Raw genomic sequence first — 121,896 nt, forward strand, 5'->3', positions numbered from 1 at the left:
GTCAGCATAGCTCCAACATACGCCTCCAAACAGCTGGCCAGGTGCCAGATTCCTGATGTTGCTGAAAGCCCTGGGCCCTGTAGGGTTGAGGGAACAGGTAGTTCAGGGGCAGTTCACAGGGAAGGAAATCCTTTCTTGTAGCTGCCAGCCTGACCTGCATGCTCAGGAACACATTGCTCAGCTGCTTTGGTCAAGAAAAGTGACTTTCTTCCCTTACAAGAGAAATCTGAATGCAGTTGAGTGTCTGAATGCAAACAGCTCCTTGTGGCCTTAAACTGTGAAGGATGGCACTAAGAAACTCAAAGTGATGCACAAAGAGCAGTTCAATCAACATTAGAGCAGGAGGAAAAACAAAGGAGACCAGAGCCTACTGGTTTCCCAAGGCAACCTGAAAAAAGTCACAGCCTAGGGCTGTGCCCTTGTGTTGGGCTACATGTCAGGGAGTGGTGGTGACACTTGGCTGCACATGGGCACCAGCTGATCCCAACACTGGGTCACACAGGGAGGCAAACACAACTCCTGCCTGTGGTTCAGACCAGGGTCTCACCAGACCTTAGGGCCACTGGATGCCACTGGTCCCTTCCTGCTTGCCCGGGCCAAGCACACAGGGCCATCCCACCAGGTAAGGGCTGATGAAGAACCAAGCATTGCAGGTCTGCTGCTGAGAGAGAAATCCAGGCTAACCCTGGCTACCCTCCAAATGCAATGCCTGCCAGCAGGTGAAGATTTTCCTCCAGGAATACACTAATTGTCGGGAGATTTGTATTTCAAGGCAAATCAAAGCCCTTAATCACCTCCTCAGCTACACGTGACCCAACTCTCACCTCCCAGCAGCCCTGAAGGTAGATGATCCAATCACCCTGAGGACCAGACAGGGAAGAGAAGCAACAAAGCTGGGAATTACTGCCCAGCTTTGCCTCTCCCCATGGGTGCCTGAACACCCACAAGAATGAGGGATAGGCGCTCTTAAACTCCCCAGAACTAGGCAGCAAAATTGTGATCTTTCCACTGTAGATGAGTCACTTCCAACTGCGTTATTAAGTTATTACATTGTATTATTATATTAACGTCATTGCCATTTTCAGGAGAAGATAAACCTAATTTTAATCTGCTCTTAATTGAAAGCTTATCAAGAGACTGGCTCCATTCCTATGCAGTGAGACAGCTTTTTTTCTTCTTCTTCTTTCCTTTCCCCTCTCCATACAGTGCACTCTGTATGCTGATGAAAAGAAACATCTCTATTCATTAGAGAAAAAGCAGCTTGGAGTCAATCAGGCCTGTTAACCTACAGCCTGGGCTGTTATCATGGATCAAACCTTTCCTAACAACAAAGAACTCTTGGGGGCTGTGGTTTGGTGGCTTGTTGCAGTTCGCTGTTCATTTTTATGTTGGGGTACTTGACAGTTTCCATGAGAGGAAGTGAGAATATTAAAGATATTTAAGCGGCTCTGGGAGAAAGTTAAGTATATAATGCAACGGGACTGCGCAGATTTTAATTACAGATTCCCCCAAAAATCCATAGAAACTCTGATTAAACTCCTAATTACTTTTAAAGAAGTGAATAAGCAGTCAATAAGATGAACAGCAGTCTTTCTCCTTCTTTCTTTCTCCCATGAGCAAGCTCCACACTGATAGCATGCTGCAGATGTATTATCACAGGCAAGTTTGCTGGAGACCAAGGGGGAAACATTTCTCTAAAGATTCCTTCGAAAGAACTTTTTGTGACATCTTCAACACCAAGGCTGGCCCTGAAATCAATCCAGTCACATCAGCAAAGGATGTACTCGTTGACTCCAGTTGTGACTTCATTTTGGAAGATTACGTGGGCTTTTCCAATGGAGCTCTGCCTCCCCACGCAAGCGGTTCTGGCCTCCAGGGGGCTGCGGCAGGGTGCCACTCCTTGCCTAGCCCAGGTGATGCTCGTGGAGATGCAGGCCTTGTCCCAGTGGCCTGGAGCTGGTATTCCTGGCTGTGTTTTACTTACAGCCTTCCCAAACATGTCACATCACCACACTGAGCAACTTCACTCATCCTCATTCTGTCAGAGCACAGAGCTGGCAGCAAACCTCCCCGAGAGCCCTGGCCCAAGGTCATGGCTTGGCCATGGCTGAAGATGTGGGCATCTCTGTGCTAGGCAGAGCATAGATAAATACTCTGATTCCAAGGCAAGCTCTTACCAGGTGGGAAAAAACTTCTCAGTCCCAGACCTGCGGGCCATGTTTCAGTCCCTCCAACCAGGCCCAGCCCTGCAACGTGGATGCACCTGATTGTCTGCTCTCATCCTGAACAACAAAAAAGGTTTCCCAGTGAGGCTTTTTCAGGCCTGCTGTGCAAACATGCTGGATTTGCAAACAAATTTCTTCTGAGCTCAGCTGAAACCCACAGTAAACTACAACCCACGGTCCTCACACCCCTAGGATCGCCCCTCTCTTCCACAGCTGTCACTTAGCCAGAGCTGTGCTAGAGTTGCACCAGAGCAAGACATCCCTGCTTGCTGCCTCCGAGCACAACAGTGCTATAACGGTAGAGATACCTCCCCTAAAGTAATCCAAAGTCTGCAGGTGGGACCCACTCTGAGCTGGTGTACAGCAGCAAGACATGCTGAGCAAGCAGTGATTGTTCCCAGGGCACAGCCATGCTTCATCTTCCTGTCTTCTCTTCCAACCATTACTGTTTGTTTTGCTGCCGCCAATACCCATAACTTTAACTCTGCAAATAGCTCTCATTTCCCTGTCTCAAAACAGAGAATGTGAGTGCTTCTAGGGGGTCAGCTGTGCCTGCGTTGGAGGGCTCTCATTCTCCATCTGCAAATGTCACCACACTCTGCTTCTCACTGGATTTTTCTACATTTTGCCCGCAAAGCAAACTCACAGCTAGAAAAACCCTCCTCCTACACTACTGCCAGCGATTTTCTAGCTGAAGCAGAGGGCTGGGAAGCAGTCCCCCAGCTGTCAAGTGGTGGTAACCACCCATCTCCCCCACCCCTGCCTGCAGTGACAATGCAGTTTGCATTCCATGATTTGGCCAGAACTGTCCTCACTTTATCTAACTGTCCAGGTCCCACAGCTTTATCACTCATAAACCTTTCAGGCTAGTCCCCAAATCTGAAGAGACCTTAACCAGAGGATGCAGATGGCCTCTGGTGAAATTGTTAGTTCAAGATTTCTAAAGCCGTGTTGTGCACTTGGTATGGCATCTGATAAGATGGAGTTCTTTGCTGGGTGGGAACTTTCAAGGTTTTTGCCATAGAAGTAATTTTGAAGGAGAAAACACAGCTAAAGCAGTAAGGCTATAAGACATGGAAAACCTGATTTGGTTTTCAGAAGAGAGATGTAGCGGGGTCTTCAAGGGGAGAAAAAAATCCCAAGAGGACATTTTGTATCAAGAAGGGAAGGAGATTTTGAGGTGCGTTGGAGATGTTAGTTAATTCCTAAGCCTTCAGGCAAGGGGACAGGAGCAGAGAGAAAGAGGTTTGGAAAGGGAAGGAGGGAAGGAGTTTGTTCTACAACCAAGGCTGGGTAATAAGGCATATGTGGCTTCCAGTGACAGTGTGAGAATTTACAGTATAATAAAGATATATATGGCCATTTGGAACAAGCTATTTCTAACATAAAATGACTCTGTATATTGATTGCCTGAGGAATTTGTACAGAACGTTATTTCCAGGCATATAACTGAGTATATTATTTACTCACCATAAAAGCTGGATAAATGGCCAGGCTCCAGGAGGGTGTGAGGCAACGGTAGTTGTTCACTGACAGATGAATGGAAGGAGGTTTGAGCGTGGCAGAGAACGCCAGGATACTGGGACCTATACCACCCAGCCAGCAGCTTCCACAATTCACTGAAATGTGTAGATCAGGAGTATCTGCTTGCTTTTCAAAAAAGTGATGCCACTTTAAGGCCCTCTTTGAGAAGGCAGGAGCCCAACACATAGGAAAAAACATGATTTCTCCTCTGGAGCAGCACTGAGGCACGAGGAGTCTGAGGCCAACAAATCCAGAAAGCAGAAGGGTCTGAAGCAGAGCAGGCTCTTTACAGCAGCATATGAGATTCACCTGAGGCTGCCAACCATGGGCACCCAGCTAGTTCTCACATCAGTCCCTTAATGGTGAGGGAGGGACAACAGCAGCAGTTTATCCTCTGCCTTGCTTGCCACAAGCCCAGGGCGAGCCTGGCCTGAGGCAGGTCCCCTCAGCAGATGTGAGAGCTACTGGCTCATTTCCAGCTGGATGGAAGTGCCTGAATGGCATCCTACGGCATTCAGAAAGCTGACCCTTTCAGATCGCTGTTCCTCTTTCCAAAAGACCCCATGGCATACCAGTGTCCAAAGGGAAAGGGCTTTGCAGGCTTCCTTGTCTCACAAGCAGACCATAAACTTCAAAACATTTCCCAGGGAATGTGATGGACACATCAGCTGGGAATTTCCTTTGAAAGGAATGAAGAGTTGAAGGAAGAAAGAGGCTTAAAATGAGGGGAGGAATAGAAGAATATCTTTTGGCGTCCCAGCAGATACACAAACAGTAGGGCCATCCCAGAGATGGGGAATTCAGCAAATTTAGCAGCTCTATTGCAGTTGTATTTAGACTATTGATATTTTTGCCTCAACTTGTGAAACAAGTGAACAACCAACACAGTCACCTTGAGCACTCTCCTCCCCATCTCCTTGCCTTCCACACTCCATCGCCATGTCTCGTGTAGGCAACACCGACTCCAGACTGAAATCTTCTAGGCAGGGACTGAGTCGTTTCCATATTGTTAAGTATTCAGACTGTCCTAGCAGTTGCATACAGAGACCCAAAGGACAGGCCAGACAGGTGAGGAGGTCTTGACTTATGACTTCAGCTTATCAGCAAGTTGCTCTAATAATGAAAATAAAAACTCATGTCTGTTGAGCTGTGAAGGGCTGTAAAACTGGCTTTACATTTAGCACACAGCCAAGCCACCATAGCAGCTGAGCATAGAAAGAGGCTAAATATTCCCGTACTCCTGCTGCCATCTAAAGGAAATTTCTCAAAAACGTTCTGAAACATTCTGGAGTAAATACGTTCATGTTTCCAGGCTAGGGTGGGATTTTAGCTGAAGAAAGATCCATTTGGAACAAGGAATATTAGGAGCAGAATATTTCCATCTCCAGGAATCGGCTCCAGTGTCCTGGCAGATTTCCAGCATCGCCATGAATGCAAATGGATAGGATCAGGGGGACTTCTGCCACCAGCACTACAAGGACTCCAGCTGTGACTGTCTTGATGGACACGACCTAAGATACGGATGTCAAACTCATTTTCACCAGGGGATACATCAGCCTGGCAGTTGCCTTCAAAGGGCTGAATGTAATTTTAGGACTGTATTTATACTGTTCATATATATATCTATATATATAGATAGATATATTTATACACACACACTGTATTTATTTATACTGGTCTAAAGCTACAGAAGAGGAAAGGCTTGTAGAGAGCAGCAGTATCTCTCATTATATGAGCCAGCCTAAATGGAAATGAAAACAGCTTTAGGGTCATAAAAATATCTCCTTCAAATCATTTAGTGCTCACCACAGAAATACCACCAATCCTTGTTCACTGCCTCCTTCTGAAACAGTTTTCCTCAAAGCACCTGATTCCTGTGTTTGAGTTCTCTCCATTATTCAGAGGAGACATCAGGTCCCTGTGTGCTTTTGAAGAGCTGATGACCAGGTCAGGCCAGCTTTAGAACCTGGTACCATGTCCTGTTGGGGCCAGGTGATCTTGATGTTGGCTGCTTATGCATCTCACTCGGATTATTCCATTCCTTTGGATTCATTTGTCAGAACTGGGCGTACTCCAATGGTGCTGGTGGTAGCTGGGCAAAGGGGAGATTTCTAAAAGGAAATGTTCCCATATTGTGTATAAAAGAGCAATAACTTTGTCCAAATTTATATGCTGAATAAATGCCCAACACCAGAAGTTCTGTACAGTCAGCACTGGTGAGCCCAGGGAAATATTAAATTGCCTTGTAAACTGGAAGCTAAGTGGAAGTATTACTTCAATGCTCAAAAAGTATAATTTGCTGCTGCAGATCAACAACTTGCCTTATTAAATAGATGGAACATTACTACATGAGTTAGGAAATTGGCTTTGCAACTTTAACTATGGAGTTCATGTTTCAATAACCTTCTGCTTCAGGGGTAAGAGAACGTAGCCTGTTTAGTTTAACATCACATACTTGCATGAGGACACGTGTGGAAAAACATGCATATGACATTCAGAGTGCTCAAGTACAGAAATTTCATTGACATGTCAGAGGGTAGGACCACTCCCCATGGGGTAGGGTAGGACAGTGCCTCCTATTCAGGGCACTGGTGAAACCTCTCCAATCCCAGATGATTAAATAGATGCTTCCAGACATCCCCATGTGAAATTGCATGTTTGTCAAGAACAGGCAGCAGTGCATAAGCTTCAGTGCACAGTAGACCCTGATGTATCATTCCACAACATGAACATCTAGCAAACTTATTACCTTTCCTACATATTTACTTTTTGGGATGAGTGAACACTGTGTTGTCCTTATTTCACAGCAACTTAAGCTGAAATGCATATGCATTAAGCAATTTGCCCCAAAGTATCGTATTATGATGTGTCATTTGATGATAGCTGCTGTTTCCTGGTGTTATTCAGGAAGCCATTTGACTCCCAGCCTGTGACTAATGTCTTGCCTGAGCAGACTTGTCAGGAGATGTGATTTCTATATATACTTTCCTTCTCCCTGCATTCCACGGAAACTGTATCTACCCAGTTTGGTCTAATCCTTTCCCTATTTATCCTCACTAGGGAATTTTAGCTTCTCTTGAGAGTGGAAGCAGAAGCTGTCTAGAGCACCAGGCACAGATGAATATGACCTTTTAATTAAGTGTTCTGAAACTGCTGAGGAATGAGGGAATGGAAGACAATGTGGATTATTTTGAAAAAGATAATGACATTTTTTAAAAAAAAATCATTTCAAAAAGGATCATCTCCTTGTCTTGACTGTCTTGCTTTCCCTCCCAGACTGCACCTTAGGCCCAGCCAGTATTCCTATAAATCCTGAAAACAGAGGTGGCCCAGGGACACTGGTGTGCTCTGCTCCAAGGCACCATGCAGCATTAACTCCACAGCAGCAGTTCTCATGACTGACATCAGAGCATATTTGATATCAGAAGATTAAAACCAACAGGGAAATCAGAATGATGGGATTTTATTTTACCATTTTATTCCCAAAATGCTCAAATTGGAAAGATATTTTTTCCTCCACTATGCAGGAATGTGTACTTGCTGCTTGCAATGGGAGGAATCAACATCTATCCCCAGCTGCCCTCAAGGTGTCATCTACAGAATACGAGAATTCCCAGAGTCTTTAAGTACAGAGGCAGTCAGGTAACTCTCACTAAATATCTCTGCAACTATGACCACAGGTGTGGGTACCTCTCACCTATCTTCAACCATCCAGAAGGGACCCCTGTAGTCCAGCCTTCTTATTGAGATGGTCCCTCTAGCCACTGGAGGGAGACCGACTCTTCTGGACAGCAGTTTGTCTGCCCATCTCCAACCCTCTCCTTAGGAGCTGAAGCCTTCTCAGACCACATTTATATGCAGGCAGAGAAGAGGATCCCTGCCCCAGAAGATTCACAGGTTGTGTGCCAAAGTGCTGCTAAAACACAGGTTTGGGGAATCACTCAGGACACTCCCCACCTATGGTTTTGTCTCTTCCAGCAAGACAAATAAATATATACATCAATAATAAAGCATAGAAATATCACACCCCCGCCCCCCGCTCCAAGGCAGGAGTATGCATTTCATATTCTAGCCATGCAAAATGTGGCCCTGAAGCCTTGAGTCAGCATTTACTTCCCAGTCAATTGAAAATAATTTTGCTTGTAACATCTCACAAAACAGTGTCTCTACTGCTTCATTCCACACACTGTGTTCTTACCTACATTTATCAATTTTTGTAACGGTATCCAGGAAAAAAGGCAAACAGGTTTGCTTGGCAAACTGTGGTTCTGCAAAGAGAAGAATCTAGGAGTTCTCAGTGCCATTCTCCTTTCCAAAGCAAAAGTCCTCCCTTTTTTTTTTTTTCAGAACCATAACTACTGTACTACAATGCCTTTATGTTCTACTTGGTCTCATTCTCTTCCACTTTAATGCAAGCTTTGGTGTTTCAAAATTCCAGCAACAAAGCAGAGCAGTATTAGGCACAAGGTGTGCTATGCATATGCCAATGCTTGCAGAGTCTTAAAAGCACATCTGTAGCTTCTGTGCACCAGAAAGATGGAGTCATACTGGCACAGCTCTTTTACTATTAAAAAGAGATATAATTGTTCCTCAGGATCTTTGCTTCCCTGAATAACTTCACAATATTTCAGCTAACTGGCCTTTCTTGTGTCTTCAAAGGAAAGTCATCCTGCTGGATCGCTTATCGTTATTATTGTCACAGACGAAAAGGTAAAACAGGAACTCGGGTGACAGGTCGGGGACATGGAGAACACTTCATTTTATCTCAGCAAGGTGAAGGAGAAGGGATTTTTATTTTCACTCTGTTAACATGGTGCTTGTAGAGATATTCCCTTCCTGTTAGCAGTTCTGTGTCCATCTGAAGAATTTCCACATTACATGTGAAGATAAGCCAATGTATTGATCAGAGGAAAAGTTCTCTATCTGGGATTAGCAGAAAGTTCTTTGTGGTCTTGTCTTTTTAGCACAGCTTGCTGTGAAGAGCCTGCAGACAGCAGTGCAAGTAATACCAACCTGGACAAGGATCTCTGTACCATTTTCCCACTGGCAGTGTCCCAGCCCACAGAGCCACCCCCAGCCTGCGTGCCAATGCCCAACAATAGGATGAGGGGCAATGGACACAGAATGAAGCACAGGAGGTTCCATCTGAATATGAGAAATTTCTTTACATCGAGGGTGCCAGAAGCACTGGAACCCACTGCCCAGAGGGGCTGTGGAGTCTCCTCTGGAGACATTCAGAATCCGCCTGGACATGTTTCTGTGTGATCTGCTCTGATGAACCTGCTTTAGCAGGTGGGTTGGACTAGATGATCTCCAGGGGTGCCTTCCAGCCACAACCATTCTGTGATTCTGTGAAGCAGGACTGTGGTTCATGGAGGTGATCAAATCAGTTCGGACATGAGCACAGCCTGAAGACTGGGATATAGGATGAAACTTTGCTTGGATTTGTTCCTGATGCTGGAGTAAAGGAAGCTGTGCACATACATTACCTTGTTTCACATGCTTACACAACTGGAGACTGGTTACAGCTATCTAACACCAGTCTTGCATATGTAGTAAATGATATAAAATATAAAAGATATCTACAAAGCAGAACAGACTATCATGAGGATTCATTCTTGCTTTGAGAGAGTCTGATCTCCAGAACAGCCCAGTATCCTCTTCTATCCATTTCCATCAGTCATGAGTTTTCTGAGTTCTTCCCAGCTTTAGTGCAATACTGGGATACCTTCAGATTTTTTTTCTAACTTACACATTTAAGGTTTGAAAAGTATCCATGTACAGAGACCAGTGTTAATTTCCATATGCTTTAGAGCACAGTCAAACCCACCCCTCTGCTTCCACTGAGCTGGCACTGGGGTCTCTGCAGATGTAAGCCCCAAAACGAGAGATAACAACCCTATTAGGACAACCAGGGGGACATCTTTCTTATCTGTAGGTGAGAGGCACCTGCATGCCCAGCTCCACTGTGGTAAATGCCAAACAGGCATAATAAAAGACCAAGTTAGAATCTGAAATAACAACAGGCCACAGAAAAGGAAAAGAACAGCAGAGTCTAAGAGGGGTCTGTGGAGCACCGGAGGCCAAGACAGTTTGGGGAGCAGAGAAACACAGGCTGTCCCCCAGATATTCTCCCACATGCAGAGGTCCATGGGCCACTCTGTAAAATTACTGTTTCACCCGCTGTGACCTCAGTGCTAATTACAGGAGTCTAGACTAGGAGCAAAACCTAAGGCATTAGAAGCCAATGTGTTTAGGCCAGAAGGTAAAGAGGAGTACAAGTAATAAAGAGAATTGTATTAAAGATATGAACGATGTAGCAAGGGGACTAGAAGACCTATAAAACCAAGGTGAAGTGAGTTAGGAGGATTATTAAGGAACCAAAAAGAGATATTGAGTATCAGACTTGCAGAGAGGTTCCCAGGAAGCCTAACGCACCATGGAAAAGTCTGTACCAGACAGAAAGTAAACAAGATAATTACTCCAGTAAAAATGATAGGGGTGAACTGAAGTCAGTAGGTGATGAAATGGGGTAATTTATGAAGTGATTTTTTTCCTTCTGCCTCTTCGCAGGGGAGGACCCAATGCCGTGACAGGGACTCTATCTCTGGGAGGGAGAGGGATAGATAACGGACAGGTAGCAACAAAGTGGTTCTGGAAAATACAGGGCATTCACCATCACCAGATACATGAAACACCTGGTTAAAAGAGAAAACATACCTAACAGCTGTGTGGGAAACGAAGATAACAGCCAGAGAGCATCAGGTCTAAGGAAGCTATTTTAAAATATCTGGCAGTGCTAGCCAAGAAATGCAATGGAAGACGTATTTTGATGAGCACTGGAATATTGCTACCGCATTAGCACAGTGCCAAGATACACAAGCAGGATCAGGGCAACAGGCAGGCAAGCAGATTCCCTGCCAGCCCCGGGACTGTGAGACTGGTGGGGTTACCAGTGAAGCCCCATTTCATTGGGCACTGCAGAGCTCCTGGGTACAGGTGATCCACACAGACACAGGAAGGAAGATCCAGAGCACAGAATCTGGCAACATGCCTGTAACATAACCTTGCGGTAACCTTGCACAAACACGTAAAGTCTTTTTCTCCTGTGCTTTAGATACGTGTGGCAGCCTTACGCAGAACAGCAAGAAGGCTCATGCCGTAACCTCCGGTCAGGACTCTGAGGATCTGCCATTAGCTCTGCCCATGAGTCAGAGCAGACACTAAAGATTCATTGTACTTGGTGCTTTCCACTCGCAGCAAGAAACAAGACTGTGATGGTGGGAGAGAAGAAACCAAGGCACAATGTATTACAGAGGCTTTGGCCTCTTCCTTCACGTAAGAAGTCCATGACACAACCAGCAACTCTTTCTTGCAGATCAGTAACAACTCCAGTCAAGCCAACGCAATTACTAGAAATAAAGGTGAATTTGACCTATTTAACTAGATCTATTGTCTTCCACATTAGCACTCAGAAATCCATATTCTAGGCTGCAAGCAAATTTGCAGGGAAAACAAAGTACAGAAAATAGCTATATTTCCCCTATTCCCTAAACTCAGGATGCTGGATGGCAAACAGCAAGCACTGGGGAATGATGATACTAAAACACCAGAGTATTTGCAAAGAGAAAGAACAGTCCCTCACCATCCCTGTTCTCACAAATGCTTCTGCGTGGGGTGAGTCCTACAGAAGAATATTGTCCTCATAGAAGTGTCCAGAAAGGAAGAAGTGCAAATATTCTAAGGCCTGATCCTCCCTCCCCCCGACCCTGTACCTTACCTCACATAATGACTGTATTCCCACAGGCACACACACACAAGATTTTTCCTTAGAAACAAGGCAGAATTGTTTTCCAGATCAATTCCTAAATGTCAGTAGTCCCATGCTTACTAAAAGCAGGGGCTGCACTTTCAGGTCTACATGATCAGTTAGGGAATAAATACCCAGTGCTGTCATGCCTGTTTGGTAGCTGGTTCCCTTCTCATGACCCACAGTTAGTCCTTAATTACTCCTTAACAAGTCACTAGTGGCAGTGATTAATAAGGTGAATTGCCACTGAGGAGACCTAGTTTCCTTCCTGCCTCTTCTCTTATGTCTATATGGACAGTAAATTCTTTATAGTAAGGACTGTGTGGAGTGTGTCCACCTATTTTCAAGTTTTGCACCTATTTCCACAGCCATGCTGTTCAGGCACGGTTCTTCAGTACAAGTGAATGTTTTAAATTACATCTCCCACAAGCATTAGCTCAAGGGACTGTATATGGCAAATTTACAACTCTTTCAATTTGTCTACAGGACGATGAGGAACATGACTGCTTGTAAATAACAGGTTTGAGGCTATAAATCATCCCCCTGCTTCTATCCATCTGTCCCAGAGACTTCAAAGCTAAAAATGGACAGTCCATTACCACATAGCTTGTTACTCAGCCAAGTTTCAAATATTGTTAATATGCATCTTCATGCGTCGGTGACAGAGCAGGTCGATCAGTTGAGGCCTGTGCTGTGCACTGGCTGGCAGAGGGCTTTCCCAGGTCCTGCATGTGCTCAGGACGGCCGCCTCCGCCGAGCTGCTCCCCGCAGCTCAAGGGCTCTGAACACAAAGGGAAGAGAAATTCAGTTTAAACCAAACCCAGTACAGGACTCAGAATGAAGTTATTGTCCTGCCTTTTCTTTTGAAAAGGGGGCAGAACGTAGACAAAGCTCTTGAACTGGCACCACAAGTCTGAGGGATCCAAAGCAGGGATACCTTCATCCAGCTGTACCACAAGTTTCCATCCGATCACAGACAAGCGCTTCCCCTCCGCCTCCCCCTTCTGTGGTGAAGACTGTGCAACTTCCACCTCCTTCCCCAATGCACTGAGGCTTGGCATATTGATTTGTGTCAGGAAGAGGGCAGAGCAGACACCACTGGCAGCACAAAGCAGTGTCTAGCAGGCGCGGGTAACCATCTGAGTGATGGGTGCTACAGGAATGCTTGCAAGTAAATAATAAATCTGTCTTATCTCTGATGCATGTTGCACAGCAACTAATCCCTTTACCTCCACACAGATGATGCTGAAGTGTGGTGGATGGCTACGTGCTCAGCAATGGCCTGCCCCTGAACATGGGACAGCAGTGCGGGGCCCCATCGCACTATTTTGACATTGAAGAATATTATAGTAGCTTTAAAGCTCTCAGACATTAAAGGACCATTACTCACTGTCTCCTCAGAGCTGATGGAGTCCTTGCCCTACGTGTTCTCCATTTAACAAATGTCACTGATTGTTTTACAACACGCTTCGCTGAGGAACAGAGGAACCTTTCGATTCAAATAGAGTTGCGATAGATTTAAACAGCTTTGCACTTGTTTGGGAGCAAAGCGGTTCTGCAGGCTAAGGTCAGGGTAACAAGCCCTGAGAGAAATTGCCCTGCACAGCAGGACTTTCTGCTGGCAAACCCTGCCCGTCCCTTGCAGGTGGCTGCACAGCAGACCCAGCAATAAGGTTAAGACATGTCCAACATGAAGTCAAGCAGTCACTCTGTGAGAGGATTAGGGCCCACATGCTGCAGCTCCTGCCCAGCCGAGCAACACTAGACATCATGACCTCTGGTTGTTGCAGTCAGGCCCCCGGAGTGTCCAAGGTGGGAGGAGAGGCCAGCATGGAGCTGACAGGGAACTCTCCATGTAGGCAGCATCAGCTCCACCATGCTCCACACAGCGTGAGATTCAGCTGACAGCAAATCACCATCATTTTACACAAATATGTACATTTCCCCTGTGTTAGACCAGGAGATAATGTGAAAGTCTACAAATATAGTGAATGGTAATCATGAACCTACATCCCAGTAATGTTGCAAAGGACAATTAGTAATTGTGCTCCTCTTAATACAGAGAAAATGCTATATGCTAGGGCGTTTTTTTAAGTCTGAACTCAAAAAGAATAAAATGGCACAGCAAATCTACTGTATCATAAAAACTTCCATTCCCAGTGCTCTATGGATTTAATGTCATTATCTAGAGATAGTACGCGTTCCTATTCTTCTGAAATCATCAATTCCTCATCTATGATTAATTACTTTATATTAGAGATGTATTTCCCACATGTGGAAATCTTGTATGAAAATGAGAACATTTTGGTTTTGAATCAAAATTCTCAGTAGAAAATTGCTGGGCTTTGCGGGGGGGTGTTTGTTTGTTTGCGGTTTGGGTTTGGTTTGCTTTGGTTTATTTGTTTTTCTTTTTCCTCAACTGCACAAAGCACTGTATTAAAAGTTTTGATTTGGGGTTTTCTATGGAAAAATATCAGCTCTCTCGGTTTTTTCCAAGGAAAGCAGATGCCCTCCATGAGTTGCTTTTTGTTATGTCAAAACTAAAATTTCCGTGGCGTTAGATCTAACCATACTGCACCAGTCTCACTGCTACCGCAGCTGGCTAATATCCAAAAGGACTCAGGATCACTGACAGACACTTTGCTAATGCTCTGAAACTGTGCTTTGCTCCAATACCCTGGGTTGTGCTCACTGGACAAGCTCTGTGAAGGGGGGGGTTGAATTTGCAAAATCAGACCGAGGGACAAGGATACCCAATATTTTTGAACACACTTCTTTTGTCCTTCAGGATTGTGCCAGAGGTAGTCCCACTGTTCTCAGCATTGGTTTCTGGAAGCAGAGGGTTTCTCTGCAACCACAGCCGGAACAGACTTTTTAGCTTTTCACCCTAGGACCAAATAACCTTCCCCTGAGCCTTGTCAGAGCCACCCATTTGTGAAATGGTTGTGCAAAAGGGGCGCAAAGAGCAGGACAAACTCGGATGCTGTTCCAGCCTTAATGTAATAACAGAGGTGCTGCTCGGGAGCGATGTACTCTATGTCCCTCAGTCCCTCCAAGATCCCAATTAATATGATTCCATTAACTTCAAAAGGTGTGCTAAGTAGTAATGCTCTGGGCCATTAATTCCAACAACGTCAGCATGCTCTTGCTATGACATTTGCCTTAATTAGTACTATAACCCATGACTTGACTGCAAGCATCTCAGGTAATAATTCATACTCAAGTCCCCCATAAACAGATTTTTGTGTGTGCTCTGCTAGAAACTGCAGAAGCTGGTACACGCTAAAAGATGGCACAGGAACACAAGATTAAAAATGTTGTAAAAGAAAAGAAAGGGGTTTAAAATAATGTTGTCAGAATTACTGTAACATTTTGAGCCTCAGTTACCCCCTAGGGGTCTGATAGGCTCCAAAACTGACTGCTTATGATGTTCTTCAGAGATCCACCAAGAAGCAATAGACTGGAGGAAGTGTCTCGGGATGGCACTCATCTGTAGCAAGCTCTAGACATCTTGTAAAATCTTTACATGAGTTAAATAGAGCTGAAAAGGATTTGGTCCCTTGAAAATGAGAAGCAAGGTCCTCATCCGTCCTGAAAACAGACCCTGAACTACTCAGACTGTCTGTTACCAGAAAACAATATGAGATGTGTGGTTTCGTTGCTGCCCCAGTGGTAACAAGGTCGTCTTTGGGGAGACAACCCTTATGGGGTATTTGCAATTTAGAATGGGGCAAGTACACGTACCCTGGGAGGACATATACCTGGAAAGAGGAAAAACAAAAACAGCCCCAAATTTCCCATAACTTCTTAGTTTCTGCTGTAATTTCTAACAAAGTCTTCTGGAAAGGAAATGGGGATAAATGGGACCCAAGAAGATCGCTGTAAAGAGAAATAGGTGGGAACCACTGATACACAGGGAAACAGCAGCCCAGGCCTGTCCAGTCACCAGGAACCCAAGTGCAGGGTCTTCTCACTTGTCCCCTGCAGCAGCAGCAGCCAGAATGTTTGTCTTACCAAAACAAACCAACTTTCACAGGCCAAAGGATCAGGATACCTAACTTCACGTTAGGATCCCTTACCCATCTGAGCTTAATTCAGTTTCACCCCACACCTTCTAAAACTCAAGAAGTACTAAGTGCTGAAAACAGTCAGCAAAGCAAATGCCAATCTAGGCTGTATTTTTTGAATGAGCCAACTGCAACTAACAGAAAGAACTGACATACCCTGTGACATCCAAGCTCTTGAGAAAGATACATTTGAGCCATAAGTCTTCCAAGGTCAAGTCTCCCAAGAACATACAGTCTTACTAAAGGGCCAGATCTCCAGTGAGGCATGCTGGAAAGGTATCAGCACAAGAGAGCAATGATGCCAGTGGGTATGGGCCAAACAGTCATGCAGAAATATGTAAGCTGACTGAAGACAGAAAATGTAATCAAAGATGTCATCTCCTTCAAAGATGGTCTGTTTGGGATTGGCTCTAGAAAGAGATAGAGATTCAGATGCGCAGTGTGTCTTCTAAATGTTATCTCTTTCTCCACCTAGACGTGACAAACAGATGTTCCTGGTAACAATCCCTCTTGTAGCTAAATGAGATAACATGGATGGCTGAGAGATGCCAAAAATGTTGTTCCCAGACCACTCATTCCTTGTTTTTCCAGCTGAGACTGCCAAGAAGAGAGGCACCGACTGCCAGTTAGAGTTTCTGAAGGCAACATTACTCTAGAAAGAATTCAGATGAGACCAAACCACTCACATTTCTCCCAGGACTTCATTTTCATCAGCAGGAAAGAAAATGTAATACAACCCTCCAGACCTTTGACGCTGAAGTTCAAGGATCTCAGTCTGATCTCTATTATACTCAAGTAAATCAAGGCCTGCTTGTGCCACAGAGCTGGTGACATTTCACCACTGTGGTATTAATAAGGGCCCAGATATAACCTTCTGAAAGAAATGGAAGATGCCTTCCAATAATAATTCACTGCTCTTTGCCTTACATGTGTGACTTGGCCAATTGTTAAAAAAAAGGAAGAAAAAATCCTGAGGTCATAGGGGAGATCTGTGATGGTGCAGTAGCTGGAGCAGGTGTTCACCATGCTAGACCAGTGCAAGTTCACCAAATGAGGAGGTTAACTGAGATGAGAAAGCACATCAGTCTCCATCACCCACCTCCTTGCCACATCAGTTGGATTTCACACATTAACAGCGCAGCCTACTGCCTTCCCTTCAGATTCAGGACCTACGAATGACATGACGGGAACACAGCAATGCCTGGAGTGCTGGCCTGGCCAGCACTTACCCACCCATAGCACACAACCCCAGTACACCAGCTTACTGCCTGCAGGGTGTTCAGATTGGGGCAGCATCCACCCCACCAGACTGACACCCGCCCCACCACCAGCATCCTTTCTCTTTCCCACCAGGACTGAGTGCCTCAGTGATTCAGGTCATTCTCCAGTGATTCAGGTCATTCAGGTCATTCTCCAGTGATTCAGGTCATTCTCCAGGTCATTCTCCAGCGGACTGAGAAACAGCCCAGAAAAAAAATACCTGTTTGAACCAAGCTAAGTGTGATGTTTTGATGGAGCACAATGGGTTTTGCAGCCACCAAGGGATCAGTCATAAACATCCATTCCCACTAATGCAGTCACAAGCAGTTGCTCTCAGTAGATCTGAAAAGTAATACAAGACAGCAGCCACCAGCAGGTTAACTTAAAAATAAGCAAAAGACATGGGTATAATCCAAATTATTGCTCCAGACCCTGTGTGTTCAGTGCTAGAAATAGCTCAGACTGAGGTTCAAGCCACAGGAATTCCAGACAGCTCCCTGACCCCTCACACTTCAGGAAGGCTGAGACTGGCTTTTGTGGCATGATTGTTACTGCCAAAAACTTCTTTCTCAGGGGTTGGTCTAAGTCTGTGGATTGTGCAGGACCTAAAATTCACTACAAAACACCTTACCTTTTGTTCCAAGTACGAGACCCTTTTCCCAGCATGGCAGGACATTTAATGCCACTCATGCTTAAAGTAAAAAGGCTATACAGGTTTTTTAAAGTTCTCCTTCTACCATCTTCTGCTGGGGAGAGAAGAAAAGTCAAAGCAGGTGAGGAGCTGTTGGCTCATCTCATTTAACGTGGGACTAAAAGGTAGACAGGCACCTCAGCACCATTGAAGGGCCAGATCTCTAATGGCTGGTTAGCAGAACCTGCAGGAAACCTCTATCCAACCTCACTAAGAGCTCCCAGTCAAAACCACCCGTAAGCATCAAGAAATTCTGATGAGAGTGGCCCAAGTGCGCGATTTTCCACGTCACTCTGGAAACACCCTATTCACTGAGAAGACAGTCACTAAACAGAAAGGCCACTTGTTTCAGACTCACATAGCCAGCTCTGGAAGATGTCAGCTGTCATATAAATTAGTCACTATAAAATGGAGAACTCAACACGGGAAAAAAAAAAAAAAAGGAGAAAATAATATGAGAGGCTTTTCTTGCTTCATGACTGGAACAGCTACTGTCATTTAAATTTTATTAGGAAAGATTAAAAGGAGCCTTGGAGTGAAGCTGCTGTGATGAAGTGGTCCCAGGGTCTCTATAACTGTGATTGGCACCATACTGATGTGTCAGCCTGACAAAGTTATGATAGTTATTACACTGGCCCTAAAACAGTCCCTTTTAGCCTGAGGCAAAATAATAAAAAATGCGGAAGAAATCTCCAGAACGCAGGAAAACTTAATTCAGTTGGGCATAGAGATAGACATTTACCTCAGTATTATTTTTTTGGAGGTGATGTGGAGTAGGTAGTCAATATTGTCAATCTGTACATGGATGATTCTTCTCACAGATGTCTCTGTAGTCTGGCTGGCCCACCCCTGCCTTCCCCTGTGGAAATGGGGCCCCGGGACCAGGCAGGAGCGGGCTGAGAAGTCTCTCATCAGTTCTAGACAGCGCCTGCCTTGCTCATAGTGTTTCTGTGTCCCCCCCCGCAAAGAACACTGCAACAGGCTCCAAAAGTCAGGCCTGGCACTTGCTGAGCAGAGCCTCCAGTTTTACACCCATCTTCACTCTCGGCCATAGGTAAGGAGGCAACAAAGGGGCCATGGGCTGGTGCCACCACCCTGAACTGCTCTGGAGAGAGCTGTCACCTGAAAGTCCAAAATGCCCGTCACCAGCCCCCACATTGCAGCTGTAAAAATCTCCACTTCTACAAGCTACTGCCTTTGATATCTCTGCTGCCCTCAAAATACCTCGTGATGCATTCAACCTACTCACTGACCGCATTACACCAGACATCCGAGCGTTATCTCTGGCCCCAAGAGACACTGCCTGCCTAAGCACAGCTAACAAACAGAAGCATAATGAGCCCTTCTCACCACCCCACAGTTGAAGGTGAGATCCCTTTTTAATAATAGGGTGTTTGGAAGGATTTATAGGCTCTGGTTGTCTCAATACACAAATGACAGCATCAATCAGAGCCAGACAGCAGAGGAGGAAAGCGATACACCTGCTAGGTGAGGGGAATGCTGATGTAAGGCACAGACAGCAGGGGCTGTGACTGGCAGGAGCTGAGGTTTGTACCTGTACCTTCGCATTTGGTGAGAGAGGTGGTAGTTGGCAATAAATATGAAAGAAAAACTGTATTCTGCATCCCAAGCATGGCTGGCTTATATTTTAGGATAGACTAAGCCCCTTTGGTTCATCCCTTCCTGTCTCAGGGACTCTCTACCTGCTTCTTACATAAAACTGCAGGACCTTACAAGCCAAAGAAGAGGCTTCCTCCAGGTCAATTTGCACCCACAGCCACTCAGTGCTCCAGAGGTGGCAGATGCAGAGGGCAGATCATTGCTAACTGAAACCCTTATGATGCCTCCACCAATTTAAAGGCCAAACACACCAGGCAAAACCAATCTATTTTCTTTTTCAGAGGCTGGAAAACCAGAGAGACTAGAGTTGCAATATCTGCATTCTTTAAAGACACCTTGAGGAAAGAACAGCACTTTGAGGCAACCAAAGATAGGCGAGTAGATGATAATCCTGCGCTGCAGTAAGAACATCCTGAAAAACATTACATATGAGCTCCGTTTGGGGCAGGAGGTTACATGCCAGTTGAGTGAACTGGTGATCCACAGTACATTTGCACTGGTCCCACTCCCTTTCTGTCCCCGCACATTGCAGGGGAGGAGCTGAAACACCAGCACTAAGAAATGTTGTACAAGAACTGGGCAGATGATGCTCTGGAAAGGGACACAAGACTTGAGAGATCGTTTGTTTTCATCCTGTTTGATCTGCAGAGGCAAAGCAGAAAGGGAGTCTTCCCATCCAGCAGGATCATTTTAATCTGGGTTCACCCAGAGATAATTGTTTAATTTGAGCAGGTCAGGGCTTCAGTTTGCTCTGTGCTCGCCTAGTTATTTAACAGATAATACAGTTTGAAAGGAAAATTATGCTCATGTATTTTCAAAGATTTCCAGCAAGTCTCCTGGACAATGCTCCCAGTTTAGAACTTATCTGGAAACTAGAGAAACCTATTGAGCTGGGAGTTTAATTGTCCTATTCCATTAGCTACTGTATGCATATGAACACTCTGTACAGTAAATCCTGTATTTTACTCCTGTGACTGCTCTACTAAAACAATTATTGGGTAGGAAATGGGTTCCCAATCCACAGAAACTTTTACAACTTTGAAAAAAATCACATTTTAGAATAAAACCAAGGCCTCTCAAATCCTTTCTGAAAAGAAACACAGGTGCACCCCTGTGGCTGGGGGTTATCAACTGAGACAGGGTGAGACTCTTCAAGTCCAGCTTGACTTCTCAGAGGTGTCCTGCAAGCAGGCTGCTGGGCATGCCACCATCTCTGCTGCTGGAGCTTCTTTGCACTCCATAAATGTCACAGCTCCAACCAGTGACTTGAACGCAGCTTTCTCAGGGCTAACAAATATTTCTTTCCTATAAAGTAGAACAGTTTCAATAGGACAAGGTGATAAAAACCTGCCCCAAAATACCCATAGATCTGGTGCTTGAAGTTGGAATCCATTCATCCAAGCTGACAGAGAGCAGTCTTTCACAGGTCCTGCCGCTCAGGAAAGTGCTGCATCTTCCATGCAATGCACCGTAATAGAGCCTGCAATCTGTTCTCTGTGTGTCCTGGCAGAGTTTAGTCAAAACTACCTCCCTTTTGAGAAGTATTTTCTGAGCAAAACTATTTCATCAAAATATTTCCAGCCCTTTCAAGTACAAAAGCTCCAACCCATTCATTGCATTGTGCATACTTTGCAATCTACCAGATCAATAGGCAATCTTTGTCGCTAGCTGCAGTAAGAACCTTTGCTGCTGCTGACACTCCCTTCTTTCTGTGTGCTTTTAACAACAACACGTTTGCCTCCAGCTTCTCGTTGTTTCCATGCACTTTGCAGATGCAGTTGTAAGCAAAGACAGCATCTCATTCATGGAGCAGACGCAGCAGAACAAGAATGCTGAACATTTGCTTCTCTTGCAGAAGGGAAAGCTGAAGTCTCTTCTCATTCTGCAGAGCAAAAAGACCTTCACTTTCCTTTGGTAACAGCCTCGGTGGCATGCAGCCCCAGAAAGCCAGCCAGGAGCGCAGAAGCATATTATGAGCAATTGCGCAGGCAGAACAAACTCCCAAATGGTGCAGGACTGAGCATGTCCACTCGTGCTTTGCAAACTGCAGCCGATTCATGCCTTCCACAGCACCCTCCACAGGAGAGCCTGCCCAGCACGCCCCTTGTAGCCTTCAAATACCCTGCCAGGCCCAGGTCCAGGATTTAGCTTTGCTGTTAGTGCCACTGCCTGGCCAGTGTGGGGACTGGCATGTGCTCCACCAACCTCACATCTGCCCACTGCAGCAGTGGTGCACCAGATGTGCAGCCCAACCCGCAGAGCTCATTGTGAGTCATTTCTGCATCAGGGACATACAGGAGTGGAATCCACCAGGCAGGAGAGACTCCTTTCTTCATGGACATCCACAATCTGATGGATAAGCCAGGCTTTGAAGATGATATTATACATGTTTTCCAGACATTTATCACTCTTGGCTCTTATTAAACTAAGTCCTTACAGAAGGATACATAAGTTTCTCCATCAGCACATTCAAACACAAATAGGTACAGTCACCAAGAACTCTCTCTCAGTTTCAAGGAAAACAAACAAACAAACAAACACAAACAAGACCAAAACCCCAACAAAATGACAAATAAACAAATGAAAACAAACAAAACCACACACACAAAAACCAAACACAAACCATCAGCATTTCCCAACATAAAGACCTCACAGTCACCACCAGATCTTGGGAAAGAGCTGCAGCGGTTTCTCCCTCTTCCTCCAGGGCTTTAGGGCTCATTACACAACTAACAGATAGACAGAGTTTGCCTGTTAGGAGCTTTTTCGTAAGACAATCTATTTGCAATTCAAACAGTTTAGTACACAGCATGAACGCAACACAATTTATCTAAACTGGAAACAGCTCCAATCTGGCACTCTTTGCCTTAGAAAGTGGGTCTCCCTCCCAGGCTGACTCAAATTACACAAAGGTCTGTTACAGGACCTGTGTAGAGGACGATGCTGAGCAGTTGCTACTCGAGGGGCAGAGTGAGGCAGGCAGCCCTTCTGGAGGGCAGCTGGGAACATTACAGCCCATCCAGCTGAAGAGCCACAGGAGACAGTCACGAGTTTCAAGCAGTTCTTTGGCTGGAAATTGCTACTCACACCAAGGTACAAGCCAAATTCTTCCTGCAGGTGAGAGTAGCAGCAAACTGTAACTCTGAGATAAGAAAAGTGTCTGGGAGTCTTCTCATCAGTCCGGGTTTATCATGATGAGCATCTGCAGCTTTGGATGATGGCTGAGCAAAAATACAATCAAAACCCAAAAAACAGGGTGACCTCAGGCAGTTTGAGGCTTTTCTTCAAGCTTTTTTCTGTCAACTCTGAGCCCTTCCCTCTTTCAGGTCACACTAAATGTCTTTTTTTCCTCCCTAGAAATTGTAGTGATTTAAATAGACATCACTTTCTACAAAATGTGTCACTTTTGTTTTTTTTTTTCTAAGGCTGTCAGAACAAAACTTTCCCTGGAAAAGTTCCCTCTCTTCATTTTTGGCCCAAACAATTCACTGAACTCAGCCCAGATGCCCAAATAATTTCATTCCACAAAACTGTTTTTTTTTCAGTGAATTAAGTATTCCTCAAAAGGCATTTCCTCCTTTGCTGATGACCTCTACCATTTTCTTTGTTGATGTGGTAAGTAATAAAAGACCACTAAGTGAGAACAAAACTCTACCACTACACAAGCACTCCTACTCCCAGCTGCTTTTTCATGTTAGATACAGACTCCTCAAGCTCTCAGAGACATGAAGTTCCTCCAGAGTGGGGAAATGACTTGCCTATTGTCACGTCAAGTCAATGGCAAGGCAAAAGAGATCTCTTGCATTGCAAGTCTCTATTTGAACCACAAAACACCCTTGAGAGGAAGAGATTTATCTCTAGAGTTTCCTGATTTGCAACAGAAGCATCACCACAGGGGTTATTGCAAGGAATAATCATCAACAGAAATATCAGAGTTGTGCCTAAAAGCACCAGATACAACACGAACTGCATTGTGCAAGGTATCATTCCCACACCAGGTGAGAGACAGGCACAGGGCTTGCAGGCTGTGGAGGCAGCTGATGGATGTGATGGGAGGTGTTGGTCCCTCCCAAATGCAGAGAGGCAGTGGCTCCACGGCATTCATTCTGCACCCTCACAGCAGCAGACCAGCAGCTTACCTAGGCCAGACTTTCTTCCTTAATGCACATTAGGCAAGAAACCACAATCCATTTGTGCAAGTCTCCCATTTCTCACTGGTTACTGTTGAGACTTCTCTCGCGTCCCCACTCAATGCTGACTGCCTCCTCCCGCGCAGAGTGGCAGTGATCAGAGTGCAGATGAGATTCCTTTTTGATCCATCGGGTAAAAACCATGGAAAGCACTCAAGGCTGAACCTGCATGAACTGAGGGAAAAAGGATGCAGTGCACGTTGCCTGTTTCTAATGCCTAGAATTCTGTGAAATCTCAGCATGACTCCAAAATCGTGTTCCTCAGAAGCCCAGCTTCAGTCAATGCTTTGTAATGGCTGAGCGTGATGCCCTTCTCCTCGGAGGGCACCAAATTCAGGAGGCTGTTAAGTGCAAACAGAAAGACCTGTATTTAACACCTCCCCAGACTCCATGGGCATGACTGCATAGACAGGCACAGGTCCACCGGTCCCAAGCCCTAACCTGCCTGGCACAAGCCAAATCCTGCCTGGAAATATGAGGCAGAGTTGGCGCAACACTGCCCGCTCCTGTGTCAAAGTCCCTACCCAGCCCCCAGAACCTGTCTGACAGGGATGGTACAGGAGCAGAAGCACGTGTCCCACCACCTTCACCCAGCCACAGCATCCTTCCTGTGGCTTTTTGCAATAAATAAGATTTGTACATTTTTTTTCCTGCTTTCTTATAATTAGCATTCTGTTGGACAGAGCAAGTCCAAGGAGTCCCGAGGACATGGGGACCATGTGGCACACACTGCACAGCCACACGAGCACTCAGCCATCAGCGGGCAGAGCATTCTTCAGTAGCTGGCGTGCACCTGGTACCACACGGGTCTCTCTGTTCCTGAACTGAGATGTTTGAGAAACACAAGTCTTACGAGGGATAAATGCCCATGTCACCAAGTGAGGAAAGGGAGGGGAGAACAAATCCAAACCGCAACATACTGAGTGCTTTTTTGGCTGTCTGTCTTACTTCTGACAGCAGCTGCCTGCTGGCAGCCAGGAGGGTTCCAGGCAGAGAAGACGTTGTTGCTCCGGCTGCTCCTGAGCCCCATTTTCACCTGGACTGTACTCATAGCACCAACTGTACTTGGAATTTTCTCCCCCGGCCATGCGAAGGAGCCCAGGAGGTGGCGCCGGCCCCTCAGCCATCGCCGCTCTCCGCGCCGGGGAAGCCGCGGGGTTGGGGGCGGGCGACACCTGCGGGGCGCACAAATAAAATACGGCAGAGGAAAAACGTCCCTGTCCCTCGGGGCAGCGATTAAAATCGAACAGCCCCCCGCCGTGCCCGCAGGGGAGCAGGAGCCGTCGTCCGCGCGGCTTTCGCTGCAGGTCACGGTGGGAAAGGCGCCGGCGGGACGGGAACGGGCCGATGCTGCCCGGCACCCGGGGAGCTGCTGCGGCCCCTGCCCGCCCCTCCTCGCCCGCTTCCGGAGCCCCGCAGAGAGCGGCAGAGCCCCGGGGAGCCCTTCGGGCCGCCGCTGACCTCTCCGCGGGGCGGCCGCCTCCAACCCAGCTTGGCCGGGGCAGAGATCCCGGCCCGGGGACACAGGAGAAGGGGAAAGGGGAGCGTACGAGGTCACCCCTGGGAGGGAAAACGCCAGTTTTGTTCTGGGAGCCTTCAGCAGTCAGGATTAACCCATGACCTGGGGAAATCAGGACATTGCCTACAGAATGAGTTTTCCAGCACCAGATGGAGCATTCCAGGGAACCACGGGGTGAGGCAGCCTGTGGACACCCAGGCCTGGACCTGTGGCCAGGGGATGTTTATTTTTCCTTTGGATCAGGCTGCAGAGAGGTGCTCTCCCTGGCACTCTCCTCAGTCATCACTGCCTTTAAATCTTTAAATTATCGCTGAGCGATTGCCAAGCAGCTTCGGTGCCAGCCTGGTGCTTTCAAGCTGTGGCAGGACTTCTGTCCGGGAAGGTCTGACACGACGGCTGGGACTACGTGCCTGCAACAGACCTCAGGAAATGCAGGAGAAAATTGCCACTTACAAGCCAAAACAAAAAAATGCAACATTAAGTTTTTAGTTTGTTTTAGATAGCTGGTTCATTGGAAGTGTTTTTCCTTCAGGGCTGCTGTTGTGAAGGCAGCCCCTGGGATGCATGGCAGCCTCTGGTGAAACTGGGGGAGGAAATAGTTCCCTTCAGGAGTTGCTCTCGTCTCACCCATGCGTAGATGGACACAGATAAATCAACAGTGGCAAAGAGCATCACAAGGTGAACTGAAAGAGATCCCAAACACCACATTCTCCAAAAACAACAAAACACTGGGCAACTGCCTGGTCTGGCACCTGGTCTGAGTGACAGGGCACATTATCCCTGCTGGAGGAGTGAGGCAGGAGAAGGTCCTTGAGAAGCAGGGTGGCAAAGCTCACAGGCTTCCATGTGGGACCTGACAGGTAACCAAGCCCACCAGATACAGCACACATGCAGCTACCACCTGGATGTTTGTACAACTGCTGTCAGGGTTCGCTCAGGGGAAGCACCTTCTGTGGGAGATGTTTCAAAAAGCTGCACTTTGTCTTTCTTTGCTTTTCAATTTTTCTATCCCAGCTAGAAATCAGCTTCATCATCTAGGTGCCCAGTTCCCAGTGTCTTGGTTAGAGGATCTGGTTAAGTAAAGGTTTGCCCAGAGATGGTACAAACTAGACTTGTGGTCAGGCTGGTCAAATAGGTTGAATTATTTGGCATGCCAAGTTTAGGCTTTTTGGACGCCTGCAAGCACACAAAATGCAAGTACTTTCACCAGTTAGGGTGACTTTTAATTGCAGTTAAAAAAAAATAAATTAAAATCCTGTTCAGATTTAAACTTCCTCTTTGCTGGAGAGCAGCTCTAGCTCAGCCCATGTCCAGGCACCAAAACCTCCAGGAGAGGGGATGCTCTCAAGGTCTTTAGACTCTTCCCACCATCAGCCCAGCTGTGCTAGTGCATAGGGATGAATGATCCTGCTGGCAATCATTAGAAGAGTGAAGTGCAGAGAGGCCAACCAAACCACACCAGTCATTCAAAATAAGCTGAGAAAGGGAACTGCAGACATCGTTGTATATGTATCTAGTCCTGTGGAAATTACTTTTCCATGCCTTAAAGAATGCCACTTGGATATTTGTAAATTTAAGTTGTCATTTGAATCACACAGAAATCAGTTAGAATTTTGCAATTAATTTAAATAATGGTCAGAATTTGAAATCCGTGTTACTACCTTGAGGCATTTAAAGCTGTTGTAACTGAAAAATGAAATTTATCAACCATTTCTCCCCTCCACTGAACAAGTTCCCTTCATTGAACAATTGTTGTCTAACAGTTGTCTTCATCCTGTTGAAGTCGAGACCAGAATCTACAGCACCAAATGGTCTTTCTTCAGAGCTGCCTGTATCTCAGCTCACACACACAAAGGAGAGTTAACAGCAGGCCTCGCAGACACATAGTGTTATCTTAAAACAGCTAATACATCACCAGCTAATTCCAGGAAATTCAAAGCAGCCAGGTCTCAGACCCTGCTCACACATGTTGCTTGTGATAAGAAACCACACTTTTGTATTTATGCATCTGTTAGTCAGTGTGACTGAACAGGTAAGCTGGTTTACTGCTAAACACAGCCTGGCCACCTCGTTTCCTCCCAGCCCAGTGTCAGCCAGCAGTACGCTTGCCCCTTCAAAGGGTAATTTTGGCACTGCCGGTCACTAACAAACAGTTGTCACATTCTCGTCTGGGTGAGGCTGCACTGTGGCTGGGGATGAGTGAATTTTATTCTGTCCATACAGAGCCTCACAATTAAATGCTTAATTGTATCATACCCTGAAAGCCTCAGATAAAGCCATTCGAGAAAGCAGTGTTCTAATTTACAATTGGTTTCTTGTTCAAGAACTAGAAATGTTGAAGGCAGGAACAAGATTCTAGTCAGACAAATGTCTCTCTGCAAATTGCCAGAGATACACAATTAATACTAAACTGTTATTAACCCTGCGTACAGCTTTACCAAGCAGACTATAAAATAATCTGAAATTGTGTCCTTGCCAAACTCATCAGGACGTGCCTTTTCAATACAAAGACACCAATTGTTTGAAACAGCTCTTAATGAGTCATTTTGGACCACAGATAAATGCTTTCTGCCTCAAGGGATTCAACTCTCCTTTGTCATGTGCAACAATAGCAAGGATATAGCCCTGGTTTGCTTTTTATCCTCAATATTGTGGTGTTTCCATGTAAATCCAGACAGACCCAGGCCTGGGATCCCATTTTGGCAGGGTGGCCCAGGATCAGAGTTCAGACATTTCTGCACCAGCAGCACCTTCCAACACCACCAGATCCATCTCCTTCAGGACAAACTGGGAGTGATACTGGCTTGTTGCTGGGGTGGGTTAGTCAGCACAGCCTCACCTAATCCTACTCACCCACCCTTTATTTGTGACTCAAACATTTGCATTTTATGTTTTTTCTTTCCTCATGGACGGTAGCGCCGGAGGCTGGAAGACCATGCAGCTGGGTGGGTTATGCCCTGACAGGACTGTGAGCTTGGATACGTGACTAACTCAGGCCCAGACGGAAAAGGACCACCTGGTGTGGTTCTCATGGTTTGCCTCCCTTCTGAGGCGCTCTTTTTTTGTGCTTTGAAAGCGGCCACTTTAGGAAGACTGGGCCTCATTCCCTTTTGTTGGAAAGGACGTAGCAATTAAGCAAAACACTGTTGCATCAACTGGACCAATATAGACAAACTGCATGAAGTGAGTGGGAGAGTCATCCCCACTGGTTGTGGACACAAGACCTGCCACACATCGCAGCTGCAGCACTGCTGCAGAGCTGCCCCAGGTAACACGGAGCGGGGAACAAGGGGAGACCAGGAGAGGGCACACAAGTGCCCCATTTCTCTTTTCACCTCATGGGCAGCCCAAGCACACACCACCACACAAGGTAAGCCAGATGTTCCTCCAGCTTGACTTCCGCACAGTCGTGCTTTCAAAGGAGGTACCTGACGTGGTCCTTGTCGCTGAGGCTGAGGGACACAAGAGTTGTTTCCACCTCCCCCAGTCTGAAGGCTGTATAAGTTGCAAAGGTGGTTTTAATTTCCGCCCCAATGCAGTGGGAAGGCAGAGGAAAGGACCTTCAGTGGTTTACTCCATGAGATCAGGCTAAAGGCCAGGAGGGAGTAGTGGTGTATTATCACATCCCCAAACCAAGCTGCAGTTTACACAATCCTAAATACTCTCTCGCATGGAAAGAGAAGACAGAAGCTCTTGCTGTCATGAGGGCAAAGAAGCCTGGGAGACTGAGTGGCCTCATTTTCACTGGAACTGTTTTGTGTGCCTGTGAGGGAAGGCTGTAGTAGCAAGCTGGCTGGGTGTTAAATTGTGTGGTTTTGTCACCTGAGAGTCCAGGAGAGCAGTCCTGCTGAGCCACTGCGTTACCTTGAGCAGTCACTTCACTTTATTGTGAGATGGCCAAAATATTTCCCTCCCTGCTGAGTGCCCTGCCACTATCCCTGTACACCGGAAAGGTGTGAGAGGTGCCAAGGCAAGCAAACTTGAAATTACAGTTTTCATTTATCTTGGAAAACAAATTTACCATTTGTACAGCCCCTCCTCCTTGTCAAAGAAGTACAAGGTGAAGAAAACACAGCTGCCACGCAGCCTCTCGCAGCTGAGCAGCGATATCAGGCAGGAGGTCTTTGTGTGGTGTGAGCCGCTGATAAGACCCAGGAGATTCACAAGCCACCACGCAGCAGGGAGCAGTTTGCAGTCTCCGTGCTTCCAGCAGCCAACACACCTGCCTGGGGGTTGCTCTAAGGTCCGAAAAAGCATCAGATCCATCCACCAGCAGCTTCATACACATCCCGTGGACACGGGCTCTTTGCCAACTTCCCATCACAGAGCTGCTCCCATTTAACTGCAGCTGAAGTTACCGGACAGTGATCATTCCCCAGTACAGCACAGACAACCTCACACATATGTTTGTTAGGTTTAGAGAGCTTTGTGCAGCATAAGCACTTCTTGTTTCCAGAGCAGAGGTCATTTGGATCAAAGGCTCTGATGTAACATGGGAGATTCTTTGGCTCACTCAGCTCAGAACCTCTCTACGGAATTACAAATATAGCTGAGACATTATTACAATTTTAACAAGTTTCTCTCTCGGGGACAGCAATTATTCACCTGTGAGTAGCTGTTGTTTCATCACCAAGAGGGAGTCAAATGGAAAGTACAAATGCAGAGATGTGTTCTAAGCTTTTAGCAGTCATTTTGTTTTACAAATTAACAGAGATAAAAAGTGCCCACCAAGCTAAGTACTCTCCTTCCAGGTGGTACTTTCTAAAATGTACTAATTGTGAAAAGGACTTCTGAAATAGTTTAACAGCCTTGCATCCTTGGTTGAACATATACACAGACTCTGCTCATCAGTATCCTTGACAAATACCATGTTCTGGTGAAGGCAAAGTCTGATTGTAAGGGGGAAAGGAGCTCAAATAAGGGACCAATACAAGCGTAGCTGCTAATCTGCATGGAGCTTTCCCCACCTACACTCAGGTCACATTTGGCAAACATTTTTCATGACCAGCATTTATTATAAAAAAAAAAAAAAGAATAATTTATGAAATGTTAGCTAACTGTTTCTATTGGTAACTATCACAAAAAATAAACAAAACCAAACTAAACCCCACTACGAGTTATTGTGCCGCACAAGAGTGGAAGTTGTTCCACATTGTGGCTGGAGAGGATCATAAAACACAGGAACCTTTCCAGAAGAGTTGCTGAAGGACAGCTAATTCCAAAATAGTTTGTCTGACCCTGATGGTCTCAGTGGCCCATTACCTTGTGCTGCCTCTATTGTGCCCTTGTTATTTCAGCAAAATCAGAAACTGGCACAAAACCTGTTTTTATTTGAAGGGAAAATCTCAATTGGACATGGGCCTTTAAGGCAGCCTTAACTTTTAGGAACATTTCATAGTGGGAGATGTTTTAATACTGCGGTAAACACCTGGATCGAAGTTCTGGTAAAAGCCTAGATCTTTTCATAAATTGACAATGTGCAGAGAGTCAGGTGTAAAAAGGAAATCGAGTCAGTATTTCAGGCTGCGATCAGCTCCCATGTCTCTATGGGAGTTGTATATGTGGATGTCCACGAGTATTTATTCCAAAAACTGTGGCAAAGAAAAGGTGCAGGAAAATGTGGGGGATTGCAGAGTTTATTGGAAACTCAGTACATTGAGGATCTTAGAAAAGGTACACCCAATTAGGTGAGCTCAAGTTTAATTCGGCTGGTTGCTAAGACGGAGTCATTGTGCAACTGTTTTGCAAGAGCATTGAAACTGGTAGAACAAGGTACACAGCATGTGGAAGTGAAACTAAAGAGATTAAAGAACAGTTTGGGTTGTTGCTGGGTCTTCTTTAATTACTTTTTTTAAGACACTCCACTTTTCTTTAAACTTTAAATAACAGCATGAAGAAGGCTTCGTCTCTTAGAGTGAGCAAACAATGCTCTGTCCTGTGTAAGGACACTTATGAGAACAAGCCAGGCATGAATTTTCGGAGACAAATGAAGTTACACAGAAAAGACAGCATATGGGAGATGAGAGATGGAGAACAGGTTCTGTAACAAGGGCCCCTGTTCAAAGCAAGTCAAGAGAGGTCTCGGCAACTAACTCACCGGGTATGTGTTGTGCATCAACAAAGCCTTCTCTGTTCAATGAAAGGTTCCTTCATCTTTGCCTCTAACCTCCATTCCTTCCTCACCACAGTAGAGGGGTTTGCTTTTCAGAGAAGAAAAATCTGAGAACTCACTCATTTCTTCTATGGATTCAGAAAACCACAGAAACATCTATAGCCTAGGCCCTCGCTGCTCCTGGCAGGCCAGACCCTGCACTAGAGCAGATGCAGCATGTGCTTTATGAAAACCCTGTGTAAAGCTGGGATCTCTGTTTAGGAGCTGAACAGTTCTTCCTGCTGACACTAACCCTGAGATCTGAGTCTGCCCTTCAGGAGCTTTTCTCCAACATGAGAATCTGCAAGCAGTGAAGTAAAAGCCACAGTAACAGATTTTTTAGAGTTTTCCACTTATTCAGCCTATTTCCATGCATGTAGCTGGTGAGCGAGGAGCTGCTGCCTGCAGATACCCAAGCCATCATGAATTATTCTTGCGCAGGAAGACCAAGATCTCTTGGACTGTAACTGGAGAATCTGTCACCACAGTTTCATTGAGCTGAGCAGATTAATAGGTGAGACACACGGGTCTTCCAATCCTCCCCTTGCCTGTGGATGACTACTCCTATCAAGTTTTAGGCCTAAACTGTGAAAGAAATTATAATTTCACTTTTTTTTCTGCTCATTTCAGTACATCTTCACCTTTTTTGCATTTCCCCTACTTCCTCTAAAGCAGCAGGAATATGTATTTCAGCAAAATGCAAACATCCTTATTCAAAACTTCTCTTTTCCTCATTCTTCTTTTTACATCTCCTCACAAAGCTGGTCTGAACTCCATACCTACTTAGACTGTCCTCAGCACCTTACATGGTTAGCTGAATGACCTCAAAAGGTGGTGAGAGAAGGAATTCACATGTACTGCAAGCATTTAGCCTAGGAACCATCATGAGTCAAGTCAACTTCTCTTTCTTCCTCTGGGCCTCTTTGTTTCTGTGCAGACTAGGTGTCCTCATCTCTTCTGTTTAAGAAGGGCTGAACAGTCTGCTTGAATGTTCTCAGAAACTTTCCTGTAGAAATTCTCAAGAAAATAAGAAGTGCTGGCCAGAAATTATATGATTTTTGTGGGCCAAAATCTTGAGAACCAAAGCACACAGTTATCTGAGATGGTATGTTCGTATGTGGTTCCCCAGAAATCAGTCAAGAAAGAGCCCACAAATAATCCTTCTTAGAATTTTCTCTGTTCTCAAGATGATTCACTGCCTTTTAGCACAGAAGTGGCTTAACTAAAAAGTCCTTTAATCTGAAAAATGTTTATCTACTGCCTTCCTCCAAAAAAACCCCAACCAAAACATGAAAGCTCGTGCAATAGAGCTGATCATATCATGTGCCTAGACAATGATCTGTGCTCCACCTGATACTGTTATCATGATTTTGATAAACAGATATTTTCAGTAGTCCATGCTTAGGCATCAATATAATTTTCAGAGATTACACAGAAAATAAGATTGTTACTTACCAAGTGACTACAAAATGCATGGACATTGTATCGAGTTTGATGCTTATAAACTAGAACTTCATAAAGGGCCATTACAACACTAAGGGCAGGGATCTCAAGATGGAATGACAGATAGATAGAAAACCCCCACTAAATGGCAATGCCAGTGTTAGTCATGGAATACAGTGTGGCCAGGGCTGCCCTGAAGAGACCACCTCAGCCTCTCCAGGTGCCCTGGGGCAGGGTTCAAGAAAAACAAGAGCAGGATGGAGGTCTTACAAAAATTGGAAGCTGCAGGGAAGGTAGTTACAGTTGGTAGGCGTCCATAATCACCATTCCAGGACTTAGAGCCCTGAAGAGGTTTTTACTAGACACATTGTGCATGTACCCAGTGCCATGCAGAGAGAAGGGCTCAGGTGAGCTGTGGCTGCCGTGGTCCTGAGCACTGCAGTAGTCAGAGGAGTAGAAAATTTTGAAGTTTTCAGCTGCATTTGGAAGTTATTTTTGATTTATCAACGTAAAATGATACATAGATGTTCCTCAAATCCAAAACACACACAATAGCTCAATTATAATGTCACAGTAAAATATATAATGTCACAATAAATTATTCTTCAGATGTATCTACTGCTTAGAGATACATGCACACACAAATGCTTTAAATCTCTAGATGTAAAGATGAAATAGCTGAAAGCAGCAAGATAGAACCAGATATATTTCAGAATATTATTTTGAAAGAGGCACCTAGAGGTCATAGGAACAGTGGCCATAGGAACTTACAGCAGTTGCTGATTTTATTCATTTTAATTGATATCACAGGAATAAAACTGTTTTCAAAGGAGAATAAAATAATTTTCAAATCAAGGTCTGAAAAAAATTCCAAATTCAAAAAAAGACAACCTGATTTGTTTTTCTATTGCTAGAACACCTCTCTTGTTCAGGCTTCTAAATCTCAATGCAGTCGCCCTTTCACTCCTGCCATTTGAGAACACCCAGCAGAAGATCTGGAGGCTCAGCACTGCTCGGGGCACACAGACCGAGCCCGAGGGGATGAGATACCCCCGGCACATCACCAGTCCCCTCTACACGGGCCCAAGCAAGCTAGTCAGCTCACTTGCTGATGTGTGACACTTCACACAGGGAGGGAGAGTCAGATCACGTGCATTTGGGCTGGATACAGCACACAGAGCTTTTTTCCTTCACACATTTGGGGTGTGTTACCTTTTCCCCTTATCTCTGTGTGAACTCTGTTCCAGAATCTTATCTCCTGTCTTGATATTTAAAGAAAGCCTTTCCTGAATCACCACAATTGTGCATTTGACAGAATATATCCATCAAGATTGCATATTTGTTTACCCCAAGTAGTGCCTAACTGGCCTCTAATCACTCTGTACTGCATGCTATACAAAAGCTTAACCTGGACTCTTCCCATTCTAGAAAGATTTCAATCTGAAGATCAAATCCTAAAGATAGCACAGGCTTAGTTACGGTCCTGAGGCTCAGGAACTTGGAAATCTGCTTTACTCCCAGAGCTTTATTTAAGCACCTGTATCCACAAGTGCAATTATATACAGGTACATTTTTATTGCTGAAGGAGTGGTTACAATCTGTGAGCACACACACTCTCCGTGATTTAGACCCTGGCCTGGTCAGTCCTTCCACACATCTGCTCGCTGCCATACACCCTGAGTGCTCTGTTATTCAGAAAAAACAACAGCTTTCTGGCTAGAATTAGAATTCAGCATTGACTTAAAAGAAGGCTTTGATGCAAATGAACCATTAGGGACAGGGGAAGGCAAAAATGGGACACTTCAGCTCAGGGCACTGCATTATCAGCACAGGGCTCCTCCTTAGTGCTGAGGTCACCAGGTCCCCCCATGGCCCTTGCAGACTTTGTTAGCAGCAGGTGCCAAGAACCAAGTACTCTGCTGGAGTTCCCACACCAAGAGCTTTGATCCCTCAGAGAACCCAACACCCTGGCCCTTGAGGAAGTTTTAAGTATCTTACAGGAGTTATTACATAGCATCCTTCCTCAAGGTTGCTCATTAACCATTTCTCCTCAAAGACCTGTTTGCCCATGGTTGTTAACTTGAGCTTTTTCCTTTGGGTATAAACAAGAAAATGTTTTGCTTCTTAGGATAACAACTTAAGGAAGCTGGAAGACCAGAAAGCTGTTACCTGGTGCAGAGCGTGGACCAGTGCCACAGTTTGGGGTACAGAGGAGGAGGCAGGGAAGAATCAGAAAGCAGCATTTCCAATGTTTAATTTCTGCCTGATGGAACCAATAAATGTAGACGTGGTTTTGGCCTCCTAATCTGTCTAGAGGTAAGCACGGGCTGATACTCACAGCACAGTTGAGAGAATAAGCTAGTCTAGCACCATCTATTGTAGACACTTACTGAGTGTGCATTTTCTAATGTCTGCACATTCAGGCTTACATACAGGGTTCAGTCCTCACAGTTTAGATGCAGAGCTGTGATTCAACCACTGCAATCTAGCAAAGGAGACTTCTGTGCAAGACCAAGCAGATTTATCTCATCAGAATTCATCCTACGGACATTTGTTACTGTTAGTTACAAACTCTTCAGTAGTAAACTACTGGATGAAATGTGGACTCCTACCTGCACTTCTTCAGGTCTTGAAATATAATTTCAAATGAGAAGAAAATAAGACTGGGCAAACACCTTTTCTTCTCTAACACAGTATCACTTACCAATGGCATTTGGATATAATCTGTAATACACATTCAGCAGTACACTAGCACTGCCATAAACTTTTGGTGAGCTCTTATTAGGCTTTTTCTCAACGTAGACAAAAGCAACAAACACTTAAGCCTTGCAGGCAGGGTGAGGAGCCTGTATTAGCTACAGTTTCACTGCTTTCTATTTGTTTGCATGACCCTTCCACCAGCGTGACTACTGTAGGTAGAAAGTGGAATTCTTAACCAGTAAAACCAGAATCAGACACAGGAAAATGATAAATATTGCTTTATTAAATTACTTTTATACTCCTACAAAGAAATTTTCTGATTTCTGTTACAGAATTAAATGAAGGAAAATCATTGCTGTCTCTGCAGTTACCTAAATTTAGATACAAAATGGTTGTAAAAAGGCCAGCCTATTCAAGTTACATAAAAAAGGCAGAGAATAGATGAGTTCCCTCAGGAATCTTGAGGCTCAGAAATATAAAGTCCTATAATACAACGAAATTAAGAATTCAGCAATGTGTTGAACAATTGTAAACTGTAACTGCACTAGTGGACCGCATTATTCAGCAGTTTCCTTAAAGGTATGAACTGTGAACTGAACAAAACGTGGAGCTGCCACAGCAGACCTCATTTAGTTGTCCTCCCTTTCACTCCCTCCAAGTAAAAGTTGTGAGATCAGCGTTCAGCGTTTAAATGATAGGAAGGAAACTTGCCTCCATAAATATCAGAAAATTCTCCATTCCATAACTATTTATATAAAGTAACTAGCTCTTACAAGTCAGTTTCAAGTAAAACAGGTGGCTGAGGCAAAAATAATCAAAATCAGATCATACACAATTTTACTGTAAATACAGTAATTCGAAAGATAAACACAACTATAGCACTGACAGGATATATCAATGCTGCCGTATTATAGACATGATGTGTCAGTAGAAAATTAGGATGTCTATTATCAAAATCGAGGACATTCATTCCAGTCTCTGGTAATCTAATCTTAGTGCAAAACAGATGCTAGGACATATTTAGCAAAAAAGGTGATACATTTAAGGCCAAATATTTGTTCAGTCATCACTATCGCTTCCAGATTCACTCAGCTGCAAGTCATTTCCTAGAAGAAAGAGAGTCATCATATTAGTCATTTTCAAGGAAATACTTTTATTCTTTCAATACATTCCCTTTCCCAATTAAAGGTTTACAAAACCTAACACCAAACAGGTCAGGGAGGTTGGACTAGATGGTCTTTAAAGTCCCCTTCTAACCCAAACAATTCTATGGTAAGATAATAAGTAGCTGTAGAATCAAACTCCCCAGTGACAGAACCTCAGAGAAATCGCTTTTCTACAGTTTTAAAATCTTGGCAAGGAATTCATTAGCCACAATGCAATTATTTAATATCACCAGATCACAAAAGACAACACCTAGCTATCTTTCCCACCCACATTTCCATGCATCATAAGTGAGAAAACTGCTGGTGAAGGCAGTTTTGTGGAAAACAAGTTGGTTTTTTTGAAACACATCTGAATGCTACTCAGCTGTGCTTGAAAACAAAGTGGTGTCTCAATCAAGAAGAGCAGCTCTTTGATGTGCCATTTAAAGATGTATCAGTGACCTACTATTTCAAACAGGTTTGGGAACAAGCGAACAAACAAAACATCAAAAGAAATTTTACACAGCACTTTAATTTAGTGGATATATATATATATATTTCAAAATGGGGAAGTAAGAAGAAAGACTGCATTGTGCTTGCAGTGGATGTCCATAAGCTTAGGGGATGGGAGGAATGGAATCTTTCCAGGATGACAGGTAACTAACAAAAAATACAGCAGCTCGCTATACAGAATCTACATCATATCTAGCAACTTTCCACACATTTTACTACTTGGTTCCAACTAGCATGCTTTTATTCACAGCTCCCTTTTCAAACAGCCATTAAGAATAAAAAAAATAGGGGGCAGGGATACATCTCAGGTTGTACAGAAATGGCCTAGAGAGCAAAGAGAAAAAAGGAAAAGAGAAAAAATATCCCTGAAACTGCGTGGGCACACTCTTCACATGCCCTTTCCGCAGCTGCAGCACCCACCCTTCACAGACCACTTTTACAGATGGGGAAGAAAAGTAACCTCAACAGGGTCAACCCAGCAAGGCACTTAGACTGGATCTTTTATGATCTGGCACAGCATTTCTGCCACAACACAGAAGTCTTTAACACAGCTGCATTTAGCCTGCCTTTGTTTTCTATTGTGTCATCACTCAAGCTTAGAAAGTGGTACATGATTCTCTACAACAATATAGAAAACACTTCATGTAAGATAAGAATAGTGAAGATGGCTGTTTCCAGCAATCTTTAAAGTACTACTGTAGACAATTCATTTCCAGTTCTCCATATAGACATTTACAGCCATGTCATTTTAATAAAAGTTAAAAAGCAATTTTGAAAGAACAAAATCAAGTAGTGTGTCAATAATTATTCAGGACAATGTATTATCCCGAAAAGTAATATCTCAAGGCATCAGTAAATTAAACTCGCGCATTTCTCACTCAGAGGAATACTCGCAGTGCGTTTTTAGAAATGTCAGACCTGTTGCGCACTACCTACTTTAGGAGAGGACTGGGAGTACAAATAAGAAGATAACCTTCCAAATAGTGATTCTGCAGCCTTTAAAAGTTATTTCAACATAGTTAATAGAAATTACACAAACCCTGAAACACCAGCCAAAAATACCAACGCTTGTGAAAGCCAGCAGATGGGAAAAGCAAGAACTCCAAGTTCCAGAGTCAGAAATAATGCATTAGGATTTAGTTCAGCGACAACTTTCTGCCCCATTTTTATAACCCTACCTGTAAAAAACACCTTCAGAGAGATGGCAAAACATTATCAGACTGGAGCTGGTAGTTTTCAGATGGGCTTGGTGCAAGAATGGGAAGTTCATTTAACTAGGACTCTGCAGAAACATCTAGACTCTCTTGTACTTATGAGGCAGCAAAAAGTTGGGGAAAACTGTTGAATTTGGTTTTCACAGTGCCAACTGCTTATTAGCAACATGAATTGGGGAAATAGATCGTGCTGCAAATGATGACATTTCCTAAGCTTTTAAATCAGTGAGTACAATACATTCAGTTGCATTCTTGCAAGTTACAGGGGATAGGAAAACTCACAAGGGCAAGCTGTTTCACAGACCTTCATGGTCACACCAACACCAAACTAATACACGGGAAAATTATTTCCTGACCAGCTGCTTGTACCAGCTCCAAGTATCAAAAGTAGTGAAATTGTGCTGAATGCTCTGTACATAACACAAGGCCCCAGAATAGCTAAACTCTGCTGGATTTTCTTTGGAAAGTTACTTTATTTAACATAACTCTTGTTTAAACAAAATGTAGACATAAAGCAACATATGATCAAATAGTTAAGAAAAACAGATTTATTAGTGCCAGCCTTTACAAGCTTTGTTATAAGGCAAGTTGTGAGCCTATGTAATCAACTTCTGTTGGTATAAGGGGAAAGAAGCTGTATTTTGAGGGTGAGGGGCAGTCTTGAGCCCAGGATTCCTGCAGAGGTAGATCATGTATATCTGACAGAAGTATTTGATTATGATGCTGCTAAACGCCACCTCCTGTGCTTTCCAAGTTCCACAAAACCTCAGCTGTACGATTTCTACATGCAAGATGAAACTCTGTGCTCTAACCCTTCCCCCAGCACACAGCAAGCCGAAGGAAAACTGCACTGATTACCCTGCATGGCCCCAGTTCTACAGAGGTGCACAAAACCAGTCACGTACATAAGCAGTCAAACCTCAGAACAGGATTAGACAAGCAAACAGCTTGTGCTGACATTTGTTGATTCAATATTTTATTTTTGTAAAGCATTATTTGAGATGGAAGAAGTGACTGTGCAGGATCCCCACTGAAAACTCCTGCCATTCAACCATTTGCTGTCCATTTAGTTTCTCCAGGTTTCACTCTCCTGCCAAATGCCCTCAGCAAGGGAGCTAGAGAAACACATTCTCCTTGAATGGAACTTTTTTGATCTTTGTCTAGTTCAAGTGTACTTCAAGTGTTAACTGTACTGGACATTGGGGACAGAACCATTTAAAGCAGTAAATAGATCTGTAACCATAATAGAAGTAAATGGGATTAAGCTGAAGATCTAGGCAAGCTCAGTCAAGCCCAAGGCTTGATGCTGCAGAGGTTCTACCTGTCAATGGGGTTCTTGAGTACCATTGAGCCACCAGTTTTCCATGTAATTGTTTTGATATTGTCATGTTTTAAGCAGTGTTTTCTCACTATGACTGTTTGAACTGGAGGATTTAGCCACCTGTACTTGTATTTCTCAGTGGAAGCTTTGCCAGCTGGGATTCTGTCACTGGGGATAGAGCTTAATCTCTTTTCATAACAGTTGTATTTAGTGCATGAAGAATGGGAAATCCCATTTGTAAATAAGGGTTGAAACAAATGGCACACTCAAAAGTTACACAAATTACAAACGTGAAGACATTGTTCTCTACAGTGGTAGTGAAATGAATGCAGCATTTAGTCCTTCACACGCTTAGTCACAGGACTTTTCAATCTGATCTTATCTATTAATGCAGTACATAAATAACCAGCACAGATATTTAATTAAGTATTCAAATACTAGCTACAAAAAACCTGTTCATGTTATATATTAAATACTGAAATAAAAGTAGGTCTGCCAGAGCCTAAAATTTCAGTATAATAAGTTTACATATAAATGCTAAACCATAAAGATCTTAGGCTGCAAACCAGGATTGATGGGAATCTCTTCAAACCAGGAGCCTGCAGCTAAACTCCCAATAAAAATTGTAATAATTTTGAAGAGCCACCAAAGCTGAACGCTCACATTTATGTCTGAAAACTCCTGCTATTTAGGTAGCAAACTAAAGATTCTCTACCTAGTGGGATTTTCTTTTCTGTCTCTCCTTTTTTGAATACACTTAGCGCTCAACTCCAGGCTGCCCAGCAACCACTTATTGGAGAACATCACAGCTACTCTTCAAATTACATTTTTAGTTGCCTGAATGGGTGGAAAAAGATAGTATCACCTGAGAGCAAATTGCTTCCTTCCTTATATGCCAAGGACAGTCTTGCCATGTTGCCCAGTGGAACAGTGCCATGAACAACAATAACTGAAGCAGCTAAGAATACACCATCTCTTCTCTAATTCAAAGTATTACCAGTATACAATCCCACAGTTCTACCCAAGAAATTATAAGCGTATGTTTTGGGAGTGCCCTGTTAGTTCAAGTATTTTCAATGCAAAATTACTGTTCTCCAGTCCCAATGTATATACCTGGGAGGAAGCCAGAAGAGCTTCGGAAATATTTTCAACTGCATCAGCTTTAATTTAATATCTCTGGAGACCAAGAACCTTCCAGCCCAGTGTCTAATTCAAACCACTGCTGAACAATCAGACCCTAGCATCACTTCCCACAGTGTTAATTATAACCAAAATATACTTTAAAACAATATGGTTTCCTCTCAGAATCTTGATGTCTGGAACTGTGCACTAAGAAAAGAACAGCCTTTGTACTTACGTAGTGTATTCATCATATGACCACTGCTCTCTTGGGATCTGTTATGACTGGCATCTTTGTCAGGGACAGCCTGCTGTGGTATGGCAGACACAGTAGGCTGCGGCTGCAAATATGGCATTGACATAGGAAGGGAGGGCTTCATTTCCTCGTCTTCAGAATCACTAGAACTATTTTCACTGCTTGATGAAGAGGATGAAGAACTTTTCGAGTCAGACGAACTGTCAGAGCTACTCAGCTGGTCCATGATGCTGGCTTCTGCTTTCAGCTCTGCAAACAATGTGATTTGTTTTTCAGTTAACATTTGTCATAATTGAAATAAGAAGAAAAAAAAAATGAAGATAAAGCAACAACAGAAATCAGGTACACACACCATAGCAACAACAAGACCACCACCACCACACAAAAACACCCACCAAAACTCTCCAGAACAACAAAAAGGGCACAAAGAATCATCCAGCCTGTCATGTGGTTTTCTTCTCTCATAGCTTGGGCAGTTTCTCCCTTTCAAGCCAAGTGTCAGAACAAGGGTGACTGTGAACCCAAATGCTAAGCCCACATTCCACAGGGTAGTGCATCCCACATAGCTTTTGACTTCTGCAGCTAACAAATCTTCTGTATTTTCCTTAGCATGCCTGAAGATGCCTTTCACTGACTAAAAGCTGCAGATTCAATCACACATAAGTTTGTGTAAGATGTCTGCAGCTGCACCCAAAAAGTTTCCCAGCAGTTCAGCATTACAATCAATACACTTGTTTGGACTTTGTGATGTTTTGCTCAAAACCGAGTTAAGTTTGAGAATATCCAAAGGAACAACCTACAGTTTACTATTATGAAGATTTCACCAAATCCTTGTTCTCTTTGTACATATGGGGATGGGGGTAGGAAATCTAGAACAACAAGAGGTAGACAAGAAATACTGGAAATTAACAGATCAAACTCACTCAACCACCTTGCATTCTTGATGAAATAACTCACCTGACTACAGTAATATTTAGGACAGTATGACTGGATAGATCGTCCCGCGCAGTATGTGTTTTTATATATGTTAGCCGACATGCAGCATACAGAGGAATTTCAGTCTTGCAGAAAGGCTAGACATAATAATTGTGCAAAATAGGGGTGCTGCTGAAGCAAGAAGTCTGAAACAGACCACTGAACCACGGTGGATGGAGGTTGTATACAGTGACTTAAGGAGTTACCCAGAGTGCAGAAGTTCGTCACTACACAAAACTGTAACTACCCGGACATTTGTAAGATGGTCTTACAAGCACCTGGAATATTTCAGGTACAGCTTTGATATTGCAGACACAAAAAGCAAGGTGGAAAGTGGCTCATCTCACTTCAGATTTACCCAACACAGAAGAACAGGTTGAAGACAAAAGTCACAAAGATGCAAAAGGTCTCAGAGCTTAATCAAGAGAAGATGGAAAAGCAAAAGAATAAGCTTGAACACCAAAAGAATAAGCTTGAACACCAAAAGAATAAGCTTGAACACCAAAAGAATAAGCTTGAACACCAAAAGAATAAGCTTGAACACCAAAAGAATAAGTTTGAACACAAACTTCCATGAATCCTTCCAATTCTGAGTTATCAAAGGCCACTCTAAAGAACATGTGCTTAGGCCGGTCAGCCTTATCAGGGGTCAGTCTAAAGAAAAATGGTGTTCAGGAAAAATGGCACCTGCAATAGCACAGCTATGGCTGCAAGGACACACTAATCCAGTGCCAAGGAAGAAGAGAAATTACAATTAAAGACCATACCGGCTGACTTAAACGTAACGAAAGAGAGGGTGAGGGGAAAATTACAAAAAGGAAGGATCGTCCTGTTACTAAGGATGTGTATAAGAGAACAGCTTAAAGACAGAAAAGGAACCAGAAAGCCTAAGGCAAAATTAGGATTCAACTGGCCAAAATATCAAAAAGTCATTTAAAAAGTAATTTCAAAATTTATTCTAGAGAAGAAATGCCAACAAAAGAACTGATCTACCACACATCTGGAGCTGTAAGCTAACAAAGATACCACTCAAGTCCTATGCACTTAATTTCACTTCCTCCCTGCTCTCACTAATGTCTAATATGAGAAAAAATTAAGCATAAGGCTGACAGTTAATACCAATACCAGATGAACAAGATCCCTGATTTGAATTTTGAAGTAATCTGACAGAATTTAAATTAAGTATTTTCAAACAGCAAAGGAAGAGCTGTCCATATACTGGGCAACAAAGGTGAAGTGATCTTCCCCCACCTGAGTGAGTTAGTAACAAGTTCAAGGTAGTGCATGTAAGCAGGAACAGTCAGGTACAAAACCACAGAATGATTAAGTAGGTGACACTTCTGAAGAATCTGTGAGTTTCTGTGGATCACTATGCACAGTTGTACCACACCATGCTATTGTGGAAATGACAAGCATTACATTGGGTTTAGTCTTTGTGTGTAGAGATGAATGGTGCCAGCAAGGCAGTCCTCTTGCTCAATGCAGCACTGCTAAAACCTTAGCTGAAATGGTAAATATGTTCAGGCACTGTACTTCAGGAAGGCTTTGGACTTGTTGGAAGATACCTAAAGGAGAGTGACAGTGCATCGGGGATCTAGAAAACTTAATATCTAAGGAAAGATTGAACCAGCTGGCATCGTTTGGCATGAATAATGGGAAAGCCGTAGCAGCTTCTGAGTATACAAAGGACTGCTCAAAAGCAGAAGAGTAATTGGGTCTATACTTGCACGATAAATATGAAAATAGTAAGGGCTTACTGTAAGATCATTTATTAGTAAGAACCTGAACAGTAAGGTGAGCAAAGCCCTGGAATGGCTTGCCAAAGAGAAGACGGGATCTGTCACTGGAAGGCTTTAAGAACAGGTTAAAAATTATGTCAGAAATCTGACTTTAGGACAGAAGGATGGACTAGATGGCTCTGCAGTGTCCCTAACATCCCTGTTTGTCAATAATTCCACATTTTTCAGCAGTACTCAAAATTGGGCTGGCACTACACCAGAGTTTGATACATGTTGGCAGTCACTTTGGTGACTTGCAATATGTTTGACATCACCACTCCCTCTAAAACAGCAGACCATCAAGACAAAGTATTGTCTTATTCTGTGTGCCCAAGTGCTCCTTCCTCTCTGCAACCTAACATGTATTCTAGTACTGTTCTGTGGTACAGATTTCTGGTCAGAGTTTAAGACCAAAATGGAGCGGGGCGGGGGGGGGGGAAATTGAAAACAAAACAAAAAACTTCATAATGACCAAGCTAAAAAAATATCTGTTTAAAGGAATTCAAAACATCTTGGGAGGCAGATGTCAATTCCAGTCAATGAAACTGCCACCTGTCAGCATTTCTGTAGCAAGTAATTACCACCTGCCGTCTTCCTCACCCTCTGAAAGGAAATAAGGCCTCCTATTAAGTGAAACATGAGTGTCACACCAAACCAGAGTCTCTCAAGAACATATAGCCCTGTTCAAGGGATGATTTATCCAGGCTTTTAGCTGTCTTTTGCGTTGAAACCTCATCTTTGACAAGGTCCTATCCAGTAATTTTAAAAGTATTTTGAGCTGTAAACCACTGTAACCTATATGTTTGCTGCATGCAGAGAAAGAATGAGGAGTGATGTCAAAATGGAAGTGACTCAGTTGGTTTCAGTGCCTCAATACAACCAGCTACATACTTGCTTAAAGCAGCAGCAGAAGACAGAATCAAGGACAGTGAGCAGTGGGACCCTTGGCATTATTAAGCCTAATGGTTCATCTGATCTTTTACCTTAGCAAGTTTCAAATACTTCTTTGTTACCACTTCAGCCAGTGGTCATTCCTACATGAGGGTAAAGAGCTTACCATAATCAGCTTCTAGTGTGAATCTCAAATAAAAAAATAAAATAAAATAAACACACACAAAAAAATCCCCACAACCAACAAAACCCACAAACAAAAAACCTTGGCTCTTAGAAAGTAATTGCTAGTTAAGAGCAAAGTTTCCAAAACTTTCATGCCGGTGGAGCTTACCTCGTTCAATATCATCCATAGGAGAAGATGGAAACATCTTTTCTTTTGGTGGAGAATTTTTAACATTGTTTGGAACCTTGGTTGCATTTCGCATCTGCTGCTGTTGCTGCTCTATGCGAGACTGGACTTTACTGCTTCCTTCAGCTCTGTGTGTAAGAGCAAAAGACTTTTAATTACTAGAAGATCAGACACAAGGGAAAAGGCAAGAATACAGGGGATACAGTACCTTAAGTTACGGAACTATTTGTCACACCTTTCTGAATAGCGTAATTAGATTTTTAGGTACATTATAATGGCATATAAGTATGTATAGATTTTACGATATATATATATATATATATATATATATATATATATATATATATATATATATATATATATATATATATACATACACACAGTACTAATAACTTCTTAACCCTTTTTCAGTTCATTTGTGTTTATACCTGGCTAACCAGGATTACTTAAAAATAACTCTGCTGGAAATCACTTACTCAGACTCATCAGCAGAGAAAAAAAAAAAATCAAAAACTTGATATAAGAAAAAACAAGCTATTAATATTACTGAAACATGTCACAAACCACTTTCCAAACAGATTTTCCCCCACCCTCTAAACACATCAGAAAATAGTTACCATCTCCTTCAACAATGTGGCAGTTCTTAGTTAAAATTAAAATCCCAATTCTTTCTCAGTCAAGACTCAAAAGCTGTGAAGCCAGTGAGAAAGCGGGCTTGTCACTCTATTGAACAAGGCCAGGTACTTCCTAAAAATGCCATTTTGCTAAAAACAGTAGTCCTGCATCTCAATTTAGACTGAGTAACAAATCAGTTTTCACAATGAGTAAAGCACAGCTGTTTCTCTGGTAAATCACTCACCTCGTTTTTTTCACAGTGATGTTGCTACTAAGTTTCTCTAGGCGGCATTCTCCAGTGTCATGGTTGATAATTAAGATACATTCTTTCATGTAAGGCTTCTTTGAGCCCTTGAACACAGTCACTGGTGGAGTTGAGCCCTGTTAAATCAGAAGTCCAATAAGTGTTACTCCTACAGTCTTTTCTTTCTTAGGAACAGCAATCCACCACAATAATGACAAGTTCACTACAAGTGATCCTTTCTAGCCTTTAAACGTGTTATTGGTTGATTCAAATTAGTCATAGTAGCCATGACCAAAAAGCAGCTGGAAGGGGATTTCACCCAGCTTGGCTTAATTTGAAGCTGATTAAATGCTGTTTTCCCAAAGAGACCATGCTCGTTGTAGGACTCCTTTTACCAAAAGGGGTGTCAGTTCCCATATCAGCAGAGCAGTAAGGCATGGCAGGCAGTAAATTTTCCCTTTCCAGTCTTTCCTGCTTTAGAACTGCACCAGAGCAGTAAATACCAAGGGGAAACTTGCACTGCCAACATCCACATGAAGCTTCTCTGTGTACGCAACACTTCTGGGTCATCCTACAGCATATTTGCAATGCGGTGAATACACTTAAAGCTACAGTGCAGCTCTTTAACCTCTAGGTCTTTGTAATTTTATGTTCTTAGAGCAATTCTTTTTCTACTCTAAAAAAAAAAAAAAAATCACACAGCTCTGAAACAGCACTTCATATCCTTCTATACTCAATATAATCCTATGACAAGAAAATAAATCATTCCCTTAGGCCCACCGCTCTTCTGCCACCTCACTCACCTCAATATTTGGCAGTGTTATTGTCACCTGTTCACCTTTGCCAACTTCAAGGTCTCCTTCACAGGACATATCAATAGATGCAGGCTTAAAGTCATCTAAATTTAAAAAACCAAACCGGATTATTGACATGCTTTTCAGGAATCTTATAAATGTAGACACCTTTCAATCACAGCTGAAGGTTATTAAGTTAAAGCCTTTTTGCTACCATTCCCCTGAGCAGATGATTCCGTAAGTTGGGAGAATTTAAAGTTAAGATGGCTTTCTCAAGATTCAGTATAAGTGTTAAAGCCTTTCAGTTAAAATTGCAAAAATGCATTTAGGTTTTAATGGACAAAGAGGCTGAGTGAGCTGTGTTATACTTCAAAAGATAAATCCTCACATAATTACTTTCAGAAAAAGCAATAAACAGTTCTTGAAAATGTTGATACAAAACATGGGAGACGTGGACACGAAGTCACTGAAAATGCAAAGAACAACACCAATCCTCAATATCCATTTCTCTATCCTTTTTTGATTTTACTATAACATACGTGTAAGAAGCTGACCAAAACTTGAGTTTCAGTATATTTACTTTTGTCAAAAGTGAAATTATTCCCTATTAAACATTAGATTCCTTTTTCTCTTTTTTTGACATCTAAAATGTAGATTGAAATAAGCTTTAAACAAAATAAGATACCAATTTCTGGCCCTTTCAAAAAATCTGAGACATTGAAAACGAGCATGTGTTCAGGCACCAGCGCTGCAGTCATGTAACACACATACAAGTAGGTTACTATGAAGTATTATTTCCACCACAAACGGACTAGGAAGGGTTAGAGCCAAAGGGCCTGCCTGCACAGACAGAGATGGGACGGAATCAAGAGGCCCTGCAAGGCACGTGCTAACACATGCGGGTTTGAACCCGCGGTTCTAGTGATCGCCCGTCGGGCACACAGGGGTGTCGGGCGTCCTGGGGAGCAGCACCCCGTCGCAGCTGAAGGGAGGCACAGAGGGACTGGGCACGTAAAGGGCACCCATGAGATGGCACACGCTCCTGGCCTCGCAACCTGTCACGTCACCCACGGCCGGCAGTGCTCTGTTATGGCTGGGCAGCTTCCCAGCTCAACAACCGCCTGCGAGCCACGGGCCAGGCAGCACAGACCGCAGCTGGGAACCCTGGCTCCAGCTCGCACACCGACCGGGCGAGAAAACCAGGCTCCAGGAGCTGGTGGGCAGGATGGCATGCACAGCAGAAGGCTTTGAGCTCAGACACGGGTTACAGCCCCTGTTAACCTTGTTTATGGTAAAACCCCACACATCATGTTACAGGGATAAGGGTAAAATAGTTCCAAAGTTTCTCATCTGGAATTAGAGAATGTTTGCTTTAATATACGGCCACTGGGTGGTTAATACTTTAGAAAACTAAGACATTGATTCCAGTATCCATAAACAGACTTCTGATCTTAACTTTTACCCTTTATTCATTTGCTAACAAAAACTTAAGGTGTCAGGAAAGGGTATTTTTGCACATGTCTGTGACAGAACTGATGAACGTGCCAGTTTCTACGTCTTGTTTGTTGGAAGGAAAGAAAGCTTTCAAAACAGATTTAAGAATAAATCATGAGGCTACAGGAGTCAGCAAGAAATCGTAAAGGCAGGAGGTACAAGATGTGGTTTTCAGTACACTTTAAAATTAGGATAAATTTCAAGTTATGGCATTTGTTTACATCCCTTTTATAACTTTTGCTCAGTCTCTCTTCCCCTCCTATAGACAACCCTACTAAGTGCCATTCCATTTGCTCACAGAAAGCACTTTACCCATCACGCTGCACTGCACAGGGGACATTCTCCAGAGAACGTACGTGAGACCGAATCTTGGGGATCGGTCTATAAATAATGAGACATCAAAACCAGAAGCAGCAGCCCTAAATTACCAGAACTATAATCCTAAGAGCATTTGTTTCCTAGCTACCCTCAGAATCCTTGAGCATACACCTCTCTAGATAGTAATTATGTACTCAGGGAGGGTATAACGAGCTTTGTGATTAATACCGCCTTTAACCTTTGATTGCTGAATTACACTTCTAGAAAAACTAAGCACAAGGAAGGATGGCAAAGCCAGAGTTTTCTGGGTTTCAGCAGAACTGCATCCAGAGACTATTCTGGATGCAAAAGGCATAAAAATGTGAAGTTAGTGCCCAGAAAGCAGCGAGGGGCATCAGCCCCAACAGCGTTGTTGTCCCTCAGGGGACCGGCGGGCCCGGGGCGTGGTGGGGAGCCCGGGTGCCGCTGTTCGGCGGCACATGGGTCCCCCGACCCGGGCCCGCCGGTCCCCTGAGGGGCCGCCCCATCCCCACACTCACAGCGGACGGTGTGGAAGGCGCAGCGCGGCTGCTTCTCGAAGGTCTCGCCCAGCTTCAGCACTCGCTCCTTGGGATCGAAAACCGACGGGACGGCTCCGTTCATCGCGGCGCCCCGGACCGCGCCTCACACCATGGCGAGCCCGAGCGGCCGCCGCCGCTGCCGCCGCCGAACATCCCTCGCACCGCATTGGACACGCCCACACACCCCCTTCTGCCCGGGTTGGTCCCGCCCACCTAGCGTTCTACAGGTCAGCGGCGGCGGAGTCCCGCCCCTTCAGGCGGTGCGTCACAGGCAGCGCGGGTTCGGATTGGGCGGCGAGGCGGCGCTCTGTAGATTTCCACGAGTGGGGCTGTGGGAGGTGCCAGCCCCGCACGCGGATATGCAAATGACACCCTCCTCTTTCAAGGGAGAGTTCTGGTTGGTGGAGAGCGGCCGCGACCACACAGCTGGGAGGGGAGGGGGGGGGGGGGGTATGGGGGAGCGGTCGCGTTAGAGCCAGCGGGATTGGTTTTCCGATCCCCGACCTCCCCCCCGGCCCCGAAGTGCGGGGGCTCCCGCCTGACGGTGAGAGGGGTCGGGGCTGTGAGCGGGAAAGGGGTTTCCCTCAGAGCGTCCCGCGCGCTCCGTGGCATCGGGGCCGCCGCTCGTGGAGACCGCGGGGGCACTGAGGTGACTGTGATGGGAGAAGGCACTTCTCCCTCTCCGCTCTGCTGACGGGCAGCGCCCTTCCGCGGCCCCTTCCCGCCCCCGCCCGTGGCTGAGGCGATGCTGGCGGCCTTCAGGGAGGCCTCTCTCGGGCCGCCCTGCTGGACCCCTACGCTGCTGGCAGAGCCGGTCCTGCTGCCCGCGGCCTCGAGAGGCGACGTGAAGGACCGTGGATGGGGCTTCCTCCATGTTTCTTTCCTTCCTCAGGGGGCAGATCGGAGCGTGAACTCCCCGCTGAGGGAGCTAGAGGCTTGATGGAAGTGGTTGCTTAAGGACCCCCACGCCTTCACTGAAACAATTGAAAGGGGAAGGAGGCTTGAATCGATGGTATCTCGGCCTCTTTCTGTTTGCTATGGCCAACGCGCCCAGCGCTGGGTGGGCGGCTGCAGACCCCCGGGTGCTGGCCTTGGCTGCTCAGGTCACTGAGAGCAAAGAACAGGACATCCCCCTGCTGCTTCTCAAGTTAAAGGGTAATTAATACCGTTTCTAAAATAAAAGGATGAGGTAGTGAAGTATGGACAGTCCTTCCGTCTGCCTCCTTAAACAGGTTTTTCTGAGCATTTCTGGCAGGGCTGGAAGCTCTGTAAAGCTGATAAGCAGCCTTTCCTGAGAACAGGGTTGAGTGGCATTTGGCTTGACAAGAGTAAGGAGGAAGAGCTGGAGAGCAAGTGGAGGGGAGGCCTTCTTAGCTGCCACTGTGTTTGTAGGGCTTCTGCTGATGTGAGCAAGGATCTCACACTTGGTCAGATCACTGTCTCCCAGTGCTTTTGGGTAGAGAGCCAGCGTAGTCATCACTATTAGATTTTTAGGTTTTAACATAGATATGCAATCCTAAACTCCTGTGTGACTGCCCATGTATTTCCTTTTGCCACATAGCCTCTGCTCATAGGAATGGTGGAAACAAGTTAGGTCCTGTTCTAAACTGGGATGTAATTATAAGGAAGCCGTATGTTTCACAGTGGTTGTGGTTTTATCTGGCCTAGAATATTCATACAAATGGGCTATATCCCAGGTAATGCACGTTTTAGAACTAAATGTGTAATGAGAAAATAGAAACCTAAGTTTAGAGTTTAGCTGTCCTTCCCAATTATAACAAATGGATTATAGCTGTAGAAGTGAAAAATGCTGAAAAAACATTTTATGCTGTTGTTAGCACTTTTAGAATTACCTTAATCCTGGCTCCGTGTGCACACATTCCTCTTATGTTTTGGAAAAAAGGAAAAAAAAATCTTGTGCGTCAGATTCTTGTGTTCCTCTCTGTCTGTCTCCTACTTCACACAGGGATATTAAATAGTGCTTCCTTAGGATCTGAAGAATCCAAAAAAATTAAGCAAGATGTGTACAACTATGACCTTACTCAGTACTGCATGCTGGTCCTTAGACAAGATCATTCTCGACTGCGTGGAGGCTGGGCTACCGCTGCCCAGCTAGCAGAGATACTAAGGTAAAAAACAAATGCTAAAAAGTTTTCTTGTTTTCTTTCTGGCCTTTCATCTCACTCTTTTTCTTTTCAAGCTGTAATACATGGGCTTCCATCCAGAACAAGGCTTGTTGTTCAGGAAAGGGCAGGGTTAAAGTGCAGGGAGCAGTCAAGAGGAGAGGGGTCAGGCATAGCCTAATAGGTCCTGTTTAATTCATTCGCATTGTGTTTCGTTGAGCTGGGTAAACTGTTTGGTGGGAACAGTTTTTGTGTTGGTCTTATATTTTTTGTGAGCAGGAGTCATCGGTGTCACAATTCTTACCCAGTAATTGCTAATTTTGAATTGTAGTTATTTTTAAAAGTTTGTTTACTTAGATTTCATCCTGCAAAAATCTTTAGCCTGATTGACTCACAGCTTGGCTTAACTTTATTTAAATATCTATTTAATATACCCATTTTAAGTATCTGTTTACACTTTAAGCATAACAGAGGACAAAGTTAATACAGACTAGATAGCTTGATGTAGTGATATTGTGAGAATAGCATAATTAACTTTAATTCATAGCTAGTAAATAAGACAACTTTAAACTCAAATTCCCAGTGATCCAATCTCAGTTTTCGATGTCAGGAAAAATAATAAGTTTTAAATTTTCCCCAAGTTGTACTTGATTTTGGTTTAATTAGGGAGCAAAATTCTAAGGCATGAAACAATTAGACAACCTTCTCTTATTTATGTCATATCTGCCGTATGAATTTTTAATGCCAAGATTTTCACTGAGAGATACAAGATTTATCGCCAGAGTTGTGGCATACTTAAACCATCCTCTATAAGCTATTCCAGTTTGCAGAGAAAACATAGATTTATTTTAGCTATAAATATGTCCTTTTGTAACTAGACGAATCTCAGCTTCATGCCTAGAATTTGCTTTCCAAGGGCTTTGGGAAGCGAAGCTTTACGTGTGTGCATTCACAAAAAGCCTAGATAAGGTGTCAGAAAGCAAAATGAATAAAAAGTTAGGAAGACGCTTTTGTTGCACCAGTATCAGTGCAGAGTACAGAACTGAAAAACTTGTTAGTTGTAAAACATGCAGTTTCTTGTAAAAAGTTGTCTAGAAATGGCCAACATGTTTGCAGTGAGTAAAATAAGAAAACTGAGATCTGAAGAACTGATTTCTAGCCCACATGTATTGCTCAGTGAGACAAAAGTTGTAGACAGACTTTCTGAAGATTTTGTTTTAATATTTTTTTATACATATTTTTGTTGCCTGATCTGCACCCTGTTCATCATCATGCTCACTTTATCAGGCTTTTGTCTACCTTTCTATTTTGCCTTTATTTTTCTTTTTTTTTTTCTTCTTTATGACCATCAGAGCCCTTCCCTACCATGTGGAACAGGCCTGAACAGATCCTATGAAGCTGAAGGAGAAAGTGTCTTGTATATGTTTTGAACTAAGACGTTCTATAATAAGTAGTAATATACTTGCTGTCTCTAGCCTGGCAGTGATTCCTCTTCCTTTTGAAGCAGCTACCTTGGAGCCAGTCACAGCAGTTAACTGTTGTTCAGTGTTGAATTGTCCCATGCCAGTGAAGCATTTCTTCTCCGATGACGTGACATTCATTCAAAGCTGTTCAAACAGGCCCTCGACTATTGAGGTTGATTTTCTTTTTTCTTTTTTCTTGTTTCTTTTTCCATTTCAGTCATTGTTGTGTAGGACTAGAGGTGAAAGAAGATCCTGAGGAATTTCACAATAAATTTCTTCCTTCAGCCATAGACAACCTGCTGTTTTTGGGAAGACGCTTGCAAGCACGATTTATCCGAACAATCAAGGTATTTAAATTTCATAGTTGAAAGAGCAGAGAACTTCTGTAAACTTTCCAAGGTTACGTATTGTAGAAGGATGTTATTCTAGGGACACTATTATGACAGTTTATTTTCCAGAAATGACGGAGTTTTTCTTATGCCTCGGAGCTCTGAAATAGAAACCTGTTTTTGTGGAGCGTTCAGTCCATTACGTATACAAAGCTAGTTTTTTATCATAGTTTTTTTTAGAGAGTATGGCTACTACTTTTCACAAATATTAAAAGCGGGGGAAGGAATATAATTAAATGTAGGATAGAAGAATTAGAGCAGTATGATAGAAAAAAAATGCCTAACACAAGGCAGCATCCCAGTCACGGTAGTGTCTTTTTAACTTTGCATACAATTAGTTCAGTCTTTGTGACAGCTCTGTTCCCACTGCTTTATTCAGCTTTACAAAAAAAGGTTTAGGAAGTCTTAAGACTTTAAATCAGATATGTTGAAGCTTGTTTTGCCATACAATTTCTGCCACAAAATTGGCAAAAAATTCCTGAAGTGCTCACTGCTTCTAAATGCGCATGTTAGGAACCCCAAAGGCAGACTCTGTGGATTTCTAGATTTGAACACTTCCTCACATTGCTGTCTTTGCAGCAGAGAAGAAAGGGTTTGTCCTGCTAGGTTCCCTCATATGTTTGAAACATCCTGTGTTCCAGAGTCAGAAGGAAAAAAAAAAAAAAAAGAAAAAAAAATTAAATAACCAACCTCATGTATTCTGCTAGCTTACTATCCCCATTTCCCCTCAGTATCTCATTTCTTGCCTCACTGGCTTCTTGCACTTAGTCAAAGGTTTCCTATGGAGCATTGTGCTGGGCACTGCAAACACAATCAATTCTCAGAAAGCAGCAGTAGAGTAGCATATTTTCTGTTAGTTCTCTACTTGAGAAGAGCATTTAGTGCTTAAGAAGGAAGCCTCCTGAATGATATCCCAGGAAACTTGAGTCTTATCCACAATATGTAATTTCCCCCACACTTTCATATTATGTCTCAGCCTAAATGCTACTTGAGTCATGCTTGTGGGTAAAGATTTCTTTTGAATGCAAATGCAGTCTACATTATAATTAGTACTTTGGCTTTTAAACCTTGTGGTCTCAGAAGTGACTGGGCACCCAGACTTGGTGCTTGTTCAGTGGAACTCTGGAAATCCCACTCTACCAGTGGAGATTTGTAGTTTATTCTGCCCTCATTTGCTTTTTGTGCAAGTCTTTGAAGTCAAGGGAAGTACTGAAATAGCTTTCAGAAACTGTCGTATTGCCAAAACACAGAACAGATAATATTACAGCTTAATTTACTACTGTGATTTTGCATCTCTCCTTGTCAGTAAGAACTAAATAAAAAGTTAAATCCTGACTGTCAGCTGGGAGTTACAGCATGAATCCAGGAATAGGCTTTCCACAGTTTCATTTGAGGAGGCTCAATAAATGTGGGAGATATCAGGCCAAGTTCTTTATAACAACATTTCTCAGCAATGCAGTACTATCAAAAGTTCCTTTGCTGTCCCACGTACCAAGATTTTAGATTACCAGTGGCTCACACCTGGAATACAGACTCTAGGCTGTGCAGGTGTATGTGCCTTCACGTGTTAAAACCTGGATTCCTCCTGATCATTCTTTCTAGTCTGGTATTATCACAGACCAGCACATAACGAAGTCTGTTTGGCAACCTGATCAAACCTCAGCTTGATAGTGGTTTGGTGTTTGTTCCCACACTTCCAACTAGGAGGTGCTTCTGAAGCCTCACCGTGCCAGTTTTAGGAGCCTTTTCCATTTTAGCTGTCTCCTTGGCCGCTTTTTACTTTTTTTTTTCCTGCACTTTAATCTTAAATAATATATTTCCCACTTTGTGGATTAAATCTATGATGCATTTGTACTGAGTTATTATTTGTCTTCTTAACCATCCTATACTATCAAATATTTTTTAAGGAGAAAACAAAACTCTCTCCCTGTTATGATATTTTCAGGAATGTATGCTTTTTTTAGTATGTTTAGATTTTCTTGATTGATCTCTGGCCTTGAAGGACTTGCAAGTTGTTTTTTTTGACTGATTACTACAGTTTCACCAACCTCATTTGGGCATTTGATGGAGTTCTGGTCTCCATATCCCTGAAGCACACAAACCTTTCCACTACACCAAGCTGAAGTCTTCAGTGAAGATACATACACATGCTTTTACCTACTTCTCTTTTGTTTAGGATGAAGAAAAACAAGATTTTTTACACTGGTTTCAAACAGTAGCTGATGCCATCTGCTGGCTGTTCGGTGGGCACATTCAGCTAGCAACGTGTGGTAAGGGAAAAGTAAAGCCATAAAGCACCTGAAAATTTATTTATGTCATGTACAGGTATCAAGAATCACTCTTAAGCTAATGTCCGCTTAGTTTTCTAAATTGGAGTAGCTGTTAATTCATTTTCTTAAACTAGTCCACTCAACAGAAACAGCAATATCTAAAGAGGAAAAGATCCACTAAAGTGTTCCCCCTCTAGTTTTTCAGAGACAAACATTAAACGTCTTTTCCTGTAATTCCCCTTTGTAATTCTATATCTTAAAAAACTCTACTGTTTTGTTTCGTTTTCTGATAAGATACTGTTGATCTTTTTAACTATGTGTGTTTAACATATGCGGAAATTTGACCAGCGTACATTGCCAACCCTGAAAAGTGGACTTGAACACAGATTTCTGAAGTGGTTGCCATGCCAATAAATTTTATACATATCTGACAACATTTACTATACACTTCTGACCAAAATAAGCTTTCAATTGAACCAATGTTAATCACACTGATTTTAAAAAGCAGAATTTGGTTTTGTTTCTAATATAGAACAAAAATGTAAGGATCGTAAGATATGTAACTAAAAACACACATGGCCAGAAAAATTACTAAATATTTTAGACAGTGATATAGTGGAATAAAAAAGATGGTGCTCTAATGACATCAGTGGACTTGTATTAAGTAAACCTGGTGTAGCAAACTGTCAAGATGGAAGTCCTTATCTTTTCCAGTTATTGTTGCCCCAGTGATAATTCCACTGTTGTAATAAGAAACTGGCACTAGTGTAACATAAAAGGTTTATAAGCTTTTATTCCATTGCAACACCAGTGCCTGAGGGATATCCAAAGGCAGAAAAACAGGGCTTGACATGTTTTTTTGGATGTTGAAGTAGTTTACTTATTCCAGTATGTTTTAGTGCAAAAATTATAAAAGAGGGAGTTTGTTCCAGACACAGTATCTGGTTTTACTTGCTATGGCTTATGTTCCATAATGAAGTTTATTTGTTTTATAGATTTTTTAATTCTGTTGTTCTGTCTGTGATTTCTTATTTGCTTTTTTTTGTGGTGGTGTTTTTTTTTCAGTGCTGCAAAATGATCACTTCCTGCAGTTGTTAATAACAGATGATACTGAAACAGCAATTATAACAATGTCTATTTTACACAGCATTTTCAGAGTCAATAGGTTAGTAGTTTTTAAATAATTGTTTTTTCTGAATTTAAAATTTAAAACTTAGTTCATTGTGGCTTGGTATAATAGAACTTTTTCATATACAAGAATTGGATGATTGGTTTTCCTAGTATTGCTGTACAAATAGCAAAATATACTTATTTATCCTGTTGTTAAACTGAGGGAATAGGAACTGGTTGATTGAAACAGTAGAACTGCCTGGGTCAGATTGATGGTCCAGCTAGCTGAGGATGTTTGCTTGCTGAATCGCTGACAAATCTAAAAATAAGTCACTGTTACAAAGCTCACAGTTTGTAACTAACCCTTTCATTCTGTCCCCCGCCCCCCTACATTTTTTTTAAGCTCTGTCTTGCTTCGGGTCGATGAAGAGACCCTTCACTCCATTTTGGATGAACTTGTTTATAAGCTTTCATCTACCACCAATCCTGTCATAGGAAATGCGGCTACAAAACTGCTATTGTTGGTGGCAAAATTTTGCAAGCAGCTTGTGAAGTTACTCACAACTCGCTACAAAGGTTTGTAAACATGCATGGGACCTCTTACATTCACTGTAAAATACAAAGATGGAGGTTTCCCATCTTGGTTCAGTAACTATCCAATACAGACGGAAACTGCAGTGCTGTGTTGGTTTTTGTTGGTTAGTTAGTTGGTCGGTTGGTTGGGGTTTTATCTGTTCCTTTTCATTTAGTTTAAGGTGCCACACCTCTTTCTGTTTCTTAGATTTATTATTTTCTGTGTAGTGAGGATTCACAGAATCACAGAGTGGCTGGGGATGGAAGGGACCTCTGGAGATCATCTAGTCCAACCCACCTGCTGAAGCAGGTTCACCAGAGCAGATCACACAGGAATGTGTCCAGGCAGGTTTTGAATGTCTCCAGAGAAGGAGACTCCACAGCCTCTCTGGGCAGCCTGTTCCAGGGCTCTGGCACCTCAAAGTAAAAAAGTTTCTCCTCGTATTTAGATGGAACCTCCTGTGCTTCAGTCTGTGCCCATTGCCTCTCATTACTCTGCATATGGCAAATTGACATTTAAAGCTGTTATTTGTCATTTCCAACCTGATGGCCCGTACTTATTTCTATGTGATGTTCTGCATCTTTTTTGCCGTGCAGGTTGGCTATTGAGAGATCCTAGTGCAGAGTGCTTGCACCACCACGGTAAGAGCCGTGTGTCAAACACCTGCCAGTGTGCTAAGGCTCACTAACCCAGAAGCATGAAAGTTTTACTTAAAGCCAACTTCTGACCCTGGCTGTTACAGATCTGCTTATCTGATAGGTGCCGTTCTCTTACTGAGGAGCTGACTGTCTTTCGATACCCAAGTGATTAGATTGAACCCTTTGCAAGAATTCATACCTTTAGATGAGGAGGCTGAGTATGCATATAATTTGCTCTATATTTTCCATTACTTAATGAGGTGTTCTGTTTAATGTGTCTGTCTCTAGCCTAGCAGGGAGCTTCAGGAAACCTTTTTGTCTTCTGTCATGCCCATGAAGACTAAGAAAGATTTGATATTTGCCAGGTGTTTTATATTCTGGATGTTATTGATGATCAGAACTACTTGTAAGCAGCCTCAGTCCTTTGGGGACAAGGACAGTAAAAAGTGGGTATGCTAGACAAAAAGGTCCAATTCCCTTTTTGTACACTTCTGCTGACCAGTGGTAGTACCAGCCAGATAAATTTCTGGACCACATGGGCAGCTTTGCTGCCCTTTTGCCTACAGAATTGAGAGAGGAGGGCTTCCTCTTGGTGTGAAATGAAGTATCAACGTGCCTAAGGCTGGTAGCACATCGCCGATTCTTGTGAAGCTGCTGTGATGGTCTGATTATCCCAGCTGTAGAATGCTGGCTTGCCTGAAGGGGTGCAAATCTCCATCAAAGCGTTATGTTTTATTTTGCTCTAGAATCACAATGTGCCACAGTCATTTAGAGACTCTTCATCTCTCTTCTATATGTGTCCTGTTTCCACTAAGAAAAAAAAAATCACTTTTTTCCTCTTTTTTTTTTTTTTTTAAAGTTAGAGTCCTTATGTTAGTTTTCACTCAGGATTTGGAACCCTTTGGATAGTTTGAGGAAAAGCAGCAACAAAGAAAGTGTTACAGCATTTCCACCATCTGGCCATCTCATTGAAGTAACTTGGCTTCACAGCAGCTCAGAGCTGTTACCAGTGTGAGGTACTTCAGTGTGAGCTTCTGTCAGTAAAGGCATCACCTGAACCTCATATCTCCAGGATTAGCACAGTCTTTACATCATGTTTCCATAGGCTGACACATCTGAGGAGCACACTTGTACTCCTTGTCAGTAGCTGCATGGCGCCTGTGGCTGCGTAGTCTGTACAGAAGCTGGCAAGTGTTGTGTCAGACCTGCAGGACTCCTGTGAGGGTCCTGCCTTGTGTAGACAGGCTACGTGCTTCTGCAGAGCTCAGGTGGCCTTGGGGCACCCACTGACTCCATTTGGAGTCTTACCTGTCTCCCACCTCAAGTATTTAATCATAATCATCTTTCCAAAATGGTGCATGTGTGATAGAACTGAGGTGCCATTTCTGTTTACATGAAGGGCTTTGTACTCTGTATCCAGATCCTGTATGTATATATATGAGTGTTGGAGTTGCCCACTATATGAATATGCTTACGGACAATTATTTGAAGATGGAAAAGTTATTTGCATCTGCACTTCTTCAGGAGGCTATCCAAACACATGTCTTCTTTCTGCCCTCCTGTTTCCCTCCAACTCCTTGCAGAACTCCCAAGCTCTGGAATTTGTCTGATACAAAGCTGAAGAGTGGGTGTTACTGTCTACTTGTGGCCTGTGTGCAGCACAGGGAGTGTGTGTGTGTTGTGGGAGGAGTACAAGTGTGCTTTTCAGCTACTGCAAACCTAAAAAGCTATTTTGTCTCAGGGATTGGATGCACATATACTCACAATTAGACTATTTTATACAGATAAGACATCAAGGAATTCCAGTTGTAAATAAATAGATTTTATTATGAAAAATATTAAGGCAGTGCTAATAAAAGCCAGCACTTGCATGGTGCTTTACATCCTTTTAGTACATTACAATGACTTTCTGATAAGACACTGAAAGCACATTGATAATTTAACTGCCAGTTATGTAGACACAATAGATAGTGACTTGGACATACAGAGTTACAACCACTGTATAATACTTCTCTGTGATGGCTGGAGCACCAGATATTTGTTGATAATACTCTGTGCTGGAATTCAAAGATGACTGGTGTTCAGCTCCAATCTACCTTTCTTTTGCACATAGAATCAGGTTTGATTTTTTTGGCTTGAAAATTGTTAGTTTGAAATTCTGAAAAGAAAAATTCACCTGAGCAGTATCACATGCTGCTTCTCTCTCTCTCTCTCTCTTAGGCTTAAAAGGGCTTTTAAGTAAACAGTGGACTGGCAAAGGGTTCGACAGGGATCTTGGTCAACTCTTGGACCTGCTGTACTTGGAACAATCCAATGGAAAAGGAGAAATGCAGGTGCTGAAGTTTAATGAAACTTTTGAATGTGAAATCCTAGTTACATGTGATCTGTACGTGTTTAGAATGGATTTACTCTATCACTTTGATGCTTTTCAGAGCTTGTGTTATTTTTCTCACTATAATAATAGATTTTTAAATTTCCTAAATTTTTTTTTTCTCTCCATCATTTTTGAAGACATCAAGAAATTGTCCAATGGTTAAGATATGGGACTGTGACATGGAAGATTGACTTTCTGTTGCAGATTCACCATAGATTTTTGTACAACCATAGGGGAAAAGAATTAATTTAGTTTTGCTAACTATAAACCAAAAATAACCGTATCTGCTTTTCTTACATCAGTGTCACAGATTTAGAGCTCTGAATTCCAGGCAGCATTCACATAGAATTAAGTCTTATAGCAAAAATGTTTGGTAAGAACACCTTCTGGGCTGTGTTCCAAATAAATGGAATGACGTGTGTTTTATGAACTGCATGCCAGAATTTTACATGCAGGTTTCTCAGAGAAAATACTTGAAAGAAAATCAGAGTTGCATTTGTAAGGACCTGATTTCATCTTCAACAGAGCAGAGTGTTTTGTGTTGTGGGTTTTTTTCCTAAAAAAAATTCCATTTAAGAATGGAATTTATTTTTTTTTCCAGATTTGTTGCATTTCAGTGACTTCTGATCATACTGCAAATGTAACATTTTTCCTGTTCCTGATTCTCCAAACTTGTCTTTCTGTCCTCTCTAGTGCAAGTATTTTGACTGAACCACCATTTGAAATATCAAGTGCTTCAGGTGTTTTAAATACAAATTTCTAACATTGATCAATGCAGCTAATATATATTTTATATTTCTGCTGTAGATTCATTTTTTTTTTACCATAGCATTGATCCAGATGATCAGATTAGCTGCCTTTGGAGCAAGTACAGGCTTCATGATAGTAACTGTCTTATACGACCTTAAATTCCCCAAGCTGTTACAAATACTGGATTTTGATGCATTTGAAAACCAATGTTTATTGGCCAAAAGCTGGGATTGTTCCAAATACGCAGCAGTAATAAAGTGGTTTTATATGCTGAGAAAATACACTACCAACTGCTTTACTGATTTCAGAGGCAGCATCAAGCAGCTTGTATAATCCAGGCTACATGGAGAGGATTTCAGACAAGGAAAAGGCTGAAAAAACTACCCCAAGCAGTGACCACTTTACAGAGAAGCTTCAGGTAAACAGTCTGGCTTTGTGAAAAGCACTAAAGAGGAGAATCTAGTAAGAAGGTTTGGTTTGGTTTGGTTTGGTTTGGTTTGGTTTGGTTTGGTTTGGTTTGGTTTGGTTTGGTTTTTCGCGGGTCACAGAGTGACAGGGAAAATTGAAGTAATCTAATCCTACCTCCTGCTTGAAGCAGGGCCAGCCTCAGACTGGGATCCAGCTGCTTGGGGCTGTATCCACTTCTGCAGGTCCCCAAGGAGGAAGATCCCACCATCTCACTTGGTCCACCTTGTGAAGAATTCTTCTGTTACAGTCAGTGGAAATTTCTATGTTGTAGCTTTTCAGCACTGCCTCTTATCCTTTTTCTGTGCACCTCTAAGAGTCTGGCTCTGTCTTCCTTTCCTTCAGCCTACACAAACCCTTTGCCTCTGTATATCACACATTCCGTAGCCCTAATTGCCCCAGTCTGAACAGTCACTATCCCTTCACTTTGTCAACAACTGTCTTCTACTGGAGGGCCCAGTAGAGCGTGGCAAATATTCCAGGTGTGTCCTCAAGAGTGTTGAGTAAAGCCTCTGCTTGTGCTTGTGCAGCCCACTACACAACTAGCTTTCGTTACCACAAAGGCACACTACTGCCTCACGTCCAACCTGTCACTCACCAGGAACCCCAGGTCCTTTCCATTGGCGCTGCTGTCCAGGGAGTCACTATCCAACCTGTCCCAGTTCATGAGGTTATTTTGTGCCAGGTGTAGAACTTCCTATTTGAACTTTATGTGGTTTCTGTTAACACGTTTTATGTGTTTGTGGAAGTTCCTCTGAGTGTCAGTCCTGCCCTGCGTGGGCAACTGTGATGGTAGCCTTGCTGAAGTCAAAGAAAATGACACCCGCTGCTCTCCCCTTGTCCCCAGAGCCAGTCATCTCATTGCAGAAGGCAGTCAGGCTGGTCAAATATGATTTGCCTGTGATAAATCTATGCTGGCTATTCCCATTCACTTCCTGTCCTTCCTGGAAATAGCTTATGTGAGGATTTGTTCCATATCCCAGGGCTGACCGAGCGTTCTTTCATCTTGAAGATGCCTTGTTCCAGTCAGCTGTTATTTTGAAACATGAAGGTAATGCAATGCCAATATGAGCTGTTTCACTACAGATTCTTTTAGCAGAAACATCCAAACAATGTGCTTTTCCAGCAGTACCTAACTGGTACTTCTGGTGCCAAAAGCTCCAACTGTCCCTTTCCCAGCTGCCAAACTTCTCCATGAAAAAACTTACTTCTATGACGTTTTTATATGTTTTCAGTGTAAAAATTTATGGCATATGGAAAACTAAAAGTGCGGCACACTAAATAGCTATAGAAGATGATGGACTGGTGGTAGAGCAGTTAGCTGGTTCAGAGTTAACTTGGCACAAAATTCCACCATAAGCTGAATGCGGAGCTGTCCTGGAGTTTCCAATCTGCCATGCCAGGGTGCTACGGAAACTAAGGACCACAGTGCCTGCTCAGTATAGTGCTTGCAAGACTTTGTTCTTCATTAATATTTGAAATCATTGACTCTCAGAAGTGGAGTTACCTCAATGACCTAGAAATAGTATCCTCTGACTTGAAGCACCATAGACAAATGAAGCTGTGAAAATAATGCTTGTCTTATTTGAAGAAGGATTTCATCAGTAATGTTAACACATGTTAGGCCAACTTTTTTGAGAAATTTAGTGTGAATTTAACATAGGTTAAGGGATCTAAATCAAGTTTGGACTCCACAGCAGGTTTTTCAACCTTTTTTTGTGCATGTTGAGCACTCCTGTGTCAAAACTAGATCTTATAAATCAATTAGTCAAATCACATTGCTTTCTAACACCTTGATAATAATGCACAGTTAGGATTTGTTATCTAGACTGACATTAAGAAGATACGGGACAATCTAGGGTGTAATCTTTAAAGTTTGGAAGATTTGCAGGGGCAATCAGTGTGTCTGTTGATGGTCACCAGGCACTCCAACTTTTGTGCTGAAGCACCAAGAATGACATCCTGATCACTCCTTTTTACTCCACCATACACTTTGAATATTCCTTCCCTCATCAGGCACCTTGCAAGCCAAAATCATAGCCCAGAAAACTTGGGTGATGGGCTAAGACATAACATGGTAAAGGAGAAGGGAAAGGGTGACAAGGCTATCGGCAATCAACAAGCTATTTGACTTTCTTGTGTCATATTTTCAGTACTGTGAGAATTAGTGCACGCCTCTTAAGTAGTTCTTGAGTCATTTAAATAGACTTTTGAATGTTTGTTTAAAATTGAGAGTAATGGAAATGTATTAATATTCTCGCAGTTGTTTGTTCATGGCTCATTCCCAAGGTACCAAGCACAATATAGTGACTGTACAGCTCCAATGTTGGTTTATTTCTGTGTAGGTCAAAGCTGCAGTTAGTGTTACTCTGAAAAATAATGTTTGGAATGCTGTAAGCATGACTTTAGAAGAATTTTCAAGAGGACTTTTGAATTTTTAGCAGTCAGGGTTTGGTTGTATTCACAGATTTATTTTAGAACAAGTGTGGTTAAATACTGCTGAGGTTGAAACTCCAAACTTGGCTCACCTGCAGCTCCAGCAGAAAATCTTAAACTCTGCAAGTCATAAATTTCTGAAACTTTGTGGTTTCAGAAATGTCGCCTTGGTGAATATTGTTCACTATTACATAGCTAATTGTAGAACTGTTAAAATGGCAATAATTTGTATTAATCAGACAAAGGTTTATCTGTGCCATGAGCTGCTGAAGGAAGCTTGGATCTTTGTGTGTATTTTGCTTCTATTCAAAGGCATTTCCCCATCACAGTGTGGTCTTGTGCAAACAAATATGTCTTGTCATTAGGAGGAACAGAGAATGAAGAAGAACATGTGTTTTGCAGACTACATGGGAAAGAATCAGTATCAAAGAAACATTTAAATATCTGACAGACACTATTCATAGTTTCACAGATGCACATCTGAGAAGTTCATGAAACATTCTTGTAGTTTTCTACCTAGCGAAGCTGATAAAAATTTATAAGGAAAATTATTAGTAGTTATACCAAAAAAAAGTCATCAGAAGTCCTGTTTGATCCTGTGACATCGTTCCACTCAGAAGTATAATTTGTGCTGCCTGGATTAAAAATGTGAAGATTTACAGCTCCAGTTTGCAGAAGTGTGTAGGCTGAAAACCTCTAGTTTCCTTGAGACTGTTCTGATGTAATCACATATATCATGATCTGTCTCTGTAGGCAGATGTGTGGGCACGCTTCAAGTCTGCATTACTGTCATAAAAGGATTATGATCTCTCAGGTCGTGGTGGAGGCTGTTTTATCACTTTGGACCAGATCTTTAAATCCAGGGCATCTCTCCCACAAAATAGCTTCCATCCCATCTTTCCCCACACAGCTATGGAGACTGAGGAGTTAGTGCAAAAATTACAACTCAGTTTGTGGGAAATGCATAAATAATAGTACTGTGAGTCTACAGGTATGTGACATGCAGCAATAACAAAATTTCTGGGCATTAGTTTTAGTCTACAGCCTTTTTTCCCCCTTTCTGGTACCCCATATGCCTGTGCTCTGTCCATTTGTTCTCTTTCCTAGTGCTTAAGGTGCTCCTTTTATTGTCCCTGGAAAAGTGCTAGAGGAGAGCAGAACTTGGGGCTGTGGGCCCCGTGTGGGTCCTCGGGTCCTGAGTGGGCAAATGATTTTGCTGCAATAGGAGAAGAAGGGTCACATCGTTACCTCGCTGTGATGTGAACTCGTGAAGTCTTGAGCATTAAGCCACTAATGAGGTCAGGTTCTCTGGGATGCAAAGAAGTAGTGGAGGGAGGGGGAGTCCCTACTCACAGCTCCTTGTGCTTCACTGAGGCCACGTCTAGGTGGTCTCAGTAATTATTAGTATTGATACGTCAGTATATTTAGTATAAATATATTTGTTTCTATACTAATATGTTAGTGTATGTATAATTGGCATACAGGCTATTATTAGCTTAAACACTCTAGGTCCGGTTAGAGTTTTCAGTTGTCTCTTCTCTGAAACGCCTGCTGAGACTTTTCCAATGCCAGGCACAGTGGGGCAACATCCTAACCTCAAATTACAACAACTAGTACCGATCAGAAAGAATTTGCAAGAAAATTCTTTCCTAGTTGTTCTGTTAACAAAGTTGATGTTGAAAATGTGTCAGTCTGTATTTCCTGGAGACAAAAAAATCCCTCCAAATTTAAGAAGTGTGCCTTAACAACCAACATTCTGATCTACTCTTGCAGTTGGTACAAAAATAATCATATATATTACAGAAAGCATGTGCCATGCATGCTGATGGATGCACTGGAAAAGGTGTGTACTAGAGCAGATGGTTAATGTTGCTTTATCTCTTCCTTAGAAGATGGAATCAAAATTGTTGTTCTAGTTCTGCTAGCTGTGAATGTCCCACATGCAGCATCTTTCCCTTCAGGGTCCTTCATCCTAAGTACAAATACCTCCTTCGATTTGAAACCATATTGAGTGACTGGCTCGGAATTTTTTGTGGCTATAGATAGTGTGATAATTTGTTAGCTTGCAGGTGGTTTCTCGTTGCTTGGTGTGGTCCTGCAGCCAACAGCAGCGGTGGTAGATGGCTTTGTGGATTTCCGCTCTTGGTGCTGGACCAGAGAGAAAGAGAGATGCTTTTAAGAAATGGACAACTTACGCTAATTGTTAATGTATTTGTGTATTGCAGAGCTAAACGGGAACAGGAGCTGCAGCATTTAAAAAAGCAGAAGGAAGACGAGTCTCTAAAACTGCAAATGCAACTTCAGAGACAGAGGGCCATGAGACTCTTCCATGAACGACAGCTGGCTGTACTGGAAATAATCCATGCCAGTATGATTTATATTAAACTATATCAGAAGATTAAACTGTCTGGGTCTCCTTAAGAACACTTTCTCCAAATATTGCCTAATCTTGCACATCTCTTTGTGCTGCAGTCTTACAGTCTCTTCTCCTGACTCAATTATCTGACAAAGAACATGCTAATTGCGCAAGGGCTCACTAACTGCTGATAAAGATCTGCTGCCTTCAAAATGACACAGGAGAAAGGGAGACCCAGTTCTCTTGTGTTACAAAGCTCTTTTGCAACTACAGTTCTCTGAGACATGGCCCACAGCTAGTGGACCTTGGATGAAGAGGGGTTTTTAACTGATAGCACCCAAGCTTTTTTTTTGGTACTATCTAGTTTGAGGATTAAAAATGCAAATTGTAAAGAGACCCCAACCCACAGTCTTATAACTGGATTTTTGTTACATTTGTAGGTCAGGTAAATAAGTACATGGAGGAGATGGAGGGGAAATCAGCATTAACTATCCAGAGATTCTGGCGAGGATATAGAGCGAGAAGAAATTTTCATCAACAGAGACAATCTCTTAAGGAGTATAAAGCAGCTGTTGTCATTCAGAGAGCAGTAAGTATATATGCTTTGTTCTAACATTAGATAGGACTGAGTAGATTATTGCAATGCCTCAAAAAGCTCTGTTTGTTTTCTTACTGTCGATGTAGCCATTTTAAAAGTTATTCAGAGGATGATAGTCTAGAGCCACAGTTGCTTAGATGGGCTAAACCTTGCACAGGGTACAAAGCCTGATAGAGTCTTGTAACTAAAATCTATGAGCTACCGTTTTGCAACCTAAGGTTGGAATTTCACCACGCTGCAGATGAGTCACTAATTTATTATGAGTGTTCTTACTATTTAGTATTTGTGCTGACCATTGTATGTTGTCATTAGCATCATAGCTAAATTTATGCTTTAACAGATGCAGTACTGAAACATTTTTCTTTCACTGATTGATTACAAACAAAGCAAGAAGACAAACTTCCTGTCTGTAATTGTCATTTTTGCGTATGTTCTTTACAAAGGCTTGTAAATTCTTGGAAAAACGGAGAAGGAGGAGACCTCTCTCTCCTTGGAAAGATCCCAAGGGATCGACTGATGAGCGGAGACTGGCTTTGCAGCAGAAGGTGGATGACTACATCAAGTTGCATCCGGTCTGTTTCTTAGTCATTTCATAATTCACATTAATGATGCAACATAAAATTCTGTAAGGATTAAATGTATTCAGCTTCATAAACTCTGATCAAGATAATCCGTGTGAGGTATGCATATATTAACCCTGCTTGTTTGGAGCAAGGTACTAGGATATTGGGAATTTTAACCATTAATCTAATAAAAAGGGTCAAAGCAAACTATAATTGGAAAATTTATATGCTTGATGGTTAGTTTTGGAGAGAGCTGCAGAGGAAGCAAAATTACTAAGTTAACAATTAAGAGCAGCATTTGCATTCCTTGCTTAGACATTATTCTGCCCCTAAAAGATTTAAAATAACCAGCCCTTAACAGTAATAAACTGTAATTTTTCCTCCAGGCTTCCCAAATGTCAGAAGAAATGAGTAAGGAATTGCATGTGCAGGCCCAGGAAAAGCTGGCGGAGTTCCTGTTGAGGAGCAGACTGGATCAGAGAGCAGCACAGCGGAGAGAGACGTTAATGGCTCAGGTCAACACTGATGTGGAGCTGCTAATGAGTATGTGACTGCTCTGGTTTTAGATTTGATTACTGTTTGGATTAAAATAATTTAGAGAGAAAATTAGAGGCAACAGTGGTAAAGCCTCATTTCAAAACCGAAATATCTTTCTTCCTTTGCTACTTGCCTTATTTTGAGATTCAGGCATTATTAGAGATTGCTATAGGTTAAGTATAGACACCTGCTTTTCAAGGAGCAGCTTGTTCTTCTGCTAGAAGTCTCTCTCTGATATTTTCACAAGAAAAGCAATGGCCCTGTAAAAGGCTTTAAAATGTCTAAAAAGGGGATTTCACACAACCTCTTCATCTATATTTGTTTTGCTTTGTTCTGTTTTCTTGTGTTGTAAGTAAGCTGCTGGTTGAAGAGCTCTCACCTCTTCCAGATAAAGAGGGAAATCTTTGAGCTATCAATTCCAAGCCATGTTTTCATTTTCTCTGTTCTGGCTTTATTTGAAACAAAATTCAGTGTTGTGCTATTTTACTTCCAGACAAGTAGCATGGAGTGAAAGAGTGAGAATAGCAAACTGCAGCCACCAGAGAGCACCCAAGCAGGACAAAATTCAGCAAGTTACTGAATTAGTGTGTCACGTGTTGTGTCCCCACCGTAGCTCATCGCTCTCTGACCAGGCAAATCAGCAACAGACTCTTACGCTGTGCTGTGTCCCCCAGGCAGGGCATACGCAGAGTTGCTGTGCCAGAGTGGTGGAAATAATTACAGTGATGTCACCCTGCAGCAGGAGTGCTGATCCAGCAGTGGCAACCAGGAGATCCTCTTCCTGTTAGGTCATAGTTTCACAAAAAGTAATTTGTATGGGTGCCACCACTGCACCTGAATGAAGTAGTCCTGCTTTCCCCTCTTCTTCTCCCTCCCCTGTTATATATTTATTTTTTCAGGTTAGCCTTAATTTGGATTGCTTCTCCAATCAGGTTTATCATGCGGCCATAAAATTGTAATGCCAGCATGGGGAAAGGAGTGACCTGGGACAGTGGGAAGTGGGAGGGTGGTGCTCCTTCTTTTTTAGTCTGAAATATTTGTAAAACTGCAGCATAAGAAACAAAACAGAGAAAAACTCTGCTCCTTATTCTTACAGATGCTCCAGGGTTAGCAGAGGCCACAGAAAAAGATCTTGATGTCTTTCTGAGTCGATCAATCCCTGTAGCTACCAAGGCAAGACAATCCCACAACACTATGTTGAAATACACTCGCTGGCCGTGGTGGAAGAAGCTTGGAGTTGAGTTTGAGGAGGATGATGTCATTCCTGATGATGCTCTACATGCAGAACTGGGAACTCTATTTATTGGTGGAAATAAATCCTTTTAGGTAACAGGCAGAAGAATTTCTTACTCAACCAGACTCATACCTGGCACTACGCATTCACTTGGGTGTGTTTTTAAGGAAGGAAAACACTTGAAATGTAAGACAAAGCCCTGAAAAAGACCAAAGCCTTATTTTGGTGCGTTTTATTCATTAAGAATCTCTTCCTGTACATCAACAGTTAGATCCTACTGATTGTGCTGTTGCAAATAGGATTTAAATGCTGCAGTGGTAAATGAGGATATTTTGTAATTTGTATTACTTTAAAAGTAAGTTCATAACCTTTGGCTTTTTGATTCTTATTCACACTTGGATGCGTGAAGAATCACACCATTGCAAAAGCCTGAGCTTTTATAGCAAAACATTTTATCAGGTGATGTGCTTTGGGATAAAAGTGGGTTCAGAACAAACCAAGACATCAATAAGAAGTCAGGCAAGCAGTAGGCAGGCTGGGTGCTTACGGCAGGGTAGAACAGCTCTCTCCAGCTGGCACAAGCAAGCTTGGCCTGAGGAACCTCCACCAGCCTCTTCACAGCAGCAAGGGAAAAAGCAAGGGGAGAAAAAAAAATGCCAATATTCTTGGTTTATATGTGTTTTCCAATAGAGCACACAGTTCTTTCCACAGCCAGGGCAATGCAGTGTAACATGGGCGCAGTCCGAACTGTTATATGGGATTGGAGCCTCAATGTGACCATCTGGACCTTCAGCTCTGTCTTCTTAAACCATGCAGATGCTGTTTAATCCAGAAAGGTCTCCAGCACAGGGCCTCTGCAGTCACTGTGACCTGGTACACAATAAAAACCTACAGTCAAGTGCTGAAAGCTGCTACTTACCGATGTGCCCAGAAAGCATGAACTCAAGACTGCAGCCAGTGCTGTACGCACCTGCGTAATTTTTTTAGGTGAGAGGCCCAGGAAGTCTTAAGAATTAGATCTTACCTCGCTGCACAGGAGGAAAAAAGCACAGTGAATTGTATGTGGGCAGCAATAGTGGTTCAGCATGTTTATTTTACATTCTCTCTAGAAGGTTTTGAGTTTTAATTTTAGTGGAGATGAATGGAAAACAAATAAATACAAATAGTGGGCAGAAGCCCAAACCCATTCGGATGCAGCTGATACACTGAAATTAGTAACTGGACAGCTGCCAAGAGGAAGAGCTGTGCTCTAGGTTAGCTTTTTTAACAGAGCTGTGATTTGGAAGGCATTGAATTGGCTCTCAGTTCCTTTCTTGGAGAGTTAACTGGTGGAACAATCCATTAAGTATTTGCCAGGGCACTTGCATGTGTCTGTTGACTTACATGTTGTTCTGCACAGCCCTGCTGTTAGTTTTAAGCTGAGCCCATAGCAAGGCAGGTGCCCTATGACCACCAGAGGGGAAGGGCTGGGGGACAGTCACCAAGTGCTACAGGGGATGGAAGTGATGCCCCAGCAGCTGTCAGGCCTGGTGCTGGAAAATGCCCAGCGGCTCTGAATGAGCTGCAGCAAACCAGCTGTTCCCTCACAAATACATGGTTCCTCTGCGCACAGCGAAGTCCCCTCTGCCATGCAGCCACTGACCCAAACTATTTTGAGACAGCAGCCTCTGATGTTATGTTTATTCCTAATCACCCTCATTATGCTTTTTAGCACAGGAGGACATTAACAAAGGTGCTTTGCTTAATGTATATGATGTAGAGATGAGCCCCCTGGCCAGTGTTAAATACCAAGTGAATTATAGAGCCCTCTTACCAAAAATCCATTTATTGTGATGGTAATGGCCTCTGCCACTCACTGACGTTTGAGTGGATAATGAACTCCCCCCTTTGTAGCAATTTGCTGTATAATGGGGTTCTTAAGTGAACAGAGAGCCTGGTGGAAGGTGCAGTCTTGCTGGAGGAATTCAGGTTGCTGGATCATTTATTACCAGCCCAGCAGTGCAAATTCCCCTGCCCCACCACTGCCCTGATTAATAAAAATATTTATTCTTACTTTGTGCTTGTCACCAGGAGATCTCAGTCATCTCCATGTTACAGACCAGGGGAACCAAGGCACAAGAGCCATGAGGGAACATGCTGATGGCCATATATAACTACATAACTTGTCACTTGTTCCTCTTGCTGTCCCAGGCAGAGAGGAGCCACTGCAGCATGCTGGGGTGGAGCTGGGAGATGCTCTTGGATGCCAGTCACTGTGGCCAGTTTGGAGCCTGGCACCCAGCAGAAGAGATCCCAAATCTCCCCTGCTGCCCCACTTTGCTCACGGGTGGGAGGGATGTGGCAAAGCTTGGCTCATCCTCTTTTCAGGTCCTCTTGCACCACTTACAGGACATGTTGCTGATGATTTATTTCACTGCAGCTCCTGGGATAAAATATTCCTGCTTGAGTAATGGGAACACAGCTGAGCAGAAGCCACCTCCATCCAGCCTGCTACCAGGTAAACAGTCCTGTCTGGGTTATACTATCACCCAAAAATGGACTGTAGGAGAGGCCGTTAGCTGAGATGGGTCCAGTCCTGCTCCCATGTGTCTGATTGACAGAGATCACAGGCATGCCCAGAAAGCTGGGAGCTGTTACTGGGACATAGATGTGCTGCACAAGTAGTCCAGCCAGGAAGGAAAAAGGGGCAGAATTTGGTCATGCCCAGCAGGTCTGGGCTGTGTCACTCTGGGTGGTGAGCAGTCTGCCCCGGCAGCCTGGAGACAGACCCTGCTCACAGCAAGGGAAGCACAGGGTGCTGTCCCCACCAGTGGAGTGATAAACCTGGGGGACACGCTGTGACGTGAGGAGGGGCAGAGGTGAAGCCAGAGCTGTGAGGCTGTTAAATATTGATGCAGTCTAAGCTGGCCTGTGGGGGTGATTTAGCTGAATTGCACATTTCTGTTGTGGTGATAAATTGGACCGATTTGTCTTGTGGTTTTGTTTCTTCCTTAAGTCAAAGCTATACCAGAGCGTTATTGCGATAGTTTCAGCAGCAGCAAACAACCTGGAAAACAAAATCCTCTGATAGATATGGATAAAAAAGAAGGGACAGTGACTGTTCTCCTGCTGAAGGTGCCATCAGAGTCATGGAGTGGGAAGAAGGGAGCATATGGAACAAAAAAACCTCACAAACCTCAGCCCTTTCAGAGCCAGAGACAAAGCAGTGTCCTCTGCTGACTCCTGCAATTGAGGAAAATTCCTCTTTATGCAGACAGATTTTTTTTTTCGGCTTTAGCTGTAACTGGACTCTGCAGACAACAGGATGCTCGTCTCCAGCAGAGACACAGGCATGTGCTTGAGACTACACTGCTAAGTCCAAGGGCATCTCCTGGCCTTTCAGACTGGCTGTAACTGGAGCTCTTGGGCTGAAGACTCGAGATAACCCCAGTCCTATTTTACCTCTCACCTCCAAGTCTTCCACTGCTGATTTCCATGGGAGCAGAATCTGGTACAAACATCTGCTCTCCACTGCAGAGTATCACGCACATCAAGGACAAGGAGAAATGAAAGCTTTCTCCAAGTAGCGGAATTGGGGCTATTTATAAATTAGCATGCATCAGGAAAGGAGGCAGCTCTTTGCAGGGGGAGCTGTAAAGATCATCACAATTGGTCTCCAAGTTCTCCTTATCATCCTTCTTTATAGCACACTAGCACCAGCTCATCCTCCAGGCATCCTTGAATACAGTGAAAAACTCGTTAATAAAGAGGTTGTTTACTAAAGGAGTGATATTCAAGCCCAGGGCTGTGTTCACTCCAGCTGCCTGTTTAGGACAGGAGGGCGAAGTCTGGCAGGTGAGGACCAAGGTCAGGACACGGCAGCTCTAGCGATTTCTTTCTTTCTCCCAGCGGTGCCAGAGGCTCCTCTGTGACCTTGAGCACATTCTGCCTCTACCTGTGTCTTTTCCTCTCTCAGACTGAGGCTTACTGAGGAGCTTTCGTATGTTGCATTTGTAATTTGGTTTAAGAGCCTGCAGTGGAGGATGCTGTGTGAGCCCAGTGCCACTGGAATCCCTTTCTGCTAAGGTGAAATGGCAGTTTGAGGGGCCCCAGAAAGAAAAAGCATTTGTATAATCAGATAGGGAACACATAGGAAGAACCCAGGGTTGCCATGCTATTTCTTTCTCTCCAAATTCAGCCTTTCTCTGCAGAATTTAGTTCTTCTCTCTTTAATTACATTCTCAAACAGAAACAATGTCTTTTCCTATGCTTGGTCACTTAATAAAACCCTTGAAAGCAAGCAACTCTGATCAGGGAAACTTCACTTTACATGTCTCACCAATCCAGAAGCTGCCTGTTTGGAACAAGATGAACATATGCACATACAGATGGACAATAAGACCCAGCTCCATCTAGCATGACATGCTAGAGCCAGTGAACTGCGACACTTAACCCTAAAAACAATCAAAGTAACCATTAACCTCGCTAAGTCCTTGCTGTCTGAAAGGAAGAAATGGTCAAGCTGGCACTGCTACCCCTATAATGAACAGAGAGTTAAAAGAAAATAGGTGCAAATGAAAGATACAGCTCCTTTCTATCCGCAGGAACAGGGGAGAATTGAAGCATTATTACTATTATTATTATTATTATTATTATTATTATTATTATTATTATTATTATTCTCTATGCAGCTCCAGTGGTCGCAGCACTGCTGTCCATCGTGCATAAAGGTCTGTGAAGGCTGGTAGGGTCGTACAACAAGCCACCAGAGCCACGTTTGCTTTAGGACAAAAGAACGTGCAAGCTGTGATCAGATATTAGGGACTTGGTGGTCAATGTAAAGAAAAGCTACCGGATGTGGAAGATGAGAGGTCCCAAGCTCCACAAAGGAGCCGAGAGCTAACCCAAGGCCAGCTCGGCAGCTGCGGGGCACGCCGGGGAAGAAGGGGTGCGGGGCTGGGCAGCGGGGCGGGTGCGGGCGGCGGCGGGTCGGGGAGCGGCTGGACATGCCCGCGGGAGCCGCCGCGGAGCCGGCGGGTCGGACGAGTGGCTGCCGGGGCTGTCACCCTCTCCCCTTCCAGCAGCACAAGCGCTCCCGAAAGCCAAGTGCCCAAACCACCGCGGCTCAGGGGCCACCTCCATCCACCCCGCTCTCTCCCGTTACCGCCCCCCCACCGCCTCCCCCTCAACACGGCCCCCCCATCACCACCGCCCCGAGCGCGCGGCCGTTGCGCTGCGGCCGTTATCCCACCCGCGCCGCACGCGCCGCCGCGCGCCCGCCGTTGCCGTGGCGACGGGCTAAGCCGGGGCCTGGCTCCAGCTCGGCGGGCGCGGAGGGGCGGACGGGCGGCGGCGGGCCGGCGGCTCGGCGCTGCCGGGGCACGCACAACAAAGGCGGGAGGCGAGGCGTCCCGAGCGGGCTCCGCAGGTAGGTGCGGGCGGCGGGCGGGCAGGTCCCTCTCGGGAGCCGCTCCCGCAGGACATCTCCCCTGCGCCGCGCTGCGGGGGCCGTTCTCCTCAGGGGGCAGCGACCCGGGGCGCGGGCTCCGGCCTCAGCCCGGCCTGGCGCCGCACCTTGCGGGCGCGGGGCTGCAACAAAGGCAAATGGCTGCGCGCCGGGCAGGGCTGCGGGGCTGGCGGTGGCCGACCCGCCTCTGCCTGCCTCCTGCCCCTCTCCGGGGGCGGCACACGGCGCGGAACCGGGAGCAGCCTTTTCGGTATTTTATTTGCTCGCTGGGTCTCGTTCCCCAAGTGCTTCAGCCTGCCCCGGCGCGGTACAACCGCCAGCTCCGCGCCCAGCCCGGGGAGCGCTGCGGGAGCGGGGGGACGCGCTTCCCACAGCCTTCCACACCTCTCCCGGCGGACACCTGCTTGTTGCCGGGGGACCCGCAGCCCCCATCCGCCTCTGCCAGCCCTCACGGCAGCGCTGGGCGATGGCTCCTGCTGGCGCAGCGGAGCGGGCTGAGCCGCGCTGCCCGGCGCCGATTGTTCGCCCGGGCTGGTGCTCCCGGCTTTTTCTCGCCGTGCCCTAAAACAGCAGCCGCAGAGGTAACTTCGTAAATTGGCATGTTAGAGCGTTTTATTGTAGATGCCGTGGGACTTTTGCCCTATGCAGGGTGGACTATGCTGTGCCTGTGCGGTATTAGCCCGAGTTTAATTGTTGCAAGGGGTGGCTGAGCAGCACCGAGCTCTTTAAATCTGCAGGGCGCAAGTGAGTAATTTCTTAATTCATTTCCATGTGGTTCATAACGGTTTTCAACTCCGGGATGCCTTTTGCCAAATTCATAATAGGTTCGGTACTGGAGCTATTAGTAAGAGCATCTGTTTGAATTCACAGAGGTACAAGTTTTACTGCATTATTGAAAATAGTAGCTACAACAGAATTCCCTGGAGGGAAATCCATAAAACCTGCTCCTACCATTTTCATTTACACTGCAGCAAAGTGGTGCTGGGTGCATCTATGCTTTTGCCTTCCCTCATTTCCTAGTCTTGTGGCACTGAAAAGCCTTAAAAACAGCTCTGCAGTATTTGTTGGTATTATAGTTATGCCTGAGGGCTTGGTAGCGGTTTCTTTCATTCATGGCTTTCAAAATGCTTCACAGACATCAGTTAAGACCAGGAGCCCTGCTGCAGGTTGGGGTAATTTTATTGCTCCCATTTTACAGATCAAGGACCAGATCAGTCAAACCCAGAATTTAACCCATCATTTCACAGATCTTAAATCTTCTCTTTAGGGTACTCTTCCCCACCCCCTCTAAGGAAATTCTCTCTCAGTTTCACTGGTGCCCTGGGAACTGTTTTGAGTGCTGACGGGCCATGTGTGCTTTGGTATTTTGAGATAATGCTGTTGCATATTGCCAAAATATCCATGCCTTTAGTGCCATACTATTGAAAAAGATGGTTTCTAGTTAAGACAAGTCTCCGATTGTTGATTGATTTGTTCTGAGGTAGAACCCAAGAGCTCCATCATGGATGAGGGTGCATTAGGCAAGGCATTGTACAGCCAGACAGCAAAGCACTCGTAGAGCTGATGAGTCAAATACAAAAAGCCTAGATATCTGCTACGACTCCTTTGAAACCTCCCTCACAAAAGAAAGAGGCTCTCTCATCACTAAGACTCTCTTTGAAGGACATATTCCCAAAAGCAAAATAAGTGGTTCCTATTGTGACTGTAATCCAGAAGACTCCCGATCCTAGCCTGTTTTTGAGAGTCTGTCCACTTGGTTTTGTTGCCCAGACGGGAGATAGGCTGCGTCTGCAGTCTGGTTCCCATCCTTAGGCATTGCTTATGTTGATCTCCTTTAAGGTCTTTAACCAGAGAACCCCAGCTGCAGTCTCAGGTTTAAGTCTCGCTGCCCTGTCTGTAGAGCACTGCACAAGCCAACAACGGTAACCCCAAAGCATTTACTAAATTTTAAGCTTCTTAGGCTTCATCTGTGTAACAAAAGCCTACTGCAGACTAGGTAATATTGTATAGCTCCCAGTAGTTACAGAGGGAAGGAAAGGGAGCAGATCGAATGCTATTATGGCTTTTCTGTGTTTAATATCCATTGGTACTTGCCAAGTGTAATCTAGTCTTACAAGGTGTTCTGAAAATCCTGATTTCTTAATATTTAAGTTTGTAGGAGGTCAAGTTCCACTTTAAATATACTTTCCCCACAAACCGAACAACCTCTTCCTCCTCCCTCGAACTTGTCAGTGCTGCAGTTGCAAGAAGCGTCATTCATTGCTGGCAGGCAAGATGTGGTATCACAGTTTCTTTCCTTTCCAGTGTTTCAGAGGACAGTTCTTGTAGAGAACAGAGAGCAAGTGTAGCTCGAGGGCCTCCATGGCTTGGCATCAGCCAATTACTGTCATATCAGATTAGGTCTATGCCACATTAGCGCTAGTTCATGTTAATACAAATGCAGCATGACTGTTCCATAGTATTGATGGAATTATTGTATTTACAACACTATAATATGACTAATTGAAAGAGAGGTTCTGATTACAAAACCATGGACTTCCAAGGTGATTCTTTCTGTGGCTTCTGTATAAGCTGGTTTTAAACCATGAAGAAGAAACAGACTACTAGAAGACATAGTCCAGCTTTTATTTATCGTTGATGCAGTTACCCTTTTGGTAAACTCTAGGGGGAAAAAAAATCCTGTATCACAAAAGAAAAAAGAACTTCTACCTTGCCATGATCCTGACTGAGTAGCCTGTGCTGCTGTAGCTACTTCTTGGCCTCTGAGAAAAGCTCGTATTTGCCTGTGCTCTGCGGGAATCTGGCCCTTGAGACCAGCACCAAGTTTTCCTCAGCTGCCACTGCAGCACGGGAACACATTCTCCTTGTCCAGAGCAGCCTGGCAGCAGCAGTCGTGGGTGTTTGCAAGATGAAGAGGCATCACGTGCAGCACTCCATAGCCAGGATTGTCAGTCTGTCCACAGCTTGGTGACTTTCCTGCTCACACATCACCTGCTGACATTTAAAGGATGTGCCCGTTTGTGTCTGGAAATAAACCAGGCACCTCTGGCCAGAATTTCTACAAGTTTCTTAGTCCCTGCTTTGTAATTTGCTCATCCTCAGCTTCCAGCTGCTTTGCAGTTCACAGCAGCCTGAACAGCTGGTTCCTGGCAGCCATTATCACCTTCCAGCACAGAAGCAGCTTTAGCTCTGAGTCTTGGGAGGATGGACAGGGCTGGCAGGATGAGTGGTATTAGGAAAAATAATGAAAGAGCAGAAAACAGGTGCATGGGGAGAGGAAGGGAAGGTAGACTGAGAACATAGATGACAAGGACAAGAAAATGAAGCAACAGGTGTGAGACCCTGCAAATCCCTAGACTCCTTGGGAGTCGCAGTTGAGGTAGGATGTGGAAGAAGGCAGGGAGCTCTTCTGCTTGTAGGAACAGGGTGAGTGATCTCTGCTGCCAAGGACAGATTGTATTACTGTTGCCAGCCCACTGCCCAGGATTCAGAACCACTGCAGAGTGCCATGCAGCATTTATTTTCAAAACACTCTACTGTTAAATTATATAGCAACAAAGGGTGGGCAGCTCCAAGAACTGCACAGGAGAACCGGGGTCAGTAGCCTTGTCCACAGTGCCAGCCCTCCTCAAGGAGGGCCCTGGGGAAACCTGGGTCACCAGAGCAGTCACCAGCATCAGATACATGAGGAACAGCGATTTGCTGCTCAAGGACAGCAAGGACAGTGGAAAGTCTGTGGTTTCAGGAATTAGCTGTGGAAAGCTGGGACCCTCAGGCTGAGGTAATAAGAATAGCTGGAGAATTAGGCAATTCCCGTATTCATGAGATAACAGACTGCAGTCCCTTTGCCAAGGATGTGTTAAATACACGGAGGGGCAGAGGAGTTTTCTGGCTTTGCTAACAGCTGTTTCAAGGTGAAACACAAGGGGAAGGAGAGAAAAAAATCTCCACTGTCTGCAGATACTCATTTTGTCATGGAATAACTTGAGGCCTGGAACAACTCAGGGCCCTCTGCAAACCTTTTGGAACCTGGGTTTGAGAGAGTCCCCTTGCCTTCTAGAAATAACCTGACTGGGAATTAAACAGTACTTGTCCTAAAGACTTCTTTCCAGGAAGGAACTGAAGAAGCTAAAGCTTTTGCAATCCTTCTCCATCTTCTATCCTAGACAGGAATTCAAGGAGCAGGAACAAATTTTTTTCTTATAAAGAAAAAACGTGGCTTTGTGTTTTTAGCTAGAGAGAGTGTCTACGCCCTTGCCTCCTCTGCTGCTGAAATGCTTAAAGTGTAAGCAAAAATCAATTTTTCCTTTGGGATCTGAAGCTTCAGCAGATGCTAGTGGGAGTTTACAGGCTTGGTTCTTTGTCAGTGCTTGCAGAAGCAGCCAGACGCTGCACTTGCTGTGGATGCAGTGCTAGAGCTGCTCCAGTCAGACAATGTGCAGCCCACCTTGGGGCCTCCCCAGCGTCTAGGAGCAGCGCCGGCAGTGTCCTGTCAAAACTCATTTGTTGGCAACACAGTGATCTGACGGTTTCTGCAGGCATGTTTTGAAAACCAGTTAAGTGACTGAAAGGTAACAGTGGCTTTGAACACAAGAGAGTGATTCACAAGACTCGGAGTACACGCAGCTCAGATTTTCACACAAGGCTCTTCCCCCAGGAAGAGGGGAATTAAAGACCTTCGGACAGTGAGGAGACGGCTCCATTCTGACCTAGCATGGAAGTGGTACACGTTAGTTCCGAGTGTCACAGCCAGTCAGAACTGCTGTGACAGATTTATCTGCTGGCTTCATAGCTTGTCTCAAGGACAACTTGCCTACCCTTCCCTCTAATCAAGTCCTTGCTCATGTTAAGGATCTTTGTGTCTCAGGCACCTGGCTCAATGAACCCACCCTGCAGAGAGGTCTAGAGACAAAGCAGTTGTTTAAAGTTTGAGTGGAGCAGAATTAGCACCAGCCGTGACTGGTACTGGAGGGGAGCTGAGCCCTCTGGAGTGATGGGACATCAGTGCATGGGGCTATCAGTCAGCTCTGTGCTGAAGTACTGCTGTCACTCATGGTGGTGCGGCTGATCCTTCCAGTCTGCTTCTATCAGCAGACAGAAGAAACCTTTTTCAAGAGGAGGTCCCCTTTGAAAGACCTCTTTCAAGAAAGTGCCTTTCAAGAGCCAGGGAGGTAACCACTACTCATAAAGGATCAATACAGTTTCACTGCTAATCCATGCTGTGGTAGTTTAACTTGGGAAAAACCTCAAGCCTGAACTGAACTGAGACCTCTCAATTACAAGAAGATCTGAGAGCACTCCCTCAGGAGGTCTGGTTTGTGGTACTTAACTGTTTTGCACTGATGTGCCCTATTTTTTACCACAGCTGTTGCAACAGCTCTGCTCTCTGTGGACAAGCAGGGTTCAGGTTTCCACAACATAAGATAACCTGTCTGTGAGCCCCAATGCAGCAGTCCTCTTCCTAATTTAAAGGCTAGACATGGTTTCCAAAATCAGTGCTTGCAGAAGCCATACCCGCAGTGGGGAGACCTCGTGAGTTGTTCATTCAGCTTCTCTGAAAGCTCAGTATCATTGAGAAAAAACATCAGCCAAAGTCAACAGGAGAAGAAAAAGCAAATTTGATTTTGGAAGAGGAAGGAGTAGGCCATGGAAGCCTTCCTTACTGATAAGCAACCCTTGAGCAGCTTTTAAGATTAAGGTGCATAGCTTGCTTGTTTGATCTGCCACTTGAGTCTCAGGACAACTTCCAGCAGGTATGGGAAGAGCTGACAATCCCATCCCTGGGTCTGAGAACCAGATCTGCTATTACGAAAGTGCCTCCACAGCTAGTCATGTCTTTCAGGGAGGATCTTCTGCCCTTTATTCCAGGTTCTGTGCTACCTGCTTGCCGTATAGCCATGTCCCCAAGGGACACAGTTGTTGCTTGTCTACACAGCACCGTGTTATTTCTGGTCACATGCAAGCAGTAGAGCAATAACTCTGCAACACTTTTTATTCTGGCTCTCAGCACACTCCTCAGGCTTTTCATTATAGCAGTAGCATGAGGTAATGCTGTAAAACAGAGCTAGCGCAGTCCAGAAGCAATTGCAGGCACTAGCATAGCACACAGCCACGTCTGCCATCTCCTCCATGCTTGCGACACTGCAGTATGCATTAGTGCATAGCTTGGATTTTTTTATACAGGATGGATTTTGACCTCCATGGCAAGAAGCTCCCTACTCCTTCTGGCCTGTCCAGGGAGAGTCATCAACTTTTATTTCCTCATTGCATTAGGAGCCATGCTTTTACCTGGATCTCACCTCATATAAAGACTGTGTCAAAACACAGTCCTTTTTGAGTAAAGTCATATTCAGGACAAAACTCCAGTTATGCCTCAAGCTAACGCTACTATAAAGAGTAATATCTTTGAGAATGTTGTATGAATCAACTCAAAGTTGTTGTAGTAGGAAAGGCAGATGACATATATATATATGCTAAGTAGTATATAATTAAAAATTGTGTTCCTACTCCACCGTAAAGAGAAAAAATTAGACAACTTTCTCTTCTTAGTATCTGTGGAAGAAACACCTCTCCTTACCTAGTCTGCTTTCCTCCCAGGACGAGACCGAGCCTTTCCCTCCCACAGTAGCCAGCGTGAGTGCACCTGCTTGCATGATACAGCAGAAGCTTGTGCTGCTCATTTCCCAAGGGCTAGTTACAACGGTGTCCTAGCAGAGAAGCCCTGGCTTTCTGGACCAGGAGAGATGATCTGCTATTTCCAGATGGAAATTAGAGAAAATATGGAAGTTGGCCCCTAGATAGGTAATTATTTAAGGGGCAGATTTCCAGAGAGTCTCTGTGGTTCCTGCCAGATTGTTTTGAAAGATGCAAGCACTTTTTTGTGGTGAAATGATGTAGCATGTTCTGTGATAATATGGCTAGGAATATAGGTGCTGGACACTTTTAAGAATAAGCCTTTTGTGCTGCTGTGCCACAGGGGTGGATATGTGTTTGTAGAGTGACTGAACTTTTGAAAGGTATACTGAGGCAAAACTAGGTAAAGTGAGATATTCACTTTTCCAGACTGTGGTATATCTGGAAATAAAACACTCAGTCTGTGGTTCCACTTGCAAGACCATAATACATCACTTTGTAAAACAGCATTAACAGTCTACTTTGGATTGTCTCTGTAGATTATCATCATTATTGCATAGCCAATGTGTCCATGTGTAGAAGTCCTCAGCAGTAATGTACATGTGCAGACTGGAGTTTGCCACACATTATATGATATTTAGTAGCTGCATAATCCTGCTGATGTCAGCATAGCTTCCAATATGTGGAAGTCCTGCACAGGGTGTGGTAACAGGAGATATGAGGTTCATAAAGTTGAAAGCTGGACAAGAATGCTGAGATCTCATCTTTTGCTAGACACAGGCTATAGGACTTTCCCAAATTGATTTCTTCTGCCCAATGTGTCTTTCTTTAATGGCTTTTTCCAAGGCCTGAGCCCTGTGAACCAAACTTTGCATTCACATCCCCAGTCCCACTGGCTGTGAGCAGCTGGTGTCACCGTCAGCTGCCTCTCTGGGTGGCTGTGCTGATGAGCTGGACACAGTGCTGTGTGCGGTGATGAGGCATGTGCTTCCTGTGCATCGCACATTGTCCTTCCACTCGGTGGGAATCAGCTTCTGAACTGAGCTGAGACAGAGCCGCACGGGGCACTAGGGCCACACAGAGGGGCAGGGAACCAAGGTGTGAGCAGCGGATGCTGCTTCAGGTTGAATTATTGCTTCATAGCACAGCTCCAGCTCATAATTCTTGCAGGGCCGGACCAAAGCTGTAATGGGAATGCAAGTGGCTATGGCTTAAGAGCAGCTGATAGTCCTCCTTCAGCTTCTTCTTCAAGGGTGTGGAAGGGCCAAAGGAGTTTATAGGAAAGCACAGAAATATGGAACGAGAGCCTCATCAGGCAACAGGATAGGAGTGTGTGCTCTGTGGTAAGGAGAGGAATTTCTGTAGCAAGGAAGAGAGGGTGTAGCAGGGGTGGCTGTGCTGAGGAGTGGGGAGGAGAGAGGGTGAGGGTTGAGGTGGTGGAGCGTGGAAAGGGCACGACAGGGGTGTTAGCCAAGGCTGATGAATAGCAGTTGTGTATGAGCTTGGAAGGGCCTGGTAATCTTAGTAGAAGCCCCACATACAAATGCCTGGAGCTTTTGAGGTTCAGCCCCATCAAGCACCAAAGCAGCAGGCAGGCAATGTGAGTCTAGGTGAGGAAGAGCAAGATGCAAAATGCCTGACTTCTAAATAGGTTCCCTTCTTACCCTGCCCTATCCTGCCTGCCCATTTTCCCTTTCCTGCTGCTGTTTGAAACACACAGCATCTGGAAAAAGCAATGCCCTTGTACAGTGCCTTTCACTTCAGGAGAGTTCTTCCAGCATTGAATTTGGCTCATGGATTTTAATTACTCACCACTGTGAAAGTAATGAGGGCCAGCGGAATTGTACTGATTTTATTTCCTTTTAATTTGTTATGATGCTCTGGATGCAGATTAACATTCCCAGCTCGATACATATTATTGATTCATCCTGCCTCGTGATGTGGTAAATGGCTCAAAGAGGTGGCCAGTTTTACTGTAGTTTATCTTGGTAGCTCTCTCTAGCCCATGTAGTGTCCTCCTTGCTCCTGCAGTAGCCAAAATCAGGTACTTTTGCTTGCTTCTAATCGATTTGTTTACATCCATGTGAGTGAGGATAAAATTGAGCATATGGTACTGCTTCTTTATATGCAGTAGTCCAGGTCTCCCAGCTTCCTTCTATACAATGTACTGAGTGTGAGAACAGGTTTGTGATCGTTTGATGGAGATGAACCTGCTTCTCAGCCCAGCCCACAGGAGTAGTCTTCACTGAAGGGAATTGTCCTGCAAGGAAGGAGGAAAGCTGCAGTCAGAGGTGTCTTCCAGCAGTGCTTCTGCAAGCACGTGTCTGTCCTGGAAGCCTTTTGCAGGGCTCTTGCCTCTGTCTCCATGTGTCAAGCTTGGCTGATAGGCACCTGGTAAACTGCACCACTACTCAGTTATCCATGGGTCATGGAGCAGCGGGGAGATTCTTGGTCTCAGGGCCTCTGTCCCAGTGAGGGAACTGGACAGCAAAGCTTGGGTGTGAGACCACACCCTACTGAGGGATCCTCCCCCACTTTCTTTAGAGAAAGGCCCCATTCCCCTTGGTGCAGACTATTTAATGTCTTTCTTTTTTCCTCTGCTTTTATAGCATTGCAGCTGCAGTGGGGATGGGGGACAGAGCCAGAGTTCTATCAGTACAAAGCCCTACCAGAAGTTGAGATAAAGAGGTTGAGAAACAATGTCTTGCTGGTTGTAACAGGAGTGACTGCAAGATAACCTGCATGTGCATTAGCAGGAATGTGCTCCACAGGCTCAGAGACACCCCAGTGGAGCCAGGCTGGTGTGTCGGTATATTGGTGCAAGCGCACAGCCAGCCCTAGAGCCTGGAACCACATGCTGGCTCTGTGCCACGCAGCCTGCTGCTCCTGGTGGCTCGCTGGGCCTAACTGCAAACCTGATGTTCCACCTAATCGAATTAGCTCATAGCACAGTGCTTGGAAGCAGCGAGGGTGTTTTCTGTCCCCCATGGTGTTTGTATCCTACATCATCTTGGATAGCTAAGGGCCAAAGGGGAAAGGGAGGAAAGAGGCAGAAGTTGGACTCAGCAGACCTGTATCCCTCCACATGCCAGCGCTTTGGCATGGACTGCAACAGGAAGCCTGGTGTGCCAAGATACATCTTAGAAAGCTGCATTGTCCTCATCCATGCTCATAACCTCCCAGCTCAAACTGTGGCTTTGTAGTAACTCATCCTTCAGCTCCGTGTGTTGTTACTGCATGAGACCAGCATGTCCCTCAGCAAGTCTAGAGGGACACTGACTGCCCTGGATGAGTGATGCAAGTGTCACATCCTCAGAGGCTATTTGGTATCCCAGTGCAGTCACTGCACTGATGATGAGTAGCCCTGCAGCTCAGCGATTATTATCTGGTTGCTGCTGATGGTTGTTGGTGTCTTAGAGGCATTTTCTGGAGCTGAAACTGAACTCAGGCCAGAGTGGCTTTGCCTCAACTCAGAGTCTGATCAGTAACTTCAGATGTAAAAACTTGTTCCTCTTGCAAAGAAGTCCCATTAGCTCTGTGGACAATTCTAATGCATTGGAATGTATGTACAGACCATGCAGCACTGGTCAAGCCAGGATAAAGCAGATGAGAGGTAAATATCAGTTTGTCTTGTCACACATCTGACTTTAGGACTTAGAAGCCTATATCCAATTAAAGCAACAAGGCAATTAACATGAAACAGTTGAGCCTGGTCTTCATCTAGTGCATGTTAACATGGCTGCTGTGGCTGCAAAGAAGCCTCAGATTTATCTGCTCCCCTTATCTCCATCTCGCAGAAGTTTTGTTTCCAAACATTGCTGTGTGTGACTTGTCCATAGCATGGCAGTGGCAGCAATCTTCTGTCCCTCTCTGTCTGTCTTCACCTCCAAAGCTCTCCTGTGTACCTGTCTGCTAACATCCCACTCATGCTGACCCCTGAAAAGAGGGGAACTGCTGTCACCAGCTTTCTGGGCAACAGATCGGGAAAATACTTTTTGGAAGATTAGAAAATAGCACTAGGCAGAAAAACTGAGGTAAATTGGGGCACAGTGAAAAGTCAGATACTGGGGATTAGTTTCCAAGTGTAAGCATCCTAGGGAGTTTGGGGCAGAATCCCTCATACCCTTAGCCATGGACACCCATCATGTGTTAGCCCAGTGGCATCACAGTGGCCTTGCAACTGGCAGCATTTCCCTGGAATACTTGGTGTTCATGTAGGAGGAGCAAAAGCCTTGGCTACCTAGTGATTCACCAGAGATCTTTTGCCTTAGGCAAAGCAGTACAAATAAACACTTCTGTCTTAGTTCCACCATATCCTTATAGAAAATTAAAAACAAAACTTTTCCCCCCCTTCCTGCTTAGACTAAGCCAAGTTTAACACTTAGTTGGTCTCACTTGTCAGTGGTACATGTGCCTTCAGCACACCAGCACTGAGGGCAGAACTGGTAGAACTGGGAGAAGGGCCCTTCTGCTCCTTCACTGTCACACCCCAGGGGAACAAGTGTGTCTCTTCAAGCAACTTACAGACTATTTTGTGATCCCAGCCCCGCTACGCCAGTGTCCTCAAAGCCCTAGCCAGCCCAATTACATGCATTTTGTATCTTTTAGGTTAAAAACACCCCAAACGAACCCCTCCTCCCCCCTCCACCCCCCCCCAAACAAATTTAACAGAAGCATCTAAATTCTGCTGCTCTTGATTTACACCAAGTTTGCCTTTCTTTCTGCCTGGAATAAGAACTAGACTGCTTTGTGCCCTTAACTTTTTTCACTGTTTACACTGGGAAGGTGGAAACCAGGCGAATATTTGAACAGGCTCCAGCCTCCACCTTTCCCCAGAACAGTTTGCATTGAAATGAAGTTTTAATATCTTCCTGAAAAAATGAAATTGCTTTGAAATTGGTAGCACTCTCACTTCCCTACTTTTCTTACAGTCCCTACTTCACAGAATCACTTGGAAGTAAACAGCATCTCCTCCAGGATTTCTTTGAGGGGTTTTTTTTTGGTTTGATTGGTAGTCCTTTTTTTATTATTATTATTATTTTTTTTTAATGATAAAATCCTGTACTCTCACAGTTGGAATTCCCTGAAGCACTCTCAAGTGAGCATATCTCAGGGACGATGCTTTGCTTGGAGAAAATGCTGTAAATACCAACTGGTTTCCTAAAGGAACAAAGCAAAGAACGCCATGTAGCAACTGCTGTTGTCTGGCAAGTCAGAGGGGCACTGTGCATCCTGAACCAGCTCCCAGAGCAACTGTGCATCATCACTAGTCAGGTGCCCTTTCCAGAAGATAACAGATGACTGGTTTTGGTTTTTTTAAAACAAAAGGAGAGAGAAAGAAGGAAAAGGAGAAGAAAACAATGGTGAAAGGCCAAAAGCGACTGCAAAGATGCAACCATGCAGTTACCCTGGTGGTGTGTAAAGAGAGGCATGTATGCTTCACGGACTGGTGCTTTGATACCACAGTCTTGTCCTTCACTGCATACCTGCATTTCCTTACAGCTTGAGGGGGGAAGGCACCCGTGTCCTTCGAGGGAGAAAGAGCCATGCCGGCTTGTGCTCAGGCAGTGGCTTGGATCTTTTACACTTGAACACAGCTCCTAGAGTTCAGTTAGCTACGAATAATTAAGCTTCAGTTTTAGGAAACCTTGCCCGACTTGCCTTGGTACTTGAAGACTGCAAGGAGAGGAAAGGTCTAATTCTCACAGGTGCTGGAAGGTAGTTTTATTATCTCCTTTCACAGATATCAGAGCTGAAACACAGGAACTGGAGTGTCTTCTTTGGGAAGACCCCGAGAGATCAGGGACCAGGTGTTAGTCTCATGTTACCAGGTTACAACCTGTTCACATCATCTCCCACTCTGCAGCTGTGAGAGCTGCAATATTTGCTTCATTTGCACACTTCAGGGTGAGAAGTCGCACTGTCAGTTTGTGGCTTCTCCAAGTGATTTTAACCTATGTCCACAAAAAGCTCAGGAGCATAAATCAATGTCCTGTGACCTCCTGCAGAGAGGCTATTAGCAGCAAGAAGAGAAAGTGCTGCTTCATTTCAGGGCAAGGGGACTTGGCTTTAATTTTTAAAACACTCTCACAAGTGAATAGATGAAACGGTATTTTTGGAGAGGAGAGGAAACCGGCAGTCTCCTAGGGCTGGGTCAAAAGTCTCATGATGCCAATTGCCTACGTCAGAGTACTTCTGCCAAAATACCTCAGACACTGAGGCCTGGCCAAAATCATCTGCTCTGGCTGAAGCAGGAATGGCATCTGGAAATAAAATCTGGCTTGAGGCAATCAACAAGGCATCAGGATCTCTCCTTGTTCATTGGGATCTTGAGTCAAAGGCCGACTTGTCTAACTGTCTTAATACAATCCAGAGCTGCTGTCCCATCAGGGCATCATAAATTCCTCAGTGCCCAGTGAGGCACAAAGGAAGGCAAAGCAAACCAAAGCTGGAGCTGAGAGCAGCACCATCGCTGGACACGGTGCTGGCCTGTGGGGCCAGTTTCCATCATCACCAGTTGGGAAGAGAGAAGGTGATAAGTTGAAGGAGGGTCTTTAGCTGTGGATAGTGGAGAGTTTTGTGATAGCATTAGGAGACCCCATACCAGCAGCTGAGAGGCAGAAGGATTTTCGTTGCATTTATCTGTTTTTCCTCTTTATTAGCTACAATTTCTCTGACCTCCACAGAAAGCAGACGTACAGCAAGAGAATATCAGCCATCTACTTACAGTGTTTGATGTTGCTGCTGCTTTTACGTATTTATCAAAGGTTTTACCATTAATTTCAGCAGAGTTGAAAAAGAGCCCTTGTTTCATCAAGGGGCACCAGATTAAGTTAGCAGGATTCTGTTCCTGGGCTTCTGACGTGCTTCCAAAATCCAGTCCTGACACTGCCCAGGCTGTGAGCAATTTGATTGCTGCTGGTGCTGACGAAAGCCCTGAGCAGCAACAGAGATTGCACCTTAAGATCTGCATACTCAGATGGTATCGCCTGCTTCTTTGCATGTCCGGCTGATTTATTTTCAGACATAATGATCAGTAAAAGCAAGTTGACATGCTCAGACATCCCTAGCTTCTGGTAAATATGGTAATCTAAACTTTATTTCAGTAAGAATTGTGAAAAACCGAGACATTACATGCTGCAGAAGTTGATGGCTGAGGCATAATGCTTTGTGCCCTGCCAAAAATTGGTGATGTTAGCTGGCTGGCTTCCATTTGAAAGACCTCATTGATTTTTGCAGATGGCAGCTGGATGACCTCAGGGACAGGAATCAGGGCCTCCTGCTTCACATGGAGAAAGCCTTTCAATCTTTAACCAGCCAACCTTTGACTTCATTTTTATTTCTAGGTTTTAGGCACTGTGCGGTGCTAAAGAGGATCTTGCTGAGCTCCTATTACCTCAGCAGCAGCTGATAAGTAATGAATTATTCAAGCGTAGCCAGTTCCTTCATTAATTTTAATAAATCAAGTTTTCCACCGTGTTCTAGGCAGTGTTGCCAGCTGGGATATGATGAGGTAAACCCATTATTTCCTGGGGCCTTTTTCATTTGGTCCAGGTTTACATACCTGAGGGCTTTCATAGCTAACAAGAGATTAGTAGCAGACAGTGGAAATTTGGGGTAGATCTACAGTGAGCAGAAGAGGCAACAGAACTCCCTCATCTCCTAGGGGGTGGCAAAGCCAAGCCCTGTCTTTACACAGGGAAGATGACTTTGCACATACAGAAGTGAACTCAGCTGCTACATGCTGACCTCCAGAGCAGAGTGTCACCCTTCAGACAGATGGCCTGGACACCACAGCAGCTGAAAAAGGGGCACTTTCCCTCTTTCACATGGACATACTCTCATGAAAGTGTTCCTAGATCTCTGATATTTCTCCAGAGCAGGCAGGGTGTGGTGTTTATGAACCATTCCCATTTAGTAAGCATCTGTGTGGACCAATCTTGTATGCAACATATAACAACTGTTAATACATATGCAACCAGCATCTTTCAAGGCACTGCATGCATCCTGTCCAGGCTGCTCATAAACTTCTTCACAGCGCAGTAGCTGCCACAGCAAGCACCAAGTTGAGCTGGTGACTCTTGTAGCCCATCTTTCCATCAGCTTCTGCTCAAACTCAACAGCAGCAAATACTTTCTGACACTGAAGCACTATTAGCACTTTCTGTACATCTCTTGAGTTGGCAGGGATGCACTTGTCTCTCTTCATTTGCTATCAACCTCAAAATTGCTCAGCCTGTTCTTTGCTTCTGCTCTCTTGGCCAAATAAGAACCAACCTTATAATGGAGTCAAAGGCAAAAAGATGCTGCATGTCCCCTGTAGAATTTATTTTTACTTTATTGTGCTGTGTTGCACAAAGAAGTCAGATTGACCTATATCCTCCTTTTTTCTCTCTCTGTAAACTGTGGGTTACTCAGGACAGGGGATTTCTCCAGCCCAGGTCTTGTAGAGGGTTTAGTGCTTATGGCCCTTATGCTTCCTGTACACAGAACATGCAGTTTTTACTCGAGAGAAGCAGAGTGTTCAGCCCAAACCCATTTCTACTGTGTCTGCATCCAGCCCTGACTATTGCTCCCTTCAGAAACCTTAAATTGTCATGAAGACATGATAGATAGAGCACAACTGCACTTTACAACACATGCAAGGACAGATCTCAGAAATCTCTGTAGCTGCTTTTGTTATAATGTATTTTAGGAGAGGGAAGATGAACTGCTGGGGAGAGAAGAGAATGGACACCAGCAATGCTGAGCGTGAATTGTTTACAGTCATGGTGATAAGTTCAGTCCACGGGGTAGCCTGTGAGCGTCTAACCTGCCAGCATCTACGTGGTGCATACTCTACAAATGTGCTGCTGGTAAGGCATCCAAGTACAGCAGCTTATTCACAGATCTGGCACCAAGGCTCAGTTTGATTGATAGGTGAAAGACAGACCTTGCTAAAGGAAGGTCACAGTTATGGGAGATTTAATGATTTGATCTTTGGGGATGGAACATGAAAGAATAGCACCTAATTATGAGAAATAAGAGTGTGGCTCTTCACAGTGTATTAAATAGCAATATCCATATATCTGTGCTTCAAGAAGTGGGAGGGACATTCACAGATCCTTGCAAACATTGCACCTGCTGGCTCCCAGTCTGCCTCACAGATGTGGGGCTGTTTCCCATGCCCAACCCATTCCCATGAATCATCAGAGCCCCCAGAAAATTGTTCCAGAGGTTAACTACCTTCACTATGAAATCATGTACCTTTCTGTAGTCTGCTTCAGTCTAGCTTCTGTTCCCAGCCAACAGGAATGTGCTGCTTTTATGAAATGTATATTCCAAACTGACATAAATCTAAGGCCACTCTGATCTCATGTTTTGGTATTCAAACAAACAGACAAACAAAAAGATCTCAGTTTAATGTTGCAGAGCTCCTAAGACAGTTATTGCTGAGCAGAACAGACGTAGCTTTCTACTTATTCTATGTTCATGGCACTGCTGCTGACTGTAGTTCCACTTCATTTTTGGAATTATATTATGCTGTTTTTAGGACTCAACATATTTCAGCTCCTTCCCACCATTATTAATCCTGAAGCTCTTTAGTTCTCCTATTGTCTTTATTCCCTTATCAGTTTTGTCCAATTCTTAGCTTGTAATTTTTATTTACTACTCTCTTATTTTCCCAGTGTTTATACACATAACACACTTGCTTTCACTTTCACAATAAACAAGAATCTTGTTTTTTTCCAAACCAATATATTTACTTTCCTCAGCCAGAGGATTGTGGCTATTTGAACATTTAGAAAAAGAAAAAAAGAGCCTCCCAATTATCACTTGTATTTTTCTACTAAAATTTCCTTTATTACTTGGCTCACTGTTGTTTTCAGCTCTCCAAAATTGACATTTTTAGAGTCATAATGATGGATAATTGGTTTGTACTGGGCTCTGTTTGCACACAGCAAATATAACTGTGTAGTGATTACTGGTAACTAAGCAACCAGTTATGTTTTTAATTCTGTGATCGATTTCTTGCTATCTGTCAAGATTAAGTCTAACACAGCATGTGCCATCAAGGGATACAGCCGTTTTTGATATTAAGAACCCATCATCTATAAGATTGGGAGTAGCAGCAGCACGAGGCCCCTTATTTAGCACTCTGATGCACTCTCTTACAGGCATGTAGCCTTTTTCTCTTTGAGTTAATGTGAAAGTTCAATGGTCTTATAGTCTTGATGGTTAAGGTAAGCATTATCCGTAATTTTTTTTCTGTGATATAGGTGGTGACATCAAACACATTTTTACCCTTTATCTATTAAAGCAAATTGTTAACGTTCAAAGGCTTTGTGTGGTTTGCCATTCAGAAGTCAGAAGGCCACTTGTGACAGGCTTGAGTTGATTTGCTCCTATATCCTGTAAAGTCTCCTGTCAGTGGTTGCTGCATGGGACATTTGAAAACTCTGGATTTTCTACTCTGTTATTCCATGTGAATATTTCTTTCTTCTGTTTAACTTGTAGAAGTAATACTAGCCAAACTCAAGGGCTTGGAAAACTTGTCAGGGAGCAAATTAGGATGGACATGTCTGGAAGGAAAGGTGAGGTGGAAGCCAGGCAGCAAGGCAGGTTGAGACAACAACCTTGGACAAGGGTTACAGCCCACTGTGCCCAAATGGCAAGAGCAGAGTGGGCCCCACGACTGTATCTTGGTTCAGCCAACAGCACAACAGGCCCCAGAGAAAGCCATAGTCCCAACACAGCTCTGATGACACCCAAGAAGTCAGGCTGGCCAGAATCAGCATACGTACAGCCCAGCTCAGGCAAGGACCAGGGCAAGGACTTCAATGCAGCTCCCAGGCCAATGGGTGGCAGGAGCAAGGGTGGAGGTCTCAGATGAGGCTGGTCAAGGTAATTAGAGGCAGTTGTACTACAGGGTCTACACTCCTCAGCCTAGGCCTGGATCTTTTCTGCTACCCAGCTTCTGTTCCAGAGGGATCACTAGTAGACACTTTTATATAAAAGAAATCCATTTTAGCATGGCCCATCTGGAGCAGGTCTTAACAACTCCTTCATCACTGTCCATCTGCAACAAATGTTAAGTGGTGCTTAGAAAGAAATTTTTACAAGCTCCATCTTCACACTCTCTTTGCAACTCACGCTTCTTGCTGTTACTTCTTGCTGAAAGGAGCCATATGGATTTTGTACTGAATGTTGCATAAATGCCAATATGTAACTGTACTTAGAGGTGGCATATGGGTAATAGTAAATGGAAATGAGTGCTTTTTTGGTTCAAATTGCACAGACAAGTTCAGTGAAGCCAGATGCTGCAGTGGGTTAGTCAGGAAGCTTCCTTCACCTGGAGTCCCAGGTTCAGATCCTGATGGGGGTTATTCCTGCTCTTGGCTGTGCTGGCTGACTTTGTCAACAGTACGGATGTTTGCCAGCAGATGAAGAGAATTCTGAAGACTTCAGCTATTGTAAAAAAACCCACAACATACAGTCTGATCTGGGTGCTATTGTAAGTCAGTCAGAGATAGAGTTCTCTGTCCTTTGGGGTAATACAGGTACAAATGCACATGTTAGTCATTGGTGTCAGTTTAGAAGTCATGTTGTAGTCTGGTATCTGACGGAACAGTCCGCTATAGCTAGTAGATGAAGGAAATTCTTTTAGCTTTGAATCCTCGCTGAGGTTCAGAAAGTCTGGGGCTATGTGGAAGTCCGTGGGTTTCAGCGCCCACTGTGTTGAGGAAGGTATCGTGATTGATTGCAGTGCAGCACATCGCAGCTGCTATTGAGCCTGTCCTGGTCATGCAGCAGGAGTGTTTTCCGTGCTCAGGCAACAGGTAATTGAGCTGGGTATGAAGGCTTGGGGCTGAGCCCCATCTGGCAACTTCCAGGCGAGCTGATGCCTGCATAGTAACTGGCTGCATTAAGAAATCTCCTATGAAAAGGACTTTATTCTTTTCTATTTTTCAGTGTTTGGGGGGTTTACTTGTAGACCCCTGAGCAAAACAAAACAAAAAAATTCCAAGTTGAGCAGAGATCAAAATTTCTAATGAAGCTGTAGATAGAGCACCTCCTTTGATGATAATATCATAATTTTATCTGCTCTGATTAAAAGGTTAATTAGTCTTAGAACATTCATACACAAAGGAAAAATGACAGCATCCTTACAGATTTTTTACTGCTTGCTCAGGGGTTGACTTACAGCAAATCCACTGTGGTCACTGTGTTCCCCATTTCTGTCACAATCTGATGTCTCTTGTTTACAGCCTCGCCTGCAGCATTAAATAGCAGCCATAAAGCATTTTGCCACTGGTGCTGCCAGCTGATGAGTCCATTTTAAAGCCTTCTCACTGCATTGCATGCATTTCTCTTTGCATAGGGTAGTACTTAGTTTTGAATGTCACTCAGTCCTGTGAAGGCAAGTGAGAAGATGGATTATGCTGGCAGTGATCCATCCATCTGTTCATCTGCCAACACTAATGTTTAGCTTTTCAGGCTCCCAGTTGTCTTAAATAATGCTGACCTACAGGATCTGAGGTGGGAAAGGTCACATAGCTCATTTTGTCTTCCATTTCTTAAGTGGTAATTAAACTTTCCGAGGTGTTATGGCGACATGCAGGAATTGTTGATGGGCAATATTTATGAAGTTGTGGTTAAATCCTTTTCTGAGGTGCTGTCTTGCGTGAGAATCTTACCATCACATTGACTGCAGCATCCCCACCCAGCCTTCTTCAAGTACTCCTTATAAAAGGTGTTTACAAAGAATTTGTATCTGTTGCCCGTGAAGGATTTGGTGCCCGCATGGACGGTGCTTTTCCTCTTTTGTTTGATATTACTGAATTGTATCTGTAGAGTGGTTCTGTCTCTCCCTGCTGTACGAGTTCAGCTTTGGGTAGGTGTGGGTACTCGGAGCCAACCACAAAGGCTGCAGACATTCAGTGCTGCGCAGAAGCCAAGTTATTAGAAGACAGCTCATTTTTTGCCTGTGGTGCAGCCATGATGCTCTTGGTTCAGCTTTTAGCACTGCCTTGGTAATATGAATGTGCATGTGATGGCTTTCATTAGCTACCATGAGCTGTGTCTTATTTTTTCCCAGTTGAAAAAAAATAATGAGAATATAGCAGCCTTCATGAGACACTTGGAATATTTTGCAGAATGGAATGAAAGTAATGATATCTCACTCTTACTGCAGGGGAAATATGGAGCCCAGAGCTGGTTGGGAGCAGCCAGCTTCAGACCCTGCAACAAGTCCCTAGGAAGGGACTTGGGCTGCCTGTGACTCTGGATCCAGGACAGGTCTCCTTCACACCTAATGTCATGGTGACTATGTGATGTAGCTAATACCTGAGATCCACAGCACCCGTCTGGTTTAGTGTCCTCTTTCTCTTCCTCACTTGCTTAGGAAGAGCTGCAGAATGGCTGCATTTATTTTTACTTTTCTTCACAGTCTTACCAGTGCAGTGGCTAACTTCCAGTGCAAGAAAATGCAGCTTACTTGCACAAATTATCCAGTGCATTTGAGCAAGCAAAGCCAAACAGAGGGTCATGTCCTGCCTCTTCCTCCATTGCCTTTCATTATAGAGTAGGAACAGGCAAAGCACCAAAAAGACAGAATCCCTTGGCATTACATATAAGTAAAAATATATAGATGTGGTTAGGAGCGTCCCAAGAGCATATGTGTTGGTATTAATCAGTCATAGAATTTGTTTCTTAATGGTGACTTTAAAAATATTGCCTGTTTAAAAACCATGTGTGACATGATGCACGTGGGGGGAGGTGAGGCCAGGTTTGTGTGTTGTGAGAAATCACATGGATCTGTCTTGCCTCCAGTCTGATCTCTCCAAATCCCTCTCCTATGGGATCACTGGGGAGTTAATGCCCAGCTGGGGTCAAAGACAGCCCAGAAAGATTCTCCTATTTTGAATGCATCTGATACAGTTTAAGTTAAAAATCTTGGCGTAAGGGATCTACTCTTGGAAACCTTTGGTGACCAGCCATTTAGGGCAGACCTCGCTTGGAAAGTTGCCCTCTGGAAAATGTGCTCTTTCCAGCGTGTTGGGATTTGTGCCTAAAGGCATTTACCCTGGTGTCTCCAAGTGGAGGAACCCAGAGCTCCTGCCCACTTCAAACTGGCCACTCCTGCTCAGCCCTGAGCTGCTCTGGGCAGTTCACCGCCTACCAGAGTTGTCACAGAGTCACAGATCGTTAGCAGAAAAGTAATAGCTACGCATGCAGTAGAACAACAGCTCCCCACAGGCAGAGATCCAATTTCAAGAAGCTATTATATTGCTGTAGCCTCCTCTGTCTCCTAGTTCAATAAACCAGTTCCTGTCCCCGTTTAGCCCCACCGGTTTGTGGTGATACCTCCTTTCTTCCACCCATAGCACTCAGCCCACGCATCCCCTTGCTTCTAGCTGGGGGAAAGGCAGGACGCTGCAGCTGGCTCTGCGCTCTCCACCCTGGCCAGCAGCAGGTCAGGCACAGCAATTAAGCTTGCTAATTGCAAGCCACAACCTTTCCTACAGCGAAGACGCCAACTGGAGTCTTCTCCAGCCGTGGGTGTTCGTAAAGCTTCTAATAGAGACTGCCAGGCAACAGTAGCTGGGAAAAAAAGGTGACCCAACAAATCGTTTCCATAGCTAATTGAAATGGAGGGGAAGGGAAGAGATGCAAATCCAGCTGAAAGAGAAGCCTTTGCCTCTGATTGTCAACTAGGAAAAATAACTTACTGGAGTATTCAAGAGTATGAAACACAAGCAAATAAATGATGCTGACAGGCTAACCAAAGGGTTGCTATACAAGAGAGAGCCCCTGTCAGTGCTGGTCAGGCCTCCATGTGCTTAGGAAGCTTGCCCAATAAATTTGATGAAGAGCTACATGTAATGTAGGAGAAACTGAATTTTGCTCTTGGGCTCTGTTCCTGATGTAGAGTCCATAGTCCATTAAAACTACATTTATCAAAAGGTGCAAAAGAGAGGGACAGGGTAATTTTGTTTCCAATTCCTGAGTTCACATGGAGGCAAAGGGTCTGAACAGGATCTGAAAGGAGATGGAAAAGCTGACACATAATTGGATCTGATCTACATCAGATAATTTACTGGCGAAACTGTCTGCATAATGATACTGCTATAGATACTGCTTCCTTGTGGATATACTTAATCTTTAGTAACAGATCCAAACCAATAACAACTTTCTGGAGTAAGAGTGACGATCAGGTGATGGAGTGGTACATGCCTGGAGTGGTACTAGTGTTTGGAACAAAAAGTCTTCTAATAAGTTTGTATGTGGGCAGACCAACTCCTAGACATAAAACACAACAGAAAAGAGCCTTTGCTAGAACAAAAAGCATACTCTGAAATTTATTGATCGTATTAAAATCCCCCCCCCCCCCCAAAACAAGGCATCTTGCAGTTTGTACACCCCTTGGTGGGCTTAGGTAAATAGCTTGAAATAGCTTGTGCAGAGGAAGGGGGAGTTCTACTGGGACTTTATCACTTGTCATTATAAGTCACCAGCCTGAATTAAGAATGTTTTTCCCAGAGAAATCAAGGCCAAATAGAGAACTAGTGTTTTAGGAAGGCAGTTCCTGTGCCCCAAATCCCTAGAACATTTGTGCAAGGTAAGAGGGCCCATTTGTGACTGTAGTGCAGCCTGTCCTTGCCAGTGGTCATTGCTCAGCTAGGATGAAGGGTAAAAAATTATTCTAAACTACATAGTGCAGAGTAGGAAGCTATGAGAGGAGCCCACGACACTGCCTTCAGAGAGTGCACAGCGCTGAGCCTCAGGAAATAGAGCAAAACACTCAGTGCAACTGTGGCTTTTCCATGCTTGAAACAGCTCTGGAGAGGCAAGGGGTTCCCAGTGGCTATCGTGGTGACTGAATTAAATTGTCACTTGTGATAAGGCATCCTGAAAGCTGGGGAAAATCCTGGGTCTGTGCCCACTGGCACAGGTCCAGGTAATTTCACTGGAGCCAAGATTTTTACTCTGCATGTGAAATGAATTGCCAGGGTGAAGCTGCAAAAATAATGCCTGGTAATGAAATCTACTTGCAGAGCCCTGGCGCAAGCAGGAGTGTTTGCTCTGGCTCCGAAGAACACAGTGTTGTTCTTGTAAGAGGGAGGATGAGTCAGAAGTGTGAAGTGCCGCTGAATTTATCTAGGATGTCACACAACTGCCCTTTTATAGGCAAACTCACATTTTCCTGGGGGATTTTTTTGACCCACTTGTTTGGGGTTCTTTTGCTAGCTTTCCCTGAATTCCCACCAACCTCAGGCACTATCCATCAATATCACCATAGCAACAAGAAGTCATTAATGGTATCCTGCCTATTGACAGTCAGTGTCTACACAGCGCTGAGCTGGGTGACGAGCCATTGCCATCAGCTTCAAGGAGAAAGGTGAGACCTCAGGGTCTCTGTGGGATCAGTCCTCTTATTCTTCCTCCCCTGCATCTCCTCAGAGAGATCCTGCATTGCGTAGCAGCAAGGGACATATTTCTTCCCTTGCAAGTCATGTGCAGTGTGTGCTGTAGGGAGCTACTGCCAAGAAGAGATGGGGATGGTTTTGCAGCACAAAGAAGGATAAATGTGCCTCTCCTGGGTTTGTTTGCATGGGTCTGTGGCACTGAAAGGCACTTTACATTGCAAATAAGCAACTTATATTCCAAACCTACAGGGAGTTCAGAGCAAAGCAGGAGGCTCAGGGGCCAGGAAAGGGGAATGGCAGGCTAAACTGCGAGGAGAGATAAAAGACGTGTCATATAATTCTGCTAAGTGGTGGAGGAAGGGAAATTTTCAGTGGGTGTAAATTAGCATTGACAAGCTATACTGATTTACACCCAGCTCATGGTCTGGTCCACAGTTTAATCAGCTGAAAAGCATCAGCATCTGAAAGGGTGGGGGTTGTTTAGAGAGGCTTGTGGGAGGAGTTGGGGATTGAGGAGTTGAAGATCTGAAAAAAAGGAAATAAGTTCTCCTAGGTGGGTAGAGAAAAGCTTGTGATGTTCCTTGGGGATAGAGCCTGACCAGCTGCACCAATTCCTTTGAGGACTCTCACTGCCTGGTAGAAGGGAACATGCAGTGTGGGACCTTCTGAGGACAAATCCTTCAGCTGAGACAGCTGACTGGTACGGTCCTCCCAGGTTTTCTGTAGGAGCATTGCTCAGTACCTCCACGCTCTGTGGAATGGAAGTGTGGCTGCCCATGGCCATCCGTGCCCCAGCCGGGACAGCTAATGCTACTGCCATCCACATTTTGTCAGGCTGAACCCGCCCCCACCAGCAATATGCCGCAGTGGTTGACAACTTTGGGATGTGACCAAACAAGGCATAGGATGAGATCATCCATCTCCCTCACGCTCCTGGCACCTCATTCTTCCCCCACGCCTCTCCCTGAGCTCACTGGTGAGGTGTGTGTTGCTGGCTTGGTAGGACTCTGCCTACCCACTTCCACCAGCTGTGGGGGTGCTGGACTAGCTTCTGGTGCAAAGGTAATGAACCAAGATCAATAGAGTTAGGTTGGGGGATTTTTTTCCCCACTAGTGAGATGAGAGCAAGCATTCATATTGTCTTGTTGGAAAGACCAATGCAGGAAGCCACGAATGCACTCAATCTTGGAGGTTTATGGCTGTGCTGCAAAATACCTTTTCCTGGTGCAAGGAAGGGAGCAGAAACTTTTGACATACACCTTATTCTTAGAATTAGTGTGTGATTTCTTTCCTCTGCCCTATGCATTTTAAAGAATTTGGCTGAGACTCTTGGGGCAATCTTAGAACAAAAAATTAGGAATCTCTTCAGCAACGCTGATAGATCCAGCTGTAAAAGACTAGTTTTCTGTTGTCTTCCTGGGACTGGTGGAGGACACGTGACAGGACGTGGGAAAACCTGTGTTTCTGTGTTCTCTGTTGGTCATGTATTGCTAGTGCAACCTGGAGTGTTTCCATCTTGAAAAAATCCCGTGTCATGACTCAGGCCTTGCAAATCGTGACATTAAGTCATGGGTTAAGTGATTAAAATCCTGATTTTTTTCCCGTTTAGTGTGACTTGGCTTTTTACCTCTTTCTTGCCCAAGGGTGAGTGAAAATTGTGATTAGAAAACCCAGTCTTCAGTGCGCACAAGAAGAAAACATTCAGCTGAGTGCTTAGGTGAAGGCTTTGTGGCCAACTCCTCCCTGCCGCTGGCTGGAGGTACTTTCTCGCTTTTAATGTTCACCTAACCCAGTGTGCCCCCTGCATTTTTTGCATCGTCCACTCTGCCTTCATAAAACACACGCAGAGGATCAAGACACTTCTAGATGTTCTGACGTGCAGTTCCACACCTCATCAGCTACCTGCTGCAGGCACGCTCTGTGTCTGCTCTTTCAAAAATTATCTGCTGCTATCACTGCCTCTGGGCTGGCTCACATCAGTATATCCAGCAATCCGCTGAGGGTGGTACTGGGGATGCGCCTCTGTCTGCTGGAAGCCAGAGGAGAACAGATCTGCAGCTGGCACTGGGAAGTTATAATTGATGTTGGACCCTTTGCTGGGGCTCAGCTTCAAGTCACAGCCTTGAGCTTTTTTGCATTGCACCCCTTTCCTGCCCCAGGAGGAATAACAAATTCACTTGTAGTCATATTGTGACCATTTTCTGAAGTTAGCGCTGATGTTGTATCTATGCAGAGTGGGAATTTGAAGGAGGGAGGAGTGTAGGTGCCAGGCCGTAAAGTGGGCACACACGACTTCGTATTGCCCAGATCTCACGGGAGACTGGACAGGTTTTCCTGGCTCAGGTTTGCCTGAGAACTGCATGTGTCTGAGCCAGGGAGCACGGAGCTGGGTTGGAGACTGTGCTCAGCTCATGTCTGTGCCTCACAATGCTAATAGTACTTGCCGTGTGTATGTGCCAAAACCAAGGTGGATGGTGGGCGAGATCTGCTCTGCATGGCCCAAAGGCATGAGAAGGCTCGGTTCATGGTGTGTACACAGGACAGGGGAAAACACCTGGGTCCTGAACATCAGCTAACTCGAGCCTTAGCGTTGGCTCTGCTTGATTATAACCCTGTGGGCTCTTTATCCTCCTTGTAAGAGGGGAGCTGAGTGGCTCATGGTGTTACAGACAAGTGCAGGATCTCTTGATCAGGTGCTGTGCGTGATTTGTCCCAGGAGAGGACTTTACTGTAAGTAGGGTTTTTTTCCTCCTGAGAAGGAGTCACCCAAAGGAGCTTTGTGGGCAGCCAGTGTGTTGACTCACTGAAAGCTTGGCAGATGATGAGTGATGCCATCTGCTGGGGTGCTTCACAGCTGATGCTGCCAAGCAGCTCCAGCTGGGGCACATGATGGGGGTGTCACACTAGTGTCTTCAGAAGCATATTTCACAGCAACCAACATACTCAGCCTTCCTTTGCTGTAAGGTGAATGCTAATCCTCTCAAGCTCCATTCCCTCTGCTGCATTGTCAGCAGGACTGTTGGAGCAATGTTGCCCAAGAGACTGAGTGGTGCGTTGGTGAAACAAAAGGGGAAACACTTTCCCAAAACAAGGAATCAAGAGGGAACATAAGTCACCTTGAAAATATGCTGCCTGAAATCAGTGTGCTGGGATGCCTGTCCTTAGAGGTAGGCTGGAAGTACTGTGTCATCACAGCCTCTCTGAAGGAGGAACGCAAGAAGAAAACCATGCTGTGACACAAGAAGGAGAAGCTGCTCAGACTTGAAGAGCAGGCAGAAAAATTCATCAAAGGTACTGCTGCCAAGTGCACAGATGCGTGGAGCTTAAAAACCCCACAGAAAATGAGCCAGTAATGCCCAAGACCTTCAACTGATTCCATAATGTTTTGAGATTAGATTTTCCACTGCCTTGAGATTACTTAGCTGGCAACTGGACCAAAATAGAAGTTCAAGTGAAGTTAAGGTGATTTCTATGCTCTCCCTGGTGGAACTGCATGTACCATAGCAGGATGTTCCCATGATGATCAACGGATAATGTGGCAGATTCTTCTCTGGCACATCTGGCTGGCACATGCATACCTTTGGGCTGCCCTTATCAGCCAGCTCTGACCATGGCCAAGATCAGTTCTTTTTCTGGAGGTAATGGTGATGATGCTTCAGAAGTAGTGACTGTTAAGCAGTAGCCACAGATGGGCTGTGTAAACTCATGTTGAATGCAGTGGGATGGAGGAAGAGTTGGGGAAGAAGTGGGGGCAAAAAAATATAGCCAAGAATGAGAAGAGATGTGAAAGGAAGAAAACTGTCAGACAATATAATGTGATAAGGCAAGCAGCTCATTGCACAGCAGAAATTTAATGTCATTGCCTGTTCTCTCAGCAACCTCCTAGACCCTGGGCTGAGCTCAGTCTTCAGAGGTTCAAGAGAGATGTTCCTCATGCCAAGCTGTCTCTGAGATAACATTGTTCATGTTTGTGATTAAGCTGAGAACACAAGGACTATAAATACAGTGAGCAGACTATCGAGCTTATGGTTTTCTCCATATTACCTAGTTTTGTAACCAAGATGGTAGTTGTTCCTCTTGTTTGCTATCCTGGTTTGTGACATGGAACAGACAATGAAAGCAGTGATGATACTGTAAACTCAGGGAAAGTTACACTCCGCTGTTTAGGAAAAGAAACCCAGGAAATTGTACCAGTTTAGATACTTTCTGTGGCTGTACCTCTCCTGCTGCAATTAACAGACACTATGTAAGCCCTGTTCCTGTTTCACCTGCTAGAACAGACAAAAAAAACCCAATAAATATAACTGCTGTCACCCAATCATCCTACTGCATCAACTAGTTCCTGGTTAAGTGAACAACTAAGAAAGCAAATACAGCCAAAGCACCTTTATTTCTCTTGTTAACCTTTAACTTGAAAAAATAGAAGTATCTGGCATTCTTTCCCGTGAGATTGCTGGTGTTCTGCTAAGCAGCTGAAGTGATATGCCTGACACAGCAGTAGACAGATCATGCTGTGTCCATGAGGTTTGCTGTATCAGATAGCAAAAAACTCACAGTGGTATCATAGCTTGCTAAAATCCCTTTTACAGCTCTTTGAAATGTGCCTTTCACATCCTTCTAGCTGGTTAGATCTCTGAAATAAAAGGGAGACTGTACTCCAGAATAAACCAACCTCTGTTCAGTGGTGTAATTAGCAAAACCCAATGCAGAGGAATTAGAATAAGACGTGAAGGTTAATTTAATCTCTTATTTCATGATTGAGTGACTCCGGTTACTCCCTCCCCTGGAAACAGGAGTTTGGTATGATGGCCATGACTCAGAAGTTAATTTGTTTGTGACTGAGATGTTGTAAATGTGGAGAGGAGAAAATGTGCCAGACTCACTTGATCTTTCTGATCAAGGCAGGAGAGGCTAGATGATAGCAAGCTGCTCTCCACCATCTCATGGAACAACCTTCCCTGTTTGACAAGTCTGTCGAGCAATTCTTGCCGCAGTGAACTCTGCAAAGCAGCACTGGCAAACCTACTCAGCCCTGCCACATTTGGTGGCCTCTTTCCCTTGTGAGGCTCTGTGGTCCCCTGTCCTGATGTCCCTGGATTCCTTGGACATGACTGGTCCTCTCCATAATGCTTTTCACCAGCACTGAACAGCTTATCCCATGCTTGCCTGCTTCATCCTCCTGACACTTCGTCTGGTGCTTTGCTGGGAAGGTCAGCCAGGAAGAATGCTTATGTGTATTGGAAGGAATAATTTATCCTTCAAGCTTTAATCCTCAAGAAATAAGTTCTTTGGGGGGATTTTGCAGGAAAATTAAGGTTAGTGGCAAATCTCCAAGCAAGCACTTATCAGAGTAGTGGAGAAGAAGTTGATTAAACAGAATCACATGGTAGAAAATAAGCTGAGCACACGATGCCTTTAGTCTTATGCTCACTTAAGGCGTGAGGCTCATAACCACCAGGAGCTTTTCAGTCCCTGAGCCAGAGAACAGGCAAATGTTGCACAGACTACATGATCAAAGAGCAATGATGTGCTATTCCCACAGCAGCAACCAACACTAAGCTCTTTTTTGCTATTTGGCCTGGAATAAGTCAGTTTTGGCCTGGAGGATTACTAGGCTAGAATAAATCCCTAGCTTGGGGGAAGTGTGGACCAGGTGGGTCCTTTGCCCAGGTGGGTAAACAAAGGAGTGCAGCATCAACCCATAGTGCTCACATACACCAGGGAATAGCAGAGAACTGGCAAGTCACTGCTTGGTTTAACTGGAAGAGAACACAGGTTGCATTAGGACTGCTGTGTACCTCTAGGAGAGAGTAAGTTACGACCCTGAGTTGGGTTACTGTGTGAGAGATCACCATTTCCTTCTCTCCATTGCCTCACACTTCTGTGGCATTTGCTAGTTTGCGTACCTGGGGTCCATTGCTGTAGCTATAGACTGTAGTTATACCTCCAGGGTGGTGGAAGGCCAAACACTTTCATGTTGCTGTAGTTCCCAGTGTTTCTTCAGTGGTGACTATGTAAGGCTGCAGCTAAATATTCTGTATGAACAATGAGCCTGCAAGGATGTGCTGAAAGATCATCTTTAGCATATCAACCATAAGTACATGAACTCAGATGCCTTTTTTCTGTCTCTATCTCATGCTCTCCTCCAGAAGAGTGCCTAGAACATGCTTGTGGTCATGTTACTTTAAAGCTGAGTGTGTAAACACATGCTTTATATTATAGTAGTGTCACTCACTTGACAAATGCAGGCATCTGAGCTGAAACTCTGATGCTGTTGCTGTGTGCCATGAGGAATGGAGCACAGGAACAGGGGAATGAGGGAGAAGGGCTCAGTGTTTCCTGGTTATGGGCCAGGTCAGAATTATCTGATGTTTTAGAGAGTCCCCTGCTTTCTTCCTGGTCCAAGCATCTCTGGGCAGCGGGGAAAGCAGCCTGTACCTCAGCACAGCTCGTTCCGCTTCGCAGGTCATGACTTGGGCTGCAGTTGACCTGGGTGATCACTGAAATTAAGCTTTGCTACCTGACATGCAGTGCACAGCCCACAGAGTAGTGACATTGGGGTAATGGGCAAGATTTGAAGAGTTTAATAGGAAAGAGATGGGTGGAGTGACAGGGAAGAAAGGTGCTCCCATCTAAGCTGGCTGTTGGGAGATTTCCGCAGCTGCCTTGCAAGCGTGAGGTGACACAGAACTGACGGGTTTCTGAGGCTCCCCCTCACTGCAGCCAGGGCACTGCACCCCCTTGAACGCCCGCTTCTGAGCTACATCCCCTGCGCACCTTGCTCTGAGCTCTCCTGACAGTATCAAGCGGACCTCCCATGTCTTAGACCAATAAGTCACTTTTTAGAGAAAGAAAATTCAGCTCTGATGGGTGACTAAGGTTAAAATAAATTGTTTGGAAATAACATTCCCCTCTTCCTCCACCTAATCCAGTAATTTTTGGTGCCTGCCTACATGTCAGCGAACCCTGCCCAGCCTCCTCTGGGAAGCCTCTGTCTCCTGCCGTCTCTCACAACCGTGTGGGGCTGTTCTCTGTCTTCTCTGGGTTCTCCACTCTGCAAAACTGTCTCTGCTGCCCCTCTCTGTCCGTCCCTCCCTGTGCCACGTACCTGAGCAGGCAGTGGCCTGTGCCACCCGCGCCCGGTGCCATTGCAGCTGTCCTGCAGCCCAAAGCAGGTCAGCATGATGGATCCTGGTGATAAGTTTCCACCTGAAGAGAGACTTCAAGGACACAAGTCAATTGTATTTAAAGTGTTGCCTCATCTGTTGGTAAAGGGAGCAGCCACAGACAGATCCCAGTCTGTCGTTTCTATGTCTCTGCTTCCTTGCTCTTCTCATGACTGCTTTTCCCCTTGCCTCTGCACTTTCTTCTCCAGCTCCCTCATTCTCTCACACACACACACACAGCTTGCCAAGCAAGTGCTGGTTTCTTTTCAGGCTTCGCTGTATGTAGTTCCCTGCCTTGGGCAAGGACTGCTTTATTTTCAGCTCTCAGTACAGCAAGGGTTGTTTTCTCTTTCTACTTGGTCTGAAAGCAGAGTGCAGAAAGTACACAGTGGCTTTTAGTCCCATGGCTGTGAGCTGATCACAGACCAACCTGACAGGCCATGGCATCTCTCATTAACAGCACTTTATCACAGGATCCCTTCGGCACTACCAGGAGCCCTGTTCCCTACTCAGTGACTGGCGCTCACATCATCTCATTCTCTCTTTCTTGACAGATCATGTTATAACCTATGATCACAGAAAGTCCTGATCCTCACGTTTCTCTGCTGTCACCTGTGGGCTCCTCCAGAGCCGTGAAGAAGGGGGATCTCCAGCCCCACCATGGGAAGACTGGGTGAGAAGTGCCTGTGACATCTTGGGGAGCAGCTAAACCTTTAGAGCTAGTTCTAATTTTTATTTTTAGCAATTATGAAGGACAGAAATAGTTCTCCATTCAGCAGCAATCCACAAGAACAGCTCTGCCTTCCCTCTCTGGGGCTAGATTAGAGATAGCTTCATTAACGCAGGGAAAGTTTGCTAATTTGAACCACTCTAAGCAAGGGATGAATCAAGTAACCAGCACGATTGGCTTCCAGGCAATGCGTCACCTCAGACTTTCCCTCAGATGGAAGATGTCTCTTGGTGTCTCATATGGTTAGATGCCTGAGGTGTTTTATCCTTCAGGGGGCAACAAGCCTCTTCATTCCTCTCTTGGTCAAGGTGGCTGTGCTGCCTGAATTGTTGACAGTGTGTGGAGAACCCAGCTGCACTACAAAGCAAATAGTCTGGGCTGTAACTCACATGGTCTCATCTTGCTTCACCAAGACCTCTTCCTGGGTGTTTTACCTGGTTGGTTCTGAGACTAGAGACTATCTGGTACTAGAGACCGTTGTCCCACCATCCCAACTTTATGTTGCCCTTACAAACCTCAGACTAACCCCATATCCCCTGCCCAGTCTTGTTCTCATTTACCTATGGCACTCACTCATTCCCTTTGCCTCTGTTTGCCAAGGGAGGGAGTGGACAGTGCTGTAGCAGACACTGATGTCTTATGTGACTGCTGGCAAGTCCATGAGGTCTAAATCCTTAGGAGAAATTTGGTGTCTCTCCATTCAATGTAAGGAGGCTCTTTCCACTTCCAAGGATGACTTAAATACTTAGCCTACGTCCTGCTGGTCCAAACTGAAGTTTTGAGATTTGATTCTCTACATTGCTCTGAACATGTGATTTTGTCATTTAGGTTCCCTGGGCCTTACAATGCTGAACAAAGATCACAGGAACAGCCTTGGGAAACACACCTTCTCTTTCTGGGCCACCACTGAGCTGTCGTGGGGGGTGATCATTTGGGCCTATTGCTAAAGGGTCAGAAGGGTGCATTTGTGAAAGGTGCCTTTGCACTGGAAAGGCCTTGGAAATGCTTGGCTACCAGTCACTAAAAAACGTGCATCTTCCCTGTGAAGGGTAAATCAGAGCACCGAGGGGCTGTAGTGTGACTCTCAGGGACAAAGCCACCACCAGCCAGCCGCCTTCTTCCTCCATGCTACTTGAGCCTTCCAGGAGACCACACTGTCATGTCATCCTTTGCCACTCCCAGCCTCCTCCTTTTAAGCCACACAATCTTGTCTGCACCCCATTTGAGGGAAAGAACTTCACTTTCCTCTTTCAAAGCTCCCATCTCCTTAGCACTGCTGTGTGAGTGAGCTGGGCTGGCAGCAAGTGCTTTAGAGTATTTGTCACTGGAGTTGAGCATTGTTATAGTGAGGGAATTGCTGAGGGTAGGTAGGATAAACTTCTCCAAAATTCAGAGGGGTAGTGTAAGGCCACTGTTGGCTTGGCTAGAGATGGAAAAGATTCCCTGCCCCAAGCCCCGCAGCTTGTCTCCTAGTTATGCTGCTCTGTTTCTACCCAAGCTGTTAGTGTTTGTCTTCTGCATTCCCTGGAAGCAGACCTGCTATTGCATCCTGCAAGTCATCACCAGGCTGCTTCAGTAACTCATCTTTCCTTCCATTCACAGGTCTTCTACTCATGGCGACTCAACCCATGTGAGAGCTCTCTTTTGCGAGCACCCAGCAGCACGCTTTGCTGTCTGTGGACATTGACTGGCATCTAAGCGACATCCCAGCTCCCTCCTCTCCCCCTAGACGCCACTGTCTTAGAGCCTCCATGTGCATTTGCTATGACATACATCAGTGTTGATGAGAGACAGGAACACTGCCGGGTGATCTTGAGCTGCCAAAATAATCAGCTCTGTGCACAACATGGCTTAAAGGATTTTTCGGTTAGCAGCATGCATCCACTAAAGAACCTAGACACTCAAATTTTCTCTGGGGACTTCCACACTCCAGACTCCTGCCACACGGGCAAGGCACCTTTGGCCAGTCCTGTGGAGAAGCGGATGTATCGGAGCGTGGAGAACCTGCACTGGGCAACCGCTGCTGACTCGGGGCTGTATTCTCACTGCCGGAGCCTGGATAACGAGATCATCTTTCGCTATGGTGGCACCAGTCAGTGGACGGAAGGTTGTGTGGATGCGGCCCCAGTACAGAACACATCGGACTCTCTGAGAAACCTTTCTCTGCGTGCTAAAGAGACATCACGATCAGCACAGAATGTGCTCCTCCCTCCCTTTGCCAAAGTGCCTCAGTGGCTTTTCCCTTCAGCAGAGGATAAAGGCCTACACGGGGATGCCAAAAAAGAGCTGAAAGAGAAGCTGAGGCTGCACAGCAGTAAGGTGACAGAGCCCTGCAAGCCAGTGCGTCCACAGGCAGCCCTGTCTGACCTGATGGCCCAGGAGTTTTTTGAATGCCAGATGTGCCGGCAGTACAAGAATGGTTGTGCTGTCAACTGCTGCACGGTTTTGGTGGAACACACTGCTCTCAGGCACAGCCTCACAGGGAGGCAGAGACTGTGTTTTGCACACAGGATCATCAGTCCAGAAGACATCAAGCAGGAGGCTCAGAGGAGGCTTCAGCTTCGAAGGCAGAATAGCTCCCCCAGTTTGCCCCTTCAGCATTCTGGGGAAAGCCATGAGATGGCCAAATCCAGAACAACAGAAACCCTGGAACAATATAGTGGGGAAACAGATGTCAAAACCACATTGGGACAGAGCAAAAAAGGCCGCTGCAAAGGGAAACTCTACATCCCCACCTTTGAGGAATTCAAGCAGATGAGAAGTAAGGAGGGAAATTCATCTGCCATCAGCAGTGGGCCAACAGAGAGCTTGAGTAAGGGTCTGCCTGCAAACCAAACCCTGGAGGTGAACGATAAGAATGTCTGTCCAGAAGCTCTGGGGACCAAAGCTGTGAATGAGGCTGCTGTTACAGTGGAGGATGACGATGATGTGTTCCATGAAAACCACACCTCTGCTGACTTTTCCCAATATCCAGCCACCTGGGGTGGTTTCAGAATGAACAGCCCTGAGGTGAAGGACAGACCCTTCCAGATCTCCAGCCCGGATAGACCCCCAGTCCCCATTTGCTCTAGCCCTATTCCACGATCACCATTGCAGGCAGTATCAATACACAGAACTGGGCAGGAGATCTTCAGTGATGAGCAGCAGAAAGGAGAGACAAGACAATTAAATGATGTCCTCCACCTTGCAGGGCAGTCACTGGCTTCTGAAGCCCAGTCCTCTTGCTGTTCATCGCTGCTGTTAGAAGCCACGGACTTATCCAGCTATGGAGCTAAGCTACAAAAAATGAAGGATGAATTCATAGGTTCAGCCCTGGAACTTATTAAGAAAAGGTAACATGTTCTGTGGGGTCACCTGAAAACACCTCCCCTGTTAACAATCTGGTCTCTATCCTGATACACACATTTAACTCCTGTAGCATAAATATGCTGCAGGCAGAGCCCTTCTTCTTAGGATCTCTGATAGCCACGTGAACCTGTCTTTAAGCTGTTGAGCTTAAACTCCATCTTTTTGTGGGATTAAACATCAAAAAGCATTTTCATCTAGACTTTGCCTTTTCGTACACCTTAATCCTGCACAGACAGCAGCCATTAATAGTCCTGACACCCAATTTCCCACCCATTTCATCTCTGTAATAACTTGTTGAAAGGTCTTTTTTCTTTTTTTGGACATCTGTTAAAAGTAGAAGACAGTAGAAGGATACAGGGAACTAATATGATTTCTTTGAAAAAAGGTGCAGAGTCTGTCCTGTCACTGCACACATGAATTCAGGTAGTGTGACGTGCGGCAACAAGCACTTTCACTTGCTGCCTGTACAGAGTGAACTGGCAAACAAGTGAGAGCAAGATGGTGCTGCAAGTCTTTAACCACCCTCTGGAGACCAGCCCAGGCAGCCAGTGAAAGTACTTACAAATACTGTCCTTCTGCCAACTCAGTGTAAGCGGTGACAGAAAATACTTGTATAAAGCCTTCCTCCCTCTTCTCCAACCAGGGTTTTCCCCTTCTCTGGGTAAGGTTTTCACAAGGACACTGCAGCCCTGTTACCTTCCCCCTGCCAAAGAAACGGGGATCCCTTCCTATGCAGGTAGGTAGACCAATGAGAATCAGCAAAGTTCTGGAAGCTGGGAATTTGGGGCAGCTATCACTGTCTTATCACTAGATAAGGTTGATGGCAAGAGGAGGAGTAAATGTTGCTGGAGTTGTTTGTTTCCATACACATGGCGTTCGGGACTAGCTTTGCCAAGGATTGCATTTGACTTGGTTCCTGGCTGCTTCTGCCATCCACTGATGTTGTGTGTGAAATGCCAGGGCATCAACCTTGTACACTGACTTGGTATTTCTGGCATGCTAGAGCTCTGAGACTGTACCCAGATTTTAGAAGAGATGATAGTGACTTCAGCACAGGAATGACAGTTGTCTAAAAGAACTTCTGGGGAGCTGAAGCTCCCCTTGTAGACAGAGCCAGAGTGACAAGCAGAAATATTTCTGCAACTTGATAATCCAAAGGAAAGTAGGTGGTGTCACAGCCCTAAATGCTTCCTTCAGTTGTCCAACCCAGCATTTATGCTTTTGTTCTAGAGTATGAAAGCGCAATAAAGAAACAGATGAGAAAGTTATGGTATGCAGCCCTTTTCATTGAGTAGGCTATTTTTATTTTATTATGGAATACACAGTACGGCACAAGCCATGAGTAAGAGCATAGGAACAGCTGTCTCCAGGCAGATCAAAGGTTTGACTAGAATCTGAAGCCTGAGGTGTCTGTAGCAAAGTACACAGGAATGGGGTAGTGCCTATCATCTTTCTTCCCAGTACTCTCCCAGAGTCTGAACACTTTCTGCCCAGGGCCTTTATGGTTTCAGTGGGGTTTCTGTGCTTTTAATATCCATGGTGGTTTTTGTTTCTGTGTGTTCAGTCTCTCTAGCTGGATTTGTTAAATTATATGAGTTGGTTTCATTAACACCAAAATGACAATTGATCTAAAAATGAGAATGAAAGTGGTTCCACTTTTTGGAGAGGTTGTTTCATGTGAAGAAACCACTCTGGCCTGTTTATTTTCTGTACTAATAACAAATAATGGTAAAGATTGTAATTTCTTCAGGATAGCAGGAGGAAGGTAAGTCTGTTGCCAGTGCCAAAATACTGGTTAGTGCGAAACTCCAGTTTCCTTTGTCTGGTAATTTCTCAGTTTTCCATCATTTTTACCTGAGACTGTAAAGTGCCTGAATATTGATTTATAACTCAAGCTGATTCTCACTGTGGAGGTGGGACACTTTTTGTCTGGATGTTTTGGGTCCTAAATTATGATCGCTGACATCCAAGTCACATTTTTATGTCTCAAACGAGCTGAAAGCTGGGGTTTTGGTCCTATTTCCGTGATACAGAGCTCAGCAGGCCTTTGATAGAGATGTTGTGATGGAGTATCACAGAATAACTGAAATTGTCTTGTCTTTCTAGTCATTCTCTGTGTTACAGTTTTGCAAAGCACTCTTGTCTGGTGAGTTAATTGCCTCCCTAGTAACTCATAGTTAATTACTTAAGACTCCTTCAAATGGCTTAATACTTCAGCAATGGAGATCTGATTTTCAGCTTCATAATTATGGTGGCTTTAGCCTCCCCGTAGGTCATGGGATATCTTTAACTTAGATGGTAGTCCTGGTGGGGAAAGGCTGTTGAGATTTAGGTGGATACCCTGTATGCATTTCGATATATAGTCCACTCTGAACTTTTTTAAGTAGCAAAATGTTCAGGATAAGGACATGGAAGGACCTTGTCTACAAAACGGAGGACAAGGTGACAACTAAAACCTGCACAGGGAAGCAAAGAGCATGACTAAGAAGGCTTCCTGAAAAGAGTGGCGGGCTGTGCTTGGGATGACAGCGGGATGGTGGGTACAGTAACAGCTTCTCATAGCAGAGGACTCCAAGTCTGGAAGGCCGGTGCCAGCAGGGAAGAAGCGGACAAAAAATGTTTCCATAGTCAGAAAGAATCAGAACATGTGGAAAGACTGAGAACTGCTGGCCTGGGCAGGGATGTAACCATGAAGAATCCTGGAGATACTGTGAGGGAAACCAGGTGTGTTTCCAGTTGTACACGGCACACCCAGTGCCTCTGCTTCCATGAGATTCAGAGATAATGGCAAAAAGATTTATAAGGACATTCAGAAAGAACCTGTCCTCCGGTACTGGCCCAAGCACATAGAATCATAGAATGTCTTGAGTTGGAAGGGACCCACAAGGATCGAGTCCAACTCCTGTCTCTGCACAGGACAACCCCACAGTTCACACTGTGTGTCTGAGGGTGCTGTCCAGTCTCTTCTTGAACACTGTCAGGCTTGGGGCCGTGACGCCTCCGTGGGGAGCCTGTTCCAGTGCTCCAGCACCCTCTGACATCATCTGTCTTGGAGAGAACAGGGAAAACTGACACCAACCCCAGGCAGAAAACTCCTGTCCCAGTAGGTGATTTGATCCTGCAGAAGGGAACGCGGCAGAGTCCCCCCTTCTGCAGCTCTGCCTGAGAGCAGAGGTTGAGCAGGCGTTGCTGTAGATCTGTTGGCAACACAGAACTCTGCCAGGGGCAAAGGTTAAAGGAGCAGCCCTAAATTTGGTTCGTACAAAATGGTGTGTGTCCTCCCTGTTCTGCCTGCATCCCTCTGATCACACTGGTGGTGTGGTGCACAGTGACTGCTCTGTGGAGCAGCATTACACCCACACGGCATGGCCAGTGCATCATGCAGGAGGGATCTAACCAGAAGCAAAGCAGTCTAACCAGGGATGAAGAAATCTCCTTTCACACAATGTGGGCTCTGCATCATTGCCTTTTTCATCCCTAGCTGACCAACCATGGGGTAGGCAGAATTTCTCAATCTCCAGTCTCACTTCCTTAGCTCAGCTCTCTGGGTAGTATCAGCTCTTGTTCCATTGCAGGTCATGCGTTCAGATTATTTTTTAAAATATCCCTATTAGGTTATGGAAACCACAATAAGCAGTGGCATCTGGTCTGCAGACCTTATCAGCAGAGAGCTGCTGTCAGCTTCACTTAGAGGAGCAGTAATACTCTGGAGTACTTTTCATGTTTAAGTGGATGATCTTGCAACACTGTAAAAATGACAAACGAGAGCTCAGCTTCTCTCTGGGAGTACGGTCTGTATGGTGGGAGGTAGTGTGATCAAGAGGAGAAGATAATATTCCAGTTCTGAGCTCTGCTACTGATCTTGGACACATCCTGTTGCCTCTCTATGCCTCAGCATTGTCTCTGCTTTCTGCGTGTTTCAACCAGAAGCTGTTTGAGCAAGAGCAACTTTTGGAAATGGTGGTTTTCCGGCAGTGGCGGATCCTTTTCAAGAGCTTTTTTGCTCCCTAACCTCTGCCTTCCTTCCCACAGGTATACCGAGCTGAACTGTTCATACTTTACCCAACTCAGTTAAACACAGATGAAATATCTGGCTGGGAATACATGAGAGAGGATATTTTTTTAAACCCCGGTCACTTCAAGACTGATTTTAGATCATGGCCACATAGCCAGTTGCACTGGACTGACAGAAGTTGTTGGTACCCCAAATGTGGCTGGGAATGGGAGGGAGGAAGGAGACGGGAATCTGTTAAGCCAGGCCAGGCCCATGACAGGACCACAGCCTTGCTGTGTGCCTGTGCTGCTCTTACTGCAACCCTGGACAGGGGACAATGCAGTCCGTGCTGCAGACTGCTCTGTGACAGCACTGGTGTTGGTATCCCTCATCTACAGGCTGAGGAGAAGAGGCCAGGAGGGGTGAAGTGATGCTTCCAAATCCGCATGGTGGGGAGTTGGCACAGGACAAAGTAAAAACCAGGAGCCTGCTGTTAGTTCTGTGCCTTTGCTGTGCAGCCATGGCTAAACTCTTTAAGGTGGTAAATCCTCTGGTAGTGTCAGCTGGAACCTGGAAGCATAAAAGGAGGAAGATGAAAGAGCATCAGCTGGAAAGTTGCAAACCAACTTTTCTGGCCTGACAACAGAGCCAGTTTGTGTTCTGGGAGATTTGTTCCCTCTTCAATGATTTCAGTATTGGCCGATGGTTTGTTACCAGAGCCAACTGTCATTCATTGTAAGGAAAATGCCCATCTGTTTCATGTGTTTTCTTCTAGCTGGCAGTGTTGGAATTGCACATTAGCAGTATGACCTTCCAGCATAAGTTCACAAGTGAAGCCTTTAAGAAGCAGATTTTTGTCATATGAGACTTTTGTTAAGTGTAAAATACATGCATAACCTGAAATATGCTCCAGACACTGGCTTCCTGTATGTACCAGCATCCATATCCAGTCCTCACAGCCTTTCTTATTAAAGGAATCCAAGCCCATAAAAATTAAGTAAACCCAAAATGGAAAAATTAATATTCTTCCAAGCAAGCTTCATTATGCATGGAAATAAGGTGTCTTTAGAGAGTCTGTTAAAAAAAAAGTATCACCAATAGTATCACAAACTTCAGACTGTCACTACTCTGTCAAGTCAGTGGTTTTGCACCAGACTCTGTCTGTCTGGAGAGGCGGTTTTGTCTACAGGTGGGAGAACATGGGGTTGGAACTGCCTGCCTGTATCAGCCAGGCCAGGCCCTTGTTAGCACCAGGCAGCTGTGACTAAGAGTGTCCCAGGATTGCCAAGTGAGAAAAACAGACTGTGCCAATTTTACAGGACTCTTAAAGTGCACCAAAAGGCCTGATATGGAGTTCACTGAAGGCAGAGGGAATCATTCAGTGGTTTCAGTGGGCTTGGGATCATATGGGATGAAAAACAGAGGGAAAGCTCTTTTAATCCTCTAATCTCTTCAAAGTATTATGATTTTTAGCAGGCAATTTTCTTCCAGATGAGCAATATGGTTTCTGTGTTGACAACATCTCTTGAAATAGCAGCAAATATGGATATGGCCTACTTAGAAAGAGGTTTCTCTGGTCCCTATGGGAGAACCTCATGTTTTATGGACACAAAAATGCCCTGTGAACACCCGTGACTTGATATCCCAGACTGATGCTGGCTTGAGTGCAATTACCCGATTTGCGCTGCTATAATTGAGCTGTGTTTAGAGCCCCTGAAACACACGCACTGACATCTGTGCCAGCCAGTCTAGATTCCTGCCTGCACTTTCCCTGAACTGTTGCGGCTAGTTGTTCAAACCTGGGCTTACTACTCAGTGTCATCTGTGTCAGGAACAGCAGATGAACTATACGTGATGTTCATCAGAGTCCGCTTCTTCTCCTGCAGCTGCAATGCTGAGACTGCTGCCAAATCCCCCTCCGAGGGACGGTGTGATCTGAGGAAAGCTGATCTCCCACCTGCGGAGGACAGCCGGCAGCCCACAGCGATGTCCATGGCAACAGAGACCTGGGAGGACAAGCCAAGCAATGAGACATCCAGTGACACTCCACCTACAGGAAATGTAAGAAAGAGGAGTTCCCCTCTCATTTTGGGCACGCGTTCAGGTTTATTTTTCTTGCCAGAAGTTCTAAACAATCCCTTTGTTGTAGAAACTGGGCAGGCTGGGAACCTGGGATCTGAAATCACACCAACTCCCATGAGTGAATGAGCTCTGTGATAAGGATTTTTAGTGCCTATTTTATTACAGTTAATCAAACAGGAGTCAGTTTTGTGCCCTTGCCTATCTGCCGCTGCATCTCTTTTAGGGAGTTCAGCAATAACTTCTTTATAGCTTTCAGTGTTGCACCAGCCCCTCACTGCTGCACTGCCCAGATCAGACTCCCTCCTAGTCCCCGCTTGGTCAAACCGCTGATGTAGGTAAGGCATAGAGCTGGGGCTCCTGACCTCGCAGTGCTGAAACATTTGCAAAACAGAGGCAAACTAGTTCAGATCCCTGGAGGACAGGCTCAGCCCCACTTTAGGCCCTTAGCCAGGGCTCTGCCCTTGACATCTTCGTGACATCTTCGTGGTTATTCGACAGCTGTGATGCAGCCACTGTGGAGCCACTGTACTCAGAGGGTGAGGGGCCCTTGCTGTTAGGTCTAAGAAAGACAGAGGAACCGGGAGACAGATTTCCTAATGATCAGTAGCAGAGCTGCATTGACAATCCTAACACTGATGAGTTGCCTTTTCTCTCCTTTGGCAACTAAAGTCCAGTGGCTGCAAACCAGACACTGGTTTGACCACTGCTCCAAACCCACTTGCTTTTCCTGCAGACCCCCAGTCCCAGCTGCCGCCGGTCCAGCTCTGACATCGTCCATGAGAGCACGGAGGGTGCCAAGGCCCAGCGGGAGTGCCGGCTGCGACCGCACTTCAGTGACCCTATGCCGACAGACTCGGTGAAGAGGAAGCAGCTGGAGCTGAAGATTGCAGCTGCAGCACGGCAGCACGCACAGAAGCGCCGGCAGGAGCGAGACTACGGTACCTGCATTTTGCACACACAGAAGGGGTCAATGGGCCACATGCTGAGCCCTGCTACACTGGTGTAAATATGGAGTGACTCTGCTGGCCAGGGGGAGGGAAGCGTTCTGGGTTCTGAGAAGCGTTCCCAGATGTGCAAGGAATCAGGATCTACTGTGCTGTGTCTCTGTCCCTGCCTGGGGGATGGCAGGGGGAGAGACACCAAATGAGCTCACAGGTATGAGCAGAGCAGGGATGACAGGTTTCACCTGGGAGCCATTGTCTTTTGACCTCTGCCCTTCCCAGCAGCAAAACAGGAGGGGGGACAGCTAACAGCCCTGCTTTCACCAGATCTCCCACACCAGGGTTCCTGCCACTCATGGCTGTGCCAGCCTGAGCTCCCCAGATGAGCTCTGTGCAGCTGGCATTGCTTGTAATGGTTTGTGTCTTTTCTCAGGGCCAGTGGTAGCAAAAGCCAACCTTGGCCATGGTGGCAGCTTTGATGAGACCCGCCATGCCCCACGTGGCTCCCTCCGCTCCAGACATCATTGGAGCAATGTCAGCAGCCTGAGCACAGACAGCGGGATTGTTGGCGTGAACGATGCCCGGGATGACCTGGATCCCAGCAAGGCCACCCGGACCAAGTCAGCGGATGTGGAGAGGGCAGACAGTGGCATTGGCCACATGGCAGCCAGAAAGTGGAGGAACAGGGCATCCGAAACGCTGAGCTCCCTGCAGGCCTGGGAAGCCCACCGTCCCTGCACCGACTGTGGAGAAAGGGACCTCCCAGTGGAGACGGATGTGCAGAACTGCAATCAGAGGCGGGCTGACCTCTGTGAGAAATGCCGTAAGCGCAGGACGGAGCGCAAGGAGTCTGTGCTGGAGTTTGTCAACACGGAGGCCAGCTATGGGGAGGACCTGCGCATCATCAAAGAGGAGTTCTACCTCCCCATGCAGGCGGCTGGGCTGCTGAGCCAAGAGCAGCTCCTGGGCATCTTCAGCAACATCCAGGAGCTCATCGACCTCAATGAGAACTTTCTGGAGATACTCCAGGAAGAGATTGATCAGGCCTTTGACCAGGTATGATGCTGCATGCTCTAAAGGGGCCGGATCAGGCAGACAGAAGTAGGTTTTGTATTAGTGAGGCAGCATAGGTAGAGCAGAGGATCAGGAGGTAGGACTCCTGGGTTCTGGTCATCTACCTAGTCCCTTGTTACCTCAGCTATTGTAAGCCAGTGATTTCAGTGAGCCTGTGCCAGGTCAGAGCTGCTGGCCTCACTCTCTGCGGTGGTAGTGCTGCTGACACGAGCAGCCCATCAGCAGTCTAGTTCATTTATCCCATTAACAGGACGTAACTGTCCCATTACCAAAGTTCACTTGGACACTGATAAGAGTGTGAGCACAGGGACACAGAGCTCAGCTTGGGCTGGCTCACAGGCCACGCACTTGCTGACTTATTTCAGGCTGGCTTGAGTGTATTTGCCTTGGGATGCGGTTTATGAGAGCTTGCCTGTAGGCTGCTGTGGGGCCAGGCAGCACAGGGTGCTCCCTGTTCTGCTGACAGTTGGCACTTGGAGCTACTGATGCACCCTGCCTTGCAAAAGGGACTTTCCTACCCCACCAGCGTGATGGTCAAAGGGCAGAGAAATAGAAAGAAGACTCTAGAGCAGCAGACAATCACTGCAAAGGACAGATAATCAGCTCTACACCCTCCTTTCTTCAAGAAAGCAAAACGCACTTGTTGCTGTATCTGTTGCTTTGTTCTCAGGAAACATCCCTCTTCTCCCTCTCTGAAACCCTGCATGTCAGACCAAGTGACACATGTCTCAAAAGCTGGCGAATTTGACAACTACTGTCATGCACCTGGCACAGTGAAGACAGATGCGTTCTGTGGGTGTGATGTCCCCTGTGAATAATTTATTGAGACAAAGGCTTCTACAAACAGCTGTGGGCTTCTGTCTGCCTCCATGTTGCCCTTTGCAGTCGGAGCTCAGAACTGCACCAAAAAGCCACCAGTAGCCAGAGAGCTGCTCCCCTCTCTCTGCTCAAATGAGTAGTGATTGCAGAGCTTGTCAGCATACACCTTGACACAGCTAAGAGCATTGTGTGGCACCAGATTCTTACTAGTCCCTTATTTTATTACACATACAGAAACTGGAGAACAATTTAGCATAAAATTTATTTTTCTCTTAGGCATTAATGTAGCCAGTGAGAGCACAACTGAAGGAGACTGCTTCCCAGCCAGGCCTGTGCTGAGACCAGCTGCAGAAGTTGTTAAGTGCCATGTTTGTTACCTGAGTCACACACCTCCCCTGCCCATTTGCTCATGAACACTCCCTGTTAATTTGTGCACTGCTGCATTAGCCTGAGGGCAGACCTGCCACCAAGAAGGGTCCCAGTGTGACTTGCAGGCTCACTCTGGCCTCTGGCCTTTGAGTTCCTCCTCTGGTGAGCTGGCCAAGCCCACAGAAGCAGAGAAGACATCTCTGCCTGTGCAGAAGTACAAAGTTAGACCAGCTTTCCTTCCCTTCCCCATGCACTGCTTCGCCCCAGACCTGCAGGGATGGCCTTTCCACCAGGACAGGTGAGCCCAGTTCCACCTTTGGGCTGGTATTGACCCTGCAGTAGATTCATGCTGGTAGGACTGAATGTGGGCTCCATGCTTGTGCCTCTCCCGAGCTGACCCAGCGGGGGCTGTGTTGCATGCTTGCAGGGTGATGATGACCTGATGACCGTGTGTATCGGTGAAATATTTCTGGAGTTTGTCAACATGCTGCCAGCCTTCCAGACCTACTGTCTTCAGCAGTCTTCCTCCGTGAATATGCTCAATGCGCTGGAGAAGGAGAAGGAGTTGCTCAGGTGAGAAAAAGGCTGAGTGTGTTCTTCCAGGCTTTGGGGACAGGAGGGCACCAGCCTGAGGCCAAAGCCTTTGTCAGCAAAACTAGATCAAAGTTTTGATGCTAATGTTCTTCAGTGATGAGCTGAGTAATTTACTTTCAAAAATGCATCAACCCCTTGATATCTCCACTGAGGCAGCCAGTTGGTCCCCAGCTTTACACTGTGTTTTGTGGTACCAGTGTTTGCCCACTGACCACTGGGCTGAACTTTGACCAAATAACACCCAACTGAGAACAGCTCTCAGTCCCAACACCAGAACAAGCTTTGGATTTCCACTGGGGAAGACCACTGTGTGGAGCATGCATGACTTGAGTTAGTTTCCCATTCCTAGTCCTGGCCTATTGGGCAACGTCAGGCAAGTCACTTCTGTTTCCACTGCAACAGCTTAAAATGATGACTGTACCAAATTCTTGTTTAGTGTGCTCTGTAATCCAATGATGAAAGGAGCTAAAAATTAATGTAATTTGATAGAAGCTCATGTATCTGCCTGGGGCCTACGTCAGTGTGTACCAGAGAAAGTTCACACCCTCGTTTTACAACAATTTATAGAAGACTGCCAGGATGTTACGTGCTAGTGTCACAGGCACCTCATCAATGTTCTGCACCTGAGCACAGCTGCAGAAATTGTTGTTAGTTTTTGACAGGACAGAATTCACAAGGCTGTGAAAAACAGAGGGGAGGGCTGCAGGGCCCAGCAGCTGTCAGCTGTTCATTTGCATTTAGGATTGCAGCATCTGCTGGCAGAACAGCCACCATTTCATTCCATGCTCTTAAATCCCTACAGAATATTCCTCAATGTCTCCCAGAATGACAACACAGCACTGCGGCGGATGAACTTGAGGTCCTTCCTGATGGCCCCTTTGCAAAGAGTCACCAAGTACCCGCTGCTGCTCAGCAGAATCATCAAGGCCACCACCGAGTACCACCCAGATCATGGCAGCCTGCGAGAGGCCAAGAGCCGCATCGAGTCGCACCTGGAGCACATCAACATGAAAACCAAGCAGGAGGGGAACACGTGGACCCTCCGCTCCTTCCGCCAGGACAGCAAGAAGAAGAGGGAAGTCATCAATATTGAGATGAGAGAAACTGCCCTCAAAACTGTAGGTTGGCTGCGAGAGGAAACGCGATTTGTGATGGAGGGGCCTCTGCAGCTGGCCCAGCCCCCTGATGGACAGTGGGTGAAGAAAGGCAGCAAGACCCTGAAGTTCCAGAACATGCAGGTCCTCCTCCTGGTGAACATGAAGCGTGTGTCTGAGTCCAGCCTGGAATCAGCTGAGCCAGGGCCTGTGAAGGATGCCGTGCTGGTACTCATCAGGGACAAAAATAACGGGAAGTTCCATTTGCTCAGGGAGCCCTTGAGGTTGAGTAATTGCATCGTCTCCACTGATCCTGACAGTGACGACACTTTTGAACTCATTGAGATCAGGCGGGAGGCGTTTGTGTTCCGGGACAGCGACCGGGCACGGACTCACCACTGGTTCAGGCAGATCAGGCGGTACTCGAGGGAGCTGGGCTCCTGGAAGAAGCGGCGGAACGCGCTGCCCAACATCATGATCAGCACCCCTCACACCAGGCCCTGAGTCCTGCCCGGGCAGCAGCCAGGGAGGCTCGGCTTGGCCAGTGCCACCTGCAAGGACCATCGAGAGCCTCGGTGGCTTGAACTTGCTCTGCTCTGTGGACAACACAGGGAGGAGTCTGGTCCACCAGGACTCTTAGCGCCACTGGAACCAAGTGATATGGTGTAATTCTGGTCTTCACCCTCAGAACTCACAGCCTGTTTTTGGCTGATGTACATACAGAGATGGGTTTCCCTCGAGGAGCAGATCTCTGGAGGAAAATACTGAGCTTAACCTGTTAATATTGCACTGCGGGAGAATGATGTATGATGCTTGCCATTGCATGGATTGTGTTGAAAGCCAGTCTTGACAACATGAGAAAGGTTTCCACCATTGACTGTATTTCATCAGCATTAGGTAAAGTCAGGGTCAAAATTAGGTGCAGTATTATGCAACAGGGGATGGAAGCTGGAGAAAATATGTTTTCCACCACTACTCCGAAGGACTATATTTCATTATTCACCTCTGTATATTCAGTCAAAATACTTGTTTAAAAAGAAAGATCTTTCATCTTTAATCCAAATCAAGTAGGTATCAATTCGCTGAGATACAGCTGCATGCACACAGAGAAAAAAGAAAAAAAAGCAGACAAGAATAAAAGGAGTTCTAGCTTTCTGACACAAACACCCCAAATATGTGTAGAACCTGTGGAAGAACAGTCTACCCCCACTGAAAGTCTGTTATTTAACTGACTTGGGGACTGGAACATAACGCTGCATCTGAAATATCTCAGAAGTGTATGTAAATATAACTCCACTATCACAAATAGTGAATTTAAAAGTTTGCAGTTATTTAAATGATGTAATCTAGTGTATTTCAAAATTTAATTGAAAGGAACAATTTACATTGTACTGTAGAGTAACATAAAAGGTTTTAATAATTATATTTCAATGACTTTGGGTGGGTATTTTTTTAAATTTTTGTTTCCTGGAGTAGATACTTCATTTAGTGTGGGTGGCGTTCGGGTGAACAGTGTGCCTACATCTGTTCTTTGAATCCCCTAAACAGAACTCAGTGGCTACTCCTAGCAAGACCGGGAGAACGGTTCAGGCCTGCTGCCCTAATTCTGACTAGACCACCACAGACTGGCACAAAATGTTGTGCTCTGGCTGCAGCCCTGCCTGGGCACGTCAGGCCCTGGTGTGCCAGACCCGAGAGCCAAAACTGAGGCCACAAAGTGCTGCCTCCTAAGGTCCAGCCTCCCAGTTCCTCAGCAGGGAAATGATTCAAAGCTGAACAATGGTAAAAAGGCAAACAGGGTTTAACCTTTTCAGCCTGACGTTACCACCGACTGTGACCTTGCGATGACAGGATCAGCAAAATGTCACACTGTGACCTACACAGCGAAGGCCAGATTACAGCCCTGGAGGCTAAATTAAAGGAGACTGAATTTTGGTCGGTGGATCTCAGAGGACAGCCTGTAAATATTCTTTCAACCCTCAGGGTAAAGACAAAGCAAATCAGCATTATTCTCTACCAACAAAATATTTCTGTTGCAGGCATTTAATTTACAGGATTCTCATAAGGAAGTGTATTTGTGTATTTCTCCAGAGATGAACCAGCATCAGTGAGCACACAGACGAGGGCGGACAGAGGCTAGGAGAGGACGGGTAGTCCTTGTCTTGTAGATCCCAACTGAACCAAGACTTAAACAGCCTTCCAGGCCGTGCCCAGTGCTTGTCCTCCTGCCACTGCTGCCATGGCTGTGCCACTGCTCTGGGCTCTGAGGCAGACACTGGCAGTGAAACACGTGTGTACTGGCTGTATTTTCTCTTCATCTATACTCTCCAGCGTAATTGCCCTTGAGGAAATGGGAGTTACTGCATCATGGGAGGCTTTACAAACACGTTCCCAAGACACGAGGGTGGCAGCACACAGCTGAGCACTGTAGGGAGCGATAGCTGGCAGAGCACTTACTGGGGCAGCAGCCCGACTCCCTCAAGTTGGAATTCCCTCCGTATATTTCTAGTCTTTAGACAATAAATCGTT

At 44.9% G+C, this 121,896-nt stretch overlaps 3 protein-coding genes across 11 annotated transcripts; 2 read left to right on the top strand and 1 right to left on the bottom strand.

The window, feature by feature from the left end:
- Positions 1 to 35,463: 35,463 nt before the first annotated feature.
- EAF2 (ELL associated factor 2) lies at positions 35,464 to 48,999 on the bottom strand. The gene is made up of 6 exons (XM_065070598.1): positions 48,769 to 48,999; positions 46,427 to 46,521; positions 45,624 to 45,760; positions 44,747 to 44,892; positions 40,751 to 41,017; positions 35,464 to 36,306 (listed from the first exon to the last, which is right to left on the bottom strand). The coding sequence occupies exons 1-6, from the start codon at positions 48,869 to 48,871 to the stop codon at positions 36,260 to 36,262; spliced, it is 795 nt and encodes a 264-aa protein (XP_064926670.1). The 5' UTR covers positions 48,872 to 48,999; the 3' UTR covers positions 35,464 to 36,259.
- A 39-nt stretch (positions 49,000 to 49,038) lies between these two features.
- Positions 49,039 to 69,036, top strand: IQCB1 (IQ motif containing B1). 5 transcript variants are annotated; one of them, XM_065070594.1, is made up of 14 exons: positions 49,039 to 49,186; positions 49,682 to 49,944; positions 50,756 to 50,918; positions 52,593 to 52,722; positions 54,941 to 55,034; positions 56,100 to 56,199; positions 56,548 to 56,720; positions 59,577 to 59,689; positions 60,789 to 60,898; positions 65,607 to 65,749; positions 66,178 to 66,326; positions 66,779 to 66,907; positions 67,285 to 67,441; positions 68,532 to 69,036. In XM_065070594.1, exons 2-14 carry the CDS (start codon positions 49,827 to 49,829, stop codon positions 68,759 to 68,761), a joined length of 1,809 nt encoding a protein of 602 aa, XP_064926666.1. In that variant the 5' UTR covers positions 49,039 to 49,186; positions 49,682 to 49,826; the 3' UTR covers positions 68,762 to 69,036. The 5 variants fall into 5 exon arrangements, with proteins under 5 accessions (XP_064926666.1, XP_064926664.1, XP_005512384.2 ...); XM_065070592.1 differs by lacking the exon at positions 49,039 to 49,186 and adding an exon at positions 49,198 to 49,333; XM_005512327.3 differs by lacking the exon at positions 49,039 to 49,186 and adding an exon at positions 49,234 to 49,438.
- Positions 69,037 to 73,936: 4,900 nt separating this feature from the next.
- On the top strand, positions 73,937 to 120,792 carry LOC102090370 (uncharacterized). Of its 5 annotated transcripts, none has more exons than XM_065070588.1 (8): positions 73,984 to 74,076; positions 104,877 to 104,995; positions 106,655 to 108,384; positions 114,281 to 114,455; positions 115,210 to 115,414; positions 115,851 to 116,473; positions 118,107 to 118,252; positions 119,076 to 120,792. In XM_065070588.1, the coding sequence occupies exons 3-8, from the start codon at positions 106,817 to 106,819 to the stop codon at positions 119,869 to 119,871; spliced, it is 3,513 nt and encodes a 1,170-aa protein (XP_064926660.1). In that variant the 5' UTR covers positions 73,984 to 74,076; positions 104,877 to 104,995; positions 106,655 to 106,816; the 3' UTR covers positions 119,872 to 120,792. The 5 variants fall into 5 exon arrangements, with proteins under 5 accessions (XP_064926662.1, XP_064926659.1, XP_064926660.1 ...); XM_065070589.1 differs by lacking the exon at positions 73,984 to 74,076 and adding an exon at positions 74,365 to 74,696; XM_065070590.1 differs by lacking the exon at positions 106,655 to 108,384 and having other exon boundaries at positions 73,937 to 74,076.
- The last annotated feature ends 1,104 nt before the right edge of the window (positions 120,793 to 121,896 follow it).

This window comes from Columba livia, chromosome 7 (assembly GCF_036013475.1).
Source record: "Columba livia isolate bColLiv1 breed racing homer chromosome 7, bColLiv1.pat.W.v2, whole genome shotgun sequence".
Lineage (NCBI taxonomy): Eukaryota > Metazoa > Chordata > Aves > Columbiformes > Columbidae > Columba > Columba livia.

Coding starts and splice junctions, on each gene's coding strand:
- EAF2 (XM_065070598.1), bottom strand. CDS start 48,871: ATGAACGGAGCCGTCCCGTCGGTTTTCGATCCCAAGGAGCGAGTGCTG. Junction 44,893..45,623: donor ATCACTGTGAAAAAAACGAG/GTGAGTGATTTA, acceptor TCTTACACACAG/AGCTGAAGGAAGCAGTAAAG. Junction 36,307..40,750: donor TCATATGATGAATACACTAC/GTAAGTACAAAG, acceptor TCTTTCTTCTAG/GAAATGACTTGCAGCTGAGT.
- IQCB1 (XM_065070594.1), top strand. CDS start 49,827: ATGGCCAACGCGCCCAGCGCTGGGTGGGCGGCTGCAGACCCCCGGGTG. Junction 50,919..52,592: donor CAGCTAGCAGAGATACTAAG/GTAAAAAACAAA, acceptor TTTCCATTTCAG/TCATTGTTGTGTAGGACTAG. Junction 55,035..56,099: donor CATTCAGCTAGCAACGTGTG/GTAAGGGAAAAG, acceptor TTTTTTTTTCAG/TGCTGCAAAATGATCACTTC.
- LOC102090370 (XM_065070587.1), top strand. CDS start 106,817: ATGACATACATCAGTGTTGATGAGAGACAGGAACACTGCCGGGTGATC. Junction 108,385..114,280: donor CTGGAACTTATTAAGAAAAG/GTAACATGTTCT, acceptor CTTCTCCTGCAG/CTGCAATGCTGAGACTGCTG. Junction 114,456..115,209: donor ACACTCCACCTACAGGAAAT/GTAAGAAAGAGG, acceptor CTTTTCCTGCAG/ACCCCCAGTCCCAGCTGCCG.